At 46.3% G+C, this 108,382-nt stretch overlaps 3 protein-coding genes across 4 annotated transcripts; all 3 read left to right on the forward strand.

Annotated features, from left to right (window-relative positions):
- Positions 1 to 4,712: 4,712 nt before the first annotated feature.
- Positions 4,713 to 73,558, forward strand: LOC137535364 (zinc finger protein 665-like). Of its 2 annotated transcripts, XM_068257195.1 has the most exons (4): positions 4,713 to 4,755; positions 20,453 to 20,644; positions 36,829 to 37,398; positions 71,700 to 73,558. In XM_068257195.1, exons 2-4 carry the CDS (start codon positions 20,524 to 20,526, stop codon positions 73,478 to 73,480), a joined length of 2,472 nt encoding a protein of 823 aa, XP_068113296.1. In that variant the 5' UTR covers positions 4,713 to 4,755; positions 20,453 to 20,523; the 3' UTR covers positions 73,481 to 73,558. The 2 variants fall into 2 exon arrangements, with proteins under 2 accessions (XP_068113296.1, XP_068113297.1); XM_068257196.1 differs by lacking the exons at positions 4,713 to 4,755; positions 20,453 to 20,644 and adding an exon at positions 31,040 to 31,068.
- Positions 73,493 to 73,991, forward strand: LOC137537138 (zinc finger protein 300-like). The gene is made up of 2 exons (XM_068259268.1): positions 73,493 to 73,503; positions 73,550 to 73,991. Exons 1-2 carry the CDS (start codon positions 73,493 to 73,495, stop codon positions 73,989 to 73,991), a joined length of 453 nt encoding a protein of 150 aa, XP_068115369.1.
- A 28,846-nt stretch (positions 73,992 to 102,837) lies between these two features.
- Positions 102,838 to 105,704, forward strand: LOC137535366 (zinc finger protein 268-like). The gene has a single exon (XM_068257199.1). It carries the CDS (start codon positions 103,037 to 103,039, stop codon positions 104,783 to 104,785), a length of 1,749 nt encoding a protein of 582 aa, XP_068113300.1. The 5' UTR covers positions 102,838 to 103,036; the 3' UTR covers positions 104,786 to 105,704.
- Positions 105,705 to 108,382: the final 2,678 nt, after the last annotated feature.

Genomic DNA, 108,382 nt, shown 5'->3' on the forward strand with positions numbered 1-108,382 from the left:
TGATCTGCATATTGTATAATCCAATAATGCTGTGCGGAGTATTGTGGCAACACATCTTCTGGCTATAGAAACATAGCCTGTTATGGGTGTATGTGTAGGATTGTTGTGGATCGATCGAAATCTCATGTGAGTGGATGCATGAGATCATATAGGATAAATGAGGGTACTTGATGTGTATATATAAAGGAGGGGTGGTTAGAGTCATGGAATAGTAATGAGCATTGAATAATATCAATTGTTTGTCAGAAGATGTGATGTTCTGAATGCATTGTCATTAACCTCTCGAGGACCGCGGTCTTAAACCCCCTAGTGACCAGGCCATTTTTAACAAAATAGGCTACTGACGCTTTAAGGGCTCGCTGCAGGGCCGCACAACTCAGCACACAAGTGATTCCCCCCGCCCTCTTTTCTCCCCACCAACAGAGCTCTCTGTTGGTGGGGTATGATCGCTCCCTAGATGTTTCTTTTTTTATATAGATATTTATTGTATTTATTTTTTAATAAATTTGCTCATTTATTTATTTATTGGTGCATGCAATATCCTGCTACTCATTCCCAGCCATTATCGCCAATCGGCGTGGCGTGGTCCTGGGGCTGCCTCCGCTTTCACGCCAATTGTCATGGAGCGGTCGGCAAGTAATTAATGTTCGTTGCAGCTATACTGTATATATATATATATATTATATGTCAGTTTTATGAAGCCACCACTGGAGGGCAGTGGTATGTAGGCTGAAGGAATGGAATGCCTATGTTTACAGAGTGTCGCCCGAGTTCTGATGTAATATGTTTTTATATTTTTCATTTTAAAATTATGATTATCAATTCAATATACTTTGTAAATGGAATCTCCCCCGGTAGAACAATGAGAACACGACTGCAGTGCAGCAGACGAGAGAGCTATTCACTGAGGGGAAAAGAGAGGGGAGGGGCAGAAGCGTAGCTAGGATTTTTAGCGCCCGGGGACAAAGACAGTTTTTGCAACCCCCCCTCTGGACAAATTGGGCATGGCCATGCATCAGAATGTGGTCATAGTTATGGGTGGAGCCAAATGTACAAATGCTTTTTTTTAACAATAGTACAATTGCTATTTAGATGTGCCCCTCCCCGTTTAGATAGCCAGATGTGCCTCCCTTCCCCTCGTTTAGATGGCCAGATGTATGACACAGTTAGCCAGATGTGCCCCCTTTGTTCTGCTGCTGCTAACACTTCTGCATTCCTCTGCAGAGAGGGGGAGAGAAGCAGGGTCACTTGGGGTAGCCAGCGAGCTGCCTCTCACTCACTTGGGGGTGCGGTGGCCATAGTCTGTGCCCCCTTACAGTGCTGTGCTCAGGGACATGTGTGGCCCCTTTCCCACCCTTAGCTACGCCTCTGGGGAAGGGATTCACCGATGTATCAGCCAATAGCGGCTGACCGATGCAATGAAAGCTTCCAGGTCTCCTCCTAGCATACATGTCCCTGATGAGTCACGAGTCAGTGATGAAACATGTTGGACAGAGCTTAGGAGGACCAGGAAGCAAGTGAACGCCGTGGCCAGCTGAGGCTCGCGGGTGAGAGACATTAGGCTGCAGCGGGAGGACAAGGGGACACTGTCAGCAGGGCAAGGGGACGTGGAGGCAATAGAGTGGGGGGGGGGGGGTCTGTGAAAAACTCTATGCGTACTTGATGTGGAAGAAGCATGTGAGTGGGATTTTATAATAAAGAGTTTGAACTTTTTATACAGTATAACGCTATGAGGGTGTTCTTCACTCTATTTTGAGGCTACCTTCTGTATTGCTGTGAACTGTCTGGGAATCCTGGACCCTGATGTGCTGAGGTGTCCAGGCACTGGAGCGCTTTATAACCCACCTAACAGGGGTTACACCACACAGACCCGCTTGGCACAGACCCGGACGGCTCTTTGTTATATGCTCCCACCTGGCTGTCTGATGAAGCGGGGTCATACCTCCGAAACGCGTTACAAGCCAAGGAGTGTATCAATACATTTTCTTGATTGTTAAATGTAAATACGTTTGTCTTTCATGTCCTTAGGAGTGGGTAAGCCCACCACGGCCACTCCTTTATTATAAAAGTTTTCTTTCCTTTTATTCTTCTGTTGCCTCTGTTCTCTCTCATATGGTTCAAGTCCACCCCTTGTGGAGGGGATACCCCCTTTTTTCCTATCTACAGAGCGTGACTTCTTAATCCTTAATGGGAACAGGTCTAATCTTCCCACCTGCCTATACAGTGGTTGTCTGGTTGCTGAAGCGGTAACCCTGGTTTGTGATTATAAATATACTTACTTTTCATTTTCCACCCAAGATCAGTACTTACTACACTATATTGGTCTCTCTGTGTCACTTTGTTTTCTCATTCTTCACAAGGGGTCACTCCACGTTTGGTAAGTTTGTTCCACGACGGGTGCCCTGGTGGTGTGTAAATATCCCAAAATTGTCAGCATACCGCTGTTTCAGAAGATTGCTCCCAGTGGCTGTTTTGCAGTGACTGTTTGCTATTGATGTGATGAGGACTTTTATTACAGTGATGTGCGCTTATCCAATTGCATATATTTGAATTATGCTGGCATCTCTGGAGAAGGCCTGTCTCCAGAGTGTGGGGGGAAGGTGAGCTCTGTATGGGGCATCGAATAAAGTACTTTACATAATGCTAGGTACACACGATACAATTTTCTGACAGATTTACCATCAGATCGATTATTTCCAACAGGTTTGATCTGATTTCCGATAGTAGCATATGAGTCTGCAGTCCTAATCCAATCCAAACCCAGTGTAACAATAATAATAATAAGGTAGGTCATTAGACTATAATTACTATAGCTGTAGGTTGTGAGCTCCTCTGAGGACAGTCAGTGACATGACTATGTTCTCTGTAAAGTGCTGCAGAAGATGTTAGTGCTATATAAATGCATAATAATAATAATAATAATAATAATAATAATAATAATAATAATAATATGGTAGGACATAAGACTATGACTATGGTGGGATTAGATTGTAAGCTCCTCTGAGGACAGTCAGTGATATGACTATGTACTCTGCAACGGGCTGCAGAAGATGTCAGTGCTATATAAATACAAAAGAATAATATGGTAGGACATTAGACTATGACTATGGTAGGGATTAGATCGTGAGCCTCTCTGAGGGACAGTTAATGGTGTGACTATGTGCTTTGTAAAGGGCTGTGGAAGACAACACACCATATTTATATATCTTATGATAACAATTAGAGTGAGACATTATTTAAATGACTTTGGAGAGGGAGAGAAAGGAGGATAGGAGAGCGGGAGAGATGGAGCGCAAGAAAGGGAGATGAAAAGAGGGGAAATGCAACAGAGTGGAGGAAGGGGAAGAAGAAGAGAGAGAGGGCAAAAGATCGGAGGAAAGCTGGAGGGCCGCTGGAGGGAGTCATGTGATGGGGAGAAAAGAGATCCCAGTGTTATAAATTTTACTGCAAAATGGCCAGAGGAGGAGGGGCACTTTATGAAGGAGTGCTCTGTGTCCTGAGGCCGTTGCCTCCTAAATCTCTGCCTTGGCTCAGACCTGGAAGGAAATGGGGGGGGGGGGGGGGGGCATAGAAGAGAGACGAAGAAAGGGGAAAGATGGAGGGAAAAGAGTGAGAGAGCTTGGGGGGTGCACTGTGGTAGATGATGGTGTTATATAAATACTAAATAATGATAGTAATAAAAGAGAAAGAGAGTGATAGTGAAGGGAAGTGTAGAGAGAGGACAGGAAATGAATGAACAAGAGGAGGACAGGGAGCGGGAGGGAAGGCGATGTTTTCTCCGCCAGTCTTTTTTAGCTGTGCTGTTTAGCAGGCTTATGTACAAGAGGATATGAATGAGGGATTAGAGAGATCAGGGTTCAGGGAGGGAGAGTGGAAGAGAAGAGGAAAGTCACAAGGGCTGTCTGACCCTGACTGGGGAGCTGCTCATTATTGTACACATCACCCAGCTTGTCAGTCCTGTTCACTGATGACAGACCTCATTATCAACCTCCATATAGCTGACATTCAGTGAAGGGAGAAGAGCTCCGTGTTTGATGCTCAACTAGGATTCCCTTTAAAGGACAACTGAAGCGAGAGGGTTATGGAGGCTGCCATATTTATTTCCTTTTAAGCAGCACCAGTTGCCTGGCAGTCCTGATGATCCTCTGCCTCTAATACTTTTAGCCATAGACCCTGAACAAGCATGCAGCAGATCTGGTGTTTCTGACATTATTGTCAGATATGTCAAGATTAGCTGCATGCTTGTTTCTGGTGTTATTGAAAAAAACTTCACCTAAATAGATCAACAGGGCTGCCAGGCAACTGGTATTGTTTAAAATGAAGTAAATATGGTAGCCTCCATGTTCTTCTAACTTCAGTTGTACTTTAAAATGGACATCCCAGTCCAGACAATTTCTCCAGTAATTTTGCCACTTCCTGGTGTAAGAAACTTAACTTCCTGTCACTATGGCGACACATCCATACTATATCTCCAGCAACTGTCTGGGGTCTAATAATAATCATTAATGATCATTATTAAATGAGATGCATCTGCAGAATTAGGATGAAAGAGAAACATTGCAACACTAATAGTATTAGATGGCTGAGTGGAGAGGAATCCACAGAGGCTGCAGTTAGCATATTCACCACAAGATGGCGATCTCACATCTCCCAGGTGGAACGCACAACCTGGAAACAATGAAACCAAAGACAGGAAGAGGCGTAACAGCAGGAAGAGAAGTTGCAGGAGGTCGAGAGAGCACGTGGCTGGAAGAGGTAATTGTGTGATTATAGATATATAATACATGCAGAGCAGAGGTCGGGGTGGACATACTTTGTTATAGAGGAGGTCACAGTACTCCTGTCACTATCCTGATCATCCCCCTTGAAGTAATTGCCATACAACTACCCAACCCAGGCTACCCAATATGGGGCACATCTGGCTACCTATATGGGGGTGGCGTGGCTACCTAATGTGGGACACATCTGGCTACCTATATTGGAGGGCTACATGATATGGGGCACATCTGGCTACCTGCATGGGGACCTACCTAATATGGGGGATTTTTGGCTACCTGCATGGAGGGCTACTTAATATGGGGCACATCTGGCTTCCTATATAGGGGTGGCTACCTAATGTGAGTTACATCTGGCTACCTATATTGGGGGTTACATGATATGGGGCACATCTGGCTACCTATATGGAGGTTACCAAATATGGAGCAAATCTGGTTTGCCCCAAGCAATGAAGTGGTATATTCCTGCTAAAGTTACCAATGCTTTTAATTTTTTTTTTAGCTGAAACCATCATTTTGGTGACAAACTACTGCATACCGGGGTCCCCCTAGGTCATTTAGCTCTCCTCCAACAACAGATTGAAATTGACCCAATCAAATGCTGTTGCCCAGCCACTATAATTCTGACCAAATACTGCTCCCCTAACATAGAGCTCCTCCTCATCAACTTCACACCCACATACTCACTCCCCCCCCCCCCCAACACAGATGTCAAGAAAGCCCTGTGCTTCCTCAGCGACACCATCTCGCACTGGGAAACTGCCCTGCCAGACTCCCTCTTCATCATCATAGGAGATTTCAACAAAGCCAACCTTTGCTCAGAGATTCCACATTACATTCAGTACATCACGTTCAACCAGGAACGGCAACATTCTGCACCACTGTAAACATCGTCCTTAAAGTGGATCCGAGATGAAAAACTAACTATAGCAAGTAACTTGTCTATATATCTTATCTAAAGTTTAGATAGTTTACACAGCAAATCTATCTGCAAACAGCTTCAATTTTGTATGATTATTTTTTCCTGTGATACAATGAGAGCGGCCATGTTGTCTTGTCATCATTACACACAGGCTAAACTGATCTGCATCTCCACGCCTCAGCCTGTGCAAACTCCACGCCTCTCTCCGCCCCCTTGCCTCTGAAACCTCTGCATGGTCAGTGTCAAATGATTGAAAGCAATGGGCCCCTTTGCGCACATAATATGCAATAAAGTCAGACATCATTTCAGAGCGGCTGACCCCCCTAAATGACTGACAGCAGTGGGGCCCCTAAACGCAACTGGCCCCCCACATAATATGCAATAAAATGATAAAGGGAAAGACAGGGTGCACAGGGTAGGGAGAGAGAAAGTTAGGGAGACCAGGATGGAGAATAACAGTGGAAAAGAGAGATCAAGATAGAGAAGACGGAATAAGAAAAGAGGCAAATAGAACAGAACTGGGAAAGAGAGGGAAACTATGAAGGAGAAATGAATAATGGACATTGCAGCAGCTATCCAGCAACTAAGAGGTTACATTTGCTCTGCATAGATGACTGGCTGCTTCCCCCCTTCTTCTGCAGGGACATGATTTGTTGTCTGAGGGCTGGAGAGGTCATGAACTCCGTGAAGTATCTGGAGTCTGCCATAGCCAGCCTGCATCTAGTTCTTTTGCAGGCGATTACTGCTGTCAAAGTCCTGCTTGATGGATGAAATGCCCGGCCATATCTAACTCTGCCGATCAGCGCAGAGACCGCAAGTAACAGTGAGGCAAGTGAGCAGTGCCCTGTCATAGCGCTGTATACTTTACACACTGGAAGCTCCTGTGTGTGAAGTATACAGAGCTGTGACAGGGAACTGCTGCTCGCTTCGCTCATTACAGAGTCACCACGCTGAAGATCAGCATATCGCCGGGCTGGCTGGTGACGCCTCCTCCTGCAGAAGCCTCCTCCTCTCCTGGCTGAGTTCCCATGAGGTATTGCAGCATGGGACTGAACGCCGCGGCGTTCAGAGATGCTGGGGGAGGAGATACATTCGTTTTAGTGACAATTGGGTATTAAATAAATGTAATAAAATCTTTTGGGGGAATAAATGCCCTATAAAGTTTATGTCAGAAGCTGAATTATAAAAGCAGCTATATTTGGTCTCGCATCCACTTTAAGGGCACCTACAAAGCTGCCTCTCGCTGCCCTCAGGAACTCCGACCACTGCCTCAGCCAACTAATCCCCACCTACAGGAGACGCCTTGAGTCCAGCATGGATGAAGAACGCCAAGAGGCGCCAAACTCTGTTCTGCAGGCATTTGAGCGAGACGCCCGTTCAAGCGCCCTTCTGACTCAGCCCTCAAGGATACCCAAGGCAAATACTAATGGGCATAATGAGGCTGCTGACAGATGTGGGCATGTTTGCAGAGCTACACCGCAGTTTCTGATGTCTCCCCAGAGGCTCTGTGCTTCTGTAAGGGGCTCCATTTGAAGACGTGACTTTATAAGTTGTCCAGCCTTTACGCGGAAGAATTAGCTCTGCACATGACCAAACCTGAAAGCCACCACAGCAGCATGGCCCTTTTTTAGATTTGGGCATTTGCCTTAAAGGTCTTATGAGGCGAGATTACAAAAAAAAGTTAAGTACCTGCAGCAAATTTGAATGCGCGGAGGATGCAATCCGCGGATGGCGTCCTCCTTGCATTCAAATTTGCTGCAGGTACTTAACTTTGTTTGTAATCTCACCTCGTAAGTCCTTTAACCTCCCTAGCGTTCTGGACGAGCTCAGCTCGTCCAGCAAAAACTTGCTGAAAGTGTTTTGGACGAGCTGAGCTCGTCAATCCCGCCAGGGAGATTTCCTGTTTCTCTGCACCGCCCGCTGCAATTTTCCCTCATCAGAGGGATTCCCCAGGATGGCTGGATGCCTGACTGCACGCTGTGGGTAGCGATCTGTGCTACCCCCAGCATACAGAACAAGCATCCAGCCACCCTGGGGAATCCCTGTGCAGCTGGCGGGGCAGAGAATGTGCTGCGTGCAAGGATTCCTGCTATGTGTGCGGACGGGTGTCCACTCTGTGCAGGGGGATTCCCTATGCGGGCTGGTAGTGGCCGGCGGGGATCCCCTCTGTGCAGCAAGGGGGGTGTCCCGTTCTATGCTGGCTGGTAGTGGCCGGCGGGGACCCCCCTTCTGGGCGGGAGGGTGTCCTGGTCCTTTGCAGGCTGTGGGTGGCCGGCGGGGACCCCCCTTCTGGGCAGAGGGGGGGGGTGTCCCCGTCCTTTGCGGGCTGTGGGTGGCCTTTCCCTCCCCCCTCCCATCCCCCATGCAAGCCCCCCCTTCCCTCGATGTGAGTCCTGTTCTACTCACCAGGCTGTCTCCAGCGGCGCCAGCAGAATCCCTTCTTTCTCTAACGCCGAAGTCCCGGCCTGTGACGTTACTGCTACGAGGCTCAGTGACGTCACCAAGCCTCGTAGCGGTAATTACACAGAGCATGAGACTTCGGGGATGGAGGAAGAAGGGATTCTGCGCCGCCGCCGCTGGAGACAGCCTGGGTGAGTAGAACAGGACTCACACCGAGGGAAGGGGTTCAGGGGGAAGGGGGGGCTTGCACGGGGGATGGGAAGAGGGAGGGAAAGGCCACCCACAGCCCGCAAAGGACGGGGACACCCCCCCCCCCCCGCCCAGAAGGGGGGTTCCCACCGGCCACTACCAGCCAGCATAGAATGGGGACACCAACAGCCTGCAAAGGACAGGGCCCCCCTCCCTGCCCAGAAGGGGGGTCCCCAAAGGCCACCAACAGCAAGCATAGAATGGGGACACCCCACAGCCCGCAAAGGACAGGGCCCCCCTCCCTGCCCAGAAGGGGGGTCCCCACCGGCCACTACCAGCCAGCATAGAATGGGGACACCCCACAGCCTGCAAAGGACAGGGCCCCCCTTCCTGCCCAGAAGGGGGGTCCCCAAAGGCCACCAACAGCCTGAAAAGAACAGGGACACCCCCCCCCCCCCAGAAGGGGGATCCCGACCAAATAAAAAAAAATGATTGCAAAAAAAAAAAAAGTTTAAAATGATTGGAAATTAATTGAACCACTTCTTGCACGGAAATCCTGGGGAAATAGAACGCCAGGGAGGCTACAGAGGAGCTGTTAGCAATACTATTTCAGAAAAAAAACAGCACATATGTAAGTAGATAAATTCTTGCTCTACTTACGTAACACATGTATTGCACTGTCAATATTTTGATCTTAGTGATTTTTCTATAGTAAAAAAGAGAGAAAATCCTTCTTAGGATTCTCCATTTTAAAGGAAAGGTTCAGGGAGGGTGGAGAAAAAATAAAAATCAATTTCCACTTACCTGGGGCTTCCTCCAGCCCGTGGCAGGCAGGAGGTGCCCTCGCCGCCGCTCCGCAGGCTCCCGGTGGTCTCCGGTGGCCGACCCGACCTGGCCAGGCCGGCTGCCAGGTCGGGCTCTTCTGCGCTCCAAGTCCTGGTACTTCTGTGTCCCACGCCGGCGCGCTGACGTCATCGGACGTCTGCCGGGCTGTACTGCGCATGCGCAGAACTACTGCGCATGCGCAGTACAGCCCGGCGGACGTCCGATGACGTCAGAGCGCCGGCGTGGGACGCAGAAGTACCAGGACTTGGAGCGCAGAAGAGCCCGACCTGGCAGCCGGCCTGGGCAGGTTGGGTCGGCCACCGGAGACCACCGGGAGCCTGTGGAGCGGCGGCGAGGGCACCTCCTGCCTGCCACGGGCTGGAGGAAGCCCCAGGTAAGTGGAAATTGATTTTTATTTTTTCTCCACCCTCCCTGAACCTTCCCTTTAACTGTGTCTATCGTGAAGCCAATCCTGATGTCATTTCCTTCCTTACTCTCCTCTCCCTGATTGTGTACGCATTGCCCGCCTTCAGGCACGTGCACCCAGCTCTGCAATAGAAAGTGCAGGCTGCATTAGCAAAGTCTGAGAGGAAAGTACAGAAGCAAAAAGAAAAGACAACCCAGCATGCCCTGCAACTTCCTTTGTGCGGCAATGTACCAAATAAGAGTCGGGTAAACTGGGGAATGATCATTTATTAACAAGAAAAGTAATAGTGATTTTAACTTTTGGATTGCCTGGTTAGCATCCTTATTTCCTGTTTACCAGATAAAAATAAAGAATTGATTTTTGATTTTATGCCCGACAGTTACACTTTAAGATTGGCAGAGACAGTCGCTCGGGCCTACTAACAGAAGGATAGCTGATATCCAACAGGCTCGGTCCTGTTCTTTCCGGATATTGTTGCGTACCTGCAGTAATACATTTAGTGGAGGAAGCGCACAGAAAATGCATCCAGAGTCAAAGGATTGTCCTGTGGGCACAGAGAACCAAATATTTTGCATTTGCTGGGAAACAAATCCACCTCTGTGGTGCCCCAAAAAGCCAATATGTCCCTGTAACCTCATTGTTCAGACATCATTTGTCATGTGTGAGCGCTGATCTGCTGAGATAATCTGCCAGACAATCTGCCTCAATTATTATTTGCATGTTGTGCTAATAGCATCCTTTCTAAAGCTGGGAAGGAGACAAGTCTCAAGGAGGGGTGCAGTCCTAAGGATGTCCTGGAAAAATAATATTTTCACTATCATTGGCTTTTATTTAAACAAAAAAAATTTTTTTGATGGGGTTCACAGAAAACTACTTTCTTTAACCCTTTAGCATCCAATTTATTTAGAAGCTTGCAAGTGCTCCGAGCAAATGTATTTGTTAAATTTTCCTGCTTGTAATTAGTACTGCTGTAATGTGTATTTATGGCCAGATGTCACTAGGAGGCAGTGTGAGACAATAACAGAGGACTTCTCCTTTTGTTTTCTATATGTTCTGCTAGAGAGAGAGATCAAATAATTTCCAAGAATTAACAGCACAACAAGATCTGCCAACTGAGGTGAAAAGCAGTGCTAATGGGATAATAGTTGTGCTATAAATACTGAGCCCATAAGATCCTTGTGGAGCAGCTACCACCTCCAGCTGGTGCCTCACACGTATGCACACTCTCTGTATTAACTTATCTCTGGATCTCTATTGCTTCTTATGCTATAAATTATGAATCTAAATACACCTGTTATCATCTGTGTTTATTACTGCAGTCACAGGAGGTTTGTGTTTATCCCAGCTTTTTTTGGGAGGCAGGCCCGTATCTCTTCCCTGTAAAGAAGGACATTTTCCCTGATAGCTGCTGTTCATGTGCTGCAGTTGTGGCTTGTGGTAATCACTGATGGACTGCAGCTGTACATGTGCTGCAGTTGTGGCTTGTAGTAATCACTGATGGACAGCCAATGTGCATGTGCTGCAGTTGTGGCTTGTGGTAATCACTGATGGACTGCTGCTGTGCATGTGCTGCAGTTGTGGCTTGTGGTAATCACTGATGGACTACCGCTGTGCATGTGCTGTAGTTGTGGCTTGTGGTAATCACTGATGGACTGCCGCTGTGCATGTGCTGCAGTTGTGGCTTGTGGTAATCACTGATGGACTGCCGCTGTGCATGTGCTGCAGTTGTGGCTTGTGGTAATCACTGATGGACTGCCGCTGTGCATGTGCTGCAGTTGTGGCTTGTAGTAATCACTGATGGACAGCCAATGTGCATGTGCTGCAGTTGTGGCTTGTGGTGGTCACTGATGGGCTGCCGCTGTGCATGTGCTGCAGTTGTGGCTTCTGGAAATCGCTGATGGATTGCTTCTGTGCATGTGCTGCAGTTGATACTTGTGGTAATAACTGATGGATTGTCGCTGTGCATGTGCTGCAGTTGTGGCTTGTGGTAATCACTGATGAACTGTCACTGTGCATGTGCTGCAGCTGTGGCTTGTGGTAATCACTGATGGACTGCCGCTGTGCATGTGCTGCAGGTGTGGCTTGTGGTAATCACCGATGGACTGCTGCTGTGCATGTGCTGCAGTTGATGCTTGTGGTAATCACTGATGGACTGCCGCTGTGCATGTGATGCAGTTGTGGCTTGTGGTAATCACTGATGGACTGCCGCTGTGCATGTGCTGCAGTTGATGCTTGTGGTAATCACTGATGGACTGCCGCTGTGCATGTGTGGCTTGTGGTAATCACTGATGGGCTGCAGCTGTGCATGTGCTGCAGTTGTGGCTTGTGGTAATCACTTATGGGCTGCCGCTGTGCATGTGCTGCAGGTGTGGCTTGTGGTAATCACTGATGGGCTGCAGCTGTGCATGTACTGCAGTTGTGGCTTGTGGTAATCACTGATGGGCTGCCGCTGTGCATGTGCTGCAGTTGTGGCTTGTGGTAATCAGTGATGTACTGCTGCTGTGCATGTGCTGCAGTTATGACTTGACTTGTGGTAATCACTGATGGACTGCCACTGTGCATGTGCAGCAGTTGTGGCTTGTGGTAATCACTGATGGACTGCTGCTGTGCATGTGCTGCAGTTGTGGCTTGTGGTAATCACTGATGGACTGCCGCTGTGCATGTGCTGCAGTTGTGGCTTGTGGTAATCACTGGTGGACTGCTGCTGTGCATGTGCTGCAGGTGTGGCTTGTGGTAATCTCTGATGGGCTGCCGCTGTGCATGTGCTGCAGTTGTGGCTTGTGGTAATCAGTGATGTACTGCCGCTGTGCATGTGCTGCAGTTGTGGCTTGTGGTAATCAGTGATGTACTGCCGCTGTGCATGTGCTGCAGTTGTGGCTTGTGGTAATCAGTGATGTACTGCCGCTGTGCATGTGCTGCAGTTGTGGCTTGTGGTAATCAGTGATGTACAGCCGCTGTGCATGTGCTGCAGTTGTGGCTTGTGGTAATCACTGATGGACTGCTGCTGTGCATGTGCTGCAGTTGTCGCTTGTGGTAATCACTGATGCACTGCCACTGTGCATGTGCTGTAGTTGTGGCTTGTGGTAATCACTGATGGACTGCCGCTGTGCATGTGCTGTAGTTGTGGCTTGTGGTAATCACTGATGGACTGCCGCTGTGCATGTGCTGCAGTTGTGGCTTGTGGTAATCACTGGTGGACTGCTGCTGTGCATGTGCTGCAGGTGTGGCTTGTGGTAATCTCTGATGGGCTGCCGCTGTGCATGTGCTGCAGTTATGGCTTGTGGTAATCAGTGATGGACTGCCGCTGCGCATGTGCTGCAGTTGTGGCTTGTGGTAATCAGTGATGTACTGCCGCTGTGCATGTGCTGCAGTTGTGGCTTGTGGTAATCAGTGATGTACTGCCGCTGTGCATGTGCTGCAGTTGTGGCTTGTGGTAATCACTGATGGACTGCTGCTGTGCATGTGCTGCAGTTGTCGCTTGTGGTAATCACTGATGGACTGCCACTGTGCATGTGCTGTAGTTGTGGCTTGTGGTAATCACTGATGGACTGCCGCTGTGCATGTGCTGTAGTTGTGGCTTGTGGTAATCACTGATGGACTGCCGCTGTGCATGTGCTGCAGTTGTGGCTTGTGGTAATCACTGATGGACTGCTGCTGTGCATGTGCTGCAGTTGTCGCTTGTGGTAATCACTGATGGACTGCCACTGTGCATGTGCTGTAGTTGTGGCTTGTGGTAATCACTGATGGACTACCGCTGTGCATGTGCTGTAGTTGTGGCTTGTGGTAATCACTGATGGACTGCCGCTGTGCATGTGCTGTAGTTGTGGCTTGTGGTAATCACTGATGGACTGCCGCTGTGCATGTGCTGCAGTTGTGGCTTGTGGTAATTACTGATGGGCTGCCGCTGTGCATGTGCTGCAGTTGTGGCTTGTGGTAATCACTGGTGGACTGCTGCTGTGCATGTGCTGCAGGTGTGGCTTGTGGTAATCTCTGATGGGCTGCCGCTGTGCATGTGCTGCAGTTGTGGCTTGTGGTAATCAGTGATGTACTGCCGCTGTGCATGTGCTGCAGTTGTGGCTTGTGGTAATCAGTGATGTACTGCCGCTGTGCATGTGCTGCAGTTGTGGCTTGTGGTAATCAGTGATGTACTGCCGCTGTGCATGTGCTGCAGTTGTGGCTTGTGGTAATCACTGATGGACTGCTGCTGTGCATGTGCTGCAGTTGTCGCTTGTGGTAATCACTGATGGACTGCCACTGTACATGTGCTGTAGTTGTGGCTTGTGGTAATCACTGATGGACTGCCGCTGTGCATGTGCTGTAGTTGTGGCTTGTGGTAATCACTGATGGACTGCCGCTGTGCATGTGCTGCAGTTGTGGCTTGTGGTAATCACTGGTGGACTGCTGCTGTGCATGTGCTGCAGGTGTGGCTTGTGGTAATCTCTGATGGGCTGCCGCTGTGCATGTGCCACAGTTGTGGCTTGTGGTAATCAGTGATGTACTGCCGCTGTGCATGTGCTGCAGTTGTGGCTTGTGGTAATCAGTGATGTACTGCCGCTGTGCATGTGCTGCAGTTGTGGCTTGTGGTAATCAGTGATGTACTGCCGCTGTGCATGTGCTGCAGTTGTGGCTTGTGGTAATCACTGATGGACTGCCGCTGTGCATGTGCTGCAGTTGTGGCTTGTGGTAATCAGTGATGTACTGCCGCTGTGCATGTGCTGCAGTTGTGGCTTGTGGTAATCAGTGATGTACTGCCGCTGTGCATGTGCTGCAGTTGTGGCTTGTGGTAATCAGTGATGTACTGCCGCTGTGCAGGTGCTGCAGTTGTGGCTTGTGGTAATCACTGATGGACTGCCGCTGTGCATGTGCTGCAGTTGTGGCTTGTGGTAATCACTGATGGACTGCTGCTGTGCATGTGCTGTAGTTGTGGCTTGTGGTAATCACTGATGGACTGCCGCTGTGCATGTGCTGTAGTTGTGGCTTGTGGTAATCACTGATGGACTGCCGCTGTGCATGTGCTGCAGTTGTGGCTTGTGGTAATCACTGATGGACTGCTGCTGTGCATGTGCTGCAGTTGTCGCTTGTGGTAATCACTGATGGACTGCCACTGTGCATGTGCTGTAGTTGTGGCTTGTGGTAATCACTGATGGACTACCGCTGTGCATGTGCTGTAGTTGTGGCTTGTGGTAATCACTGATGGACTGCCGCTGTGCATGTGCTGTAGTTGTGGCTTGTGGTAATCACTGATGGACTGCTGCTGTGTATGTGCTGCAGTTGTGGCTTGTGGTAATTACTGATGGGCTGCCGCTGTGCATGTGCTGCAGTTGTGGCTTGTGGTAATCACTGGTGGACTGCTGCTGTGCATGTGCTGCAGGTGTGGCTTGTGGTAATCTCTGATGGGCTGCCGCTGTGCATGTGCTGCAGTTGTGGCTTGTGGTAATCAGTGATGTACTGCCGCTGTGCATGTGCTGCAGTTGTGGCTTGTGGTAATCAGTGATGTACTGCCGCTGTGCATGTGCTGCAGTTGTGGCTTGTGGTAATCAGTGATGTACTGCCGCTGTGCATGTGCTGCAGTTGTGGCTTGTGGTAATCACTGATGGACTGCTGCTGTGCATGTGCTGCAGTTGTCGCTTGTGGTAATCACTGATGGACTGCCACTGTACATGTGCTGTAGTTGTGGCTTGTGGTAATCACTGATGGACTGCCGCTGTGCATGTGCTGTAGTTGTGGCTTGTGGTAATCACTGATGGACTGCCGCTGTGCATGTGCTGCAGTTGTGGCTTGTGGTAATCACTGGTGGACTGCTGCTGTGCATGTGCTGCAGGTGTGGCTTGTGGTAATCTCTGATGGGCTGCCGCTGTGCATGTGCCACAGTTGTGGCTTGTGGTAATCAGTGATGTACTGCCGCTGTGCATGTGCTGCAGTTGTGGCTTGTGGTAATCAGTGATGTACTGCCGCTGTGCATGTGCTGCAGTTGTGGTTTGTGGTAATCAGTGATGTACTGCCGCTGTGCATGTGCTGCAGTTGTGGCTTGTGGTAATCACTGATGGACTGCCGCTGTGCATGTGCTGCAGTTGTGGCTTGTGGTAATCAGTGATGTACTGCCGCTGTGCATGTGCTGCAGTTGTGGCTTGTGGTAATCAGTGATGTACTGCCGCTGTGCATGTGCTGCAGTTGTGGCTTGTGGTAATCAGTGATGTACTGCCGCTGTGCATGTGCTGCAGTTGTGGCTTGTGGTAATCACTGATGGACTGCCGCTGTGCATGTGCTGCAGTTGTGGCTTGTGGTAATCACTGATGGACTGCTGCTGTGCATGTGCTGCAGTTGTCGCTTGTGGTAATCACTGATGGACTGCCACTGTGCATGTGCTGTAGTTGTGGCTTGTGGTAATCACTGATGGACTGCCACTGTGCATGTGCTGTAGTTGTGGCTTGTGGTAATCACTGATGGACTGCCGCTGTGCATGTGCTGTAGTTGTGGCTTGTGGTAATCACTGATGGACTGCCGCTGTGCATGTGCTGCAGTTGTGGCTTGTGGTAATCACTGATGGACTGCTGCTGTGCATGTGCTGCAGTTGTGGCTTGTGGTAATCACTGATGGACTGCCACTGTGCATGTGCTGTAGTTGTGGCTTGTGGTAATCACTGATGGACTGCCGCTGTGCATGTGCTGTAGTTGTGGCTTGTGGTAATCACTGATGGACTGCCGCTGTGCATGTGCTGCAGTTGTGGCTTGTGGTAATCACTGATGGACTGCCGCTGTGCATGTGCTGCAGTTGTGGCTTGTGGTAATCACTGATGGACTGCTGCTGTGCATGTGCTGCAGTTGTCGCTTGTGGTAATCACTGATGGACTGCCACTGTGCATGTGCTGTAGTTGTGGCTTGTGGTAATCACTGATGGACTGCCACTGTGCATGTGCTGTAGTTGTGGCTTGTGGTAATCACTGATGGACTGCCGCTGTGCATGTGCTGCAGTTGTGGCTTGTGGTAATCACTGATGGACTGCCGCTGTGCATGTGCTGCAGCTGTGGCTTATGGTAATCACTGATGGACTGCCGCTGTGCATGTGCTGCAGTTGTGGCTTGTGGTAATCACTGATGGACTGCCGCTGTGCATGTGCTGTAGTTGTGGCTTGTGGTAATCACTGATGGACTGCCGCTGTGCATGTGCTGCAGTTGTGGCTTGTGGTAATCACTGATGGACTGCTGCTGTGCATGTGCTGCAGTTGTCGCTTGTGGTAATCACTGATGGACTGCCACTGTGCATGTGCTGTAGTTGTGGCTTGTGGTAATCACTGATGGACTGCCACTGTGCATGTGCTGTAGTTGTGGCTTGTGGTAATCACTGATGGACTGCCGCTGTGCATGTGCTGTAGTTGTGGCTTGTGGTAATCACTGATGGACTGCCGCTGTGCATGTACTGCAGTTGTGGCTTGTGGTAATCACTGATGGACTGCCGCTGTGCATGTGCTGCAGTTGTGGCTTGTGGTAATCACTGATGGACTGCTGCTGTGCATGTGCTGCAGTTGTCGCTTGTGGTAATCACTGATGGCCTGCCACTGTGCATGTGCTGTAGTTGTGGCTTGTGGTAATCACTGATGGACTGCCACTGTGCATGTGCTGTAGTTGTGGCTTGTGGTAATCACTGATGGACTGCCGCTGTGCATGTGCTGCAGTTGTGGCTTGTGGTAATCACTGATGGACTGCCGCTGTGCATGTGCTGTAGTTGTGGCTAGTGGTAATCACTGATGGACTGCTGCTGTGCATGTACTGCAGTTGTGGCTTGTGGTAATCACTGATGGACTGCCGCTGTGCATGTACTGCAGTTGTGGCTTGTGGTAATCACTGGTGGACTGCTGCTGTGCATGTGCTGCAGGTGTGGCTTGTGGTAATCTCTGATGGGCTGCCGCTGTGCATGTGCCACAGTTGTGGCTTGTGGTAATCAGTGATGTACTGCCGCTGTGCATATGCTGCAGTTGTGGCTTGTGGTAATCAGTGATGTACTGCCGCTGTGCATGTGCTGCAGTTGTGGCTTGTGGTAATCAGTGATGTACTGCCGCTGTGCATGTGCTGCAGTTGTGGCTTGTGGTAATCACTGATGGACTGCCGCTGTGCATGTGCTGCAGTTGTGGCTTGTGGTAATCAGTGATGTACTGCCGCTGTGCATGTGCTGCAGTTGTGGCTTGTGGTAATCAGTGATGTACTGCCGCTGTGCATGTGCTGCAGTTGTGGCTTGTGGTAATCAGTGATGTACTGCCGCTGTGCATGTGCTGCAGTTGTGGCTTGTGGTAATCACTGATGGACTGCCGCTGTGCATGTGCTGCAGTTGTGGCTTGTGGTAATCACTGATGGACTGCTGCTGTGCATGTGCTGTAGTTGTGGCTTGTGGTAATCACTGATGGACTGCCGCTGTGCATGTGCTGTAGTTGTGGCTTGTGGTAATCACTGATGGACTGCCGCTGTGCATGTGCTGCAGTTGTGGCTTGTGGTAATCACTGATGGACTGCTGCTGTGCATGTGCTGCAGTTGTCGCTTGTGGTAATCACTGATGGACTGCCACTGTGCATGTGCTGTAGTTGTGGCTTGTGGTAATCACTGATGGACTGCTGCTGTGTAAGTGCTGCAGTTGTGGCTTGTGGTAATTACTGATGGGCTGCCGCTGTGCATGTGCTGCAGTTGTGGCTTGTGGTAATCACTGGTGGACTGCTGCTGTGCATGTGCTGCAGGTGTGGCTTGTGGTAATCTCTGATGGGCTGCCGCTGTGCATGTGCTGCAGTTGTGGCTTGTGGTAATCAGTGATGTACTGCCGCTGTGCATGTGCTGCAGTTGTGGCTTGTGGTAATCAGTGATGTACTGCCGCTGTGCATGTGCTGCAGTTGTGGCTTGTGGTAATCAGTGATGTACTGCCGCTGTGCATGTGCTGCAGTTGTGGCTTGTGGTAATCACTGATGGACTGCTGCTGTGCATGTGCTGCAGTTGTCGCTTGTGGTAATCACTGATGGACTGCCACTGTACATGTGCTGTAGTTGTGGCTTGTGGTAATCACTGATGGACTGCCGCTGTGCATGTGCTGTAGTTGTGGCTTGTGGTAATCACTGATGGACTGCCGCTGTGCATGTGCTGCAGTTGTGGCTTGTGGTAATCACTGGTGGACTGCTGCTGTGCATGTGCTGCAGGTGTGGCTTGTGGTAATCTCTGATGGGCTGCCGCTGTGCATGTGCCACAGTTGTGGCTTGTGGTAATCAGTGATGTACTGCCGCTGTGCATGTGCTGCAGTTGTGGCTTGTGGTAATCAGTGATGTACTGCCGCTGTGCATGTGCTGCAGTTGTGGTTTGTGGTAATCAGTGATGTACTGCCGCTGTGCATGTGCTGCAGTTGTGGCTTGTGGTAATCACTGATGGACTGCCGCTGTGCATGTGCTGCAGTTGTGGCTTGTGGTAATCAGTGATGTACTGCCGCTGTGCATGTGCTGCAGTTGTGGCTTGTGGTAATCAGTGATGTACTGCCGCTGTGCATGTGCTGCAGTTGTGGCTTGTGGTAATCAGTGATGTACTGCCGCTGTGCATGTGCTGCAGTTGTGGCTTGTGGTAATCACTGATGGACTGCCGCTGTGCATGTGCTGCAGTTGTGGCTTGTGGTAATCACTGATGGACTGCCGCTGTGCATGTGCTGCAGTTGTGGCTTGTGGTAATCACTGATGGACTGCCGCTGTGCATGTGCTGCAGTTGTCGCTTGTGGTAATCACTGATGGACTGCCGCTGTGCATGTGCTGTAGTTGTGGCTTGTGGTAATCACTGATGGACTGCCACTGTGCATGTGCTGTAGTTGTGGCTTGTGGTAATCACTGATGGACTGCCGCTGTGCATGTGCTGCAGTTGTGGCTTGTGGTAATCACTGATGGACTGCCGCTGTGCATGTGCTGCAGCTGTGGCTTATGGTAATCACTGATGGACTGCCGCTGTGCATGTGCTGCAGTTGTGGCTTGTGGTAATCACTGATGGACTGCCGCTGTGCATGTGCTGTAGTTGTGGCTTGTGGTAATCACTGATGGACTGCCGCTGTGCATGTGCTGCAGTTGTGGCTTGTGGTAATCACTGATGGACTGCTGCTGTGCATGTGCTGCAGTTGTCGCTTGTGGTAATCACTGATGGACTGCCACTGTGCATGTGCTGTAGTTGTGGCTTGTGGTAATCACTGATGGACTGCCACTGTGCATGTGCTGTAGTTGTGGCTTGTGGTAATCACTGATGGACTGCCGCTGTGCATGTGCTGTAGTTGTGGCTTGTGGTAATCACTGATGGACTGCCGCTGTGCATGTACTGCAGTTGTGGCTTGTGGTAATCACTGATGGACTGCCGCTGTGCATGTGCTGCAGTTGTGGCTTGTGGTAATCACTGATGGACTGCTGCTGTGCATGTGCTGCAGTTGTCGCTTGTGGTAATCACTGATGGCCTGCCACTGTGCATGTGCTGTAGTTGTGGCTTGTGGTAATCACTGATGGACTGCCACTGTGCATGTGCTGTAGTTGTGGCTTGTGGTAATCACTGATGGACTGCCGCTGTGCATGTGCTGCAGTTGTGGCTTGTGGTAATCACTGATGGACTGCCGCTGTGCATGTGCTGTAGTTGTGGCTAGTGGTAATCACTGATGGACTGCTGCTGTGCATGTACTGCAGTTGTGGCTTGTGGTAATCACTGATGGACTGCCGCTGTGCATGTACTGCAGTTGTGGCTTGTATCTGTAGGTAATTTCTACCTTGTAGATCATTTTCAATTTGTTGTTTTTGAAGTAGCTCACAAGCTTAAAAGTGTCAGTGCCTCTGGTCTATGGGAGATGACCAGCCCCTAGCAAATTATGTTATTTAGTGTTCTCTGTTTATTAGTACTAATATCTTACATAAATAATTTATCTTTTTCAGAACTATGATCTGAGCTCAAAGAACAAGAGACATATGTAAGGTGTGATCAACCGTCTAATGAGGAGAGTGACATGATGAGGACAATTAAAGAGGAACAAGATATGCAATATGTGAGGCGTGATCGGCAGTCTGCAGAGGAGGGTGACATGATGGGGACAACTATAGATGAGGAGCTTATAGAGGGTAGAGCAGGTGAGTAATCAACATTAAATATTGAATATCTTTAGTTGTTATGACTGTCACTGCTCACAGACTGGCCATATTAGAGGTTATGCTACATACACATGTTCAATTATTCTCATCTAAAACTATGTTTCTTTATTGTGTTTAATGAAAGCTTACTAACAATAACAGTACAGACACGCTCATGGCTTTGGAGTGCCCTGTTTTGTTTTTTAATGGATTAGCGGTCTCTAATATGCTGATAATGGCCACTGCGCATTACTGTACACAGATTGGTCACAGTAGGAGGTGACTTAGTGTTACCGGCCTGTAATAAGCTGATAATGGTCACTGTACATTACTGTACACAGATTGGCCACAGTAGGGATGACTTAGTGTTACTGGCCTGTAATAAGCTGATAATGGCCACTGCACATTACTGTACACAGATTGGCCACAGTAGGGGTGACTTAGTGTTACCAGCCTGTAATAAGCTGATAATGGCCACTGCACATTACTGGACACAGATTGGTCACAGTAGGAGGTGACTTAGTGTTACTGGACTGTAATAAGCTGATAATGGCCACTGCACATTACTGGACACAGATTGGTCACAGTAGGGGTGACTTAGTGTTACCGGCCTGTAATAAGCTGATAATGGTCACTGTACATTACTGTACATAGATTGGTCACAGTAGGGGGTGACTTAGTGTTACTGGCCTGTAATAAGCTGATAATGGTCACTGTACATTATTGTACACAGATTGGTCACAGTAGGGGTGACTTAGTGTTACTGGCCTGTAATAAGCTGATAATGGTCACTGTACATTACTGTACACAGATTGGTCACAGTAGGGGTGAGTTAGTGTTACTGGCCTGTAATAAGCTGATAATGGTAACTGTACATTACTGTACACAGATTGGTCACAGTAGGGGTGACTTAGTGTTATTGGCCTGTAATAAGCTGATAATGGTAACTGTACATTACTGTACACAGATTGGTCACAGTTGGGGTGAGTTAGTATTATCGGCCTGTAATAAGCTGATAATGGTCACTGTACATTACTGTACACAGATTGGTCACAGTAGGAGTGATTTAGTGTTACTGGCCTGTAATAAGCTGATAATGGTCGCTGCACATTACTGTACACAGATTGGTCACAGTAGAGGTGACTTAGTGTTACCAGCCTGTAATAAGCTGATAATGGTCACTGTACATTACTGTACACAGATAGGTCACAGTAGGGGTGACTTAGTGTTACTGGCCTGTAGTAAGTTGATAATGGTCACTGCACATTACTGTACACAGATTGGTCACAGTAGGGGTGACTTAAGGTGGCCATACGCTGGTCGATTTCACTCATCCATTGACCAATTCTATAGAATCGATCAGAAATCGATTTTTTCAAATCAGCAAGTCGATTGATTTGCAGCCGATTTTGATCTATTTCGATCAATGGCCCTTATGAGGCGAGATTACAAAAAAAAAAGTTAAGTACCTGCAGCAAATTTGAATGCACGGAGGACACCAGATGGCGTCCTCCGTGCATTCAAATTTGCTGCAGGTACTTAACTTTTTTTGTAATCTCGTCTCGTAAGTCCTTTAAAGAGGAGCTGTCAGCAATACTATCTCAGAAAAAAAAAACACATATGTAAGTAGATAAATTCTTGCTCTACTTACATAACACATGTATTGCACTGTCCATATTTTGATTTTAGTGATTTTTCTATAGTAAAGAAAAAGAGAAAATCCTTCTTAGGATTCTCCATTTTAACTGTGTCTATCTTGAATCAGAATCGCATTTATTTCGCCAAGCACGACTGGGTAGTGCCTGGAATTGGGCTTGGCACATGAATACAGGGCATATACATAGAAACATAAGAGACAACAGAGCATAGAACATAGTAGACATCACTTCATCTCAAAAACATACATAATACTTTTTTCAAACACATCTGCCATGTGGTTTACAGGCAGAGAGTCAACACGGGGGGTCTACGGGGGGAGAGCCCGGGCAGAGTTTATAGAGTTGAGTGAAATTACAGCTGAGGGGAAGAAGCTGTTTTTGTGTCTCGTGGTCTTTGTGGAGATAGACCGGTACCTCAGGTAACTCCGCCCCAAGGGGAGCTGATTGAAAAACTGGTGGGAGGGTGGGAGGGATCCTTGGCAATCTTTAGTGCTCTGGAGCATAGTCTGGCATTGTATAGGAGGTCTAGGGCAGGGAGTGTATTTGCGCTGACCTGATGACCCTCTATAGTTTGCGTCTGTCGTCTTCGGTGGAGCCAGCATACCAGACAGTGATCGAAGAACAGAGGACGGATTCAATGGTTGCGGTATAGAAGTTCGTCAGGAGTTTTCAGGACATGCCGAACTTCTTCAGTTAGTGGAGGAAGTAAAGCCTCTGCTGGGCTTTCCTCTGGGTGGAGACAGTGTTTGCCTTTCACTTCAGGGTGTTGGAGATGGTGGTGCCCAGGAGGCAGACACAGGGCACTTTCTCCACCTCCGTTCCACCAATGTGCAGTGGAGGTGGGGTGGAGGCATGTTTCCTAAAGTCAATGATAATCTCAACCGTTTTATCCAGTGATCCTCTGGGACAAGACTCCGAGAGATATCCACGCCCCTTCCAGGAAATATTTCAATCCCTCCCCTATAAAAGAAAGGCCATGAGAATCTCCCCTCAGTTTTGAAATATTTCCTGCGCGAGAAGGAGGTTTCTTTCCCTCGGGTGAACCAGGTCTATGGTAGGTAGGGCTTGGGGAACCTTGTAGGGGGCTGCCGAGACTGAGTTGGTCAGTCTGGCAGCATCAAGGTTTATTACCTTGCCTCGTGTTTGCTCCCTTAAGAGAAGGGAGAAAACGGGATGGCGTCCTCGATCCCTCTGGCCTGGTTGGAGGTGGCGGTGGGCTGTCTTGCACACAGCTGAAGACAGCGTCAGTGGAACAGAAGATCCATCGGGTCTGTTCTGGGGAAGTTTTATAGCCGCGCGCGCGGCTACCGCTGACGTCACTTCCGGCGGAAACCAGGGCGGGGTTAGTATAAGGGAGGCGGTGGGACGTGCCGGCTTCCTCTCACTCTGGCTCTGTGGAGCGAACAGGACAGTCGCAATGTCTGTGGCTCCGGGGGAGGAAGGAGCTGGTCCTTCTAAGGTATTTTTCAGCGCTAGTAAAATACTTAGAACTTTTTGGGCAAATTTTTTTCCATTCTAATGGTGGGTATTGTGGATCATGTTTTGCAGGCCAAAGATGGATCCAAGAAAAAGTGCCCAGTATGCAATGCACGATTGCCAGCTGAATGGGAAAAGACACTCTGCAAACCCTGCTCTAAGAAGGTTTTAGCAGAGGATGGCCTCTCTGTCAAGGATACAATAAGAGCCTTTAGACAGGAAATGGCTGATACTATTAAACAGTTTAAATCTTCTTTGGCTGAAACTAAGACACAATCTAAACCAGAAACCCCTGTACCAGCAGTTTCTTCTACTTCAGAAGGGGAGGTGGGTTCAGATTCCCATGATAGTGCAGAAGAATTTAAAGAGACCCCGTCTAAATTTAAATTTTAAATTGAGGACACAGAGGGCCTTATTGATGCTATTGTTGATACCTTACAGATTGATAAAGGGAATTCAGATTCGTTAACTCCTCATGATAAACTCTATGAAGGTTGGCAAGACAGTGAAGGCATTGTTTTTCCAGTTCATAAGTCTATTCGCCAGTCTATCCTGAAGGAATGGACCGAGCCTGATAAAAAACTTGTATTTTCTAAAGGAATGAAGAGAAGATTTCCGTTTAGTGAAGAGGAGGTTAATATTTGGGGTAAATGTCCTAAACTTGATACGCCTTTTTCACAAATGGTAAAAGAGGGAGAGTTGGCCTTTGAAGATTTAGGCTCCTTAAAAGACCCGTTAGATAGGAAAACGGACGCTTTTTCTAAACGTACATGGGAAGCTATTTCGGCTATTTTTAGGCCGACCATAGCTTCTACGTGTGTATCTAGAACTATGTTGTTGTGGTTGGATCAATTTAAAAATAAGATTCAGGAGGGGGCTTCTAAGGAAGAACTTCTGGAGGCCTTAGAATTACTGTTTAAAGGCACTAGCTATCTGGCAGATGCATCAGCAGAGGGCATTAAGTATACAGCGAGAGCAGCTGGTTTAGCCAACGTTACTAGAAGATCAGTTTGGCTTAAAACTTGGGAAGGAAGTATCACTTCAAAATCCAGGTTATGTTCAGTCCCATTTACAGGTAATCTGTTGTTTGGGCCCGAGTTAGATGCTACCTTGGAAAGGACTTCTAGTAAGAAGGTCTTTCCAAAGAAAAAGGTTACGCAACCTATCAAACGTCCTTTCAATAGGCCGCGTAATCAGCGTCAAGGACAATCTAAAAGGAAAGGATGGTCCTTTAACAAAAATGGTAAGGGGAGTTTTCTTATCAAGCCCCAGGATAATAAGAAACCCCAATGACCATCAAGTGGGGGGTCGGCTGAAGAACTTCAGCGAGGTGTGGAGGAATTCAGTCGACAGCCCATACATCTGCGCAATTGTGAAAATGGGTTATCGAATAGAGTTCAATTCGGTTCCTCCCAACATATTTATGATAGCAAGAAATCCGATAGATGCGACAATGTCGCAGGAATTGTCTCGTATTCTGAAAATCATGGTAGATCAGAAAGGATCATTCCGGTAGTTCGGTCGGAGCAAGGAAGGGGGTTCTACTCTTCCGTGTTTCTGGTAAAGAAAGAGTCGGGGAAATTCCGTTTGATTCTCAACCTAAAGAAATTAAATCCGTTGGTCAAGTACAAACGATTCAGGATGGAATCGATTTATTCTATCAGAAATCTGATGGAAGCAGAGTCATTCATGTTCAATTTGGATCTGCAGGATGCATATTGGCATGTTCCCATTCACCCATATTCACAGAAATACCTCAGGTTTGCCGTATCTCTAGAAGGCACTCTGTGTCACTTCCAATTCACTTGCCTTCCCTTCGGGATCAGTTCGGCACCTCGCATTTTTACAAAAATTATGGCGGAAGCTCTGGTTCCTCTCCGGAACCAAGCTATCCAGGTGATTTTTTTTTTTATCTCGACGATATTTTGATTTTTGCCGATTCGATGGAGCTTTTGAAGGCACATCTAGAGACTTCTTTAAGGTATCTGGCAGATCTGGGGTGGTTGGTAAATCGAGAAAAATCTGTATTAATACCAACTCAAACGATAAAATTTTTAGGAATGATGGTAGACACGTCAGTTCAAAAGATGTTCCTGCCACAGGAGAAGATAGACCAGGTTATGAACGAAATAACCGGTCTACAAAGGAACCCAAAAGTTTCCTTAAGAGTGATTATGAGAACTCTGGGACTTTTGTCTTCCACAGCGCCAACAGTTCAGTTGGCTTTAGCGCACCAAAGACTGCTTCAGTCTTTTCTATTAAAGAACTGGGACAGATCTCAGCGGAACTTGGATCAGGAAGTTATGCTTCCCTTAACAGTCATCCGGGATTTGGACTGGTGGCTGAACAAGGGAAATCTGTCCCAGGGGAACTTATGGGTATACCCCAGAGAAGTAACTATCACAACAGATGCCAGTGCTTGGGGGTGGGGTGCTCACGTGGAGCATCAGGCCTTTCAGGGACAGTGGAATCAGGAAGAGAAAAAATTCTCGTCCAATCGGAAAGAATTGAGGGCAGTAAAGTTGGCTCTCATTCAAGCACAAAAGATTGTACAAAACAAACATGTTATGGTGAGGTCAGACAATTCCACCACTGTGGCATATATAAACAAGCAAGGGGGCACGAGGTCGGAATGGTTGCAAGAGGAGGCAAAGGAAATCTGTACTTGGGCCCAGGTGAATGTGCTATCTCTGAAAGCTCTTCATCTGAAGGGTCTTCAGAATCTAGACGCGGACAAGCTAAGCAGGAATGCTGTTCTTCCGGGAGAATGGGCCCTGAATAGAGAGGTTTTTGCTCTGATTTCAGATGTCTGGGGTGTTCCTTCAATCGATCTTTTTGCGACGAAGCAGAATGCTCTTCTGCCAGTTTTTTGCTCGATAAATCCAAGGGACGAGCCTTGGGGGATAGATGCGCTGTCACAAGTATGGAACTTTCCTCTGGCGTTTGCTTTTCCTCCTCTGCCTCTCATTCCATTAGTCATCAAAAAATGGAAGGAGATTCAAGCCCCATTAATTCTGATTGCGCCGGTTTGGCCAAAAAGAAGTTGGTTCTCAATTTTAAAAAAGTTAGCTGTGGAACCTCCTCTGAGGCTGCCGGACAGGAAAGATCTACTGTACCAAGGAAAGCTTTGGCATCCGGAGGTGGAAAAGTTAAAACTAGCAGCCTGGATCCTGAGGTAGTTTGGCTTAAGAACAAGGGACTTTCCAGTAGAGTTATTCAAACTTTATTGAAAAGTAGAAAGGATTCTACCAGAAGTATGTATATTAAGTATTGGAAAACTTTTTTTCATTGGTTAGATTCTTCCTCCTATGATTCTTTTTCTATTCCAGCATTATTGGATTTTTTGCAGGAAGGTTGGGAAAAAGGTTTATCAGTCAGCACATTAAAGGTGCAGGTTTCAGCCTTGGCTGCCATGACAGGTAAAAAATTAGCTGCGGAGGACTTGGTGGTAAGATTTTTTAAAGCTATTAGTAGACAGGTTCCAACAAAAGCACCTAATGTGTCCCCGTGGGATCTACCGTCAGTGCTAAAAGGGTTATCCAGGACTCCATTTGAACCATTGGACCAGAGTGATTTATTGCATGTTACAATTAAAACTGTGTTCCTCACCGCCATATCTACAGCTAGGAGGGTCAGTGAGATACAAGCGTTATCTTGTAAGCCTCCATATTTTCAGGATTTAGGAGACAGATTAGTTTTGCAGACAGACCCAGGGTTTCTTCCCAAGGTGGTGTCCAAATACCATATATCTCAATCTATTGTTATTCCTTCCTTTAGTATCCAGGGGGGAAAAAAGAAGGATAAAGATCTGTACCTAGTAGATGTTAGAAGGTGTATTTTACACTATATCAAGACTACTTCAGAATTTAGGAAGTCGGATTCCTTGTTTGTCCTATTTGGGGGTAAGAATAAAGGTTGCACTGCATCCAAATCTACTATATCTAGATGGATTAAGAAAGCTATTAATATGTCTTATTCTTTGTTGAACCTGGAACTCTCGTTGTCCTTCACGGCACATTCAACTAGAGCAGTAGCATCATCCTGGGCACATAATTCTGGTGCTACCCCGGAGCAGATTTGCAAAGCCGCTACGTGGTCAAGTTTTAACACTTTTGTGAAACATTATAAGTTGGATGTGTTATCAGAACAACAGCAAGCCTTTGGTCGTAAGGTCCTGAAGGCTGCTACCCACCCTGAGGTTTGATTCTTGCTTATCATCTCGGAGTCTTGTCCCAGAGGATCACTGGATAAAACAATAGTTACTCACCGGGTAACGTTCTTTCTAGTGATCCTCTGGGACAAGAGTCCCACCCGATTGGGGTATAATAGATTAATTCTGTACTTGGTATGGAGTGGTTCATAGTATAAATAAGTGAAAGGAAGAGTTCTAGACAGTTATTATTTAAGACTGAGGGGAGATTCTCATGGCCTTTCTTTTATAGGGGAGGGATTGAAATATTTCCTGGAAGGGGCGTGGATATCTCTCGGAGTCTTGTCCCAGAGGATCACTAGAAAGAACGTTACCCGGTGAGTAACTATTGTTTTTGCATTGTTGAGGACCAATTTGTTCTCCTTGCACCAGTGGCAAATCCTGTCCACCTGGTGGCGGTATGCCTGCTCATCATTATTGGAGATCAGGCCGACTATGGTGGTGTTGTCTGCAAATTTGATTACTTTGACAGAGCTTGCCGAGGATCTGCAATTGTTTGTGTAAAGGGAGAACAGGAATGGTGACAAGACGCAGCCTTGTGGGGCCCCTGTGTTGGTGGTCTTTGGTTGCCAGGAGGTGGAGCCCAGCTTTACCACCTGAGATCTGTTTGTAAGGAAGTCATTGATCCACAGTTGGAGTGTGGGGTGGACCCTGAGCTCAGCCAGGTTCTCTTATAGTATTTGGGGGCTAATGGTGTTAAATGCCGAGCTGAAGTCGAGGAGGAGAACCCTGGCATATGAATTTGGTTTGTCAAGGTGATTGTTGACAAGCTCCAGACAGATGTTAATGGCGTCGTCGGTCGACCTATTTGCCCTGTAAGCAAATTGGTACGGGTCTAGCTGGGTTTCGGCTTTGTGTTTAAGGAGGGGCAGGACCACCTTTTCGAAAGTTTCCATTATGACCGATGTGAAGGCGACAGGCCTAAAATTATTGAGGTCGGACGTGCCCTGCTTTTTGGGTACAGGGATGATGGTGGACCTCTTGAAGCATGCCGGTACTTTGACACACTGTAGGGACTTGTTGAAGACGGGGGAAAGGATAGGAGCAAGCTGCTGTGCGCATGCTTTCAGGCAGGCTGGCGACACTCCATCGGGGCATGAGGCTTTCCTGGCCTTTAGCCTGGACAGGTGGCACGCCACGTCCAACTCTTTTACGGCTGGGGGAGGCAAGTTTTGACATGGTGGTACTGCGGTATTGGGTGAAGCCTGTAGCTTCGGAAGCCTCGCAGGAGTCTCACTCTCCTCGAACCTGCAGTAGAAGTCGCTGAGGTTTTCCGCCAGCTCAGTGCTGGGAGGTGCGCTTTGGGGGGGCTTGTAATTTGTGGATGCTTTAAGTCCCCGCCAAACAGCTTCAGCTTGTCTGCGTATCCCTTCTTTGCGCTCCTCAGGTCCCTGTCGAGGAAGTTTCTTGCCCTTCTGTGTTCCCAAACTTGTTTGCGGCTTCCTTGCTTCTGCGCAGTTGCTGAAGTTTCTTGGAGAACCATGGCTTGTCGTTTGGATAGAGTTTGTGAGTTTTTGTTGGTATGCAGGAGTCCTCGCAGAACCTGATGTACGAGCTCACGGTGTCTGCCCACTCATCCAGATTTGGTGCTTCCAGGGCCTTCCAGTCTGTGCAGTCGAAGCAGGCCTGAAGTTGAAGCTTGGCCCTGCTTCACCACACTTTGGTTGATTTAAGGACTGGTTTTGCAGTTTCAAGGCGCCTCCTGTAGGTGGGAATTAGGTGGATGAGGCAGTGGTCGGATGCGCCTAGTGCTGCCCATAAGGTGGCTTTGTAGGCGTCCCTCAAGACCGTGTAGCAGTGGTCGAGAGTGTTTGCATTCCTAGTGGGGCAGGTGATGTGTTGATAGAAGCGTGGAAGTTCTTGGCGGAGGTTGGCCCTGTTAAAATCCCCTAGGATGATGAAGCCAATCCTGATGTCATTTCCTTCCTTACTCTCCTCTGCCTGATTGTGTACGCATTGCCCGCCTTCAGGCACGTGCACCCAGCTCTGCAATAGAAAGTGCATTGTCTTAGCATGAGAAATATTGGCCAATCAGAGAGGAACAGAGGTGTGGGAGGGGAAAACAGGAGGGAAAGAAGCTCCAGCCAATCAGGCTGCATTAGCAAAGTCTGAGAGGAAAGTAAAGAAGCAAAAAAAAAGACAACCCAACATGCCCTGCAACTTCCTTTGTGTGGCAATGTACCAAATAAGAGTCAGGTAAACTGGTGAATGATCATTTATCAACAGGAAAAGTAATAGAGATTTTAACTTTTGGATTGCATGGTTAGCATTCTTATTTCCTGTTTACTAGATAAAATAAAGAATTGATTTTTTATTTTATGCCCGACAGTTACACTTTAAGATGGGCAGAGATAGTCGCTCGGGCCTACTAACAGAAGGATAGCTGATATTCAACAGGCTCGGTCCTGTTCTTTCCGGATCTTGTTGCGTACCTCCAGTAATAAGTTTAGTGGAGGAAGCGCACAGATTATATTTGATCCCCAATACACTGAAAATGCATCCAGAGTCAGAGGATTGTCCTGTGGGCACAGAGAACAAAATATTTAGCATTTGCTGGCAAACAAATCCACCTCTGTGGTGCCCCAAAGAGCCAATATGTCCCTGTAACCTCATTGTTTAGACATCATTTGTCATGTGTGAGCGCTGATCTGCTGAGATAATCTGCCAGACAATCTGCCTCAATTATTATTTGCATCTTATGCTAATAGCATCCTGTCTAAAGCTGGGAATGAGACAAGTCTCAAGGAGGGATGCTGTCCTAAGGATGTCCTGGAAAAAAAATATTTTCACTATCATTGGCTTTTATTTAATTTTTTTTTTTTGATGGGGTTCACAGAAAACTACTTCCTTTAACCCTTTAGCGTCCAATTTATTTAGAAGCTTGCAAGTGCTCCAGGCAAATTTATTTATTGGTTACATTTTCCTGCTTGTAATTAGTACTGCTGCAATGTGTATTTATGGCCAAATGTCAGTGTGAGACAATAACAGAGGACTTCTCCTTTTGTTTTCTATATTTTCTGCTAGAGAGAGAGATCAAATCATTCCAAGAATTAGCAGCACAGCAAGTTCTGCCAACTGAGGTGAAAAGCAGCGCTAATGGGATAGTAGTTGTACTTTAAATACTGAGCCCATAAGATCCTTGTGGAGCAGCTACCACCTCCAGCTGGTGCCTCACACATACGCACACGCTCTGTATTACCTTATCTTTGGATCTCTATTACTTCTTATGCTATAAATCATGAATCTAAATACACATGTTATCATCTGTGTTTATTACTGCAGTCACAGGAGTTTTGTGTTTATCCCAGCTTTTTTTGGGAGGCAGGCCCGTATCTCTTCCCTGTGACGGAGGACATTACCCTGTTAGCTGCTGTACATGTGCTGCAGTTGTGGCTTGTGGTAATCACTGATGGGCTGCCGCTGTGCATGTGCTGCAGCTGTGGCTTGTGGTAATCACTGATGGACTGCCGCTGTGCATGTGCTGCAGTTGTGGCTTGTGGTAATCACTGATGGGCTGCCGCTGTGCATGTGCTGCAGTTGTGGCTTGTGGTAATCACTGATGGACTGCCGCTGTGCATGTGCTGCAGTTGTGGCGTGTGGTAATCACTGATGGGCTGCCGCTGTGCATGTGCTGCAGTTGTGGCTTGTGGTAATCACTGATGGGCTGCTGCTGTGCATGTGCTGCAGTTGTGGCTTGTGGTAATCACTGATGGGCTGTCACTGAGCATGTGCTGCAGGTGTGGCTTGTGGTAATCACTGATGGACTGTGCTGCAGCTGTGGCTTGTGGTAATCACTGATGGGCTGTCGCTGAGCATGTGCTGCAGGTGTGGCTTGTGGTAATCACTGATGGACTGCCGCTGTGCATGTGCTGCAGCTGTGGCTTGTAGTAATCACTGATGGGCTGCTGCTGTGCATGTGCTGCAGGTGTGGCTTGTGGTAATCACTGATGAGCTACCGCTGTGCATGTGCTGCAGTTGTGGCTTGTGGTATTCACTGATGGACTGCCGCTGTGCATGTGCTGCAGCTGTGGCTTGTAGTAATCACTAATGGACTGCCGCTGTGCCAGTGCTGTAGTTGTGGCTTGTGGTAATCACTGATGAGCTACCGCTGTGCATGTGCTGCAGTTGTGGCTTGTGGTGGTCACTGATGGGCTGCCGCTGTGCATGTGCTGCAGTTGTGGCTACTGGAAATCGCTGATGGATTGCTTCTGTGCATGTGCTGTAGTTGTGGCTTGTGGTGGTCACTGATAGACTGTCGCTGTGCATGTGCTGCAGTTGTGGCTTGTGGTAATCACTGATGAGCTACCGCTGTGCATGTGCTGCAGTTGTGGCTTGTGGTAATCACTGATGGGCTGCCGCTGTGCATGTGCTGCAGTTGTGGCTACTGGAAATCGCTGATGGATTGCTTCTGTGCATGTGCTGTAGTTGTGGCTTGTGGTGGTCACTGATAGACTGTCGCTGTGCATGTGCTGCAGTTGTGGCTTGTGGTAATCGCTGATGGACTGCCGCTATGCATGTGCTGCAGCTGTGGCTTGTGGTAATCACTGATGGGCTGCCGCTGTGCATGTGCTGTAGTTGTGGCTTGTGGTGGTCACTGATGGACTGCCGCTGTGCATGTGCTGCAGTTGTGGCTTGTGGTAATCACTGATTGGCTGCTGCTGTGCATGTGCTGCAGTTGTGGCTTGTGGTAATCACTGATGGACTGCCGCTGTGCATGTGCTGCAGTTGTGGCTTGTGGTAATCACTGATGGGCTGCCGCTGTGCTTGTGCTGCAGTTGTGGCTTGTGGTAATCACTGATGGGATACTGCTGTGCATGTGCTGCAGTTGATGCTTGTGGTAATTACTGATGGACTGCCGCTGTGCATGTGCCGCAGTTGTGGCATGTGGTAATCACTGATGGGCTGCCGCTGTGCATGTGCTGCAGTTGTGGCTTGTGGTAATCACTGATGGACTGCTGCTGTGCATGTGCTGCAGTTGTGGCTTGTGGTAATCACTGATGGGCTGCCGCTGTGCATGTGCTGCAGTTGTGGCTTGTGGTAATCACTGATGGACTGCTGCTGTGCATGTGCTGCAGTTGTGGCTTGTGGTAATCAGTGATGGGCTGCCGCTGTGCATGTGCTGCAGTTGTGGCTTGTGGTAATCACTGATGGACTGCTGCTGTGCATGTGCTGCAGTTGTGGCTTGTGGTAATCACTGATGGACTGCCGCTGTGCATGTGCTGCAGTTGTGGCTTATGGTAATTACTGATTGACTGCCGCTGTGCATGTGCTGCAGTTGTGGCTTGTGGTAATCACTGATGGACTGCCGCTGTGCATGTGCTGCAGCTGTGGCTTGTAGTAATCACTGATGGACTGCTGCTGTGCCAGTGCTGTAGTTGTGGCTTGTGGTAATCACTGATGAGCTACCGCTGTGCATGTGCTGCAGTTGTGGCTTGTGGTATTCACTGATGGACTGCCGCTGTGCATGTGCTGCAGCTGTGGCTTGTAGTAATCACTGATGGACTGCCGCTGTGCCAGTGCTGTAGTTGTGGCTTGTGGTAATCACTGATGAGCTACCGCTGTGCATGTGCTGCAGTTGTGGCTTGTGGTGGTCACTGATGGGCTGCCGCTGTGCATGTGCTGCAGTTGTGGCTTCTGGAAATCGCTGATGGATTGCTTCTGTGCATGTGCTGTAGTTGTGGCTTGTGGTGGTCACTGATAGACTGTCGCTGTGCATGTGCTGCAGTTGTGGCTTGTGGTAATCGCTGATGGGCTGCCGCTATGCATGTGCTGCAGCTGTGGCTTGTGGTAATCACTGATGGGCTGCCGCTGTGCATGTGCTGTAGTTGTGGCTTGCAGTAATCACTGATGGACTGCCGCTGTGCATGTGCTGCAGTTGTGGCTTGTGGTAATCACTGATGGACTGCCGCTGTGCATGTGCTGCAGTTGTGGCTTGTGGTAATCACTGATTGGCTGCTGCTGTGCATGTGCTGCAGTTGTGGCTTGTGGTAATCACTGATGAGCTGCCGCTGTGCATGTGCTGCAGTTGTGGCTTGTGGTAATCACTGATCGGCTGCCGCTGTGCATGTGCTGCAGCTGTGGCTTGTGGTAATCACTGATGGGCTGCCGCTGTGCTTGTGCTGCAGTTGTGGCTTGTGGTAATCACTGATGGGATACCGCTGTGCATGTGCTGCAGTTGATGCTTGTGGTAATTACTGATGGGCTGCTGCTGTGCATGTGCTGCAGTTGTGGCTTGTGGTAATCAGTGATGGGCTGCCGCTGTGCATGTGCTGCAGTTGTGGCTTGTGGTAATCACTGATGGACTGCTGCTGTGCATGTGCAGCAGCTGTGGCTTGTGGTAATCAGTGATGGGCTGCCGCTGTGCATGTGCTGCAGTTGTTACATAGTTACATAGTTACATAGTTATTTTGGCTGAAAAAAGACATACGTCCATCGAGTTCAACCAGTACAAAGTACAACTCCAGCCCGTCCTCCACATACCCCTGTTGATCCAGAGGAAGGCGAAAAAAACCCCACCAGGCATGGTCCAATTAGCCCCAAATGGGAAAAATTCCTTCCTGACTCCAGATGGCAATCAGATAAAATCCCTGGATCAACATCATTAGGCATAACCTAGTAATTGTAGCCATGGATGTCTTTCAACGCAAGGAAAGCATCTAAGCCCCCTTTAAATGCAGGTATAGAGTTTGCCATAACGACTTCCTGTGGCAATGCATTCCACATCTTAACCACTCTTACTGTAAAGAACCCTTTCCTAAATAAATGGCTAAAACGTTTTTCCTCCATGCGCAGCTCATGTCCTCTAGTCCTTTGAGAAGGCCTAGGGACAAGCTCATCCGCCAAGCTATTATATTGCCCTCTAATGTATTTATACATGTTAATTAGATCTCCTCTAAGGCGTCTTTTCTCTAGACTAAATAAACCCAGTTTATCTAAGCTTTCTTGGTAAGCGAGACCTTCCATCCCACGTTTCAATTTTGTAGCTCGTCTCTGCACCTGCTCTAAAACTGCAATATCTTTTTTGTAATGTGGTGCCCAGAACTGAATTCCATATTCCAGATGTGGCCTTACTAGAGAGTTAAACAGGGGCAATATTATGCTAGCATCTCGAGTTTTTATTTCCCTTTTAATGCATCCCAAAATTTTGTTCGCTTTAGCTGCAGCGGCTTGGCATTGAGTACGATTATTTAACTTGTTGTCGATGAGTACTCCTAAGTCCTTCTCCAAGTTTGATGTTCCCAACTGTATCCCATTTATTTTGTATGGTGCTAGACCATTGGTACGACCAAAATGCATGACTTTACATTTGTCAACATTGAATTTCATCTGCCATGTATGTGCCCATATAGCCATCCTATCCAGATCCTGTTGCAATATGACACTATCTTCCTGAGAGTTGATGATTCTGCACAATTTTGTATCATCTGCAAAAATAGCAACATTGCTCACTACTGCATCTACTAGGTCATTAATAAATAAATTGAAGAGCACTGGACCCAGTACAGACCCCTGTGGGACCCCACTGCTAACAGTCTCCCATTTTGAGTACGATCCATTGACCACAACTCTTTGTTTTCTGTCCATTAGCCAGTTCCCTATCCATGCACACAAACTCTTCCCCAGTCCTTGCATCCTCAACTTTTGCACCGGACTTCTGTGGGGAACAGTGTCGAAGGCCTTTGCAAAGTCCAAGTATATCACATCTACAGCATTCCCAATATCCATATTAGCATTCACTACCTCATAAAAGCTGAGCATGTTAGTCAAACAGGACCTGTCTTTAGTAAACCCATGTTGATGCTGAGAAATAAGATTATTTTCTACTATGAAGTCATGCATAGCATCTCTTAGTAACCCCTTAAATAGTTTGCATACAACTGATGTTAAGCTTACAGGTCTATAATTTCCTGGATCAGATTTTTTGCCCTTCTTAAATAATGGGAAAACGTGGGCTGTACGCCAATCCACTGGGACTCTGCTAGTTGCAAGAGAGTCACAAAAGATAAGATAAAGGGGCTTAGCTATAACTGAACTTAATTCTCTTAGGACCCGAGGATGCATGCCATCCGGGCCAGGTGCCTTGTCTATTTTTAATTTATTTAGTCTTGCCTTTACTTCTTCCTGCGTTAAGTATTTAATATTACAGTTAGAAGATTGAGACTCTTGTCTCAATCTTCTAACTTCTTCTAAGCCAATGTGGCTTGTGGTAATCACTGATGGACTGCCGCTGTGCATGTGCCGCAGTTGTGGCTTGTGGTAATCACTGATGGACTGCCGCTGTGCATGTGCTGCAGTTGTGGCTTGTAGTAATCACTGATGGGCTGCCGCTGTGCATGTACTGCAGTTGTGGCTTGTGGTAATCACTGATGGGCTGCCGCTGTGCATGTGCTGCAGCTGTGGCTTGTGGTAATCAGTGATGGGCTGCCGCTGTGCATGTGCTGCAGTTGTGGCTTGTGGTAATCACTGATGGACTGCCGCTGTGCATGTGCTGCAGTTGTGGCTTGTGGTAATCACTGATGGACTGCCGCTGTGCATGTGCTGCAGTTGTGGCTTGTGGTAATCACTGATGGGCTGCCGCTGTGCATGTGCTGCAGCTGTGGCTTGTGGTAATCACTGATGGGCTGCCGCTGTGCATGTGCTGCAGTTGTGGCTTGCACCTATAGGTAAATTCTACCTTGTAGATCATTTTCAATTTGTCATTTTTGTAGTAGCTCACAAGCTTAAAAGTGTCAGTGCCTCTAGTCTATGGGAGATTGCCAGCCCCTAGCAAATTATGTTATTTAGTGTTCTCTGTTTATTAGTAGTAATATCTTACATATATAATTTCTTATCCTTTTCAGAACTAAGATCTGGGCTCAAAAAACAAGAGACATATGTAAGGAGCGATCAACTGTCTATGGAGGAGGTTGAAATGCTGGGGACAAGTAAAGAGGAACAAGATATGCAATATGTGAGGCGTGATCAGCAGTGTATGGAGGAGAGTGACATGATTAGGGCAATTAAAGAAGAAGAAGAAGAGATGTATGTGAGGAGTGATCAGCAGTCTATGGAGGGGGGTGAAATAATGGGGACATATAAAGAGGAAGAAGAAGAGACATATGTGATGAGTGATCACCAGTCTAGGGACAAGTGTGACATGATGAGGACAATTAAAGAGGAAGAAGAAGAGACATATGTAAGGAGTGATCAGCAGTCTGTGGAGGAGGGAGACACGATGGTGACAATTAAAGAGGAAGAAGAAGAAGACACGTATGTGAAGAGTGATCAGCAGTCTATGGAGGAGGGTGACATGATGAGGACAACTAAAGAGGAAGAAGACGAAACATATGTGAGGAGTGATCGGCAGTCTGCAGAGGAGGGTGACATGATGGGGACAACTATAGATGAGGAGCTTATAGAGGGTAGAACAGGTGAGTAATCAACATTAAATATTGAATATCTTTAGTTGTTTTGACTGTCACTGATCACAGACTGCCCATGTTAGAGGTTATGCTGTGTACACATGTTCATTTGGCCACAGTAAGGGTGACTTAGTGTTACTGGCCTATAATAAGCTGATAATGGCCACTGCACATTACTGTACACAGATTGGCCACAGTAGGGATGACTTATTGTTATTGGCCTGTAATAAGCTGATAATGGTCACTGTACATTACTGTACACAGATTGGCCACAGTAGGGGTGACTTAGTGTTACTGGCCTGTAATAAGCTGATAATGGTCACTGCACATTACTGTACACAGATTGGTCACAGTAGGGGTGTAGGGGTGACTTAGTGTTACTAGCCTGTAATAAGCTGATAATGGTCACTGTACATTACTGTACACAGATTGGCCACAGTAGGGATGACTTAGTGTTACTGGCCTGCTGATAATGGCCACTGCACATTACTGTACACAGATTGGTCACAGTAGGGGTGAATTAGTGTTACTGGCCTATAATAAGCTGATAATGGTCACTGTACATTACTGTACACAGATTGGCCACAGTAGGGGTGACTTAGTGTTACTGGCATGTAATAAGCTAATAATGGTCACTGTACATTACTGTACACAGATTGGCCACAGTAGGATTGACTTAGTGTTACTGGCCTGTAATAAGCTGATAATGGTCACTGCACATTACTGTACACAGATTGGTCACAGTAGGAGGTGAGTTACTGTTACTGGCCTGTAATAAGCTGATAATGGTCACTGTACATTACTGTACACAGATTGGCCACAGTAGGGGTGACTTAGTGTTACTGGCCTGTAGTAAGCTTATAATGGTCACTGTACATTACTGTACACAGATTGGCAACAGTAGGGGTGAGTTAGTGTTACCAGCCTGTAATAAGCTGATAATGGTCACTGTACATTACTGTACACAGATTGGTCACAGTAGGGGTGAGTTAGTGTTACTGGCCTGTAATAAGCTGATAATGGCCACTGCACATTACTGTACACATATTAGCCACAGTAGGGGTGACTTAGTGTTACTGGCCTGTAATAAGCTGATAATGGCCACTGCACATTACTGTACACAGATTGGTCACAGTAGGGGTGAGTTAGTGTAACTGGCCTGTAATAAGCTGATAATGGTCACTGTACATTACTGTACACAGATTGGCCACAGTAGGGGTGACTTAGTGTTACTGGCATGTAATAAGCTAATAATGGTCACTGTACATTACTGTACACAGATTGGCCACAGTAGGGGTGACTTAGTGTTACTGGCCTGTAATAAGCTGATAATGGTCACTGCACATTACTGTACACAGATTGGTCACAGTAGGAGGTGAGTTACTGTTACTGGCCTGTAATAAGCTGATAATGGTCACTGTACATTACTGTACACAGATTGGCCACAGTAGGGGTGACTTAGTGTTACCGGCCTGTAATAAGCTGATAATGGTCACTGTACATTACTGTACACAGATTGGCCACAGTAGGGATGACTTAGTGTTACTGGCCTGTAATAAGCTGATAATGGCCACTGCACATTACTGTACACAGATTGGCCACAGTAGGGGTGACTTAGTGTTACTGGCCTGTAATAAGCTGATAATGGCCTCTGAACATTACTGTACACAGATTGGTCACAGTAGGGGTGAGTTAGTGTTACTGGCCTGTAATAAGCTGATAATGGCCACTGCACATTACTGTACACATATTAGCCACAGTAGGGGTGACTTAGTGTTACTGGCCTGTAATAAGCTGATAATGGCCACTGCACATTACTGTACACAGATTGGTCACAGTAGGGGTGAGTTAGTGTAACTGGCCTGTAATAAGCTGATAATGGCCACTGCACATTACTGTACACAGATTGGTCACAGTAGGGTGTGACTTAGTGTTACCGGCCTGTAGTAAGCTGATAATGGTCACTGTACATTACTGTACACAGATTCGCCACAGTAGGGGTGACTTAGTGTTACTGGTCTGTAATAAGCTGATAATGGTCACTTTACATTACTGTATATAGATTGGTCACAGTAGGGGTGACTTAGTGTTTCTGGCCTGTAATAAGCTGATAATGGTCACTGCACATTACTGTACACAGATTGGTCACAGTAGGGGTGACTTAAGGTGGCCATACACTGGTCGATTTCAGCCATCGATCGACCAATTCTGTAGAAATGATCAGAAATCGATTCTTTCAAATCAGCAAGTCGATCGATTTGCAGCCGATTTCAATCTATTTCGATCAATGGCCCATAGTGTTGCATTGGATCTAATGGTCCAATAATGCATTTAAATTGATTTACAATAGATTTCCAATAGATTTCATTCTGAAATCTATTGGAAATCTGTTCCTAGTGTGTGGCACACATCGGATAGATTCCTGTTACATTCGACTTGACAGGCATCTGCCAGAAATCTATCTGATGGTTGAATCTGCTGCAAATCTATAAGTGTATGGCCACCTATACATTTGCAGTCAGGGCCGGCCTTTGACTTGAGCGACCGGTGCGATCGCTCAGGGCGCCGGCTTCCAGGGGGCGCTCCTGCCGCATGGAAGCTCCGCCCCCTGGTGCCGTGATAAGGGGCAAACTTGATGCCCGTGCAGCCACCGTGATGGAGGGGGAGCCGCGGGGAGGGCAGCCCGACCTCTCCCTCCATTCCTCTCCGGGCACTCTCCCTGCTCCCCCCTCCGATGCACACTGCAGCAGAGCCAGAGAGAACAACTCACCTCCCTGGCTCCGATCGCCGGCGCCTCTCACTTCCCGCTGGTCGCCTCTTCTACATTAGTTACTGTTGCACACTAAACTTCCTGTTAAGCAGGAAGTTTAGTGTGCAACAGTAACTAATGTAGAAGAGGCGACCAGCGGGAAGTGAGAGGCGCCGGCGATCGGAACCAGCGAGGGAGGTGAGTTGTTCTCTCTGGCTCTGCTGCAGTGTGCATCGGAGGGGGGAGCAGGGAGAGTGCCCGGAGAGGAAGGGAGGGAGAGGTCGGGCTGCCCTCCCCGCGGCTCCCCCTCCAGTATGAGGGGGCACCTACCTACCTACCTATCTAATCTATACTGGGGGCACCTACCTATCTAACCAATACTGGGGGGCAAGCTACCTATCTATACTGGGGGGCAGCTACCTATCTAATCTATACTGGGGGGCAGCTACCTATCTAATCTATACTGGGGGGCAGCTACCTATCTAATCTATACTGGGGGGCAGCTACCTATCTAATCTATACTGGGGGGCAGCTACCTATCTAATCTATACTGGGGGCAGCTACCTATCTAATCTATACTGGGGGCAGCTACCTATCTAATCTATACTGGGGGCAGCTACCTATCTAACCTATACTGGGGCAGCTACCTATCTAACCTATACTGGGGGCAGCTACCTATCTAACCTACACTGCGGGCCACCTACTTATCTAATCTATACTGCGGGCCACCTACCTATCTAATCTATACTGCGGGCCACCTACCTATCTAATCTATACTGGGGGCAGCAACCTACCTAATCTATACTGGGGGCAGCAACCTATCTAATCTATACTGGGGGCAGCAACCTATCTAATCTATACTGGGGTCACCTACCTATCTAACCTATACTGGGGTCACCTACCTATCTAACCTATACTGGGGGGCAGCTACCTATCTAATCTATACTGCGGGCCACCTACCTATCTAATCTATACTGGGGGCAGCAACCTACCTAATCTATACTGGGGGCAGCAACCTATCTAATCTATACTGGGGGCAGCTACCTATCTAACCTATACTGGGGCAGTTACCTATCTAATCTATACTGGTGGCAGCTACCTATCTAACCTATATTGCAGGTACCTACCTATCTACACAATCACAAGAAAATGTATGCGTGCTCTACGCCAAGCTTAACCCTTTCAAGTCTAGCTGTGCAAATCTGGCTAAAATGGCTTATCATGAGACATGCTCATGCAGAAATGCATCTGCTTTCGCATGCCAAACTTTGCAGGGTCAAAAACCAATACCGCGAAGCGGTTGCCCTGCGGGAATTAGTTCATGCTATACAGCACTATCCAGGAGCGCCTCGGGGAGGCTTCCCATTGCCCCCATACAACCGGGGGGGCTGGGGGGCCCCAGGCTCTCTCACTGCCTAGGGACCACAGCAACACCCCGGAGGTGGAGGCTGGGTAGCGCAGACGACCCCCCCAAGTGTGGCCGGCGCCGGGGGGGGGCCATCCGCACCCATCTCCCAAAAATTTAAAAACAGGCACTTACCTGAACGTCCATTGCGTTCTGCTGCTGCGCATCGACTCGGGGCACTGCATGGGAAAGGAGTGACGCATGGGTCACCCCGAGCTGTGGGGCTCAGGGCTGGCTCAGACACATCACTCCAGAAGGGGGGGGAGGACAGGCACAGACAGCCCACTTATAGAGCTTATTATTGCTAGACTTGAAAGGGTTAAGCTTGGCGTAGAGCACGCATACATTTTCTTGTGATTGACCTACCTATCTAACCTATACACTGGGGAAAGTATACTGGATACCTATACTGGGGACACCTACCTGGCTAACCTATAATGGGAGGGATCTACAGCTGGCTACTTTTACTGGGTCACCTATGCCTGGCTACCTATACTGGGGGGGACTTATAGCTATATGTCAGGAATCAGGATGGACGGAGGCACGCCCCCCCCCATTAGTGTATGTGTGTGGTGCGCTGAAACGCGAAGAGGATGAATTGGGGGGGGGCACCAAAATCTGGTTACGCTCAGGGCGCTGTGAAACCTAAGGCCGGCCCTGTTTGCAGTACAATTGACCATCAGATAGATTTCTGGCAGATGCCTGTCAAGTCAAATCTAACAGGAATCTGCCACACACTAGGAACAAATTCTGAAATCTATTAGAAATAAATCTTAATGCATTATTGGACCATTAGATCCAATGCAACTCTATGGGCCATCCATCTGCTGCCAGCAGAAGATCGACCTAGATTTTCCATCCTGTCAGATAGATCAAATTGATTGAAATTGGCCACAAATCGATCGAATGGAGAATTTGGTAGAATCGATTTCTGATTGATCGATTGATGGCTGAAATCGACCAGTGTATGGGCCCCTATAGATTTCAGAATGTCAGATCGTCCTAGATTTGCCATCCTGACAGATAGATCAAATCGATTGAAATCGGCTGCAAATCGATCGATTTGCTGATTTAAAAGAATTAATTTCTGATCGATGGCTGAAATCGACCAGTGTATGGGCCCCTTTAGTGTTACCGGCTTGTGATAAGCTCATAATGGTCACTGTACATTACTGCACACAGATTGGTCACAGTAGGGGTGAGTTAGTGTTACCGGCCTGTAATCAGCTGATAATGGTCACTGTACTTTACTGTACACAGATTGGTCACAGTAGGGTGAGTTAGTGTAACTGGCCTGTAATAAGCTGAACTTTGTGGTCACTAGGACCATTTGATTACACCAAGTTCGAGATAGACCTTTACAAAAATGTACGCAAAATGAACATTTATCGTAACTTTGGGAACAAGCCTGCTGAGCCGTTTTACACATCAATCGGGTCATTAGGTTTTTTACCAATCCTGAAACCTTAAGATGAAGGACCCTTGTTAGATTTACAAGAACTGTTAGAGGAGGGAAATACTTGGAGAGAGCAAACTTCTGAAGTAGTGACTGATCGAGTGAAACAATTCATTGCTTGCAGGTCTACCACCCATTATCCGCCTTTACAAGGATCAGCATTTGATCTTTTCCAACGTCAGGTATTAAGGGAAACAAAAGCTTTATTGTACCCTCATGACGATAGAAACCTCACTCCAAATGAATGGAGAGCGATAAAATGGTTGAAATCTCGTCATGATCAGATGGTTAAAAAGGCGGATAAGGGGGGTAATATAGTTGTGCAATCTACAGAAAAATATGTTCAGGAAGCCAGAAGACAACTCAGTGATTCTTTGACCTATGTTAGGTTAAAATCTTATCCCACCTTGGCAATCCAAGGCAAACTCCGCTCTCTTCTACGAGGAGGAGTGCAGGCTCGTTTTCTAAATCGTAAACTTGGAGACGATTTGCTACCAGATTTCCCCAAGAAACCAGTTATCCACTTTCTCCCAAAAGTGCACAAATCCCTGGTGGATCCCCCTGGCAGGCCCATCGTGTCTGGAAGGGGGTCGGTTATTGAGCCCCTCTCTAGGTACCTGGACCATGCCCTTAGACCATTCCTTCTCCAGATTCCATCGTATCTGAAAGATACGTCTCATGTGTTACAAAAGGTGGAAGAAATTAGATGGTGTGAAGGTAATCAGCTGGCAACCATCGATGTGGTGAACCTGTATAACAGGATCCCGCTTCGATTGGGGGCCAGTTTGATTTTCGACATCCTCATTGAAACGGGACACCGCGATCTCCTGGAAAGTGAGTTTTTGTGTCGATGTTTAAACTTCGTTCTTGAAAAGAACACGTTCAGATTTGGAGGGGAGTGGTTTTAAACAAATATCAGGGACCGCGATGGGGACGTCGGTAGCTCCCACGTTTGCAAATGTATTTTTGTCTAAGTGGGAAGATATTTACATCTATGGGGAAAGAAATCCCTATAGATGTGATCTGAGGGCATGGTCCAGGTATATGGACGATGTGCTTGTCATTTGGGGATCCACCAGGGAGAAATTTGATCAATTCTTGTCATATGTGCAGCAGAATGACATGAACATGCAATTTACTGGAGAGTGGGGAGGCAATAGCGTTTCCTTTCTTGATCTTACCTTAGAGGTGGTGAGAGATAGAGTGATAACAAAGGGCTTTCGTAAAGCTACAGCAACAAACTATGTCTTGCACAATGATAGTTACCACCCTGATCATGTCAAAAACTCAGTTCACTACAGTCAATTTTTACGTTTAAAAAGGAACAATACAAGAAATTAGAATTTTGAATTGCAATCGAGTGAGATGCGTGGAAGGTTCCTCAGTAGAGGGTACGATCCAGAAAAAGTACCGTATTTTTCAGACCATAAGACACACTTTTTCTCCCCCAAAAGTGGGGGGAAAAGGTGCATGCGTCTTATGGTCCGAATAGTACATTTTTGCTAGTGCCAGTAGTGTCCCGCCCGACCTGCACACTCATCAGCAGCACGTCCCCCCCCCCCCCCCCCCCCGCCAAGCCTCCTGTTTCCCAGCAAGTGTAGAAATATAAACAAACCTTTTACCACATGGCCACTTTCTTCCCCTCCCCACCTCTGCCCCGCCTATATCCCGGCAAGTGTACAATTAAAAACAAACATTTTCCCACATGGCCGCTACCTCCCCCCAGTTCCACCCCGCGCTGCTAAGCCTGCTTTTTACCGGCAAGTGTAGCATAAGCAAAGGGTTATTAAGCAGCGGCTCCTTCTCCGCTAAGGTACCTCTGTCCCTACGGACAATTGCAGAGTGAAGCTCTACAGCGGAAGCCATATCTGTTCCAGCCGGCGCGATCCACCTCCTATGGGCCTTCTCATGCCGAAAGCCTCGGGCGATCCTCCTCTTGCTGTCCTTCTCATCCCGACAGCCTCGCTGGCGCCCTCTCACTGCGTGACCTGACGCAGAGGTCGCGTGACGTGACCAGGGGTCACGCAGTGAGAGGGCGCCAGCGAGGCTGTCGGGATGAGAAGGACCGCAAGAGGAGGATCGCCCGAGGTTTTCGGCATGAGAAGGACCATAGGAGGTGGATGGCCATGGAGTCAGTCTAAGAGAAAGCGCCGGTGAGCGCGAAACAATTGCCGACGACCGTTATCATCTCTGTAACTAGCTGCTACCTTGGAACGGTGATGTATTGTTGATTAATACATCTGAATTAATAATGCATAACACTCCTCGAATAAATTGAAGCTTCATGAATTGGTGCCCAGGTATATCTTGTCTTTTTGAGTGAAATGAATTGAAGTTCTGTTAATGTGGAGGCACAGTGTTAGAAGCTTGTCCAGTAAGTGAATTTGGTCACCCCAGCAGAGGTCCATTGTGTGCCAGGTACCCTTTTTTATCTTGGTGATCACTAATAAGCTGATAATGGTCACTGTACATTACTGTACACAGATTGGCCACAGTAGGGGTGACTTAGTGTTACCAGCCTGTAATAAGCTGATAATGGTCACTGCACATTACTGTACACAGATCGGTCACAGTAGAGGTAACTTAGTGTTACCAGCCTGTAATAAGCTGATAATGGTCACTGTACATTACTGTACACATATTGGTCACAGTAGGGGGTGATTAGTGTTACCAGCCTGTAATAAGCTGATAATGGTCACTGTACATTACTGTACACAGATCGGTCACAGTAGAGGTAACTTAGTGTTACCAGCCTGTAATAAGCTGATAATGGTCACTGTACATTACTGTACACATATTGGTCACAGTAGGGGGTGATTAGTGTTACTGGCCTGTAATAAGCTGATAATGGTCACTGTACATTACTGTACACAGATCGGTCACAGTAGAGGTAACTTAGTGTTACCAGCCTGTAATAAGCTGATAATGGTCACTGTACATTACTGTACACATATTGGTCACAGTAGGGGGTGATTAGTGTTACTGGCCTGTAATAAGCTGATCATGGTCACTGTACATTACTGTACACAGATTGATCACAGTAGGTGTGACTTAGTGTTACTGGCCTGTAATAAGCTGATAATGGTCACTGTACATTACTGTACACATATTGGTCACAGTAGGGGTGACTTAGTGTTACTGGCCTGTAATAAGCTGATAATGGTCACTGTACATTACTATACACAGACTGGTCACAGTAGGGGATGACTTAGTGTTACTGGCCTGTAATAAGCTGATAATGGTCACTGTACATTACTGTACACAGATTGGCCACAGTAGGGGTGAGTTAGTGTTACCAGCCTGTAATAAGCTGATAATGGTCACTGTACATTACTGTACACATATTGGTCACAGTAGGGGTGACTTAGTGTTACTGGCCTGTAATAAGCTGATAATGGTCACTGTACATTACTATACACAGACTGGTCACAGTAGGGGATGACTTAGTGTTACTGGCCTGTAATAAGCTGATAATGGTCACTGTACATTACTGTACACAGATTTGCCACAGTAGGGGTGAGTTAGTGTTACCCGCCTGTAATAAGCTGATAATGGTCACTGCACATTACTGTACACAGATCGGTCACAGTAGAGGTAACTTAGTGTTACCAGCCTGTAATAAGCTGATAATGGTCACTGTACATTACTGTACACATATTGGTCACAGTAGGGGGTGATTAGTGTTACCAGCCTGTAATAAGCTGATAATGGTCACTGTACATTACTGTACACAGATCGGTCACAGTAGAGGTAACTTAGTGTTACCAGCCTGTAATAAGCTGATAATGGTCACTGTACATTACTGTACACATATTGGTCACAGTAGGGGGTGATTAGTGTTACTGGCCTGTAATAAGCTGATCATGGTCACTGTACATTACTGTACACAGATTGATCACAGTAGGTGTGACTTAGTGTTACTGGCCTGTAATAAGCTGATAATGGTCACTGTACATTACTGTACACATATTGGTCACAGTAGGGGCGACTTAGTGTTACTGGCCTGTAATAAGCTGATAATGGTCACTGTACATTACTATACACAGACTGGTCACAGTAGGGGATGACTTAGTGTTACTGGCCTGTAATAAGCTGATAATGGTCACTGTACATTACTGTACACAGATTGGCCACAGTAGGGGTGAGTTAGTGTTACCAGCCTGTAATAAGCTGATAATGGTCACTGTACATTACTGTACACATATTGGTCACAGTAGGGGTGACTTAGTGTTACTGGCCTGTAATAAGCTGATAATGGTCACTGTACATTACTATACACAGACTGGTCACAGTAGGGGATGACTTAGTGTTACTGGCCTGTAATAAGCTGATAATGGTCACTGTACATTACTGTACACAGATTTGCCACAGTAGGGGTGAGTTAGTGTTACCCGCCTGTAATAAGCTGATAATGGTCACTGTACATTACTGTACACATATTGGTCACAGTAGGGGGTAATTTAGTGTTACCAGCCTGTAATAAGCTGATAATGGTCTTATGGATTATCAGCAGCCTCAGCTGGCTTTAATCTAGCATGTGGGCGGGGCTTTACCTCCATTCCTCTGCGGTCTCAGAATCACAATTGCAGCAAAGTCGCAGTGCTTTTTAGAAATTGCAGCAAAGATCATGGCAGAATTGCTGCGACCGTGTCTGGGATTCTGAGCCCTGACACACACGGACGCAGACAGACACAGAAACCTGGCACTTTATTAGGCAGGATGGCCAGCTTGAGGCAGGGAGCATGCTGACCTGAATCATGTGCCTTGTGCTGCACATAGCAGAGCACACACTGCTGCACTATCCATCATAGGCAATGGCCCGCTGGGGGATTGCATGTCATTCACATATTTCCCATGATTATGACAAGTGTACTCCCTGCCTGAGTCTCTAGAAGGGTGTAAGCTGGGGGGTGTTCTGTAAGAGGCACGGCCACTTGTGCTGCAGACACATCATGACAAGTGTGCTCCCTGCCTGAGTCTCTAGAAGGGTGTAAGCTGGGGGGGGGTTGTTCTGTAAGACACACAGCCACTTCTGCTGCAGACAAATCATGACAAGTGTGCTCCCTGCCTGAGTCTCTAGAAGGGTGTAAGCTGGGGGAGGGGGGGGGGGGGGGGTTCTGTAAGACGCATGGCCACTTGTGCTGCAGACAAATCATGACAAGTGTGCTCCCTGCCTTAGTCTCTAGAAGGGTGTAAGCTGGGGGGTGTTCTGTAAGACGTACGGCCACTTGTGCTGCAGACAAGGCAGCCATATGCTTAGGCCCTTATTACTGTGTAACAAATATATAACTTGTTTGTTTCATGTATATGAGATATTCAGGAAATGATCACACTTTGGGGGAACTTCAGGCATTCTACTGTGATGATAAATCGCATGAGAAAGCACAAGTAATGCTTTCCTGTGGACTTGTATGGTCAGGTGTTAAAATGTACGTTTTTCGGCATGCGGGAGAAGAAAACTTTTTTTTGCTTTTTTTCTCACTCTACATGCAATTCCTATTGCTGACAGTCAACCGCTGCAATGAGAATGGGAATAGGAGAGCAGCAAAGGCTAGACAGATACTGGTGATGAGTGATTTGATTATTAGGCACACAGATGGGGTAATCTGTTGAAGAAACCGTGAATGCCATACAGTGTGTTGTCTCCCAGGTGCTTGGGTTCGGCATATAGCGGAACGCATTGGCAGATTATTGGGTGGGGCTGGGGGAGACCCGGCTGTCATGCTACGCATTAGTAACAATGACAAAGTTAATGGGAGATGGAAGGTCCTCAAAAATGACTTTCAACTACTTGGAGATAAACTTAAAGCAAAGACCTCCAAGGTGGTATTTTCTGAAATACTACCAGTGCCACGCGCTACATCTGAGAGACAGAGGGAGCTTAGGGAGTTAAATAAGTGGCTGAGAAATTGGTGCAGGAAGGGGAAGGGGGGTTGTTCCTGGAGAACTGGGCTGACTTTGCAGTTGGCTACAGGTTCTTCTCCCCAATGCAGCAGGGATGGGCTACACCTAAATGGGGAGGGTGCAGCTGCATTGGGAAGAAGTTGGCTAAATGGTTGGAGGAGAAAAATCTCAATTTGTTAACAAGGTAAGGTAAAAAAACAGCTGGAGCCTAATATTACAGGGAATGGATAGGGGGTGGGGGCAGTGTAAAAAGTAACGAGGTAGTGCAAAGTTCATGAAGCACATTAAATATAACCAAAATTGGAAAATGTGGTGGTAAAAATATTAAGTACATAGTAACCAGTGCTAGGAGCCTTGCTAATAAAATGGTTGAACCAGAGTTTGTTCTGATCAACAAAGGCTATGACATTGTGGGAATAACAGAGACATGGATGGATGAAAGCCATGACTGGAAGGACAGAGTTGGGATAAAGGTGGAGGGGTTTGTATCTTTGTTAAAAACTCTTTTACAGCTGGTATGAACAATGTACTGGATGAAGACTGTGAAGATGTGGAGTCTGTTTGGGTAAATATTCATGGTGGAGATAATGGTTGCCAATTGTTTACTGGGGTTTGCTACAAGCCACCACATATTCATGATACTGTAGGATGGCAAATACTACAGCAGATTGAAAAATCTGCTAGTAAAAGTGAGGTCATAGTTATGGGTGACTTCAACTATCCAGACATTGATTGGGATATACTCATTCCAGTAAAAGTGGAAGATTTCTGTCAACACTACAGAACAATTGACCAGATAAAAGACAAGTTAATGTATCAAATGTGCAGGTTCAAGAACATTTGGGGAATAGTGATCACAACATAACATTTGATCTGGTGATTGATAGGTCACGGGAAACGGCAAAACATCTAAAACTATGAAGTTTAAAGAAGCAAAGTTCAGTCAACTCAGGGAGGCACTAAGTTTGGTGGATTATATACTACAAGGGAAGGACACTGAAGGAAATATCCCATATGGAACCAAAATGTCTAGGAATAACAAAAAATGTGTAACGATTGGTGTCAGCACACAGAGAGAATCTGATTATTGGTGATCTGCAGTATCACCCAGAATGCAGATATATACCTGATTATTGATGATCTGCAGAATCACCGATAATAGATATATTGCTAACCTCTGGACACCTATAGGTATGTGAGTGTTTGGTGTAACAGTAGTACTTTGAGTAATGCACCTGCTGAGCAGATAATCATAGGCAGTAAAGGAATACTGCTCTTGAGGACACAGGAACCTTCCAGCAGCCTGAGACTCTCCAAGGGGTGGAGTCAGGCTGGAGGTAGGAAGGACCAGAAGGTGAGTGACACCTGAAGGTGGATGTCACTATCTGATCTAGAGACAATATCTCTTAAGAGGAGAGATAGCTCTCGAGGTCAGGCACGCCTGGTCGGTAACACACGGACAGATAAGGTACAAAAACAGGATGCTGATTCGGTATCCAAGGCAAGCAGGGTTTAGCAACGGAATATCAGAAGTGCAAGGTACCGAATCAGAGATCAGAGGAGTGGTCAGGAAAGCAATACGTCATAACAGATCTCAAACAATGCCTAGTCTAGGTGTGAGGTCCGTGGTCTCTACACCCTGGAACTAGTCTGATGTATAACAGAATGATAACACAAGTTCCCTAGTCTGGGTGTGAGGTCCGTGGTCTCTACACCCTTGAACTAGTCTGATGTATAACAGAATGATAACACAAGTTCCCTAGTCTGGGTGTGAGGTCCGTGGTCTCTACACCCTGGAACTAGTCTGATGTATAACAGAATGATAACACAAGTTCCCTGGGCTGGATGTGAGATCCGTGGTCTCTACACCCTGGAACTAGTCTGATGTATAACAGAATGATAACACAAGTTCCCTAGTCTGGGGTGTGAGGTCCGTGGTCTCTACACCCTGGAACTGGTCTAAGGAATAACACAGATGATACACAGTATTCCTAGTCTGAGGTGTGAGGTCCGTGGTCTCTACACCCTGGAACTGGTCTAAGGAATAACACAGATGATACACAGTATTCCTAGTCTGGGGTGTGAGGTCCGTGGTCTCTACACCCTGGAACTGGTCTAAGAAATAACACAGAAGATACACAGTAAACTGGCTAAGTGTGGATTCCCAGGTCCACTTGGTTCCACCACACTGAAAAATCTGACTAGGTCTAAGTGCTAACACATAGGTATTCGCAACGCCAGACAACCAGCAACTGAACAGCAAGAGATATATATAGTGAAGCGCTCTCTAGCGCCACCCAGCTCCAATTAACCAATCAACAACTGAGCTGGGATCAGCTGACCGCTCCGATCAGCTGACCCTTCTCCTATTGGTATAAAGAGCCTGTCTTGCGGCGCGCGCGTAGCTCTCCATCTGTGTGCACTACTGGGTCCAGCCAAACTAGACGCATGTTGCTGCGGGGAAACCGCCGCTCTGTGTGCGGACACCGCCGCCTCACTGTCAGAAGGCGCGGCGGTTTCTCCGCAATCCGTCACAAAATGCCTCTTTAAATGAATGGGAAGGTTAGAGATAAAATGAAGGGGAAAAAGAATGCTTATAAGGCCTTAAAACAGGAGGGGACCGAGGCTGCATAAAGCAATTATAAGGAATGCAATAAAAGTTGTAAAAAAAAGACATCAGGGTGGCAAAGATTGAAACTGAAAATCAAATCCCTAGGGATATCAAATCTAACCCAAAGAAGTTTTAATATTAATTTATTAAATACATTTTAATATTAAATACTCAATGCAGGAAGGAGTGAAGGCAAGACTAAATAAAATAAAAATGGATAAGGCACCTGGCCCGGATGGCATGCATCCTCGGGTCCTAAGGGTATTAAGTTCAGTTATTGATAAACTTCGAATTGTGACTCCTTTCAACTGGCAGAGTTCCAATAGACCGGTGTACAGCCCACGTTTTCCCAATATTTAAAGTGACACTGTAGCGGAAAAAAAAATGATATAATGAATCGGTTGTGTAGTACGGATAATTGATAGAACATTAGTAGCAAAAAAAATAGTCTCATGTTTATTTTCAGTTATATAGTTTTTTTTAGAACATTGCATAATTTTCTAATATTTGCAGTTTACACACTACTCAGCACTCTAAATGATTAGGATGTGGAATGTATTGCCGCAGGAAGCAGTTATGGCAAATTGTATATTTGCATTTAAAGGGGGCTTAGATGCCTTCCTTGTGTTAAAAGACATCCATGGCTATAATCACTAGGTAATGCCCAGTGGTGTTGATCCAGGGATTTTATCTAATTGCCATCTGGAGACGGGAAGAATTTTTTTTATCCCTTTTGGGGCTAATTGGACCTGGCCTTGTAAGGATTTTTCGCCTTCCTCTGAATCAACAGGGATATGTGAGGGAGCAGACTGGTATTGTACTTTTTTTTCTCGTTGAACTCAATGGACGTATGTCTTTTTTCAACCCAAATAACTATGTAACTGCTGCCAGCTGGCCGTCATGTGCGGAAAACGCAAAGAATTATCCGCCAAAAACCAGCAGCCATTTTCAGCGAACTCAGGTGTCATCCCTGCCTCACTGTAACAATGTGTGTGAAGCTTGTTCTGATGTCTCTATATGTGTGTTAGTGACTGTTGTAAATAAATTTGGTTACGTGAAAAAGTAAAGTGTATTTGTTTGGTTGGTGTGTTCTGAGCATGTGCAGATATGACATCATATGCACACCTCCCAACTTTTGAAGCCAGAAAAAATGGACACTAAGACCCGCCCCTTCCACACCATTACCTATGACCTATTTTGCAGCCATGTGCCCCTTATACAGCTCCTATGTTTCTACTGGTCCCCCTCCCACACCTAAACCATTCCTTGGTGCCTAGTAACCCCCTCTTCCTCAGTACAGTTTCCCTGCTGGTGGGTTTTCCCTTCCCTCCCCAACAGCTTCCCTCCTCCCTCTCCCACAGCTTCCCCAGTGGTGGTGGGCTCCTCTCTCTCTCTCCCCTACAGCTTCCCTGGTGGTGGCTGGCTTCTCCCTCCCCCCACAGCTTCCCTGGTGGTGGTCGGCTCCCCTCTTTCCCCCTACAGCTTCCCCAGTGGTGGTGAGCTCCTCTCTCTCTCTCCCCTACAGCTTCCCTGGTGGTGGCTGGCTTCTCCCTCCCTCCACAGCTTCCCTGGTGGCTGGCTTTCCCCTCCCTCCCCCCACAGCTTCCATGGTGGTGGTGTGCTTCCCCCCTCCCTCCCCCCACAGCTTCCCAGGTTGTGGTGTGCTTCCCCCTCCCTTCCTCTACAGCTTCCCTGGTTGTGGTGGGCTTCCCCCTCCCTCCCACCACAGCTTCCCTGGTGCTGGTGAGTTTCCCCCCTCTCTCCCTCCACAGCTTCCCTGGTGGCGGTGTGCTTCCTACCACCTTTCTCCACAGCTTCCCTGGTGGTGGTGGGCTTCCCCCTCCCTCCCACCACAGCTTCCCTGGTGGTGGCTGGCTTCCCCTCCCCCCCCCCCACAGCTTCCCTGGTGATGGTGTTCTTCTCCCTCCCTCCCTCCCTCCCTCCACAGCTTCTCTGGTGGTGGTGTGCTTCTCCCTCCCTCCCTCCCTCCACTGCTTCCCTGGTGGTGGTGAGCTCCCCTCTCTCTTCCCCACAGCTTCCCTAGTGGTGGAGTGCTTCCCCTCTCCCTCCTCCACGGCTTTCCTGGTGGTCGTGGTGTGCTTCCCCCTCCTCCACAGCTTCCCTGGTGGTTGTGAGCTTCCCCCTCCCTCCCTCCACAGCTTCCCTGGTGGTGGTGGGATCCCCTCTCTCTCCTCCACGGCTTCCCTGGTGGTGGTGGTCTTTCCCCTCCTCTACAGCTTCCCTGGTGGTGGTGGGCTTCCCCCTCCCTACCTTCACAGCTTCCCTGGTGGTGGTGTACTTCCCACTCCCTCCACAGCTTCCCTGGTGGTTGTGAGCTTCCCCCTCCCTCCCTCCACAGCTTCCCTGGTGGTGGTGGGCTTCCCACTCCCTCCCTCCACAGCTTCGCTGGTGGTGGTGGTGGGCTTCCCTGGTGGTGGTGGGCTTCCCCCTCCTCCACAGCTTCCCTGGTGGTGGTGGTGGTGGTGGTGGGCTCCCCTCTCTCCTCCACGGCTTTCCTGGTGGTGGTGGTCATTCCCCTCCTCTACAGGTTCCCTGGTGGTGGAGGGCTTCCCCCTCCCTCCACAGCTTCCCTGGTGGTGGTGTGCTTCCCCCCTCCCTCCCTCCACAGCTTGCCTGGTGGTAGTGGGCTCCCCTCTTCCTTTTCCACGGCTTCCCTGGTGGTGTTGGTGGGCTCCCTCTCCTCCACAGCTTTCCCCTCCACAGCTTCCCTGGTGGTCGTGGTGGGCTTCCCCCTCCTCCACAGCTCCCCTGGTGGTCATGGTGTGCTTCCCCCTCCTCCACAGTTTCCCTGGTGGTGGTGGTCTCCCCTCTCTCTCCTCCACGGCTTCCCTGGTGGTGGTGGTCTTTCCCCTCCTCTACAGCTTTCCTGGTGGTGGTCGGCTTCCCCCTCCCTCCCTCCACAGTTTCCCTGATGGTGGTGTGCTTCCCCCTCCCTCCCTCCACAGCTTCCCTGGTGGTGGTGGTGGGCTCCCCTCTCTCTCCTCCACGGCTTTCCTGGTGGTGGTGGTCTTCCCCCTCCTCTACGGCTTCCCTGGTGGTGGTGGGCTCCCACCTCCCATCTGCACAGCTTCCCTGGTGGTGGTGTTAATGCCCCCCTCCTGTGCTCCCCCCACTTAGCAGTATAAGTGCAGAGTATTGTGATGTAGAAGCTTTGTATCTCTTACCTCTCCAGCACTGTGAATCCTGCAGCCACAGATCCCTTTCTCCATTTCCTCACATCATCACGTGACACATGAGAAGATGCCGGACACTTTATCTGTAGGGACGGTCTATAAGATGCAAATAACTGACTTGTATGTAAATGTAATGCAAATTGTATGCAAATAATCACATTTGTCAGGAAATGCATTTAATTGGCCAAATTTTAGGCTACATAGAATTTGAATGCATTCCAAACTTATTGGCATGTGATTGGCCGCCTGTAATGTGCACAACCTTCTGTAATTCTCTGTCAGGCTGATAACCAGTGTTATGTATTATAACGTAGAAAAGAATAGAGGTGCCAGAAGGATAAAATCGGATATTAAAAAGTTTGAAATGCTTAGGAGGCAGTGGTGGACTTACCTCCTGCAAGCAGTCAAAAGAAACTGTCTATTCAAGAAAAATATATTTATTGGTATACTCCAGGGGGGTTGCAACGCGTTTCACAGGCTTAGACCTGCTTCCTCAGGCAATAGATTATTGGAGCACACAACTGGAGTCAGAGGCAAAGATTGGTGTGTATTAGAACCAAATACATAAAATAAGGGTACTATTCCGTTAGCTGGGCGCATCCGGCAGGTGGCGCTAATTACTATTCCCCCTCCAGGCCGCCATGAATAGTAGGAAAAGATGTAAAAGTGGTGGAGTTTTGTCGCCACCTAGTGGATGCGCCCGGCTAACGGACAAGAACCAAAATAAGTAATGACAATGCATTCTTCATTGTTGTGTATTATTATGCAGTAATTCATTTTATTTTAAAATTAAACTTTTTAATATTATACTTTATAATAATATTATTATTATAATTATTATTATTTAATATTTATATAGCGCCGACATATTACGCAGCGCTGTACAGTGTATATATATGTACAGTGTATATATATATTTATCTTGTCACTAACTGTCCATCAAAGGAGCTCACAATCTAATCCCTACCATTGCCATATGTCTATATTATGTAGTGTAAGTACTGTAGTCTAGGGCCAATTTACGGGTAGCCAATTAACTTATCCGTATGTTTTTGGAATGTGGGAGGAAACCGGAGTGTCTGGAGGAAACCCACGCAGACACGGAGAGAACATACAAACTCTTTGCAGATAGTGCCCTGGCTGGGATTCGAACCAGGGACCCAGTGCTGCAAGGCGAGAGAGCTAACCACTACACCACCGTGCTGCCCAATATCTGATTTTATCCTTTTAGCGCCTCTGTTCTTCTGTACATTATAATTTATATCCACCCTTGGTGAAGGGGGATACCCCATCTTCTTCCTATCTACAAAGAGTGAGGACAGGAAAATCTCCTCACCTCCTTATACAGTGGTTGCCTGGAGGTAACTCTGGTTTGTGAGTATTTACCTTGTACTCTTTTCTATAAACCCATTTTGTCAATACCTACTACACTATATTGGGCTCTCGGTTTCTCTCTTTTTTATATTTTCCTACGAGCTTGCTTTGGCCTTTAGACTCGCAAACAGGCACCCTGAACCTGATAGAAGCCTAAAACTTGACAAGGAATTCATCACTGATCGGTCCGTGCACAGAGACAGCCTGGTGGCTCAATTTAAACTCAAACCGATTAATACACAAGACCCAACCCCCATCCAAGTCGACGAGACCTCGCCTTTGGACAATACCGATCTCAAACCCACATTTCAAAAACTTGCAACGGCTTTAAAGGATGAGTTTTTCAACCTAGCCGACATTTCAATGCAGGAAACTTACATAGAAGAAAAAAATTTCACCAGACGGTATATGGATTAAAACCCTTACCGCCTTTCCTACAGACACTGTTTTTTTTCAACAGACTGGTATGAATACCTTGGAATATGTGCACAAGGCATGATGGAGAGACTTATTATCAAAAGGAAATCCATTGTCAATGATTTGCAACCAATAATATCAGAGTGTAGAGATTTTCTATCTTTCCACTCCAAAAGCACCCAAAAATATTATGAAATTTTAGACACAGACCCCACCGCACAACTCAATAAAACCCTGAGATCCTTCATCAATTACGCATTACTCAATAATATTAACTAAAGACGAAAGGAACTTTATCATTAACACCCATCCCAAAATTAAGTTTTTTTACTACCTACCAAAGATTCACAAAACCCTCGCTAAACCACCTGGACGTCCAATCATATCTGGTATAAATTCTCTCACTAGCAACTTATCACATTTCGTAGACCAACATTTACAACATCATGTACAATCCCTAGACTCCTACCTCAAAGATTCTTCACACCTCATAGAACTCCTCAGCACCACCATGTGGCAGAATGATTACTTATGGCTCACATGCGATGTTACATCACTATATACAAATATACCCCACTCCTACGGTCTCATAGCCATTAATCACTTCCTGTCCTCTAATCCATCTATGCCCCAGAGCCAACAATCCTTCCTAGCCCTCTGCACAGAATTTATTCTACAAAACATATTTACTTTCATGGACAAAGTCTATCATCAAACAAACGGCACAGCTATGGGGTTGTTGTTCGCCCCCTCGTACTCCAATCTATCCATGGGACTTCTAGAACTTAAAAAAACGAAATACAATAATCCCTTTGCTGGAAATATAATTTTCTACAAATATTGACGATCTCATATTAATCTGGAAAGGTAACGCCAATCTCATCCCCCTCATTCATAGACTATCTAAATTCAAACACAGCAGGTCTCCAATTCACATTTCATCACGATCCCATTACCATAGAATTCCTGGACTTAACATTATTCATTGAATCTAACCTCATTAAAACTAAGACATATTTTAAACCAGTGGATGCAAACAACACTTTGACAGTTTTCGCCATCGCCCCATGACCATCAATACTCCATACAGTCAGTTCAAAAGAATTTACAGAAATTTTACAGATACTACAGATTATAACACGCAATCCAAGATTTTTACAAAAAAAATTCTGCCGTGCAAATACCCCCAAAAAACTCATAAAAGACGCCAAATTTAGGGCCAAAGCAAAGAAACCCCAAAATCCATCATCTGATAACACAGACTTTACCACTGCCAACTACCCTCGATTTATTACACGGTTTAATGCCCAACATCCCCATCTCCGATCCATCTTGAAAAACAGATGGGGCATCCTGCTACAGGATCCATACCTTTGGCCAATAATTCCACCGACACCAACAATTACCTTTAGAAGGGCACCAAACCTACGGAACCTCTTAGCACCCAGCCGCCTTAGCCAACCTATAGGACACAAACACCCACATAGTCATTCCACACCAGGATGCTCCCCTTGCAATAACACTAGATACCTGGCCTGCCCCTTCATCCAGACTACCACCACCTTCTCCTCCAATACAACCAAAATACAATACCAGATTAAAAACCATATAACCTGTACCACTAGATATGTCATTTATGTCATCTCTTGCCCTTTCCACCTCCAGTACGTGGGACGTACTACTCAACCAGCATGGAGTAGGATTGGACAACACAAGAGAAACCTACACAAGAACTTTCCCCTTCACAGCGTATCTAGACACTTTAGTACAGTGTTCTCCCCAGGCTCTTTTAGCCGGGTGCTCCACCCGGCTAGATTTGGTGACCACCCGGCTGTCATCGGATCACCTCCTTACATCCTCCTATGCTGTAAGCAGAGTTGCCCTGCATTTTCATCTCAACCCACCCGGCTACTTTTTCATGCCACCCAGCTGGAAAAAAATTCTGGGGAGAACACTGTAGTACCCATCATCACAACAGCGAACGCACTTTGTTTCACATCACTCTCATAGAGACCATTAAAAAACACCGGTCGGATGCTCGCTGAACGACTTAAATCGAGAGAAATGTTCTGGATTCAAATGTTGAACAACGAACAACTAGAAAAAATGTACTGATAGAAATTTACCATAGTTTTTGTTTTACCCAGTCGCCTCTTTTATCATATACCTTCTTTTTCATTTATTATAAGCTTTTTCATCATTTATTATTTATTTTATATATATATATATATATATATATATATATATATATATATATATATATATATATATTACTATTATCATGTTTTATTATTAATTTTACATGATCTTGTTTTACTATTATATTATTATTATTATGACTATCATTCTTAATATTCATTTGGTCTACATTTCTGACAAATTTCATTATAACAATTTTTACTATATCAGGTTTTATTAATAATATACTAATATTTTATTAATAATTGTCCATGATCTCTTTTTACTATTATATTATTATTATGACTATTATTCTTAATAATCCTGTGGTCACATACTGTATCTGACAAATTTAATATAACAATATTTTACAGTATTGTATCACTCATTATATCCTGTTGCTTATGTATTGTTTTATTGTTCCAGTGCTATATCATTTATTCTACTGTTTACTCCATTTTTTCCAATCCTATCGATTGCTTTAAATGTACATCTTTTTCCAGCTGTTTAACTGATAATAACTACTGTTTACATAACACTGCAAAGTTTCTAAAAAACAAACAAACTATTTTTGCTGTCCACTAGATGGCAGCAACGCACAGGAATAGGTTCCATAATAATATAACACAGGACTTGCATTATTAACATCATTATTCCATTAAAATAGGATAAAAAAAATAAATGAATTATAATTCATGACACCAGAGGTAGCTAACACATCTTTAATATATCTTTATTTTGTTTTAGTTTCACTTTCCCGACCGTATGGTAGATGGCTCCACTTTCCCTTCCTTTTGCCCTAATCAGTAATGGTGGACGGAACTCCCGGCGCATGTGCATTACATACACATGACGCCAGATTAGTAACCTCCGCCATAACCCGGATGCAATTCCCCTTGCCCATAGTGCGGCGTAATGGTCGCACCTTCATGCCCTCAATCAGAATCAAAATCAGAATAAGAATCTTTATTTCGCCAAGTGCGACCGATGTCGAACCCGGAATTGGTTGTGGTTCACATGGCAGTGGCAACAGGCAGTAGACAATAACATAAACAAGCGAGACAGTCGTAGAAAATAGCAATAATACAAGCAAGACAGGCAATAGTACAACGAGACAGGCAGTACCTGCACCTTTTTTAACGGTCTAAAAAGTAAGTTCATTAAAAGAGTCCGCCCCTAGAGTACAGCTCTGCCAAGAAGAGCGTCAGGGTAATAGCTTAGTTTTTTACTGGCCCAGGCTTCAGTGTGCCTTGACCAGGCTGATTGGCTAAAAAGACCTGAAGCAACTAGGGTACCGACGAGAGGCAGGAGTTCAGCAGGAGGGCTGCTTGGGGAAAAAGGTGTCCCTACGCCTGTTAGTCCTTGGGCGGGTGGTCCAGAAGCGTCGGCCCGATGGGAGAAGTTTAAAGAAGCGGCAGCCTGGGTGGGATGGGTCTTGGGAGATCCTGTTAGCCCTTGTTTTCATTCTGGTGGTGTAGAGGAGGTCTAGCGGTGGCAGAGGAGAGCCAATGATCTCCGCTGAGCTGATAACTCTTTGAAGCTTATACTTGTCACTGGCGGTTGCTCTTGCATACCACACGATAATGGCGGAGCAAAGGGTAGCTTCAATAGTGGCAGTGTAGAAGCTGGACAGCAGCTCCTGAGGCATACCAATTTTTTTCAATTGGCACAGGAAGAATAGTCTCTTCTGAGCCTTCTTCTGGATTTTGGAGGTGTTCTGCGCCCACCTTAGGTTGCTCGTTAGGGTTGTTCCTAGGAACCTAACGCTAGGGACCCTGGACACTTCAGTCTCGTTGATAAGGATTGGTTGATGTGCGGGGGGGGGGGGGGGGGTCTCCTGAAGTCCAAGATCAATTCCACTGTTTTGGCTGCATTTAGGACGAGCTTGTTGTCCTCGCACCATCTGCAGATTCTCTCAGTCTCGCTGCGATAATCGTGTTCCCCTATAGTTCAATTGTACTGCTGCGCTCTCCAGTCCTGCAATAGAAAACACACTCCACATAGGGCAGTATTGTTCAAGTTCTATGCCCCCAAATAACACCAGTGTTTTGTGCTCCCCCGGTGTCATACACTTATCCCTCGTCCCCTCTCACTAGATGCTCACCAGATTGTTACCACCTCAGTTTTTCAGGTGGATCTTAAGCATATCAATGTATTCACTTGTTCCTATAAGGCAAAAAAAGAGCTCCACATAGAGTAGTACAGTTCAAATAAGGTAATTCCAGTGCTATAGACACTCTAATCGTGCAACACCACCCGCTGCTCGTGTTCCCGCACCAATCTGCATGCCACACTGCTCACCAGATGTAGCCCACCTACGTATACAGGTGGATACTGCGCTTTTTACTCCAATCACTTCAACGATCCTCAGTAGTTCAAACAAGCCTCTAGCAAGGGCTTTCCATTTATTTTCACTAAAATGTTGCTCAAAAACATAAAAACAAGAAGACGCATATAGCGTATTACTGACAACAATGCCTCAGTGCGCAGCCAAAACTATTGCACTTACGCCTCCTGAAGCACTCTATGCGTATTGTACAGGTGGATGCCAATGCCCATCCGTCTGGCTCCCGGGTTCGCTCCGACACTTCCGCGTCCTCCCGTTCCGCCTTCACGCCTACTCGCAGGGTATATCCTTAGACGCTTCACTGTTGACCGGCCGGTCCGTGCGCCTCTCGATCCTGTGCGACGTCAAACGTACAGCTCCGCCCTACGCGCGTTTCGTCTTCACGCCAGACTCATCAGGGGCTCCGCCTCCTGACGCCTGACGTCTGCATACATAGTCCCTGCTGTCTCCTGATTGGAGGACTGGCTCCATTTCGCGCGGATGGGCATTGTTTACAGTACTTCATAAAAACCTTATAAAACATATTTAAAATACAGTACACATTCACAACTATACATATTCTTACAATTTCTCAGGCTATGTTATTCCCTCTATCACCCTTCTACTGACCCCGTATGTCGATCTATCTCGTAACCTCTTGTGTTGAAAAGTTTCCTTCTACTATGTGTCTATATACCTGTAGTGCCCCATCTTGTGGCCATTTAGCATAGTGTCTCCTTTCTATGTTTATTTCTCCATGATTACTTTTTATCTTATTTTTCCATTAGTGAATTGGATCTCATTTTAAATCTTGTCCTATGTAATTCATATTTTTATAGTGCTCCATAATATTAATTAAAGTGCCTAGTGCTATATATTAACTCTCATAAACTGTAATCTCTTAAAGTGCTGGTTTAATGAACTCCTCTTTGTGACTCCACTCTCTAATAACCATCAATTCAATTTGTTTAAAAAAGATCCTTCCTCACTGTGAATTTCTTTGGGTGGTGCTAAGTGCAATTTTATTTATTATACAAAATATTTGACTAAAAAGTGCTTCGTGCATTGTTCCAATTAATCTTTATCACATTATCTATTTAATCTATATTCCCATTATCATCTCATCTTCTTATAAAGTGCATCTTCTTAATATTCATATATATTCCTTATCATCTTCCTTAATCATTGGCAATATGACAATTTAGATCGAATTCGATATTCAGCCCATACGGGGTCATAGTTCTTAGGTTGAAGATCCATCTCCCCTCAGCTCTTGATATTTCCTTGGTCAGATTGGACCCTCTCCACTTCTTCATATACTTTTCCAGAGCCATAAACTTCAAGCCTGCTGGATCTTTATTATGGTGAGTCCTAAAATGATTGGACACACTATGGCTCTCTAAACCTTTTTTAATATTGTTGACATGCTCTCTAATCCGTTTAAACAATTCTCTGGTGGTCCGTCCTATATATTCTAGCCCACATGGACACCATAGCACGTATACCACCCCCTTTGTCCTGCAGGTGATACATTGCTCAATTTTGTAGCTTTTCCCTGTGTTTCTTGATATGATTTGCTGTCCCCTTACTCCATTGGCTTCTCTACATCCCAGGCAACTTCTACACGGGAAGAATCCCTTCTGCCCGAGCAGATCACCTGCTGTTATTCTTGGGGGTTCTATGCAACTTGCTACTAGGGTAGATTTCAACGTTGGGGCCTTTCTGTAGACAAACTGGGGCTTCTGTGGTAATAGTGTGTCCGTGGTGAGCCATAGTGTGTCCAATCATTTTAGGACTCACCATAATAAAGATCCAGCAGGCTTGAAGTTTATGGCTCTGGAAAAGTATATGAAGAAGTGGAGAGGGTCCAATCTGACCAAGGAAATATCAAGAGCTGAGGGGAGATGGATCTTCAACCTAAGAACTATGACCCCGTATGGGCTGAATATCGAATTCGATCTAAATTGTCATATTGCCAATGATTAAGGAAGATGATAAGGAATATATATGAATATTAAGAAGATGCACTTTATAAGAAGATGAGATGATAATGGGAATTTAGATTAAATAGATAATGTGATAAAGATTAATTGGAACAATGCACGAAGCACTTTTTAGTCAAATATTTTGTATAATAAATAAAATTGCACTTAGCACCACCCAAAGAAATTCACAGTGAGGAAGGATCTTTTTTAAACAAATTGAATTGATGGTTATTAGAGAGTGGAGTCACAAAGAGGAGTTCATTAAACCAGCACTTTAAGAGATTACAGTTTATGAGAGTTAATATATAGCACTAGGCACTTTAATTAATATTATGGAGCACTATAAAAATATGAATTACATAGGACAAGATTTAAAATGAGATCCAATTCACTAATGGAAAAATAAGATAAAAAGTAATCATGGAGAAATAAACATAGAAAGGAGACACTATGCTAAATGGCCACAAGATGGGGCACTACAGGTATATAGACACATAGTAGAAGGAAACTTTTCAACACAAGAGGTTACGAGATAGATCGACATACGGGGTCAGTAGAAGGGTGATAGAGGGAATAACATAGCCTGAGAAATTGTAAGAATATGTATAGTTGTGAATGTGTACTGTATTTTAAATATGTTTTATAAGGTTTTTATGAAGTACTGTAAACAATGCCCATCCGCGCGAAATGGAGCCAGTCCTCCAATCAGGAGACGGCAGGGACTATGTATGCAGACGTCAGGAGGCGGAGCCCCTGATGAGTCTGGCGTGAAGACGAAACGCGCGTAGGGCGGAGCTGTACGTTTGACGTCGCACAGGATCGAGAGGCGCACGGACCGGCCGGTCAACAGTGAAGCGTCTAAGGATATACCCTGCGAGTAGGCGTGAAGGCGGAACGGGAGGACGCGGAAGTGTCGGAGCGAACCCGGGAGCCAGACGGATGGGCATTGGCATCCACCTGTACAAAACGCATAGAGTGCTTCAGGAGGCGTAAGTGCAATAGTTTTGGCTGCGCACTGAGGCATTGTTGTCAGTAATACGCTATATGCGTCTTCTTGTTTTTATGTTTTTGAGCAACATTTTAGTGAAAATAAATAAAAAGCCCTTGCTAGAGGCTTGTTTGAACTACTGAGGATCGTTGAAGTGATTGGAGTAAAAAGCGCAGTATCCACCTGTATACGTAGGTGGGCTACATCTGGTGAGCAGTGTGGCATGCAGATTGGTGCGGGAACACGAGCAGCGGGTGGTGTTGCACGATTGGAGTGTCTATAGCACTGGAATTACCTTATTTGAACTGTACTACTCTATGTGGAGCTCTTTTTTTGCCTTATAGGAACAAGTGAATACATTGATATGCTTAAGATCCACCTGAAAAACTGAGGTGGTAACAATCTGGTGAGCATCTAGTGAGAGGGGACGAGGGATAAGTGTATGACACCGGGGGAGCACAAAACACTGGTGTTATTTGGGGGCATAGAACTTGAACAATACTGCCCTATGTGGAGTGTGTTTTCTATTGCAGGACTGGAGAGCGCAGCAGTACAATTGAACTATATGGCCCAGTGACTGGATTTTTTCTGCAGCGATCCCATTAACTGTTTATTGTGAACGGACTGGTAATCATTGTGTGAACATTGTGGCGCGGTATTATACAATCTAATCGTGTTCCCCTGCCTCACCTATGAGCCCAATGATAGTGGTATCATCCACAAATTTAATGACCTTTACGGAGTCCGCGGAGGAGGTACAGTTGTTGGTGTACAATTAGAACAGGAGAGGTGACCGAACACACCCCTGTGGAGTACCTGTGTTGGTCATACTCACACTGGAGAAGCAGTTGCTGAGCTTCACCCGTTGTGACCTATTTGAGAGGAAGTCCTTTACCCACGCGCAGAGTGTGGAGCCGGCTCCAAGATGTGCCAGGTTGTCGATCAGTATATTTGGGCAGATTGTATTGAATGCCGAGCTGACGTCCAAGAACAGGATCCTAAAGTAGGAGTTTGGTCTTTCAAGGTGTTCTGTGATATACGCCAGACTGATGTTGATGGCATCGTCCACGGACCTGTTGGCCCTGTATGCGAACTGATGTGGATCGAGGAGGGGACTGGCGAGGCGCTTCGGGTGGGCAAGGACCAGACGTTCGAGGATCTTCATGACTATGGGGGTCTGAAGTTGTTGAGCTCTGTGTTGCCTCGCTTTTTTGGGACCGGTATGATTGTGGCCCTTTTGAGACAGGAGGGGACACTGCCTTCCGCCAAGGACCTATTAAAAAGGGAGGTGAGCGTTGGAGCCAGCTGGTCTGCGCAGGTTCTCAGGCAAGTTGGTGACACGCCGTCTGGGCCGGCTTCTTTCCTGGCATTGAGTCTGCGGAGGTGACGGAGTACATCTGCTTCCTGGACCTCTATTTGCACTAGGTCAGACTTGACTTGCGGGGAGGGCTTTGTCGAGGGTGCCGGGTTAGCCAGCTGCTTGGGATGGCGTTCAAACCGACAGTAAAACTTAGAATAGAAAAGACTTATTAAGTTCCTCAGCCAGTGAGGTGCTGGGGGTCGCATGCTGGGGGGGTGGTTTGAAGTTCATAGCTGCTCTGAGGCCTTTCCACACCTTGCGTGTGTTGTTTGACTGGAGGAAATGGCCCAGCTTGTCAGAGTAGGCCCTCATCGCAACACGCAATTCACGATTCAGAGCGTCCCTTGCATCCCTGAACTCGTCTGGGGTTCCGTGCTTGTGCACCTCCTCCTTGACTTTCCGGAGGTGGCGCAGCTTGCTGTTGAACCACGGCTTGCTATTTGGGAAGATCTTGAAGTTCTTTGTCGGAAAAGCACATCCCCTCGCAAAAACTGATGTAGGAGGTGATGTTCTCTGCCCATTCCTCCAGGGAGGGTGCCTCTAGGGCCGCCCAGTCAGTGCAATTGAAGCAGGCCTGTAGCTCCATCTTAGCCTCGGCTGTCCACCTTTTTACGATCTTTACGGCGGGCTTTGTAGTTTCCAGGTGCCTTCTGTAGGTGGGGATCAGGTGGATTAGGTTGTGGTCTGAGTTCCCCAGTGCAGCACCTTGGGCGGCCTTGTACGCATTCTTAAGGGTCGTGTAACAATGGTCCAGGGTGTTGCGGTTCCTGGTGGGGCAGGATATGTGTTGCTTGAAGCCGGGCATCTCCTGACACAGGTTTGCACTATTAAAGTCTCCCAGGATGATGAAGAGGGCCTCTGGGAAGGCAGTTTCCCACTTGATGATGCTGTCGCTGAGTGCACGCAGGGCATTCTTTGTGTTTGCGTCGGGGGATATAGACCCCAAAGAATGGTCTTTGTGGTCAGGTGGTGTTAACGTAGAAGCATATGCCTCCGCCTTTTCTCTTCCCAGACAGTGCTTGTAGCAAAAAGGAAAACGAGGCACTGTGATTGCAAAAGTGAAGTACCTTTAATCCACGGTTGGAAGACACATCAGGGTGAACAGTGGGGGTGAGGGAGGCCTGACAGCTGTTTCGCTTAAAAACAAAGCTTCTTTCCCTTGGCCTCTGAGGAAGCTTTGTTTTTAAGTGAAACAGCTGTCAGGCCTTCCTCACCCCCACTGTTCACTCTGATGTGTCTTCCAACCGTGGATTAAAGGTACTTCACTTTTGCAATCACAGTGCCTCATTTTCCTTTTTGCTACAAATACAGTGCTTGTTTCTGAGTTGCACGTGTATGCATTGAGTACGGAATCCGGTACATCAGACCCATGCCTTCTTGTTGACATCTAGTGCCAGTTTTTTCTCTCATCTATTGTGCCAGACAATGCTTGGTCGCGGTCTGCGCGGAGGAGCTCATAGCCTGGCACCCCAATGGAGTTGTCAGGAATACCGTCATTCAGCCAAGTCGCGGTAAAGCAGAGAACCGGGGTGCAGCTGCCTAACGTGGGCTTACTGCCAAGTAGTAGGAGCAGTTCGTCGACCTTGTTAGGGAGTGAGCAGACGTTCCCCAGCAGGATGGCAGGGATGGGAGAGCGTAGGCCCTTCCTCTTGAGTCTCACCTGGGCTCCCGCCCTTCTCCCTCTATGGCGGCGTTTACTTTGGGAGTATCCGGTGTCCCTGACCAGGTGGGTGATATGGGCGCTGACTGCCTTCCACAGGGGGGAGTCTTTAGGGGGGTCCCTGTCGAGGGGGGTTATCCTTGGCGAGGGGGTCCCATGTTAGGAGTACCTCTCTGGACAGGGTGGCTCTGTGCGGCATATCTCGAGGGGGGGGGGGTGGACTATGTGATATGGCATGGAGAGCATGCCCTCGAGAGACAGCGCAGGGTGCAGCAAGCAAGCAGTATTTTATCCCAATAGACAGCGCAGGGTGCAGCAAGCAAGCAGTAGTTCAGCCCAATACAGCAAACGCAGGGGGGCTCAAATTAGTAGTCAGAGATGCACAGTTCAGTATCAATACAGCACAGGGATGCACCCTAGAACCCAGTTCAACCCCAGTCCACAACAGTTCAACCCCAGTATCAACAACAGATCACCAATTCACCCCAGTACCCCAGATCAGCAGGGAGATATACAAGGTAGTAGTTAGCAGTTAGCTGTCACCCTGTGGTCGCAGCGTCCTTCGTTCATGGGCCAGCAGCAATGGTGGAGGCTGGGTCCTAGATGCTGTGGTGAGGCTTGCGATGTGGAGGCCTAGAATGCTGTGGTGAGGCTTGCGATGTGGAGACCTGGAATCGTGCGACCGTGCCAGCGAGGCTAGGGGCCCTGGGATGAAGGAGCGGTGGTGGGAAGGCCCAGATGGAGCGGTGGAGGCCGACAGAAGGACCGAGAGGAGAGAGTGGTGGAGGCTAGGAGGATCGGCCTCAATCCAGTAAACACGTGGGGAAGTACAGCGTGCAGCATTAGGGGCCTGTGGCCTAGGGAACCACGTGACGATCGCCGGCAGCAGAGTAGGTGGAGTGCCCCAGCAGAGTTGTGGAATGTCCAGCCGCAGAGAGGAGATGGGACCATCCGGTGGGAGGGAGATGTAGAACTGTGCTGTGCTAGTGTGGAGGCAGCAGGCCCCACGTGCTGGTGGAGAGGTGGTTGCTCCAAGCCTCTCGTGCTGATGGAACAGGAGTTCAGGTCCGCGGTGCCCAGAGCCACGTGGGTGTTGGGTCCGTGTTTGCCAAGCAGTCCTTGATGGGCTGGCACTGGGAGGCTGAATCCTCGCCCCGGAACAGGAGAGAAGCCGGTGAAGGGCGCCCGGAGTAGGAGAGAAGCCGGTGGAGGTGCCGACGCTGATGGGCTGCTGGAGGAACTCGGAGCGGAAGCCGGTGGAGGCGCCGAGGCTGATGGGCTGCTGGAGGAACCGGAGCGGAAGCCAGTGGAGGCAGCGAAGCTGATGGGCTGCTGGAGGAACCCGAAGCGGACCAGCGTCTGCCGGGATCCTGTGAGTCCTCGTCGGCGGATACTGTGAGCGGAGACAGAGCAGCAGCGGCGGTCTGGACAGAGGCAGAGGGCCGGTGCGGGTGGCGAAGTGGGTCCGCGCTGGATCGGGATACGCCAGGTGAGTGGCTTGGCTGGTGTGAGAGCCTCTAATATATCGTGAGCAGCTGCTAACTAAACTAAAACTAAAGACTAAACTGCTACTAAAAATACATAAAAAACTACAAAAAGCCAGGAGCCATGTGACCGAGGCGACCCGCATGGGCACCATCTTGGTCTTGGTCATAGGTGCAACATTAAGGTCGCACTTAGACTTGGACGCACACTGATGACGCGACCAGAAGGTCGCATCCCCTCTCGGCGGGAAATTACCAACCCGCCCCGCTCCCGGATTGGCCAGGAGGCGTGACGACACCACTATTTAAACAGTGGTATGGGGACATCTCGGCACTGAGGCGCCAGGTGTTACCCGGATCAAATGCTGGTAAGGTATTGATTTTTTCTTATGCTGCACTCTTTCCATAGCTCAATTCTACCAAAACTACCCTTATGTTTTTTATCAATACTTTGAAACAATACCTCAGCCTCCTTACCTCCTTTGGTTCCACTATATTAACACCACTGTCTTCCTCGTCCCCAGTAGGTCCCTCGGCCACTACACCCCCCCAGCAATACACCCCCCCATCCCCTAATTTACCCCCACAAACAAGCACCTAGACCACCACTATTACTGCATAGTAATACATAACAATAAAGAATGCACGGTCATTACTTATTTTATGTATTTGGTTCTAATACACACCAATCTTTGCCTCTGTCTCCAGTTGTGTGCTCCAATAATCTATTGCCTGAGGAAGCAGGTCTAAGCCTGTGAAATGTGTTGCAACCCCCCTGGAGTATACCAAATAAATATATTTTCTGGAATAGACAGTTTCTTGTGACTGCTTGCAGGAGGTAAGTCCACCACTGCCTCCTAAGCATTTTAAACTTTTTAACATCCGATTTTATCCTTTTGGCGCCTCTATTCTTCTTTATGTTATAATTTATATCCACCCTTGGTGGAGGGGGATGTGAGGATATGGCGTGAGGATATGGATGATATATGTGGTGATGACGATATGTACAGTAATACACAGGACATGGCGACTATTTATCATATTGTCATGATATTCGAGGTAACTGCCATCTTGTTTGTCTGCTATGTCTCATGTGTATTCTGCTTTGAAGCGATTGTCATCTGGCTGTACTACATTTGCATCTAAAGCGGACTTCAGTGAATAGAGCTGGGGTGTTAGCCTCCAGCAAGGACATGGTCAATCAGACAATGGCAGACGTGAAGGGTTTCGTCTGGAGTTGAAGCTTTGAAGTCATTGACAACTGAAACATTTACACTTCTGTTGATGAAGGCTGTTAAAGCATTGTGAAGAACTCTAGACTAGCCAGGAAGAGCCTCCTCACCAAACGTTTGACATGTGTGTTAAACACTATTTCATTGTGAGGAAATTAAATTATTGGTGGAGGTGCAAACTATATCCTGTAAATTACATCTATTGGGAGATGGGAAATCTCTGCAATTAGGGACTGTCTACCTAGCCCCTAATTAGGAGATGGCTAATCAGGCCTATAGCAGCCGTATCCTTACCTTTGATCGGCTATGAAATACTGTCAACAATATGTTTGTCACCTGTAACTTGGACTAGGGAAGTCTTTTCATGTATGTGCTAAAATACATTTTTACCTGTGGAAATTAGAGATGGGGAGAGGGGAATTGTCTGGAAAGTTGATTAAAACTAGTTCCTCCCCTTCCCAACGAAATTGCAGCCTCAAGGCAGATATTCCAGCATAAAAGGCAGTGGGCAGATTCCTAAAATCAGTCCCCTCCTGACGGTAGCTGCAGCTGGACTCCCGGCCCAAGCTAAGTGGGCTCCTGGTCCAACCAGAACTGTGTCCGTCCACAAAAGTCCAAGGTTCTTCTATCTGGATCCCTGTTATTTTGGTAAGCAAATCGCTTTGTGTGTACCTTGTAACTTTTACTTTGGAACTTTTTTACTTTGTTTTTTGTACATCTTTTTTATATATTAATTTCTGCATTGTTCCATGTTTTTTTCTGGAATATTAAATTGTTATTTAATAAGATTGACTTCTGTTGTACTAAACTAACACTCATAGCCTAGAAGAGACTGAAGTTCATGCCTGATTGTATGATTGAGCGACACTACCGAAAGAGATTGTAATTGCATTGTGTGTATGGGGCACTTCTGCGCTCGACAGCCGAGTGGGAAGTCTAACAGTATAGTTCGGAACGACTGTTAGTGGTTTTGCTTCACTACAGTGTAAGATTGCAATTGTGTGTGTGCGTGCGTGGCGTTCCCGTATTCGGCCTAAACGCAAAGCTGACCCGAATACGAAAACGCGGATTGCATGAGCACTCAACCACAGAGTGGACGTTTCTAGCAACAGCTAGTGGTGGCAGTAAGGAGCATTTGAGGGGTCCCAGCCTTGTCTGTAGCTTGAATAAGGCTGTTCCCCGCTTGATCTGGTCAAACCCACAGTCAGGAACTGTATATGCAGGCAAGCCGCGGGCCGGTTCCTGACAGGGGATGCCCCTTTTTTTCTCCTGTCTACAGAGAGCGACTCCTTAATCCTGAGTAAGGACAGGATAATCTCCTCACCTGCTTATACAGTGGTTGCCTGGGTAACCCGGGTTTGTGAGTATAACCTTGTACTCTTTTCTATAAACCCATTTTGGCAATACCTACTACACTATATTGGGCTCTTGGTTTCTCTCTTTTTTATATATTGATAACTAGTGATGTTCAGTGATGTGCCAATAACTCAGAGAAGGTGCAAATTGTATGCCAATTTAATGCAAATGTGCAATGAAGATAAGCGAATTGGTTGGCACCTGATGCTACTTTGCAGCCTATGGGGGGGGGGGGGTGTCAGGTGACTTACTGTGCCTCCAGGCAACCAGATATCAATCGTAGAACCAATCAGAAGGAAAAGTCCGGGCACCAGATAAGCTACACATCACCACTTTATTTCTTCCCCCATCCAAACGTACTGATAAACAAAAAACACAGCGTTTCACGAGACGAGCTCGCTTCCTCAGAGACCAGGTGATCTGCAGCTTATCTGGTGTCCAGACTTTTCCTTATGATTGGTTCTACAATTGCTATATGCAAATGTGCAGCTGCTGCACTTGGTTCATTTCTAATCTGCATAAACTTTGCATCAACTTGGAATTCTCAGCAGCTCACTGACCATCCTTAATGATAATTCTTCCTCCCCTCAGAATTCTCTAACAGGAAGTGATGATGTTTCTCTATTTCCAGGGCAGAGTCCGAGCATCAGGAACCTCTCAGAGACTCATCTCTCTGTATCCACAGACTGTACAACGGATGATGATGTCACTGGACAAGAGTCTCCTGCAGATATCCTGGTGACTCCAAATATTCCCCCAGACTCCCCTCACCTGTCTAACCCTGAGGGGCCTCACACCCAGCACAGCTCTCCCCCTGCTGGAGGATCTCATTCTTGTTCCACATGTGGGAAATGTTTTGTTCGGAAATCAAATGTCACACGTGACAGATCTCACACTGGTGAGAAGCCCTATTCATGTTCTGAGTGTGGTAAATGTTTTGTTCAAAAATCACGTCTTGTTATTCATGAGAGATCCCACATTGGTGAGAAGCCCTATTCATGTGCTGAGTGTGGAAAACGTTTTGGGTATAAATCAAGTCTTGTCATACATGAGAGATCTCACATGGATGTGAAGCCCTATTCATGTGCTGAGTGTGGAAAACGTTTTGGGTATAAATCAAGTCTTGTCATACATGAGAGATCTCACATGGATGTGAAGCCCTATTCATGTGCTGAGTGTGGGAAAAGTTTTGGGCAGAAAGCACAACTTGTCAAACATAAGAGATCCCACACTGGTGAGAAGCCCTATTCATGTGCAGAGTGTGGAAAACGTTTTGGATATAAATCAAATCTTGTCATACATGAGAGATCTCACACTGGTGAGAACCCCTATTCATGTGCTGAGTGTGGGAAATGTTTTGGGCAGAAAGCACAACTTGTCAATCATGAGAGATCTCACACTGGTGAGAAGCCCTATTCATGTAATGAGTGTGGGAAATGTTTTGGGCAGAAAGCACAACTTGTCAGTCATGAGAGATCTCACACTGGTGAGAAGCCCTATTCATGTGATGAGTGTGGGAAATGTTTTGGGCAGAAAGCAAACCTCTTAATACATATGAGATCTCACACTGGTGAGAAGCCATATGCATGTGCAGAGTGCGGGAAATGTTTTGGGCAGAAAGTACAACTTGTCAGTCATGAGAGATCTCACACTGGTGAGAAGCCCTATTCATGTGCAGAGTGTGGGAAATGTTTTTTATCTAAAGCAGGCCTTATATATCATGAGAGATCTCACACTGGTGAGAAACCCTATTCATGTAATGAGTGTGGGAAATGTTTTGGGCATAAATCACGACTTGACAAACATAATAGATCTCACACTGGAGAGAAGCCCTATTCATGTGCTGTGTGTGGTAAACGTTTTGGGTATAAATCAAGTCTTGTCATACATGAGAGATCTCACATGGATGTGAAGCCCTATTCATGTAATGAGTGTGGGAAATGTTTTGGGCAGAAAGCAAACCTCTTAACACATGAGAGATCTCACACTGGTGAGAAGCCCTATTCATGTAATGAGTGTGGGAAATGTTTTGGGCAGAAAGCAAACCTCTTAACACATGAGAGTTCTCACACTGGTGAGAAACCCTATTCATGTAATGAGTGTGGGAAATGTTTCGGACAGAAATACAAACTTGTCAGTCATGAGAGATCTCACACTGGTGAGAAACCCTATTCATGTAATGAGTGTGGGAAATGTTTTGGGCAGAAAGCACGGCTCTTAGCACATGAGAGATCTCACACCGGTGAAAAGCCCTATTCATGTGCAGAGTGTGGGAAATGTTTTGTGAGTAAATCAAATCTTGTCAGACATGAGAGAACTCACACAGGTGAGAGGCCCTATACATGTGCAGTGTGTGGGAAATGTTTTTCTCAGAAATTATACCTTGTCAGACACGAGAGATCTCACTGGTGAAAAGCCCTATTCATGTGCAGAGTGTGGGAAACGGTTTCCTCAGAAATCATACCGTGTCATACATGAGAGATTTCACACTGGTGAAAAGCGCTATTCATGTGATGCATGTGGGAAATGTTTTACACAAAAATCATATCTTGTTGATTATCAGAGAACTCACACTGGTGAGAAGCCATTCTCATGTGCTCAGTGTGGAAACCGGTTTGCGCAAAAATCACATTGTGTCACTCGTAAGAGATCACACACTGGTGAGAAGCCCTATTCATGTGCTGAGTGTGGGAAATGTTTTGCACATAAATCACATTGTGTCAGTGATGAGAGAATTCACACTGGTGAGAAGCCCTATTCATGTGCTAAATGTGGAAAACTGTTTGCACACAAGCGACATTGTGCCAGTCAAGAGAGAATTCACACTGGTGAGAGGCCCTATTCATGTGCTAAATGTGGGAAATTGTTTACAGATAAATCACATCTTGTTCGTCATGAGAGATCTCACACTAGTGGTCAGTAAGGGTCAGGGAAACATAGCTTCGCCTTCAGTGAACCTGGACTGGCCGCAGCACACTGCTCTCCATCTCCCCAGCATAGCCAGAAATCATAGAGTGGGAAACGTTTTCTACTGAAGTCTAACCTTGTCAGACATGAGAGATCTCACACTGGTGAGAAGCCCTATTTATGTGCTGAGTATGGGAAATGATTTCTTCAGAAATAAAATCACCTCAGTCATCAAATATTTCATACTGTTGAAAAGCCCTGTTCATGTGCTGAGTATGGGAAATGTTTGGTGAACAAATCACATCTTGTCAGACATGAGAGCTCTCACACAGATGAGAAGCCATATTCATGTGCTGAGTATGGGAAATGTTTTATAGGGAAATCATGCCTTGTCAGACATGAGAGATCTCACTCTGGTGAGAAGCCCTGTTCATGTGCAGAGTGTGGGAAATGTTTTCCTCAGAAATCATACCTTGTCGGACATGAGAGATTTCACTCTGGCGAATAGCCCTATTCATGTGCTTAGTGTGAGAAAGGTTTTCAGCTTTAGTCACTGCTTATCAGATTATCAGGTGCTTATGTTGCGTGTGGGAAAAGTCTTTGCTATAAGTGCTCTGATACATTTGGTTTACTTTATTTCTCTCATCGTCCTCCAGGATGAGTAGCTCCTGAGAGAAGACTGGTCCCACCCCTAAAGAAACAAACAATTTGTTCAACCTTTTTATCCACCACTACAGTACATCTACGTCTTCTGTGACTTCATCTAAGCCACATGTAGATATATACGTCTTGTAGCTGAAGCACAGCTGTGCAGGATTGGGCATTGCTCCTGTGCAAAACCTCCTGCACTATCTGCTGCAGCACTAATTGGTTAAAGGGAATGTATGTTCCCTGAACCAATAAGATTGATTTTTACTAATTAAAATTATTTTCATTTTCTCAGTTCATAGTGAAAAATACGATTATTAGTATTTTTTTACAATCAAAAATCTTCACCATAAATTGTGACAGGAACATAATCTCAGTTTTATGATAAACGGGAGAGATAGCCAAACAACAAATTTGTGTTTTTTATCTACAATAGCACTTTTTATTTTTAAACTGGAATTGGTAAAACTGAGAAATAATGTGTTTTCTTTATTTTTTTTCCTCTATTTTATATTAAAATGCACACAAAACTAAATTGTTAGAGGGAAAAAATGCCATACAATGAAAGTCTAGTTAGTCTTGAAAAAAAACTATATATACTTCTTTTAGGTGTGATAAGTAGGGATAATGTTGTTTCTGATTAACCACTTAAGGACCGCAGTCTTTTCACCCCTTAAGGGTGTGGTGGTGGCTGGATAGTGTAATGGTTAAGGGCTCTGCCTCTGACACGGGAGACCAGGGTTCGAATCTCGGCTCTGCCTGTTCAGTAAGCCAGCACTTGTTCAGCAGGAGACCTTAGACAAGTCTGCCTATAGAGCGTGTCCTAGTGGCTGAAGCTCTGGCGCTTTGAGTCCGCCAGGAGAAAAGTGCTATATACAGTAAGTGTTTGTCTTCTTTTGACTTTTAAGGACCAGGGCCTTTTTTTCCATTCAGACCCCTGCAGCTTTAACGGTTTATTGCTCGGTCATACAACCTACCATATAAATGAATTTTACCTCCTTTTCTTGTGACTAATACAGCTTTCTTTTGGTGCTATTTGATTGCTGCTGCGATTTTTAGTTTTTATTATATTCATCAAAAAAGACATGAATTTTGTAAAAAAAACTTTCTGTGATAAAATTTGTAAATGAGATTTTTTTTATTTTTTTACACACAATTGTCCATTTACAAAGATATTTCTCTCACCCAGCATGGGTATGTGTAAAAATACACCCCAAAACACATTATACTACTTCTCCTGAGTACGGCGATACCACATGTGTGACACTTTTTTGCAGCCTAGGTGCGCTAAGGGGCCCAACGTCCTATGAGTACCCTTAGGATTTCACAGGTCATTTTGAGGCATTTGGTTTCCAGACTACTCCTCACTATTTTGGGCCCCTAAAATGCCAGGGCAGTATAGGAACCCCACAAGTGACCCCATTTTAGAAAGAAGACACCCCAAGGTATTCCGTTAGGTGTATGGTGAGTTCATAGAAGATTTTATTTTTTGTCACAAGTTAGTGGAAAATGACACTTTGTGAAAAAAAACAATAATAATCAATTATCAATCAAACTTTTGACAAAAAAATAAAATTTTCTTTGAACTCGTCATACACCTAACGGAATATCTTGGGGTGTCTTCTTTCTAAAATGGGGTCACTTGTGGGGTTCCTCTACTGCCCTGGCATTTTAGGGGCCCTAAACCGTGAGGAGTAGTCTAGAAACCAAATGCCTCAAAATGACTGTTCAGGTGTATAAGCATCTGCAAATTTTGATGACAGGTGGCTGAATTTTGTGGGGCTGAATTTTGTGGAACCGTTCATAAGCAGGGTGGCCTCTTAGATGAGAGGTTTTATTGGCACTGAAGTGCAGGAAGCGCAGGATGTTCTCAAATCGTGACCTGGACATGGCAGCAGAGAATATGGGCATGTGATGTATTGGGTGCGTAGACCAATAAGACCGCAATACATTATTTTTGACTAGACCCATGTTAAGGAGAATGCCCCAAAAAATGTTACATTCGGAAACTTGGAGTGGCTTCCACCAAAAAGGCTGGGCATAGTAGCTTCTTGGATTGGCGGTCGCGTATTGTGTGGCATAACGGTTGGTCTCAGCCACAATTAAGGCGTACAAGCAGTGATCAGAAAAAAAAAACCTGCCATTGCGGTGGGGCAGATGAGGGTTTGGCTGGGTGATCAGAAGCCCTCAGGGGGCAGATTAAGGCCTGATCTGATGGGTAGCAGTGACAGGTGGTGACGGGGTGATTGATAGGTGATCAGTGGGTGATTAGAGGGGAGAGCAGATGTAAACAATGCACTTTCGGAGGTGATCTGAGGGTGGGTCTGCAGGCAATCTGAGGATGTGGGCGGGTGATCAGGTGCCCACAAGGGGCAGGTTAGGGTCTGATCTGATGGGTGGCAGACAGGTGGTGACAGGGGGTGATTGATGGGTGATTAGGGGGGTGATTGGGTGCAAACAGGGGTCTGAGGGGTGGGCAGGGGGGGTTCTGAGGGGTGCTGTGGGCAATCAGGGGGCGGGGGGGCCAGATCAGTGTGTGTGTGTGGTTACTAGGAGGGCTGTAACCTGCCCTGGTGGTCCCTCGATCACTGGGACCACCAGGGCAGGAGGCAGCCTGTATAATACGCTTTGTATACATAACAAAGCGTATTATACGCTTTACATGCGGCAGATCGAGGGTTAACAACCTGCCGGCAGTGCTAATTGGCCGGCGGGTTGATGTCGCGGGTTAAGTTTTCCATATTAGCTAGAATTACTTCTGCTTGCAAAGCTTCAACAAGTTAGAATAAATAATAATAAATAGAATAAATAAGTTAAATTAATTTGCTGACATTTACTGTTTTAAGGATATGTAACCGATCACATAATGTTGTAATTATTAACTGAATAACATGAGCTTTATGTAACTCAATGCTATAAAACCAGATGACTTTTTAATAAAACTACTTGTGTCTGTGTGTCCCAATACTCCAGGGGGACTTACCTTTTCTTTGAGGATGCAGGCAGTCTTAAGAATACTATGCACAAGAAAGCTGAGGTCCTTCTGAAAAGGGCCAGGCACTCTGCCTCCTTCTCATTTACCCTCAATCTGTTTGTACAGAAATCTGGACAAATGGATTGCTGGATTAAAGAATAATTTGGTGGCGGGGACATCACACGAAAATGTTCTAGCATCTCTCCCTGTGATTATTAAAACTGTGGCTTTCCTGGCAGATGCAGCCTATGAGAGCCTCGAATCTGCAGCAAAGACAGCAGCATTGCTCAATTTGGCTCGTAGGGCCATTTAGCTCGATGCGTGGGAAGGCGATTTTGGGACAAATCACAAATTAGTGTGATGGAATTTCAGAGGGAGCTGCTCTTTGGTAAAGATCTGGAGGCAGTATTAGAAAGATCCACAGATAAAGCAAAGAAGTTCTCCGACAGAGTGGAAAAGAGTAATCGTAAACCCTTTCAGAATAAGGGACCCTATTCATGTAAGGAGTCAGGGAGTAGGAACCAGGGGCAGTCCAAAAGGTGGATGTATAATTCCAGCAGAGGGAGATCAGCCTTCTTGTTCAACAAGATCAGAAATCCCACTACTCCTAAACCTGACAAATGACCAGAAGTCTCCGGTCAGGGGGATCCTTTTCCTTCCCCCCAGTCACTTAGTTACAGGGACCCCCAGGGATCCAGAGAAGGCCCGAGCTTTACTAAATTCAGTGACTCTATTGGAGCAAAGGGTTATCCAAAAGGTACCACTGGAAGACCATTTCAAGGGATTCTACTCAAAGGTATTCATTATCAATAAACCTTTTAGAGAGAAGTTTCGGATGATTTCAAATCTGAAAGCTCTGAACCCTTACATTGTGGAGAAGCATTTTCAGATGGAAATCATTGCCACTGTTTGAAATCTGATATGGCCTGGAGCATTTATGGCAACTATAGATTTAGAGATAAAGATTTGCAGTGAGGTTCGGCGACAACGTTTGCCATTATCAGTACCGAGCTCTTCCTTTCACAATATCCTCAGCTCCGAGGATATTTACACAGATTGTAGCAGAGGCGGTGTCTTTCCTCCACCTCCACAATGTAAGGGTTCTCCCTTACCTGGGCAATTTTTTGTTTCTAGTGGACTTTCCGGCAGATTTGCGCAGGGATCTACATTTTTCTGTTCAAGTCCTCTCGGACTTGGGGCGGCTGATAAGCAGGAAAAAGTCCAACCTGCTACCATCCCAAAAGTAAATTTTTTTAGGCCTGTTGTGGGACACAGGAAAAGATTTTCTCCCCAAGGAGAAAGCAGCAAACTTATTAACCAAGGTCCAGCAGTTCCAGGTAGAGCAGACAGTTTCTATCAGGGAAGTGATGCCACTCCTAGGACTGATGACAACCATCCCTGTAGTAGAATGGGCTGAGGCTCACACGCGGATACTACAGGCATGGTTATTGGACATCTGGGATAAGACACAGATGTCACTAGGCAGACAGGCCAAGGTGCCAGCTACTGTCTCACAGTCCGGCTACAGATGTATTCACTGATGCCAGCAGTTGGGGATGGGGTGCCCCCTGCCAGGATCATCAGGGAAGTGGTCAGAGGAAATCCAAACCAGATCCTCCAATGACAGAGAGTTGTTAGCAGTAAAGACGGGTCTTCTCTCGTTTATCAGCATAGAAATTGTCCTGGTAATTTTGCTAAGGTGTGGGGTAAATGGACCTTGTGACCATTAGCGGTCACCATGTAAAAGTTTTCTGATTATGTTACAGTTCTTTAATAACTGCTGGTTTAAGCTGTATTTGTATTTATGATGATAGCCCTGTTATATAAAAGTTAATATGTCCTGTTGACATATTTTGTTGGTTTTATGTCGATGGATTAACCTGCAAAGGTACTAATTTCTCTCCGGTACCCCATTGTACTACCTCCTATTTGATCTTGGACTCTTTATGTCTACAATTGTGATATTTTGCCATGTACATTTTTCTGATCCGACAATAAAAACGTGTTTAATAAAAAAAAAAAGTATTCTCTCTTTAGCGCCTCACATTCTGAAGGAAGTAATTGTTTTTGCTGACAATATTGTAACAGTATTGTATAGCAGAAAACAAGCCGGTACCCGGGTACAGGATCTGAGAACTCTGCCAATGGAGATAATAGCTTGGGCAGAGAATAATCTCTTATCTCTTACACCAGCCCGTTATTCATGTTGAATTGATATACAATAAAAAAAAAAAAAAAGATAATTGAAATAATGAATAACTTCAGTCTCTCTCTCAGGTTTGTTTGATGGAAACAGCTCTGCATGGCTATTCATTTCTGTTGTGTTGTTGTGTTATATGATCTATGCTACTTATACATATTCATGCTACTGTTTGTGCTTTTTACATTTTATTACTATATTTGCCTATTAGGGTGTAATAAAAAGCTCTGTGTGGATTAGACTCATTCTGTTGTTTTTACTTTAGTATTTATTTTCAATAAAAATCTTTGAAACTGAAATGAATTGACTGTTTTATGCTTTTTATGATTGATGTGGGCTTGACATATAGAGAATATTAATATACTTACATTACCTAATACTTTAAAATGCTAATGATCATAGCATTGCAGGAAAGCACTTTGGAAGTGAAGCAGCCTCACCTGACCAGAGAACTCTGTGACCGGCTGTGTGAGGGTTTCCCCACCACAATCTACACAGGGATGTCAGGCAGCCACCACCAGGGATGCTCAAATCCGAACTTTGGATGAATCCGGATAGTTGTTATCCAGATTTCACCCAGTTAAATCAAATCACCTGTGCGGGATGGGAGGGGGGTCAATCTTACCTGTCTGACTTCTTCTTAGGTCCGTCCCTCTGCGCTTCCTACGATGTGGTCCAAGCGGCGGTCATGTGATTACAAACACTTCCTCCTTCCGGGTTTGTACTCATGTGATGCGCGTGGACCACATCGTAGGAGGCACTGAGGGACGGACCTAAGAAGACGTCAGAGAGGTAAGATTGACCCCCCGCCCAGCCCGCACAGGTAACTGAGTGAAATCCGGATAACAACTATCTGAATTCATCCAAAGTTTGGATGTTTGGATTTGAGCATCCCTGGCCACCACCACCTCCTTTACTACAAGCTGTACTAGCACCAGGCCACACCCACCTCCTCCTCCTCTACTACCGGCTCTACCAGCACCAGGCCACACCCACTACCACCTCCTCTACTTCCAGCTCTACCAGCACCCGGCCACACGCATCTCCTCCTCTACTACCAGCTCTACCAGCACTAGGCCACACCCACCACCTTCTCTACTAACAGCATTACCGGCACCAGGCAACACCCATCACCTCCTCCTCTACTACAAGCACAAGGCCACACCCACCACCACCTCCTCTTCTACCAGTTCTACCAGCACCAGGCCACACTCACCGCCTCTTCCTCTACTACCAGCACCAAACCAAACCCACCACTTCCTCCTCTACTACCAGCACCAGACCACACCACCACCTCTACTACTAGCTCTACTAGCAGCAGACCACACCCACCACCCCCTCCTCTACTACCAGCTCTACCAGCACCACACCACACTCCCCACCACTTCCTCTACTACCAGCACCAGACCACACTCACCACCACCTCCTCTACTACCAGGCCACATTCACCACCTCCTCCTCTACTACCAGCTCTACCAGCACCAGGCCACACCCACCACCTCCTCCTCTACTACCAGTTCCACCTGCACCAGGCCACACCCACCACCTCATCTTCTACCAGTACCAGGCCATACCCACCACCTCCTCCTGTACCACCAGCTCTACCAGTAACAGGCCACACCCACCACCTCCTCTACTACCAGCTCTCCTCTCTCCATTGGTTACCAATTACCTTAAGGTTCCAGTTTAAACTCTTCCCCCTAGCATTCACTCTGCACAAGTTGTCACCTCCATACATTTCCTCATTAATCTCCAGATACCATCCCAACCGGAACTTTTACTCCTCCCAGGAGACCCTCTTGTCCTCTAGCTTGGTCACCTCCTCTTACTACCATATCCAGGACTTCTCACGAGCATCCCCTCTTCTTTGGGACTTTCTCTTACTGCCTGTCCATCATTCTCTGTACCTGGAAACCTTCAGGCTGGATTCACAGTGGTCTGTTGCAGATCACACAAGTTATAATGAGTGTGAACTGCAATGGAAACCGGACATATATTTTAATACAATTGATGTATAATAATGCAGCGAGATAGAATAACGCAATCGGTTACAACGCTGTACTGTGAACAGGCCAATATGATTGTATGGGCAGTGAGTTGACATGCAGAATTACCGGTATTCTGCAACACAACTGAGCACTGTGAACTAGCCCAAAAACATACTTTTAAAAGCACACTTTTTTAGAAAAGCTTATAATTTGCTGTAGGTCACACTGGAGGCTCATTGCCTCATCTACTAACCCCTGGTTCTCCTTCCCTAATGTCTCCACCTCCCTACACTCTACAGGTACGGCCTGTATTGTCTATGTGGTTTACTCGACATGTGAGATAAGAGGTATAAATATGTCAGAACACCCTATTAGGATTGATATAGCCTCAGTATTAGCAAGATGTCTACCCCTTTAAATCACATAAAAGGAATTCATATTCACTATGCATTGAACAGGACATAGAAAAAGAGAACAAGAAGAGATGTACGAGGGGGATTTAGAATACAAAAGAGGAAGAGACCAGTGAGAGAGGGGGGGGAGGGTTCTTTATTATTAGTGGGGTAGAGCTAAACCGACAGGAACTCTCACTCTCGGATAAGGGCCTAAAACAAGCCCTTAGTAAATTGATGAACAAATTCCAAACCTACATTGACATACAAAATACACCAGAACATTGACTATAAAGAAATATTTAGGGGGTAAAGGAGATCCAAGGAATAAAATGAACCAAGCAAGTGGATACCAGCATACGGGTATGAGGAATAAATCCCTTTTTAACCCCAGAGATAATACCACAGGGAATTGCATTGAGGTATTCAAACGCATAGTGGAGAACGAGGTTGAAAAACTCGAGGTGAAAAGAGGTGTAAACCGTGCTAAAATCTCCAGAGGAATACTACAGGATTAGGACCTGGTAGTAAGACTGGCGGACAAAGGGGAGGGGGGAGAAGTGGTACTCAGCAAACTCCAATACAGAACTGAATTGGATAGATTGGTCGCTGACCAAAATATGTATAGAAGATTAAATGGGGATCCTATCAAAATCTTTAAAGAAGAACTTTGAATGATATTGAGGAAAGGTTTGGAAGAAGGGATAATAGATGATAGAGAATTCAAGTTTTTAATTCCCACAGCTCCTAAAGATATAATTCATCTCCCAGACCGTCCAATAATAAGTGGGGTGGGGTCTATTACTCACCTCCTGGGTCAGTACTTGAACTTTTTCCTCCAACTATTGGTATCCACAGGTAGTTAGAGATACAAAAGTTATGGTGAAAATATTTGAAGGTCAAACCATTGAGGAGGAATATGTAATGGTGACAGCTGATGTATCTAGCTTATATACTAATATACTCCATGATCCTGCTCTGGAAGTGGTGAAATATTATATGGAAGAGGCTGGTGACTTATGTGATACACAAATTCAGTTTACATTAGATTTATTATCGTTTGCACTTACACGTAGCTTCTGCTGGTATAGGGATAATTTCCATGTCCAGATCAGGGGTTGTGCAATTGGGGCAGGGTTTGCACCCTCAATGGCTAATTTGTTTATGAGAAGATCGGATGGAAGGGTCCTGCAGGATGAATGCACCAGCAAAACGCTGTTATGGAGAAGATTTATTGATGATTTGTTTATTATTGGGGGGGGGGGGGTGTTAGAGACTGATACAGAACTGAATAATAATGACTTAAAGGAAACCTGAGATGAACAGGTACCTTTAAAATAAACATATCCCCCCCCCCCCCCCCCCAAAGAGTATGCCAAATACAGGCTATTCCTGTAATTTTTGCTGCTCTCCTGTGCTTATTTCATTCCTATTTTTTCATTTTTATCCTGTCTAATATTCAAGATGGCCGTTATCTGCTTCCGGGTCAGTGTCACTGTGTTTTTAGTTCTCCATCAAATAATGTATGCAGGGACATATATATTAAGAGAAAAACCTGCAGACATTTACACACAGGCACAATTACTTTTACTTATTCATGTAAAAGGACCTTAGGTGGGAGCAAAACACTTCCAGGATACAGAAGAAGGCCCAGCAGAGGCTGTTCTTTTTGCGTCAACTGAAGAGATTCGGTATGCCACGTGAATTGCTGACCAGCTTCTACACCGCTACTATGGAATCCATACTCTGCTCCTCTGTCATCACTGTCATCGTGTGGTATACAGGAGCATCCGCCAAGGACAAGTACAAACTTCAAAGGGTAATTAACACTGCGGAGAAGATCATAGGATCACCCCTGCAACCCCTAGACCTCCTCCACCCAAGATTCAAGAAGAGAAGTAGGTCTGGTACCAGTCAGCTGCTTCAGTGAAAATTTGAATCCAACAGGTACAGTAAGGTATACATCAGAGAGTACAAAAGTACGGCCTGACAGCCATTTCGCAGGTCTCCCTGCTTCGTCAGAGGCCTCTGACGAAGCAGGGAGACCTGTAAAATGGCTGTCAGGCCGTCCTTTTGTACTCTCTGATGTATACCTTACTGTACCTGTTGGATTCAAATTTTCACTGAAGCAGCTGACTGGTACCAGACCTACTTCTCTTCTTGAATCTTGGATGTATGATCTACTTGGTGGTGAGCACAGTCTATTCGGTTTACTAATCCAACTTCTATATATCCAGCAAGCTATGAGTGCCAGTCACCTCTGTATCTCCTGACTATTATAGACCTCCTCCACACAGCGAGACTGGGGTCGAGGGCTTCCAAGATTTCTCATGACCTCTCCCTCCCGGGGAACTGCTACTTCGAAATTATGCCAACATGCCGACGTTACAGGACCATCTACTCCAGAACCACCAGGCACAGGAACACATTCTTCCCTCAAGCTGTCCTCCACCTGAACTCCAACTCTTCCTTCCTAGTCCGTTCATGGCACACGGACCCTAGCCAGCACCCCGATCTCTGAACTCTCTCCACTCTGGGTAGCACTGCCCCACACTCTAGCTGCTAGTGCTCTCCAGGAAATTTCCCTAGTATCTGCAATGCATGCTGCTATACCTGTCTCATTGTACGCTCCTGTTTTGTTCTTGTTCTGTCTGTCATGTAAAAATGCCTATGTCATGTGTACCACAACCAATTCTGGGTATGACAACCGTCGTACTTGGTGAATAAACTCAATTCTGATTAAAACCAAAGACAAGCAAGGTGCTTGCTGCATTTGATCTGTGTGCAGTCATCATCATTGTGCTGTGGTTTGAAGCTGTACTCAACTTTGCCAGTAGAGCAGTGTCCCTCCATGGAATGCAAATACTTGAATAGTGACAATTGTACACAGATAAAAGGCAGCAAATAGTGCAGCAGCTGCGACTGCCTTTTGTTTTAGGGAAAAAGTAATTGTCCCTGTAGGTTCCTGGTTCAGATAGGGAGAGATAGGTATGTGACTGAACCCAGAAAGACACAAGAGACGGCACACTACTGGCTGCAAACGATTTTGCTGTATTGGAACAAGTACACTACATGTTGCGGATATTACATCCTTCCTCAGGTGTTAAACAGCAAATGAACTATACATACACCATTATATATCATCAGGAGGGCGACCCTGGGCCATCTATGGGCTTAAATGCCCATGCGGGCTTATGTATGTTGGAGAGACCACCAGAGCAGTGAGGACTAGGATACAGGAGCTGAGGGTGAAAGAAAGAACTATGATACCTCGGTAGCTAGACACTTTGCTGCCAAGGGACATAGTGCAGCACAGCTGAGATGGTGTGTGTTGGAGTCATTAAACCCACCTAACAGAGGGGGTGATTTAGAGAAAATACTAAAACAAAAAGAATCCAGATGGATACACATGTTGGATGTAGTAGCCCCGAGGGGCATGAATGAGAGGTTACCTCTCAAATGTTTTTTATAAAGATGTTTGTACACTGATTTAAAACACTATACTGTATGATGTTAAGATGCTAATTTAAGGTTGCCACCAGTTTATACATGTTATCGATTTATTACATGTCATTTTTAGGTGGCGTAGTGGCAGTCCATTGCAGGAAGTACCTGGATGACGGTCAGTGCTTTGTATATTTTATTGGTAGCCTGTCGGAGTGCCAAATGACCGTGAAGAGTTCTGTGTCTGGGATGGACATTGGTGATTAAGGGGGAGGGTGGAGCTAGCCATGACGGGTGTGGTCGCCCTCCTGATGATATATAATGGTGTATGTATAGTTCATTTGCTGTTTAACACCTGAGGAAGGATGTAATATCCGCAACATGTAGTGTACTTGTTCCAATACAGCAAAATCGTTTGCAGCCAGTAGTGTGCCGTCTCTTGTGTCTTTCTGGGTATCGCCTAAAGCCGTTGGAGCAATCCGGCTGGGACAGGGCACCGGCTCAAGGTACAGGTTTGCTTGACCTGATATATGCGCTCTCCAGGCATCTACAGTGTATGGAGGTATGTGACAGAAGCCTGGACACTAATTAGCTGGGTAGATAAATAAATCTATGAGTATATATATATATATATATATATATATATATACTGAGCTGTTTTTCCCTTCCCAGGCACTGCTAACTTTGATGCCTTTCAGATCACAGATAGTGAGAACATAAAAATCAGTGGAGTGGAGTGACACTCACAAAAAGTGGGGACTGGTGTGCCCAAGCCCAAAAGACCCTCGTACTCCAGGGTCCACGATCCAGAAAAAATATGAAGGCTGGCGCCACCAATAAGTATTTATGCTCTTTTTTATTGCATTAGCAAGATGTCAAAAAGCTTTGCTGGGCTAATGGCGACAGACTGCTGTTTCTGGCTCACACCGTTCTCAAGCCCTGTAGCCATCCTGGCTGAGAAACAGCAGTCTGTCGCCATTAGCCTAGTAAAGCTTTTTGACATCTTGCTAATGCCAGAAAAAGAACATAAATACTTATTGGTGGTGCCAGCCTTCATCTTTTTTCTAGATAGAGAGAACGTAGGCAGAGAGGGGGGCGGGCTTGAGTTGACTGCTCTCACAGATAGGGAGAACATAGACAGAAAGGGGGACGGGCTTGAGCTGGCTGCTCTCACAGATAGGGTGAACATAGGCAGAGAGGGGGGCCGGTTTGGGCTGGCTGCTCTCACAGATAGGGAGAACATAGGCAGAGAGGGGGGCAGGCTTGAGCTGACTGCTCTCACAGTTAGGGAGAACATAGGCAGAGAGGGGGGCCGGTTTGGGCTGGCTGCTCTCATGGATAGGGTGAACATAGGCAGAGAGGGGGGTGGGCTTGAGCTGACTGCTCTCACAGATAGGGAGAACATAGGCAGAGAGGGGGCGGGCTTGAGCTGGCTGCTCTCACAGATTGGGAGAACATTGGGAGAGAGGGGGGCGGGCTTGAGCTGACTGCTCTCACAGATAGGGAGTACATAGGCAGAGAGGGAGGCGGGCTTGAAACAGACAGCAGAGTAAGTGTCTGTCCTCATGTCCCTACTAGTATATAGTATTAATAAAAGCAGGTTACTTTGTCCCTGGTACACTTTAAACGTTGCACCGACTATAGAATACAGAAATGCTGGGAATACACATTGCGTTTTTGTGGCAGAATCGGTCCGATAGATGCCTTCGATAGATAAATTTCCATTATGTCTGATTCTCTGCTTGATTCTTTTCCGCTCGATTTCTCATAGAAATTAATGGAAAAAAAGATAAGAAAAAACGAGCGGAAGAGAAGAGATTCGAGCAGAGAATCGAATGGTTAATAGATCGTGTGGAGAATCGAAAGCAAAAAACGTAATGTTTATTCCCAGCATAAGTCTAGAATTCACTTCCTTGACATAGAAATAGACAGAGAAGGGGATAAATTGGTCACTAGAACATTCTTTATGAGTACTGACAGGAAGGGGTACCTAGCTCTCAAAAAAGAAAAAAGATTGGCCCTACAAAACCGCACCACAAGAGTAATATGGAGTACAAAAAAGCCTTTATTGAACCATAAAAGTAATTAAAACCATAAAAACAGGAGCACAAAAATAAATAAGAATGCCCTCAATGAACAATAAGTCAATATACAACAACACATGAGTATGTACAACTGAACAGCAACACACCGGTAGCCAGAGGATGGAATGGTGGAGAGGAGCTGAATGAACTCTGAAGTGCAGCTGGACACCCTGTACAAAATGGACAGGGTGAAAAAGTGATGTGAAAGGGGGTGGACAAGGTCCAATCCCTATACCGTGTATGTGGGGCAATGGGTGAACGGAAAATGTCCCAAAGATCCCTGCTGTGAGAGAGACTAGATAGCGTGTATCAATGTGTGTACGGATATGTACCCCGGATATGAGGAGAGATGAGGTGTGTGCAGGAGCCAAGCCCAACTACCAAGTGGCAAAGAAGGGAAGGAGAAGAGGTGTGGGGGGCTGTAAGCCCAGTGTCACGGAAAACCGTGTAGTGCGGAAACCTGAAGAAAGAGGTCTTACCGGTGAGGCTGGACAGGAGGGCGAGTAGGTGTGCAAGGGCCCTTGCACACCTACTTGCACACCTCATCTCTCCTCATATCCGGGGTACATATCCGTACACACATTGATACACGCTATCTAGTCTCTCTCACAGCAGGGATCTTTGGGACATTTTCCGTTCACCCATTGCCCCACATACACGGTATAGGGATTGGACCTTGTCCACCCCCTTTCACATCACTTTTTCACCCTGTCCATTTTGTACGGGGTGTCCAGCTGCACTTCAGAGTTCATTCAGCTCCTCTCCACCATTCCATCCTCTGGCTACCGGTGTGTTGTTGTTCAGTTGTACATACTCATGTGTTGTTGTATATTGACTTATTGTTCATTGAGGGCATTCTTATTTATTTTTGTGCTCCTGTTTTTATGGTTTTAATGACTTTATGGTTCAATAAAGGCTTTTTTGTACTCCATATTACTCTTGTGGTGCGGTTTTGTAGGGCCAATCTTTTTTCTTTTTTGAGAGCTATCTAATGATTTATTGGCCTTTCTGCACGCATGCTGATAGTTATTGTTCTATTAGAGTTGTAAGCCTACTCTTTACTATTTATGTATTGTGCTTGTCCATTCCTGTTTGATAGGAAGGGGTACCTGTCCAAATGGAAGCTGTCACCACCCTCAGTGGCTAAAAGCCGTCCCAAAAGGACAGTTTACCCGGGTTCAAGTTCAACGTAACTGAACCAAATCAGAAAATGAAATGGCTCAGTCCCAAAACCTAGTAGAAAGGTGTCCCGCTGGCGTGACGTACGGATCAATATACAGTAATTCAAAGCATAAAAGTCTGGTCTGAACTTGTGCACAAGTTTTACAATATCGAGGTCCAAATCGACAAACGTAAGTCGTAGTCAACACTCAAGCTGGGTCATACACGCGTTATCAGATGTCAGTCGTAATGCTAGGATCAGGCAGAGACAGAGTCAGGGACAGACTGAGTCGGTAACAGGAAACAGATGACTGAGGTACAGAAACGTAAGCCTAAGGCGGAGTCAAGAGGCAGGCAATAGTCGGTACACAGATAAATACAATGTATGTTTTTCCTCGCAAATTACAATTTACAGCTATCAAGAAGCTAACGAGAACTGACCACCATATATGATGTAACTCAAAGAAGCTAGCTGAGGCCAAGAAAGAGTACTGACAGGAAGGGGTACCTGTCCAAATGGAAGCTGTCACCACCCTCAGTGGCTAAAAGCCGTCCCAAAAGGACAGTTTACTCGGGTTCGACGTAATTGCACCAAATCAGAAAATGATATGGCTCAGTCCCAAAACCTAGCAGAAAGGTTTGTTGAAAAGGGTTATAATGGTCTTGTTTTTGTCTCACCCTTTATGCATATCATTGTAACCATGGCCCCATTGGGGCAATTGTAATGCTAATAAGTACTGTTCTTTTTTCTCACTGAAAATAAAAACTTGTGAGAGAACGCGGAAAAGCCGCGGCGTGTACTGACAGCAAGGCGGCTGATTCCGCGTCCAATGTGGCGGTCTGCACGCGGAGGCGTGCGTCTGTTAACGTGGCAGAACGCGGAAAAGCCGCCGCATGTACTGACAGCGGGGCGGCTGGTTCTGCGTCCAGCGCGGCGGTTTGCACGCAGCAGGGTGCGTCTGGTGTGGCTGAGTCTGTTAGTTCACACAGGTTTAGGAATATGCGCGCGCGCTGAAAGGCAGAACTTTTATGATGGCCAAAGGGGGGATCAGCTGACCAGGCCGGTCAGCTGACCTCAGAGCTGGTAACCATTGGTTGATCACTTAAGGGTGGCGCCAGAGAGCACTGCTCTATATATGGTTGCTGCTGGCCACTCTCAAATTGTCTGCCGTTGCGAACACTACATGGAAGCACTCAGACCTTAGTCAGATCCTACAGTGTGTTTGAACCAGGAAGCCCTGGGAATTCACACTGAGCCAGATTACTTGTGTTATCATTCTGTTATTCTTCAGACTAGTTCCAGGGTGTAGAGACCACGGACCTCACACCCAAGACTAGGGAACTTGTGTTAGCATTCTGTTATACATGAGACTAGTTCCAGGGTGTAGAGACCACGGACCTCACACCCAAGACTAGGCATTGTTTGATATTTTTTATGACCTGTTGCTTTTCCTGACTTTCCCTCTGCTCTATGATTTGGTACCACGCATATCTGATATTCCGTTGCCAAACCCTGCCTGCCTTGGATACCGAATCAGCCTTCTGTCTTTGTACTTTGTCTGTCCGTGTGTTGCCGACCTGGCTTGCCCGACCTCGAGAGCTATCTCTCTCCACTAAAGAGATAGTCTCCAGATCAGTCAGTGACATCCACCTTCAGGTGTCACTCACTCTCTGGTCCTTCCTACCTTCAGCCTGACTCCACCCCTTGGAGAGTTTCAGGCTGCTGGAAGGTTTCTGTACTCTCTATAGCAGTACCTCCTGTACTGCCTAAGGCCACCTGCTCATCAGGTGGTTTACTCAAGCCATACTGTTACACCAAACACTCACTATATATATTTAGAGGTGTCCAGAGGTTAGTACTATATCTGTATTATTGGTGATTCTGCAGATCATCCATAATCAGGTATAGATCTGTATTCTTGGTGATACTGCAGATCACCAATAATCAGATTCTCTCTGTGTGCTGACACCGATCGTTACTAAACTTTTTTGAAACTAGAAAAGGGTTATAATGAAGAGAACCTACAGGAACAGGTGATCCAAGTGGGAAAAATAGATAGAAACCAGCTACTTATGGAGAATAGGGGAAGTGGGGAGTGGGATATATCGGGTAGCATCCCCTTTGTCACTCAATTCTCCACACAATACAAGCAGGTGGAGGTAATTGTTAGAAAACATGACAATGAACTCTGCAAAGGGCTGCAGAAAATGTCAGTGCTATATAAATACAAAAGAATAATATGGTAGGACTATGACTATGGTAGGGATTAGATCGTGAGCCTCTCTGAGCGACAGTTAATGGTGTGACTATGTGCTTTGTAAAGGGCTGTGGAAGACAACACACCATATTTATATATCTTATGATAACAATTAGAGTGAGACATTATTTAATTGACTTTGGAGAGTGAGAGAAAGGAGGATAGGAGAGCGGGAGAGATGGAGCGCAAGAAAGGGAGATGAAAAGAGGGCAAAAGAGGGGAAGTGCAAAAGAGTGGAGGAAGGGGAAGAAGAAGAGAGAGAGGGCAAAAGAGGGGAGGAAAGCTGGAGAGCCGCTGGAGGGAGTCATGTGATGGGGAGAAAAGAGATCCCAGTGTTATGACTTTTACAGCAAAATGGCCAGAGGAGGAGGGGCACTTTATGAAGGAGTGCTCTGTGTCCTGAGGCTGCCTTGGCTCAGACCTGGAAGGAAGTGGGGGGGGGGGGGGGCATAGAAGAAAGACGAAGAAAGGGGAAAGATGGAGGAAAAAGAGTGAGAGAGCTTGGGGGTGCACTGTGGTAGATGCTGGTGTTATATAAATACTGAATAATGATAGTAATAATCACGCGAAGCGTGCCGCGCCAAAAAATGGGGGACTGCTGCGCACACTAACGTGCCTATGGGCATGGCCATGACATTCTATGGGCGGAGCTAACCTAATGATGTAACAGCGAGGCATAAGAAAGCAGTGTTTACGCCGTGATGTGGTCAAATGAGGATTCGCATCATGGGTGTGCAGAAACTGTGTGATGCTATTTAATAGTATACCGTAACCCCAAAGCAGCAAACATAGCCAACTATGACCATTAAATAATAAATGCAGTAACAGTTACCCCGGAAACCACAAAATTAACGCAATTGGCAACATGTCAGCACAAAATAAAAGATGGAGGAAAAAGAGTGAGAGAGCTTGGGGGTGCACTGTGGTAGATGCTGGTGTTATATAAATACTGAATAATGATAGTAATAATCACGCGAAGCGTGCCGCGCCAAAAAATGGGGGACTGCTGCGCCAACTAACGTGGTGCCTATGGGCGTGGCCATGACATTCTATGGGCGGAGCTAACCTAATGATGTAACAGCGAGGCATAAGAAAGCAGTGTTTACGCCGTGATGTGGTCAAATGAGGATTCGCATCATGGGTGTGCAGAAACTGTGTGATGCTATTTAATAGTATACCGTAACCCCAAAGCAGCAAACATAGCCAACTATGACCATTAAATAATAAATGCAGTAACAGTTACCCCGGAAACCACAAAATTAACGCAATTGGCTGTCAGCACAAAATAAAAGATGGAGGAAAAAGAGTGAGAGAGCTTGGGGGTGCACTGTGGTAGATGCTGGTGTTATATAAATACTGAATAATGATAGTAATAATCACGCGAAGCGTGCCGCGCCAAAAAATGGGGGACTGCTGCGCCAACTAACGTGGTGCCTATGGGCGTGGCCATGACATTCTATGGGCGGAGCTAACCTAATGATGTAACAGCGAGGCATAAGAAAGCAGTGTTTACGCCGTGATGTGGTCAAATGAGGATTCGCATCATGGGTGTGCAGAAACTGTGTGATGCTATTTAATAGTATACCGTAACCCCAAAGCAGCAAACATAGCCAACTATGACCATTAAATAATAAATGCAGTAACAGTTACCCCGGAAACCACAAAATTAACGCAATTGGCAACATGTCAGCACAAAATAAAAGATGGAGGAAAAAGAGTGAGAGAGCTTGGGGGTGCACTGTGGTAGATGCTGGTGTTATATAAATACTGAATAATGATAGTATTATCACGCGAAGCGTGCCGCGCCAAAAAATGGGGGACTGCTGCGCCAACTAATGTGGTGCCTATGGGCGTGGCCATGACATTCTATGGGCGGAGCTAACCTAATAATGTAACAGCGAGGCATAAGAAAGCAGTGTTTACGCCGTGATGTGGTCAAATGAGGATTCGCATCATGGGTGTGCAGAAACTGTGTGATGCTATTTAATAGTATACCGTAACCCCAAAGCAGCAAACATAGCCAACTATGACCATTAAATAATAAATGCAGTAACAGTTACCCCGGACACCACAAAATTAACGCAATCAATGGGCAACATGTCAGCACAAAATAAACGTATTGCAGGCAACATGTCAGCACAAAATAAACGCATTGCGGACAACATTTAATTCAGCACAAAATAAACGCATTGCGGGCAATATATCAGCACAAAATGAACGCAATGGGGGCAAACATGTCAGCACAAAATAAACGCATTGCAGGCAACATTTCAGCACAAAATGAACGCAATGGGGCAACATGTCAGCACAAAATAAACGCATTGCGGGCAAACATGTCAGCACAAAATAAACGCATTGCGGGCAAACATGTCAGTACAAAATAAACGCATTGCGGGCAAACATGTCAGTACAAAATAAATGCATTGCGGGCAAACATGTCAGTACAAAATAAATGCATTGCGGGCAAACATGTCAGTACAAAATAAACGCATGGAAGGGCAACATGTCAGCACAAAATAAACGCAATGGGGGCAAACATGTCAGCACAAAATAAACGCAATGGGAGCAAACATGTCAGCACAAATTAAACGCAATGGGGGCAAACATGTCAGCACAAATTAAACGCAATGGGGGGCAAACATGTCAGCACAAAAACGCAATGGGGGCAAACATGTCAGCACAAAAACGCAATGGGGGCAAACATGTCAGCACAAATTAAACGCAATGGGGGCAGATATGTCAGCACAAAAACGCAATGGGGGCAAACATGTCAGCACAAAAACGCAATGGGGGCAAACATGTCAGCACAAAAACGCAATGGGGGCACACTTCACCTAGAAAAAAAAAAGCATGTACTCACCTGACAGAAGTCCCCTCACACAGCCGGCCTCTGGTGTGTGTGCAGCTCCTCCGGACGATCCTCCTTCAATCTCCCGCTCTCCTCTCACAGGCAGAGCGGGGCTACGGCAAGATGGCGTCCGGAGGCGGAGCCCTGTTCTGGAGACACAAATAGTCTCTAGTACAGGGCTCCGCCTCCGGACGCCATCTTCCCGTAGCCCCGCTCTGCCTGTGCCTGCCGGAGCACAATGCAGGCTGCTGGAGCGGAGCTGCGGGGAATCAACTAGCACAGCGTCTATGAGATGCTGCGGCTAGTTCATGTACGGTGACCACAGTCCCGAGGCCGGGACGTCCCCCTGCTGAAAGCAGGACGTTTCCCGGGACCTCATGCAGCCTGGGACAGCGCCCCCCGAAGGCGGGACGCGTCCCGGGTAAAGCGGGACGTATGGTCAACGTACTTTAAAGGACAACTGAAGCGAGAGTGTTATGGAGGCTGCCATATTTATTTCCTTTTAAGCAATACCAGTTGCCTGGCAGACCTGCGGATCCTCTGCCTCTAATACTTTTAGCCATAGACCCTGAACAAGCATGCAGCAGATCAGGCGTTTCTGACATTATTGTCAGATATGTCAAGATTAGCTGCATGCTTGTTTCTGGTATTATTGAAACAAACTTCAGCTAAATAGATCACCAGGGCTGCCAGGCAACTGGTATTGTTTAAAATGAAGTAAATATGGCAGCCTCCATGTTCTTCTAACTTCAGTTGTACTTTAAAATGGACATCCCAGTCCAGACAATTTCTCCAGTAATTTTGCCATTTCCTGGTGTAAGAAACTTTAACTTCCTGTCACTATGCGACACATCCATACTACATCTCCAGCAACTGTGTGGGGTCTAACATAATCATTAATGATCATTATGAAATGAGATGCATCTGCAGAATTAAGATGTTGTTCAATGAAAGAGAAACATTGCAACACTAATAGTATTAGATGGCTGAGTGGAGAGGATTCCACAGTGGCTGCAGTTAGCATATTCACCACAAGATGGCGATCTCACATCTCGCTGGTGGAACGCACAACCTGGAAACAATGAAACCAAAGACAGGAAAAGGCGGAATCAGCAGGCGGAGAAGTTGCAGGAGGTTGAGAGAGCCCACGGCTGGAAGAGGTAATTGTATGATTGTTGTTATATATTGGGCAGAGCAGAGGTCGAGGTGGACATCCTTTGTTACAGAGGAGGTCATAGTACTCCTGTCACTATCCTGATCATCCCCCTTGAAGTAATTGCCATACAACTACCCAACCCAGGCTACCCAATATGGGGCACATCTGGCTAACTATATGTTTGTGGCTACCTAATGTGAGATACATCTGGCTACCTATATTGGGGGCTACATGATATGGGACACATCTGGCTACCTGCATGGGGGCCTACCTAATATGGGGCACATCTGGCTACCTGCATGGGGGGGCTACCTAATATGGGGCACATCTGGCTACCTATATGGAGGTTACCAAATATGGAGCAAATCTGGTTTGCCCCATGCAAAGAAGTGGTATATTCCTGCTAAAGTTACCAATTCTTTTGATTTTTTTTCAGCCGAAACCATCATTTTGGTGAAAAGCTACTGCATACCGGGGGTCCCCCTAGGTCATTTAGCTCAACAGATTAACAGATTGAAATTGACCAAATCAAATGCTATGGCCCAGCCACTATAATTCTGACCAAATGCTGCTTCCCTAACATAGAGCTCCTCCTCATCAACTTCACACCCACATACTCACTCCTCCCCCCCCCCCCCCAACACGGATGTCAAGAAAGCCTTGTGCTTCCTCAGCGACACCATCTCGCACTGGGGAAACTGCCCTGCCAGACTCCCTCTTCTTCATCATAGGAGATTTCAACAAAGCCAACCTTTGCTCAGAGATTCCACATTACATTCACCACATCACGTTCAACCAGGAATGGCAACATTCTGCACCACTGTAAACATCGTCCTCAAGGGCACCTACAAATGCTGCCTCTCGCCGCCCTCAGGAACTCCGACCACTGCCTCATCCAACTAATCCGCACCTACAGGAGATGCCTTGAGTCCAGCATGGATGAAGAACGCCAAGAGGCACCAAGCTCTGTTCTGCAGGCATTTGAGCGAGACGCCAGTTTAGGCGCCCTTCTGAATCAGCCCTAAAGGATACCCAAGGCAAATACTAATGGGCATAATGAGGCTGCTGACAGATGTGGGCATGTTTGCAGAGCTACACCGCAGTTTCTGATGTCTCCCCAGAGGCTCTGTGCTTCTGTAAGGGGCTCCATTAGCAGACGTGACTTTATAAGTCGTCCACCCTTTACGCGGAAGAATTAGCTCTGCACATGACCAAACCTGAAAGCCACCACAGCAGCATGGCCCTTTTTTTACATTTGGGCATTTGCCTTAAAGGACTTATGAGGCGAGAAAAAAGATGGCGTCCTCCGTGCATTCAAATTTGCTGCAGGTACTTAACTTTTTTTGTAATCTCGCCTCGTAAGTCCTTTAACCCTCCTGGCGGTATGAAAAATTCCGCCAGGAGGCAGCGCAGCAGTTTTTGTTTTTTTTCTTATATCATGTAGCGAGCCCAGGGCTCGCTACATGATAGCCGCTGCTCAGCGGCATCCCCCCGCCCGCTTCGATCGCCTCCGGCGATAGGCGATCAGGAAATCCCGTTCAAAGAACGGGATTTCCTGGAGGGCTTCCCCCGTCGCCATGGCGATGGGGCGGGATGACGTCAGCGACGTTGTGACGTCATTGGGAGTCCCTATCCACCCCTCGGCGCTGCCTGGCACTGATTGGCCAGGCAGCGCACGGGGTCTGGGGTGGGGGGGATGGGCGCCGCGCCGGATAGCGGCGATCGGTGTGCTAGCGCAGCTAGCAAAGTGCTAGCTGCGTCCAGCAAAAAAAAATTACGAAAATCCGCCGAGCAGGGCCTGAGAAAACCTCCTGCGCGGCTTACCCCGAACTACGTTCGGGGTTACCGCCAGGAAGGTTAAAGAGGAGCTGTCAGCAATAGTATCTCGGAAATAAAAAAAACCCACATATGTAAGTAGATAAATACTTGCTCTACTTACATAACACATGTATTGCACTGTCCATATTTTGATTTTAGTGATTTTTCTATATGAAGAAATAAACAGCACTCCTGCAGATTTAAAGTTGTGGTGTGCCAGACTAATGGGGCTCACAGCACTCAGGTCCCAATCACGTCCTCAAGTAGAGATTCAAGTCGGCACCACCATAGTATTATGCTCTTTTAGTTTATTAAAAGACAAACAGACATAAAGTGCACAACGTTTCGGAGGCGAACCTCCTTTGTCAAGTAGTGTCTGTGTCTCAAGTTGAAATCACAAACCATCACCTTAAATACTTTGCTATACTATGGATGAACCAATCATATCACATTGTCGCCTCTGGCAACCACACCCCCTCCGTCCAGCCAAGCGGACCATATGGGGAACTAAATTCCTACCTGTGATATGTCCACTCACGGATGATCTCTCTCCCCATGGGTGCGGGTCTGAAGCTGCGAGTGTCCCCTTCCGCCGGCCAGTCAACTCCCGTCCAGCCGCCGACCAATCAAGACAGAGCAGCTGTGTGACCTCATCAGGTCAACGCCCCTATCGGAGCGGACCTGATGGGGAACCTCTGCTGTGACGTGCGGTGTTGCCACCGCTCAGTCGGATAGGCTGGAGGGTGGCCACGTGTGTATCAACACACTGCCGTCCTTCCGGGTGTGATGTAACCGGCGGCCGTACGTGCAGTGAGGCTGCCGACCAATAGGAACAGATGTAAACAAAGCATCACATGTGCTGTATATCGGCACATGGAGCTTTGTGTCCTAAAGTAGCACTTAACCCCCAAAGGAAGTCTAAGATCTTAAAACAGGGTCCCACACACTGAAAATCAGCCTGTGGAACTAAGCTTCCCAAGGAGGAAAAAACACCACTTTGGCAGGCGTACCTTTCCAGCGCAGGTAAAATATCCCTGCACTGATCTGCACACAGGACACCTCTTCAACACACACCCATCAGGGAGGTCCCCGAGAGCCAGTTACCTAGGAAACACAGAATACATCTTTCTATTATAGAGATGCAACAAGCTAGAATGATTACCAAGATAATATATTATAAGATCTCAAATTAAAGGGAGCATGTCATACTCTCTATTCATGCCCCGCGGTTCAAGAGTATCAAGTCTGTGGATCCAGATTGCCTCCTTATATAGGAGCTTCTTAACTCTATCTCCCCCTCGCCTCTAGGAGGGCACTTGTTCTAAAATCTGGAACCGCAGTTGGCTCACATTGTGACGGGCCTGCATGAAGGGAGAGGAGACTGCTAATTCTTTTTTGTATGTTCTGATGGCGCTCTTATGAGCTGACAGCCTAATCTTCATGGCCTGAGTAGTCTGGCCTATATACAACAGGCCACAGGGGCCCTTAAGAGCGTACACTACATATTTAGAATTACAGTCAAACTGTCCGTGTATTTTATATTTAACTCCAGTGTATGGATGGCAAATCTCTCTTGCTCTAATGACACTACTGCAATGTACGCAGTTAAGACAGGGGTAAGTACCATCCGGTCTACCTGACCTATCAAAACGTTGTTTAGACCCCACATCAGCATGAACTCATTTATCTTTTAAAGTCAGAGCCTTTTTATATTACATAAGGGGCTACGTCACACCCGGAAGGACGGCAGTGTGTTGATACACACGTGGCCGACCTCCAGCCTATCCGACTGAGCGGTGGCAACACCGCAGGTCACAGCAGAGGTTCCCCATCAGGTCCGCTCCGATAGGGGCATTGACCTGATGAGGTCACACAGCTCCTCTGTCTTGATTGGTCGGCGGCTGGACGGGAGTTGAATGGCCGGCGGAAGGGGACACTCGCAGCTTCAGACCCGCACCCATGGGGAGAGAGATCATCCGTGAGTGGACATATCACAGGTAGTAATTTAGTTCCCCATATGGTCCGCTTGGCTGGACGGAGGGGGTGTGGTTGCCAGAGGCGACAATGTGATATGATTGGTTCATCCATAGTATAGCAAAGTATTTAAGGTGAGGGTTTGTGATTTCAACTTGAGACACAGACACTACTTGACAAAGGAGGTTCGCTTCCGAAACGTTATGCACTTTATGTCTGTTTGTCTTTTAATAAACTAAAAGAGCATAATACTATGGTGGTGCCGACCAGTTTAGTGGAGGAAGCGCACAGATTATATTTGATCCCCAATACACTGAAAACGCATCCAGAGTCAAAGAATTGTCCTGTGGGCATAGAGAACCAAATATTTGGCATTTGCTGGCAAACAATTACACCTCTGTGGTGCCCCAAAGAGCCAATATGTCCCTGTAACCTCATTGTTCACACATCATTTGTGGTAATCACTGATGGGCTGCTGCTGTGCATGTGCTGCAGTTTTAGCTTGTGGTAATCACTGATAGACTGCTGCTGTGCATGTGCTGCAGTTGTGGCTTGTGGTAATCACTGATGGACTGCCGCTGTGCATGTGCTGCAGTTGTGGCTTGTGGTAATCACTGATGGACTACCGCTGTGCATGGGCTGCAGTTGTGGCTTGTGGTAATCACTGATGGACTGCCGCTGTGCATGTGCTGCAGCTGTGGCTTGTGGTAATCACTGATGGACTGCCGCTGTGCATGTGCTGCAGCTGTGGCTTGTGGTAATCACTGATGGGCTGCTGCTGTGCATGTGCTGCAGCTGTGGCTTGTGGTAATCACTGATGGGCTGCTGCTGTGCATGTGCTGCAGCTGTGGCTTGTGGTAATCACTGATGGGCTGCTGCTGTGCATGTGCTGCAGCTGTGGCTTGTGGTAATCACTGATGGGCTGCTGCTGTGCATGTGCTGCAGCTGTGGCTTGTGGTAATCACTGATGGGCTGCTGCTGTGCATGTGCTGCAGCTGTGGCTTGTGGTAATCACTGATGGGCTGCCGCTGTGCATGTGCTGCAGCTGTGGCTTGTGGTAATCACTGATGACCTGCTGCTGTGCATGTGCTGCAGCTGTGGCTTGTGGTAATCACTGATGGACTGCCGCTGTGCATGTGCTGCAGCTGTGGCTTGTGGTAATCACTGATGGACTGCCACTGTGCATGTGCTGTAGTTGTGGCTTGCATCTGTAGGTAAATTCTGCCTTGTAGATCATTTTCAATTTGTTGTTTTTGAAGTAGCTCACAAGCTAAAAAGTGTCAGCTCCTCTGGTCTATGGGAGATTGCCAGCCCCTACCAAATTATGTTGTTTTGTTTTCTCTGTTTATTAGTACTAATATCTTACATATATAATTTATTATCCTTTTCAGAACTAAGATCTGGGCTCAAAGAACAAGAGACATATATAAGGTGTGATCTGCTGTCTATGGAGGAGGGTGACATGATGAGGACAATAAAAGAGGAAGAAGAAGAGACGTATGTGAGGAGTGATCAGCAGTCTATGGAGGACGGTGAAATGCTGGGGACAAGTAAAGAGGAACAAGATATGCAACACGTGAGGCGTGATCAGCTGTCTATGGAGGAGGGTGACCTGATTAGGCCACTTAAAGAAGAAGAAGAGAAGTATGTGAGGAGTGATCGGCAGTCTATGGAGGAGGGTGATATGATGGGGACAATTAAAGAGGAAGAAGAAGATACATATGTGAGGAGTGATCAGCAGTCTGTGGAGGAGAATGACACGATGGGGACAATTAAAGAGGAAGAAGAGATGTATGTGAGGAGTGATCAGCAGTCAATGGAGGAGGGTGGCATGATGGGGACAATTAAAGAGGCAGAAGAGACATATGTGAGGAGTGATCAGCAGTCTATGGAGGAGGGTGACATGATGGGGACAATTAAAGAGGAAGAAGAAGATACATATGTGAGGAGTGATCAGCAGTCAATGGAGGCGGGTGACATGATGGGGACAATTAAAGAGGAAGAAGAAGATACATATGTGAGGAGTGATCAGCAGTCTGTGGAGGATTTAATAATAACAGTTATTAAAGAAGAAGACGAAACATATGTGAGAAGTGATCGGCGGTCCACAGAGGAGGGTGACATGATGGGGACAACTATAGATGAGGAGCTTATAGAGGGTAGAGCAGGTGAGTAATCAACATTAAATATTGAATATCTTTAGTTGTTATGACTGTCACTGCTCACAGACTGGCCATATTAGGGGTTATAACAGTACAGACACCCTCATGGCTTCGGAGTGCCCTGTTTTGTTTTGTAATGGATTAGCGGCCTGTAATATGCTGATAATGGCAACTGCACATTACTGTACACAGATTGATCACAGTAGAGGTGTATATGGATCTGAACCCACATCGCCCAATCTCTCTGTCCACGCCAGCCCCCAAACTAGTCTCATCACCATTCAAAAACATCCCCAACGACAAATAAAAACAAGAAACAATCACATAGTTCCCTACAAACTTCCATCAAAACATATTTCCAACCAACCAAAAGTAATCCTTCCATCCCACAGACCACTCCCGTCAGTGCTGACACAACTCTTACCTCCACTTTTTTAGATCTCCCCTCCACCCTTTACAGAACATATTATGAACCCATTTACCCAGTCCAAAAACATCCCATATCATACTACAGCCAAAGAAAAAAAGACCCCTGTCCGACTCCGAAAAAGAGGAAGACGAGGGAAAAGAAAAGCGCAACAAACATCACTAGCCACTTGTAACGTTTGCGGAATTATCTCCGAGGTCAGCGCACAACATGTGCACTGACACTGCGGAAACCCTCCACAAGTGTTTGGATAGGGGAACCCAGCTTTGGTGCAAATGCACCTGTAGAGAGGAATTCCAACCGGCAGATGGAGCTGTGGAGTACAGAGGAACTTGGTCTCTGTACAACCACTGATGCCAGATGGAGATTGTACGAAGTGACATCATTATTCCATTAAACTAGGATAAAAAAATAAATGAATTATAATTCATGACACCAGAGGTAGCTAACACATCTTTAATATATCTCTATTTTGTTTTAGTTTCACTTTACCGACCGTATGTTAGATGGCTCCACTTTCCCTTCCTTTTGCCCAAATCATTAATGGTGGACGGAACTCCTGCCACATGTGCATTACATACACATGACGCCGCATTAGTAACCTCCGCCATAACCCAGAAGACATTCCCCTTGCCCATAGTGCGACGTAATGGTCGCACCTTCATGCCCTCAATGATAGTCATAGGTGCAACATTAAGGTTGCACTTAGACTTGGACGCACACTGATGACGCGGCCAAAAGGTCGCATCCCCTCTCGGCGAGAAATAACCAACCTGCCCCACTCCTGGATTGGCCAGGAGGCGTGACGACACCACTATTTAAACAGCGGTACGGGGACATCTCGGCACTGAGGCGCCAGGTGTTACCCGGATCAAATGATGGTAAGTTATTGATTTTTTCTTATGCTGCACTCTTTCCATAGTGGGGGTCAGGTGACTTACTGTGCCTCCAGGCAACCAGATATCAATCGTAGAACCAATCAGAAGGAAAAGTCCGGGCACCAGATAAGCTGCAGATCACCACTTTATTTCTTCCCCCATCCAAACGTACTGATAAACAAAAAACACAGCGTTTCACAAGACGAGCTCGCTTCCTCAGAGGCCAGGTGATCTGCAGCTTATCTGGTGTCCAGACTCTTCCTTATGATTGGTTCTACAATTGCTATATGCAAATGTGCAGCTGCTGCACTTGGTTCATTTCTAATCTGCATAAACTTTGCATCAACTTGGAATTCTGAGCAACTCACTGAACATCCCTAATAATTCTTCCTCCCCTCAGAATTCTCTAACAGGAAGTGATGATGTTTCTCTATTTGCAGGGCAGAGTCCCGGCATCAGGAACCTCTCAGAGACTCTTCTCTCTGTATCCACAGACGGTACAACGGATGATGATGTCACTGGACAAGAGTCTCCTGCAGATATCCTGGTGACTCCAAATATTCCTTCAGACTCCCCTCACAGGTCTAACCCTGAGGAGCCTCGTGCCCAGCACAGCTCTCCCCCTGCTGGAGGGTCTCATTCCTGTTCCATGTGTGGGAAATGTTTTGTTCGGAAATCAAGTGTCATATGTGACAGATCTCACACTGGTGAGAAGCCCTATTCATGTTCTGAGTGTGGTAAATGTTTTAGTCATAAATCACATCTTGTCAGTCAAGAGAGATCTCACACTAGAGAGAAGCACTTTTTATGTGCTGAGTGTGGGAAATGTTTTGTTAAAAAATCACATCTTGTTATTCATGAGAGATCCCACACTGGTGAGAAGCCCTATTCATGTGCTGTGTGTGGAAAACGTTTTGGGTATAAATCAAGTCTTGTCAGTCATGAGAGATCTCACAATGATGAGAAGCCCTATTCATGTAATGAGTGTGGGAAATGTTTTGTGCAGAAAGCAAACCTCTTAACACATGAGAGATCTCACACTGGCGAGAAGCCCTATTCATGTGCAGAGTGTGGGAAATGTTTTAGGCAGAAAGCACAACTTGTCAGTCATGAGAGATCTCACACTGGTGAGAAGCCCTATTCATGTGCAGAGTGTGGGAAATGTTTTAGGCAGAAAGCACAACTGGTCAGTCATGAGAGATCTCACACTGGTGAGAAGCCCTATTCATGTAATGAGTGTGGGAAATGTTTTGGGCAGAAAGCACGGCTCTTAACACATAAGACATCTCACACCGGTAAAAACCCCTATTCATGTACAGAGTGTGGGAAATGTTTTCCTCAGAAATCATATCTTGTCATTCATAACAGATTACACACTGGTGAAAAGCCCTATTCATGTGCTGAGTGTGGAAAACGTTTTGCGTATCAATCAAGTTTTATCGTACATGAGAGATCTCACACAGATGTGAAGCCCTATTCATGTGCTGAGTGTGGGAAATGTTTTGTGATTAAATCACATCTTGTCAGACATGAGAGATCTCACACAGACAAGAAGCCGTATCCATGTGCTGAGTGTGGGAAATGTTTTGTGATTAAATCACATCTTGTCAGACATGAGAGATCTCACACAGGTGAGAAGCCCTATTCATGTACTGAGTGTGGGAAATGTTTTGTAAGTAAAACACTGCTTGTTAGACATGAGAGATCTCACACTAGTGAGAAGCCGTTTCCATGTGCTGAGTGCGGGAAATGTTTTGTAAGTAAAGCACTGCTTGTTAGACATGAGAGATCTCACACTGGTGAAAAGCCCTATTCATGTGCAGAGTGTGGGAAATGTTTTCCTCAGAAATCATACCTTGTCATACATGAGAGATCTCACACTGGTGAGAAGCCCTATTCATGTGCAGAGTGTGGGAAATGTTTTCCTCAGAAATCATACCTTGTCATACATGAGAGATCTCACACTGGTGAGAAGCCCTATTCATGTGCTGAGTGTGGGAAATGTTTTACACAAAAATCATGTCTTGTTGATCATCGGAGAACTCACACTGGTGAGAAGCCATTCTCATGTGCTCAGTGTGGAAAAAGTTTTGCGCATAAATCATATTGTGTCACTCATAAGAGATCACACACTGGTGAGAAGCCTTATTCATGTGCTGAGTGTGGGAAATGTTTTGCACGTAAATCACTTTGTGTCAGTCATGAGAGAATTCACACTGGTGAGAAGCCCTATTCATGTGCTAAGTGTGGAAAACGGTTTGCACGCAAGCGAGATTGTGCCATTCATGAGAGAATTCACACTGGTGAGAGGCCCTATTCATGTGCTAAATGTGGGAACTTGTTTACAGTAAAATCAAATCTTGTTCGTCATGAGAGATCTCACACTAGTGGTAAGTAAGGGTCAGGGAAACATAGCTTTGCCTTCAGTGAACCTGGACTGGCCGCAGCACACTGCTCTCCATCTCCCAGCATAGCCAGAAATCATAGAGTGGGAAACGTTTTCTACTGAAGTCTAACCTTGTCAGACATAAGAGATCTCACACTGGTGAGAAGCCCTATTCATGTGCTGAGTGTGGGAAATGATTTATTCAGAAATCAAATCATCTCAGTCATCAAAGATTTCATACTGTTGAAAAGCTTTGTTCGTGTGCTGAGTGTGGGAAATGTTTGAACAAATCACATCTTGTCAGACATAAGGAATCTCACAGACATGAGAGCTCTCACACAGATGAGAAGCCGTATTCATGTACAGAGTGTGGGAAATGTTTTCCTCAGAAATCATACCTTGTCAGACATGAGAGATCTCACTCTGGCGAATAGCCCTATTCATGTGCTTAGTGTGAGAGGTTTTCAGCTTTAGTAACTGCTTATCGGATTATCAGGCGCTTATGTTGAGTGTGGGAAAAGTCTTTGCTATAAGTGTTCTGATACATTTGGTTTACTTTATTTCTCTCATCGTCCTCCAGGATGAGTAGCTCCTGAGAGAAGACTGGTCCCACCCCTAAAGAAACAGACAAGTTGTTCAACCTTTTTAGCCACCACTACAGTACATCTACGTCTTCTGTGACTTCATCTAAGCCACAAGGATGTAGATATACGTCTTGTAGCTGAAGCACAGCTGTGCAGGATTGGGCATTGCTCCTGTGCAAAACCTCCTGCACTATCTGCTGCATCACTAATTGGTTAAAGGGAATGTATGTTCCCTGAACCAATAAAATTGATTTTTACCATTAAAATTATTTTTATTTTCTCAGTTCATAGTGAAAAATACAATTATTAGTATTGTTTTACAATCAAAAATCTTCACCATAAATTGTGACAGGAACATAATCTAAGTTTTATGATAAACGGGAGAAATAGCCGAAGAAATTTGTGTTTTTTTATCTACAATAGCACTTTTTATTTTTAAACTGGAATTGGTAAAACTGAGAAATAATGTGTTTTCTTTTTTCCTCTTACATTAAAATGCATAAAAAACTAAATTGTTAGAGGAAAAAAATAACATACAATGAAAGTCTAGTTAGTCTTGAAAAAAACTATATATACTTCTTTTAGGTGTGATAAGTAGGGATAATGTTATTTCTGATTAACCACTTAAAGACCGCAGTCTTTTCACCCCTTAAAGGTGTGGTGGTGGCTCTATAGTGTAATCGTTAAAGCGGACCCAAACCAAAAATGTTTTTAATTCAAAATATTTAGTTGCACCACTCTGACACATACATAAATAAACACTCCTTCAAACCTATGAGCATTTTAGTGCATGCTTTTCACCCTTCTCTTTTCATAAGCATGGTTATACAGGAGGCAGCCATTAGCAATTCCTCTATTGCCGGACACCTCCTACTCCACCAGTTTGCCGGATTCTATCCCGGCAATATGAAAGGAAGGGAGGGATTCCTCCAATAAGGCTGCTTACACACAGGGACGTTACAGGCGCACGTTAGTGCGCCTGTAACGCTCCCCCAACGCACAGCAATGTAACACAAGTGGGCTGTTCACACAGCCCACGTTGCGTTACATGTAACGCTGCACGTTCTCCCGAAAGTGCAGCATGCTACGGCGTTAAAGCGGCTATAGCCGCGTTAGACTGTTTGCACATGCTCAGTGGGGGGGCAGAGAGGAGGCGGGGAGAGCCAGCTACAGTAGCCGCGCACATGGCTACTTAATATTCACTGCACTGGCGGCAGCTGATTGGCCGGCGGGACCACGTGATGCGGAGTGTCTCGCTCCGCATCACGTGGTCCCGCCGGCCAGTCAGCGCCACTCTGGGAGACCTTATAGGGCTAGAGCCGCCTAACGCGGCTCACTCTACCGTCCTATCTTGCAGCACCATACGTTGTGTTAGGTGCACGTTATGCGACCTTAACGTGGCACCTAACGCAATGTCTTGGTGTGCAAGTAGCCTAAATGTAAAATATTTTATATTTGTCATCATGCAGTTGAAAAAAGGCTGCTATTTATTATTATAATTTAGAAAATAGATTTTATTTCTGAAATCTTGTATTTTTAATTTGGGTCCACTTTAAGGGCACTGCCTCTGACACGGGAGACCAGGGTTCGAATCTCGGCTCTGCCTGTTCAGTAAGCCAGCACCTATTCAGTAGGAGACCTTAGGCAAGTCTCCCTAACACTACTACTGCCTATAGAGCACATCCTAGTGGCTGCAGCTCTGGCGCTTTGAGTCCGCCAGGAGAAAAGCTATATACAGTATAAGTGTTTTACTTCTTTTGTCTTTTAAGGACCAGAGCCTTTTTTTTCCATTCAGACCACTGCAGCTTTAACGGTTTATTGCTCGTTCATACAACCTACCATCTAAATGAATTTTACCTCCTTTTCTTGTCACTAATACAGCTTTCTTTTGGTGCTATTTGATTGCTGCTGCGATTTTTAGTTTTTATTAGTTTTTATTATATTCATCAAAAAAGACATGAATTTTGTCAAAAAAATAATTTTTATTACTTTCTGTGATAAAATTTGTCATTTAAAGTAAAATTTCTGTATAGATTTGTGTCCAAATGTATTGCTACATGTCTTTGATAAAAAAAAACATTCAGTGTATATTTATTGGTTTGGGTAAAAGTTATAGCGTTTACAAACTATGGTGCAAAAAGTGACACTTCCCATTTTGAAGCATCTCTCTCATTTCTGAGTACCTGTCATGTTTCATGAGGGGCTAGAATTCCAGGATAGTATAAATACCCCCCAAATGACCCCATTTTGGAAAGAAGACATCCCAAAGTATTCACTAAGAGGCATGGTGAGTTCATAGAAGATTTTATTTTTTGGCACAAGTTAGCAGAAAATGACACTTTGTGACAAAAAAAATAAACAAAAGTTTCCATTTTTGCTAACTTGTGACCAAAAAAAAAAATGAAATCTGCCACGGACTCACCATGCCCCTCTCTGAATACCTTGACGTGTCTACTTTCCAAAATAGGGTCATTTGTGGGGTGTGTTTACTGCCCTGGCATTTTAGGGGCCCTAAACCGTGGGGAGTAGGGGAGTCATCTAGAAACCAAATGCCTCAAAAGGTCCTGTGAAATCCTAAAGGTACTCATTGGACTTTGGGCCCCTTTGCGCAGTTAGGATGCAAAAAAGTGCCACACATGTATAATGTGTTTTGGGGTGTATTTTTACACATACCCATGCTGGGTGGGAGAAATATCTCTGTAAATTAGATTTTTTTCGATTTTTTTTTTTTACAGAGATATTTTCCCACCCAGCATGGGTATGTGTAAAAATACACCCCAAAACACATTATACTACTTCTCCTGAGTACGACGATACCACGTGTGACACTTTTTTGCAGCCTAGGTGCGCTAAGGGGCCCAACGTCCTATGAGTACCTTTAGGATTTCACAGGTCATTTTGAGGCATTTGGTTTCTAGACTACTCCTCAAGGTTTAGGGCCCCTAAAATGCCAGGGCAGTATAGGAACCCCACAAGTGACCCCATTTTAGAAAGAAGACACCCCAAGGTATTCCGTTAGGTTTAT

The sequence above is a fragment of the Hyperolius riggenbachi genome, chromosome 10 (genome assembly GCF_040937935.1).
Source record: "Hyperolius riggenbachi isolate aHypRig1 chromosome 10, aHypRig1.pri, whole genome shotgun sequence".
Taxonomy (NCBI): domain Eukaryota; kingdom Metazoa; phylum Chordata; class Amphibia; order Anura; family Hyperoliidae; genus Hyperolius; species Hyperolius riggenbachi.

Coding starts and splice junctions, on each gene's coding strand:
- LOC137535364 (XM_068257195.1), top strand. CDS start 20,524: ATGATGAGGACAATTAAAGAGGAACAAGATATGCAATATGTGAGGCGT. Junction 20,645..36,828: donor GCTTATAGAGGGTAGAGCAG/GTGAGTAATCAA, acceptor TATCCTTTTCAG/AACTAAGATCTGGGCTCAAA. Junction 37,399..71,699: donor GCTTATAGAGGGTAGAACAG/GTGAGTAATCAA, acceptor CTCTATTTCCAG/GGCAGAGTCCGAGCATCAGG.
- LOC137535366 (XM_068257199.1), top strand. CDS start 103,037: ATGTGTGGGAAATGTTTTGTTCGGAAATCAAGTGTCATATGTGACAGA.